Genomic DNA, 127,535 nt, shown 5'->3' with positions numbered 1-127,535 from the left:
AGGTCATCTGCAAGAGTCTACTTTGTGTTCAGTCACATTTTGTGTAGCACTTTTTGTTGGGTACATGGAGAAGTGCAAAATCTGGCCTGTTCATGTATGGGTTTTGTTTTCCCACCTGTATTTCATTTATACGTCCAAAAATTGTCACTGATGACACACTTTGGTTATGCACGTATGTGAATAGCATTAATTATTCACCTTACCACAACTGATAGTGAAAGGTAGCCTTTTGAAACAAGTAAAGGTGATGAATAAATTCAACATGGCACAAGTATAACATTCATTTTACAAATATTTCTTCCAAAGGTCATGTGAAGACCATAGGCTTATTAGCATCATGGGGTGTGCTACAAAAAACATATTTCAGACCTATTCACTTTGGATTGTATAAGGAAGGTGAAAAATTATTAAGTGATTCACTGTTTGGCTTCAAATACAATTTCAATACAAGAGATGCAAGAGCCAAAACAAATCTTGGGGTAAATTTAATATGATCAAAGGGTAAGTGCCTCTCTATTTTGTTAATTATGAAAATGCCATTGTAAGAACATTACTGGTGTAGGTGTGTACCTAGTTATTTGGAAATCTAAAATCTATTTCATCCTTCACCTGAAAGAACTACAATACATCAGATTGAATTAAGTGAGGACACAAATGTGTGCACAGCAGTTGGTGGTAAGAAGGAAGGAAGACTAACTGAGGTTCAACAATCCATCCATGATTAGGTCTTTACAGATGGAGCACATGCTTGGATTAGAGAAGGAAGTTGGCTGTAGCTTTTCAAAGGACCTATCCTGGCATTCACCATACACAATTTATGGAAAGCATGTGAAAATTCGATCTGGAATCGCTGACCACCTGAATACAAGTCAAGTGTGTTACCACTCTCACTCAGTGCATACTAATCCAACTGTCAATTTTTAAACTGTGTGGTCTTTACAGTGTAATAATACATGATATTCATACCGAGTCTGCCAAACCAACTAATAACAACCCAATAACGCACCTGTATAATTGTTTCCATGCAGAGTACGGTGAAATGCACCAATTCTTCTAATATTACATGAAAGAGAACATATGGAATACTGGCCATATATAGGCAAGGAGATAGAAGCAAGAACTCCAAAGTGTCCTAAAACATGTCATTATAAGTTTAATGAAATACTTTAGAAAATGATTGATGATGAGTGCACAGATCTCCCAAAGAGTTTTAGATACACCCCAACAATATTTTATCGTTTCATCATAACAAGTTAAAAAACATGACCCAAAAAAGTTTCAGACTGAACCTGTCATAATTTATAAGCTTGAATATAAAGTTTTAAGTTCAGACAATAGTACCTGATAGTTCAGTCCCTAGAGGAACATAAGAACACTATTTTCATAAATACAAATATAGCTTTTGAAAAGCTAAGGATTAATAAATGCCAAAAATGTGATATTTTATTGCTACAAGGGTAATCCCAAAACTAAGGTCTCCTATTTTTTTATAAGTACATAGATCTGTTTATTTCTACTATGGTTTACGTCAGTTTACAGCTTGAACATTTAGCTATTTTTTGGCATAATCACCATTTCTGTTGATGCATTTTTGTAGACACTGTGGCAGTTTTTGTCCGCCCATGTCATACCAGCTCGCCGTCATGCTGCTCAGAAAGTTATGAACCTCTTCTTTCACCTCGTCGTCAGAGCTGAATTGCTGGGACCACAATTAACGCTGACAGGTACTGTGAGACTCTGAAAAAACTCAAATGGGCTATTCAGAACCGGAGAAGAGGAATGTTGAGCAAGGGCGTACACATTCTCCATGACAATCAGTGATCATAAGGCCGTTGCAGCATCCCTGAATATGGAAGTTAATAGGAATACAAGAAAAGGGAGAAGGTTTATCTGTTTAGCAAGAGTAATAAGAGGCAGATTTCATACTACCTAACAGATCAAAATGAAAATTTTTGTTCCGTCACTGACAATGTTGAGTGTTTATGGAAAAAGTTCAAGGCAATCGTAAAATGCGTTGTAGACAGGTTAGTGCCGAGTAAAACTGTGAGGGACGGGAGAAACACACCATGGTTCGACAACAAAGTTGGGAAACTACTGCGAAAGCAAAGAGAGGTTCACTGCAAATTTAAACACAGCCAAAACCTCTCAAACAGAAGCTAAACGATGTTAAAGTTAGCGTAAGGAGGGCTATGCGTGAAGCGTTCAGTGATTTCGAAGGTAAAATTCTATGTACCGACTTGACAGAAAATCCTTGGAAGTTCTGGTCTTACGTTAAATCAGTAAGTGGATCGAAACAGCATATCCAGACACTCCGGGATGATGATGGCATTGTAACAGAGGGTGACATGCATAAAGCTGAAATACTAAACACCTTTTTCCAAAGCTGTTTCACAGAGGAAGACCGCACTGCAGTTCCTTCTCAAAGTCACCGCACGAACGAAAAAAATGGCTGACATTGAAATAAGTGTCCAAGAAATAGAAAAGCAAATGAAATCACTCAACATTGGAAAGTCCACTGGACCTGACGGAATACCAATTCGATTCTACACAGAGTATGCGAAAGAACTTGCCCCCCTTCTAACAGCCGTGTACCACAAGTCTCTAGAGGAATGGTAGGTTCCAAATGATTGGAAAAGAGCACAGGTAGTTCCAGTTTTCAAGAAGGGTCATCAAGCAGATGCGCAAAACTATAGGCCTATTATGTCTGGCATCGATCCGTTGTAGAATTTTAGAATATGTTTTTTGCTCACGTATCGTGTCATTTCTGGAAACCCAGAATCTACTCTGTAGGAATCAACATGGATTCCAGAAACAGTGATTGTGTGAGACCCAACTCGCTTTATTTGTTCATGAGACCCAGAAAATATTAGATACGGGCTCCCAGGTAGATGCTATTTTCCTTGACTTCCGGAAGGCGTTCGATACAGTTCCGCACTGTCGCCTGATAAACAAAGTAAGAGCCTACGGAATATCATACTAGCTATGTTGCTGGATTGAAGAGTTTTTAGCAAACAGAACACAGTATGTTGTTCTCAATGGAGAGACGTCTACAAACGTTAAAGTAACCTCTGGTGTGCCACAAGGGAGTTTTATGGGACCACTGCTTTTCACAATATATATAAATGACCTAGTAGATAGTATTGGAAGTTCCATGCGGCTTTTTGCGGATGATGCTGTAGTATACAGAGAAGATGCAGCATTAGAAAATTGCAGCGAAATGCAGGAAGATCTGCAGCGGATAGGCATTTGGTGCAGGGAGTGGCAACTGACCCTTAACACAGACAAATGTAATGTATTTCGAATACATAGAAAGAAGGATCCTTTATTGTATGATTATATGATAGCAGAACAAACACTGGTAGCACTTACTTCTGTAAAATATCTGGGAGTATGCATACGGAACGATTTGAAGTGGAATGATCATATAAAATTAATTGTTGGTAAGGCGGGTACCAGGTTGAGATTCATTGGTAGAGTCCTTAGAAAATGTAGTCCATCAATAGAGGTGGCTTACAAAACACTCGTTCGACCTATACTTGAGTATTACTCATGAGTGTGGGATCCATACCAGGTCGGGTTGACAAAGGAGATAGAGAAGATCCAAAGAAGAGCGACGCGTTTCGTGACAGGGTTATTTGGTAGGCGTGATAGCGTTATGGAGATGTTTAGCAAACTCAAGTGGCAGACTCTGCAAGAGAGGCACTCTGCATCACGGTGTAGCTTGCTGTCCAGGTTTCGCGAGGGGGTGTGTGTGTGTGTGTGTGTGTGTGGATGAGGTATCGAATATATCGCTTCCCCTTACTTATACCTCCTGAGGAGATCACGAATGTAAAATTATAGAGATTCGAGCGCGCATGGAGGTTTTCCGGCAGTCATTCTTTCTGAGAACCATACGCGACTGGAACAGGAAAGGGAGGTAATGACAGTGGCACAAAAAGTGCCCTCCGCCACACACCGTTGGGTGGCTTGAGGAGTATAAATGTAGATGTAGATAACGCTTGCCCACACATTGCTCAGCAAACCGTTGCTCTCCTGCAACAGTTTCAGTGAAACATAATCACCTACCCACTCCATAGTCCTGACTTGCCTCCCAGTGACTATCACCTGTTCCCTAGGCTAAAAGAAAATTTGGCTGGAAAGCGATTCAGCTCTGACGACGAGGTAAAAGAAGAGGTTCACAACTTTCTGAACAGCATGGTTGTGAGCTGGTATGACATGGGCATACAAAAACTGTCAAAGCATATACAAAAATGCATCAACAGAAATGGGTATTATGTTGAAAAATAGCTAAATGTTCAAGCTGTAAACTTATATAAACCATTGTAGAAATAAACAGGTCTATGTACTTATAAAAAAATAGGAGACCTTACTTTTGCGATTACCCTCGTAGTAAAATTTTATTCAGATTTGAGTGAAGTAACTAAAATGAAAATTGCTCATACATAAAATAATTCATCAGTGACTGAACTGAATCAAAAAGTACCTAATAATCACACAATGCCTGATTTGTATACATTTTATCCTCCTCCCTTTGTTGTTTCTATGAGTCTAAAATGATAAACACACTGGTATTACTACACACATCGCTTACAGCTTTTTCACAATAGTATAAGTCAAGTTTGTTCAAAAATGTTGTATGATGTGTGCAGAGCTTATATGGGCAGGTCCATAAAAACTAATAATCCAGTTGGGATACTCCTCAAACGTTACAGCCGGATCTTCAAGACGACACAATATTTTGATGGCCTAACTAGTTATCTTCAGGTGAGATACTGCGGTTGCTGAGTCTTATCACTGATTTTACAGCCTCAGCATAGCATCAGTTCAATGAGGCTCAGCAACAGCACTGTCAACAACAGCAGGGGTTATCCCCTTTGAAAGCCTAGACATTTACCCAATCATGTAAAGATACTAATAACCATGCTGTCATGCAACCCCAAAAGTAACTCAAACTATTCTGGATTAACAGCTTCATCAGGTTTTAAAGAGATACTGCGAGTGAAAACTTCCCTACAATTAATAAAATATATATGATACGCAAGACAGGACTGTTGTGAAAATCAAAATCAACAAGGCTGATCAAAAGTTCACATTCATGCTACATAATGATGGAACAGCTACCACATAATTTTTACTGGCTGCAACATAAGAATTATTACACCCACACAAAAGGATCTGCAATTACGACAATAGTTTTAGGTAGATGGATGTGTCTATCAAATAAAAACTCCAAAGAACTAAGTTATTTTACTAGCTAGATGTCAGTCAGCTGTCTCACATTTTGTACAGCTGAAAAAACACTGGGAGAATATATAGATATAAATCAAGATACCATTAGTTGCTCTATACAGTTTTAGTACGATCTTTATTACTCGAAAGACAAACCCCTTTCAAAAAAAGGCATAAACAATTTTATTAAGTACATACTGCCAAAAAGTGTACTGCATAATTACAAATTTCAGAATACTTTCTAAAATTAATATAGAATTTAAAAAAGTAAAGAACGCATGCTGCCCACTATCCAAGCTAAAGCCAAGAAAACATGAATTATGACTCATCTGGCACCTACGGAAAGAAACAACAACTTAACAATGATACATATTTCTCTTATGTTTATATAAAATGCCACAAACACCCAAGTGGTTTAGTTGCATCTTCCTGATAGCAACTGCATATAGGACAAGGAATAACCAGTTTAGTAAAAAAAAAAAAATGTGGGCTTCACCTGAAATAGAAGTATACCAGAAAAAGCTGAAGTGAAAACAATAAAAACAAGATTAATAGAATTAAAAGAAACTTGAAACCCACATACAATGATAAAACATGTTCAGTATCATAAAATACATAATGAAATGAATGTAAGCAATGAGTGGTTATATTATAAATGTCATTAAAGAAGCATATTTTAATAAGGTTTCATATTTTAATAACAACATACAAGTAAGTACAATATTACTTTTGCATATGAGACAGTTGAAAAGGACTTGTGCACATCATCTTGGACTGGACAATTTATAGTTACTTTAAGAGCTCCAAAGCAAACTGAAGAGATAAAGACACCAAAACCACTCACAAACTGGAAAAATTTCTTACTGAAAGAATATTTAATTTTCATTAGAGATAGCGTAGTTAACTAAAGGGTCATGAATTAGAGCATCAGGCTTTGTATCTATTACAAGATTTGTGGAGAATTGTGTCTTGGCTGATCTTTTTCCCAGCAACTTCACCAATAATAAATACTCTGCAAATAAATCTGGCACTGCAGCCAATTCTACACAGAAAAGCTTCCAAATTGATTGCAGCTGTGGAATCATACTCCACACTGGTGATATGATAGTATGAAACTGTGTAGTTTTCACATTTATCACATGAAAAAAAAAAAAAAAAACTATGGTGAGATGTAAGGTGACCAACTCTGCTGTATTTCCCAGGGTTTCACATATGATTTCATTTCAGTCCTCCCAGCTCCCTAATTGACCACCTGTTTTTCCAGTATGTTTCATCAATGATCACTATTATAAATATTAATCCCACAAAGTACTGTTGACAGTTCAGATTACCTGACTGACAGATCTTGAAAAGTTTTGTATAATAATCAATACTACTGTCAACACACAGTCTGTTTTTCTGTTCCCACTTCTGCAGAAAGAACACAGTTTGGCTCAAGGGAATATGAGAAGTGGAATCACAATGACACAGCCTACACATCTATAGGAGTAACAAGAGAGGTTATGTTTACTTGTTTCTCGGTCAGTACTGGCAACCCACGGACCATCATCTATGGTACAAATAATACAAGGAAGTAACATGGGCTTTGGAAAGCAGATTATACAAAGCCCTTCATATTTAAACACACTTGTTACATTATCTCTCAAGTGACTCACACAACACAACAACATTTTGCAACACAAAATATGATACCGTACAATATAACAGACTAAAAGTAAGTGAAATATGTCAGTTTTCTTATATTTATATCTCCACTGTCACCCATGCCAGTAAAATGTAATGCTGTTATGCAGATTAAATCATAGCAACTAAATCTCCCTTAAAATCGTGGTCAGATGTTGGTCATCTCACTTAAAATCACAATCAAATGTTGGTCACCCTAGTGAGATACAGTGCAGATACATGGCTCAGAAATACTGCAAAGTCTAGAACTGTTCTTACGAAGTTGACAACCGGTAATTCTTAAGCAAAGTGTGATGTCAAACACACGAATTGAGGCACATAGAAAACCAAGAAAATGTCCACTATGTTTAAAAACAGGCTGCAAGTGATCACAAAAATGGAGGGTAGATTTATAAATGTTCTAGTCATAAACAACTAAGTTTCTCTACATATTTTAAAAAACATACACAAAAACTTTTAAATCCTAATGCAAATAATAGTGCACAGCTTCACCGACTCTGAGAATTCTTTGCCATAGAATTGTTGTTATTGAATTTGTAATGCTTGCACTTCCGTTTTAATCCTGCCACACATCATCATATCGTCTGTCACAGCCAAAATACACTAAGGGGATTTCAGTTACATGGAATGGTGGGAGCAAGCACCAGAAAACAAACATGCATCAAATGGCACTGAGAGCACAGTGTCAAAGTCTACTATGAATAGCAGTCCAACATCAACAATGTATCACTTTGGTTTGAGTTCAGGCATATAGCATGCATAACAGTTAGGTGATGTATTAAAAAGCTGTGCAGAAAGATGGAATTTTCCACCCAGCTGAACACCTAATACCATATTGCACCTTACTACTTACTCCATTAGAAATATACTGCAATAAAAATATTGAGTTGAAAGAATGGAGGCAATGAAAAGTTGTTGATTTTTTTCAGTGAAAAAAATTACCATTTTAACAAACATAATCTAAAATCAGTAATGAGCAACAGAAATATCTACCACAAAAATATTAACCTATATTTTGCAAATGTATTACAATTTTTTAACTCACATGTTGAGTCTCCACAATTGGGAAGTAAGCCCACTCATATTTGTTGACAAAGATAGCACATGGCAGTTTGAAGAAGAGGGGAGGAGGGGTGTTAAAGCAGGTACACACTGTTTCAAATTTTTTGAATCCAGCTGAAATATTATTATATATACTGTGCGCTTGCATATCACTACAACAAATGTATTATTCACAAGTAATTCAAATGAACTCGACACACAGTCTTAAACACTGCAGTAACTAGAATGAGATTTTCACTCTGCAGCGGAGTGTGCGCTGATATGAAACTTCCTGGCAGATTAAAACTGTGTGCCCGACCGAGACTCGAACTCGGGACCTTTGCCTTTCGCGGGCAAGCGCTCTACCGTCTGAGCTACCGAAGCACGACTCACGCCCGGTACTCACAGCTTTACTTCTGCCAGCTTGCCCGCGAAAGGCAAAGGTCCCGAGTTCGAGTCTCGGTCGGGCACACAGTTTTAATCTGCCAGGAAGTTTCACTGCAGTAACTGTAATGTAATAATCATACTGGTGTACTATGATGATAACTGCAGCCCATACGGAAAAAACGCACAACTCAAGGCAAAAGCAACCCCTTCCCCTTTCCTCCAGCTGCTCCCAGAGAGTTAATTCCAGTTTCTGCAAACCAATAAAGGTGCACCATACAAATTATAAATATAAAATTAATTTAAAATAAATGAATAAGTTGACATATGTACATAACATCCTAGAACTGCCCAATGATGAAACATTTTTTCTTCTTACTTATGGTGAAGGTTTTAGCAGCTGTCACAAATATTAATTATACACATAAAGACAATATTATGAAAAGGATAGATTGCTACTCACCATATAGAGCAGATGTTGAGTTGCAGACAGGCACAACAAAAAGACTACTAAATACATAGCCTTCAGCCACAAGACATTCTTCTGAAATATACCACACACACACACACACACACACACACACACACACACACACACACACACAGCTCTCACACATGGCCACTGTCTCTGGCTGGCAGCGCCACAGTCTTTTTGTTGCGCATGTCTGCGACAACATTTCCGCTATATGGTGCGTAGCAATCTATCCTTTCCATAATACTGTCACAATTCCATCCTGGATTTTACATTATACAAATAAAGAGTTTACTTATATAGTAGTTTCAGGTACACTAGCAGATTTGATTGCAAACTTCACATCATCATGTTTTACAGCATCATATCTTTGTCGCAAACATAACACAAAAGTCACCATTAAGAAACCATAGTAAACTTATACAATCCACAACACCAAACATCTACGGAAAAACACCAAATAAATTCATTTAATGTCTTTAATAAACAAATTACTTTCATATTTGGAATTTAAATATCATTTGCATACATCCGCCTCTTATTCACTACTTATAATTACATGGTATCACCACTCAGAATGGGGTAACAGCTCAGTCAAACTATTTCTGAATATCCACAAAATATTGTCAATGAAGTTAATGTTTATGTAATTTTTAAATGACTATTCCAGTGTAAAACTCTTGAAAAGCTAATCCCAAAATATTTTGTTTTACTCTTCTGCAGTGAAGTGTTATTTAGCAAGAGAGCGGAAGGTGGAGGGGTGGAGATGAGGTGAGGGAAAGGAACACACAAAGATAGCTTTTATATTTCAGTAAGATGGGGCAGGGGTTGCTATAAAAAAGAACAACTAGAAATATTATAAATAATGGAAGGCTCCAAAAGTGGCTATTAATTTCCAATAAAATGTAATAATAAATGAACAAAATTAAATTATTATAAAATACTGCACCACGCATACTGTAAAAGTCACAGATCTCATAAGCATTAAAACCTTTGAAGATGCAGATTTTAACCTGCATACATTGGCAGATCATAAAATACTCATGGGAATAAATAAATCAATAAATAAATAAATAATAAATACATTAAATCTTCAAAACAGATCAAAAATAATGTAACCAATATATGCTACTATACAGTAGCACCCTCATTTAACTTTTACAGATTCACAAAGAAAGTGCACTGCTCCTCCTCCAAACCTAATAACATGTACAAAAATATAGTATTTTAAATATAAATAATTATCTTTTAGTTTATGTTCTGGCATGTGGCACAGAATTGTATTTCACACAATAAAATTTCAGTATCTAATCGCCACTTCATTTGTACACACCAACTGTTTCATCGTCATAAATGCTCAGATATACTCCATTTTCTTTGTGCCACCAAAGTTATAATGATAATGCCCATTAGCAACACCATTTGACTTGAAAGGAACATTGTATGCCTGATACTCAGGCACTGGGAGCACTGCATAGCCAGTCTGATGGTGCCACGATTGCTGTGAGAATGGCAGCAGTGTCTGTTTCTGGTGAGTTCTCTTTGCATCATATTTTGCCTGCAAAAAAGTTAATGAAAATTGACATTACACAGCAATTTAAATACACATAAAATATAACTAGTGAGATTTAGTTTCATTCAAATGTTTGAATACCCCCCCTCCCCTGCCTGGGAGGGAGGGGGACAGACAGACAGAGAGAGAGAGAGAGAGAGAGAGAGAGAGAGAGAGAGAGCAGGGGGTGGAGGAGGCATATTTTGGCTTTCTGTGTGATCTTATTACTACTGCAGTAAGCATTGATGAACTGACTGCTAATTTTACTTCCAAATTAATCTTCTTTTCACAACTTATACTAAAAGAATAAGGATAGTTTTTGAAGAAAGGCAAAAACATTACAAGAGAGCGCAGTCCAAAAATTTAGAGAGTGGATTAATAAAGAAATTGAGAAAAGTTAAGATGGTGGTTTTAATGCTTCAGGTATTCTACATAACCTCCCTTTCCCCTAACCCCCCCAGCTCGGCTACAAAAATCTTCTAACATGTTTATATAATCCTGTGAAACTCTCAGGAAAATTGAAACTGTCAGGAAAATTCCTTCTTGGGAATACTGTTCAACTCATGTGACACATTGGCTTGAATGTTGGTTATGTCATCAAAGTGTTGACCATTCCTGTGAATTTCTGTACTTTCTCGTTTTATGGTAGCCTCATGATGATTTTTTCCAGGAAGGAGTTTTCCACATTTTACATTTTGCATTTCAGTCAAGTAACAGCATATGTCTATGTGGCATTTTTGTTTGGGGTGCAGGATGACAAACTTTGCACACACTTTTCTCTTCTTCAGAACATTGTGGAAAATGTGTTGAATATTTGTTTTAGAGATGTTCAGTTCATTGCTCCATTCCAATTTGTGACACAGCAACACTGACACACCACGCCTCCACATCCACTACTTAACACAACCTGCTCACAACTGACTGGGTGAATGCACATTTGTTTTTTACAAATGTTAGTTCAAGCTGCTACCACAATTACTGTGCTGATGTTGCTTAAACACCAGGAATAAAAGCAGTCTCTGAACTTTTTGGACAGACAATGGATAAGCAGACTTCTGAATTTTCCTTTGTGACCCCGTGTGCCATATAAGTCAGATTCGAAATTCTAGGTTCTAATGTTTGCTGTTCATCTCGTTTTCGCAAATCTTATAATGATTGTATAAATACTCTTGTGTATCATGACATATTGTGTATTTTCAAGCATCTGCAAGTGACATGAAAAACTTTTACTATATTGTCGATGTAAACTTGATTTGTACTTTTTAGAAACTTTTGACAACAGTATCATCATTCAAATATAACCATTCCTTAATTTCATTGTAAATTTACATGAAATAAGATACAGTATATTTTTGAGAATTTTTGAATAATTGCTTGAGAAATTTCGTACTTAGGAATGTTCTGCACAACTTATTTCATAGTAAGTTAGCTTTTGTTATTTACAGTTACTGTAAATAACTAACATACTGTGTCATACTAGTTTTCTCTTTTAATACAAGTGTATATTGTCTGCATTTATTATAAATAAATGCAGTTGTTGAATTTCTTGGTAATCGTAATCTCAAAAACAATTCAGAGAAACAATAAATTTTACAGCAATTTTCTGTTGTCATAATACATCTCTCATTTTGGCTGTTAATAGCTTTAGTTCTAGTTGTAGCATACCAGACCCGTAAATCAGGAGACACAGTCATCGAGCTTAGTTTATAGTTATTTGTTTATGGTGTGTGTGGGCTATCAGAGACAAAACATGAATGATATTCCTTAATCTGTTTTTATTGGCAAAAACCAATAAACAAAAACACTGGTGATGTCAACAAAGTAGTAAGTACAAAACACAATTTAAGCATGAAACAAAGTATGGATTCCACTTCGGATCTTATAATAGAATAACAATAAAATAAAATGTTTTCCTTGCAAGTCTCTCTCTTGAGTACACCAAAGAGAAGGCGGAAACAAAACTACTAGACAGGGGTCAGCACAGCATGCCACAAAGCTGTCCAGGGAGGCTAGACCACTGTTACACAACACTCCTGAGTCACAGACCAAAGCTACCATTCCTGACAATCCAGGACTACCAGACAATTAAGCATGTAGATGATGTGGCTACGATGGCAGTTACCTACAAGTCTGGGCAGCATGTCAAACTGCCTTCTCACTGACTGTGTGCCAGCTTATAAGGCCAGTTGGCCGATGGATCTTCTGGGACAGTTTTCAATCACGCGTGTGGTATAGGAAAATAGTCCACTTATATATGAAGTCTTCACGGGTTGTCAGCCGAGTAGCATCGTCGTCTCGTAGCAACGTTTCGATGGAATGCGTCTCAATCATCTTCAGGCCAGTGGTGGTGTTTGGGGGGGGGGGGGGGGGGGGGGGGGCGCACGTGTACCGGGTTCAAGTCCCGGCGTCCGTATCTGTCTGCTCCATACGCGGCCCTTGGTGGAACAGAATGTTCTTCTCTGATTTTCCTGACTGCAGGCTCCCAGGCTGTGCTGAGATGGTAGCCACTGTCACGGTTGATTAGGTTGTCGTGTAACCGTATTTCTATGGACGCTTTGATTACTGAGTCCCAAAAACCGTTTGTACTGCATATTATCTTTGTGTCCTCGAAATCGAAGGTGTGCTTCTCGTCAATACTATGTTCCGCCACAGCAGATTTGTTGGTCTGACCCAAGCGTACATGCCTAATGTGTTCACTGCGGCGCTGTGAGATGCAACGCAGCGTCTGTCCTATATATTGCATCCCACATTAGCATCCGATCTTGTACACACCTGGTGCCGTCAGACCTAGTGGATCCTTGGTTGAACTGAGAAGGTCTTCTCGCGATCTTGGACGTTGGAGGCGTATGCCAAGAACACACAACCCATTGCTTCATCTTCATCCGGTCTCTCTTCTCTCTTCTTGTGGTCGGTCTTCAGAGCTCTCCTTATTGGTGTATGTATCCATTTTTCTTGAAGGTGTCCTTAAGGTGTTGCAATTCTCCTGGCAAACTTTCCTTATTGCAGATGGACCTGGCCCCATGCACTAACGTGTGGAGTACAGCATTGTGTTACGCAGGGTGGTGGCAGCTATTGGCATTAAGATAGAGGCCCGTGTGTGTTTTCTTTCTATACACTGCGTGTCCCAGCGTGCCATCCATGTTTCTTGTGATCAGGATATCCAGAAAGAGTAAGCTTCTGTTCTCTTCTATCTTCATGGCAAATTTGATATTTCCATGTATGCTGTTGAGGTGTTGATGGAACTCTAGCAGTTTGTCCCTGCCATGTGGCCAAACTACAAAAGTATCGTCAACGTACCTGTAGAAGGTTTTTGGCTTGTGTTTAGCTGTGTCCAGTGCTAGCTTTTCGAAGTGCTCCATGTATAGGCCAGCTATGCCTGGTGCTAGGGGGGAGCCCATAGCTACACCACCTATCTGTTCGTAGAACAGCCTGGGAGCCTGCAATCAGGAAAATCAGAGAAGAACGTTCTGTTCCACCAAGGACTGTGGGTGGAGCAGACAGAGACAGATGCCGATCCAGGCGTATCGGGCGATTCCGCGAACGCGTGATTGGCCGGCCGTGGGAAGCGGAGAACAGTCCAGCAGAGATATAAGCCCGCAACCGACGATATCCCGACACTTCGCCTGAAGATGATGGACACGCATTCCCTCGAAACGTTGCTACGAGATGACTATGCTACTCGGCTGACAACCCGTGAGACTTCATACATGAAATTCACCAAGAAAGCCTGCACTCGCATATAATAGTCTGCTTGTTGACCACGACCTCTGGTGCTGCTGTCAATCCATGGGCTCAGGTAGCACACCCTGGCATCTATTAGCCGAGCCATGGGACTGTGTTTTCGTCTCTGGAAAGGGCCTCAGTCATACCGTAAACATCTGCTTTGGTTTCACTCGCTGTGATGAAGGCATCTTGCACCTCTGTTCTGTCATGTGGGATGTCGATATTGCAGGCAGATTGGACACATGCTACAAAATCTTGCCCCAGCCACAATGTAGCCCCACTGTGTATGCCGCTCTCAGGCATGGGATTGAGTTAGTTGCTGTTCGTAAGCAGCTGGAAACTGCCCTGACTGTCAAGCCAATGGATCTTTTGCAAATGGCGGTGTTGGGAGGGCTACTGAGATTCATGTACCATAAATACCGGAGGTCCCACAGGCATCACCCTCTCCTGTGGATACTGTCTCTGCTACAGGATGTGCAGGATCTATCACTAGTTGTCCACTTGATTGTGAGGGACGAGTTAATGGTAGATCTAAGTGCCCTATACTGGGGAGACAGGGTCCAGGGAGGGCTCAGGATGTTAAACTCAGCCCATTAACTAACAAATATGAGGTGCTAAAAGTGAATCATCTGTTGTTGGGAAAGGTACTGTGTCCCATGTCACGGGGAAAGCCCACGCAAACGGGTAGCAGTCTCTTAATCATCAGCAGTTCAAACTTGCACTGAATAATGGTACCCAGTATGGAAATGGCAGCAAGGTATGGGATGGAACACCATGTGCACTTAGTATGGCAGAGAAGTATGAGAATAGCAGCCTCGCTCGGAGTTTCAACGAAGCTCACAATCTGCAGCATTGTACCCAGAACAGTTCATAACTCCCTGGTTCCACGCTAAGTGGAAGGCTTGAACAAGAGGCTGCGAAGGTTCTTTGGATACAACTTCCACTAGTTGAGTCATAGGGTTGAGAACTGTAAGGTTCCGCTAAATGGGTCAGTTGTGTACTTCACATCAGAGGCTATGTGTGGGGTAAACACAAGTTTGTTTGTTTGTCGATTAGGCAAATCAACAAATCTCCATTCAATCCAGATAATGATAGCTGTAGGAAAACAGTAAGTATCAGTGTAAGATCCAAATAAATGCCACCCCGACGAGATAGCATTAAAATCTGGGTGATTAACTATTGAAGCATTCACAACAAAGTGCCATTGTTAGAAGTGATCCTAAAATGCAGTGAAGCTGCCATAGTACTATGTACACAAAGCTGCTTAAGACTTGAAATCAACAGAAGTGTGATTTCTGGGAAAAACTTAAGCACGAACAGAAAGGATAGGCCATGAGAAATTGAGGTGTTTTATTTGTTGCAGTGAAACTTAATTCTGTCAATGTCAGAAACTGAAGCTGTATGTGAGAATGTTCGGGCAAAACTCAATACCAGCGTTGGACATAAGATTATAATTGGCTCTTTCTAACAACAACTACACTCACTTCCAAATGTAACCAGAAACTTAAGAGGAAACCTCAGTTCATTAGTATGAAAGTTCCTCAGTTATACTGTAGTTATTGGAGAAGACTTTAATCATTCAGCTATCAATTGATCAATTACAGTTTTGTTAGTGGTGGATGTGACAAGACATTCCATGAAACATTACTAAATGCTTTCTCTGAAAACTACCTAGAACACAACCACTCACGATGAACAGGCCATGAAGGAGTTTGTACTATCAATGAGTACCCAAGGCCGAATAAAGCAAGTAGAAACATTTACATGTTCATTTTTATTCATTTATTTATTTTTTAGGGCATAACAACAACCTGAAGTCATAAGCACCCCTATCATAACCTTACTACAACAAGTAAAAGAAGTTGAAAGTGACTATACGTCAATCCCAACGAATGGAAGGAAAGGGAGCTTAAAACATGGACTTCCCCTTGGAGAAAGGTCCACAAAATACACCGCAGACACAGTGGAGATACTGAACCAAAGATTAAATGTCCTTCACCATATTGCTACGATACATAAAAAGTAAAATGTGGTCGACAGCCCTCATGTTATCGCTAAAATGGCCAATAGCTCAGACGACAAACATACACTGGAATGTAAGAGATTAGAAAAAGAGCACTGGGTCAGGAAATGGCGAACCATCAGAGGCTGATGACAGTGAGCACAAAGTGGTGGAAGATCACCATGTAACAAATGGCAATGGCTAAAATGACAGTCCCCAATGTGCAACCTAGATAAAATGATTCCTTTCGACGAGAAGGCTGAGAGGAGGTTGGCCAAGCTGTTGGGAGAGGTTCAATTCCCCGGAGTTTGTTTCAGTGAAGAGACCATTGGTGATGCTGAAGTGACACCATCTGCCAACAGACAGCAACATGGAGAACATCCGAGGGAATGGAAGAGCCAGCAGGTCATGGTAGGAGGATTGCGGCCTTGGTAGCAGCATCGACAGACTTGTTTCCCGTCAGACCCAGGTGACCAAGAACCCACATAAACATCACCATGGCTCTCTCAACAGTGAGCTATTGTGTCGCCAGGTGTACTGGGTGGTCAGATAGAAGGTGAAGATCTCTGTGGTAAAAATCAAGCAGTGTTCAGCAATCCAATACCAAAAATTGTCCGTGCCAATGACAAAGGCACACCCGACACCACAGTTGGTCTCCGAGCCATCAGTGTACACGAAGGTGCTATCACTAAGATGTGTGCCAAGGTTTGGAAACTTACAGCAATAGATTGAATCTGGAGTAGTGTCCTTGGGAAGCAAATGAAGTCTTAGATTAATATGGGTCGTCGCACAAAGCCAAGGCAGTGAAGGATTCACGCCCATCAGGAATGCAGCAGGTAGCACGAAGTTAAGCTCCCGAAGCAGTATCCAAAAGTGAACTCCAGTAGGTAACAGAGAGGAAGGACATGCCCCATACTGGTGAACAAGTGAGTCATTGAAAAAGTGAGCATAGGACAGGTGGCTGGGCATGGCGGACAAATGGAATGTGTATCCACTGAGGAGGATATCCAGACGATATGACAGTGCTGATATGGCAGCTTCTGCTTAGAGACTCTCAACTGCGCTAGTGAAAAGGAGCAAGTGGCCAAACTTATTCCATGATGGTGGACTGTTTAAGATGACATAATATAGATGGATGGGCAGAGGAATAAACAGAACACCCATAGCCTAGTTGTGAAAAAACATGGGATCAGTACAAATGGAGGGGAGAGAACCGATCTGCTACCCAGGATGTACAGCTTTGGACACAAAGGACATTGAGGGACCAGGTACAGTGTGCAGCCAGGTAAAGACACATGGGTGGATCAAGAAAGTTTCCTATCAACCATGAGCCCCAGGAATTTCGCAATTTCAGTGAACAGAAGAGCAACAAGCCCAAGATGTAAAGACAGTGGAAGAAACCCGTTGCTCTGCCAGAAATTCATACATATGAGTTTGTCAGTGGAAATGTGAAAGCCATTGTCGATGCTTCACCAGCAAACACAATGGAGACATCGCTGAAGATGCCGCTCAAGAAGACAAGACCATACAGAACTGCAACAGAGTGTCAAGTAGTCGATGAAAAGGGAGCTAGAGATGTCTGGTGGGACAGTTGTTAATAGGGTTAATGGTTACAGCAAAGAGGGTGACGCTCAGGATGGAGCCTTGAGGCACCCCATTCTGCTGGAAAAAGGTGTCCGACAAGGCCGAACCCATACATTACTTGAAAACTCGGCCTTTAAAATTTGTGAATGAAATGGGGGCAGGTGCCCTTGGAAGCAACACGTGTATAGAGTACGGGGGATACCAGTCCTGCAGCAGGGCTCGTAGGCTTCCTCCAAATCAAAAAACATGGCCACAATCTAGTATTTCCACAGAAAACCATTCATGACATGGGTTGACTAAGTGGCAAATGGTCAACTGCAGAACAGCGCACATAAAATACACACTGTGCAGAGGTTTGTAGATTGTGAGACTCGAGCCATCATACCAGCCAGCCATGAATCATACGTTCCAGCACCTTGCAAACACAGCTGCTGAGGGAAATGGAGCATCAACTAGAAAGAAGCTGTTTGCCCTTACTGGGCTTAGGTATGGGTAGAACACTGGTGTCTTGCTAGCATCTGGGAAACATGCCATCTGCCCAAATATGATTATACAAATGAAGGAGAAAGTGCTTGCCTACAAGATAAAGGCGCTGCAACATCTGAATGTGAACATCATCCTGTTATGGGTTGGAAGATTGGGATGAGGTAAGAGTATGGTCAAGCTCCCTCATAGCACAGGCAGCATTGTAGCATTCATGATTCTGAGAGGAAAAGGGTAAGACCTGAGCCTCTTCCACTCATTTCCGAGAGAGGATAGCAGGGTGAGCTCGAAATCTCCGAAAAATAGAGGCCCAAGGCATTGGAGATGGCAACAGGATCCACAATGTCATCACCTGCTACAGTGAGGCTGGAAACTGGGGGAATGAATCCTTGAACCCTAGTTACAGAGAGCCGATGGAGCCTGCCCCACATGATGGAAGAGGGAGTGAAACTGTTGATAGAACCAGTAAAGGAAATCCAGCTAGTTTTTTGCTATCCTGAAGACTGTGATGACACTGTGCACACAACTGTTTATAACACAGGGTGTATACATGGACGACAAAAAAAAAATTCCCGGATTTGTCCCGGATTTCCCGGTTAAAAATACACTTTCTCCTGGATGACAATACATTTTTTCCATGTTAAGTAACAGTATAATTTTCCCCGAAACTGTAAAACTTATCAATCCTTAAATGGTTGTGGTTTTATACACCGTCGTACAATTTCCCAGCACTTTAGACAACGAAACTCATGGGAAAAAACACGTTTTAGAAAGATGTCTGAAGTGCAGCAACATGTACACTGCATATTTTCGTATTACGAAAGTATAAATTCGAATTCCACCAAACACCGCATGTTACTTTCCGAAGGATTGAAATCGAGATTGCGATGCGCTTTTGTAAGCCAGTTGTAGCTCATGTCAAGCGAACTCGCCAGCCGATGACAGCGGATATTCAGATCATAGGACACGTGATGTAGTCAGCCAATAGCAACATCACTGTAAAGTAGCGCGAACACACAAATAGGAAAAGGTAATGGTTTAAATTAATATACATATGTATATAGTGCTGCTACAAGAAAAGAAAAGCCTTTACGTTTAATATTGGTCACTAAGATTAATAAGCTGCAAGAGAAGCTAAGCTTTAACACATAATGATCATTTTTGCACCTGTTACACTTTAAAGATACATCACAAAAATGCGTCAGTAAATTTTTTAACAACGACATATATATCTGACCTTCTGGGCTCGAAAATATTCTAAATGGTCGCCCTCAAAGATTTGATATTTGAATATGCTCTGTGATTTAAGAAATTCATCGGACATTCGTGTGCACAGAGTTCATCTTGCGTAAAAGGAAGTTTACTTTGAAGTAACGCTTTCCAAACAACCATTCACAATATTTTCCCGTGACGTGTTAGGAATAGAATGATTTCAGCAGTTGCCGGAGTGTGCCAAATAACAGGTGTCGCAGCGCTTGCGCAGCTATGACGATGCAGGAAGCCCGTATGTTCGTACGTGTAAAACATTAAAAGATATTACATCATGTCATAAAAGAAACAAGACATTAGAGGACACTCCAAGAGCATGGGAATTTTGTGAACTATACTAAAATGCATCATTCGGCTTAAAGTGCACATTCGTATGTCCAGATTCAGATGTAAATTTTCTTGGAGTACTGCATTATCTCAGGTTTGGTTCCTTATTGAGGCATAATGCCATACGTGCTAGAAGATGAAAACATGAACTTGAAATGCAGCGAACAGTTGAAACTAGCCAATAGTGTGAAATTAAACACTTAGTTTCAAATAAATTGACTGCCTCAGCAGAAAAGATTAGTAAAAGTCAAATTTCTTTAACAAACCGACAAAAATAACTTCATTGTTCTGCAAGGCGATTAACGCTTGGCTGTCAGAAAGGTGGAAACAAAATAAAATCTGTAACTAATGACATATTTTAGCCTTCCGTAACTATGTGAATGTATTTTAATTCACTTGATAGGTCCCGGCCACAGAAATCCGTTTTGTTTTCATATGAAGTGAGAGCAATAAACGAAGAGGAAACAGCCAAATCACTTAACGTAAACACGGGTCACGTGGAGACTACCACCTCCCACTACAACTCAGACTACTCTGTAAATCAGGTCCGGATATAGGATATTTCCGAACCGGGGCGATATTAGATAGTGGCGCTCCCCTCCCTTGAGCGTTTGAGGTAAGAAGCCAAAAATTTAAAAATCGACTTTTCAAAAATACCTTTATTTTGTAGCACACATCTTTCTGAAGAGTCTGAGACATAAAACATATATATTCGAGGGAACGTAAGACATGTTATTTGGTCTTAAGTGTGGCAAAGTGCAGTGCCACGCCTTTCCACACAGCATTCTTCCATCACACGTCTCCCGTATTTCGCTCTGTGGAATTCAAACATGTAATATTTTGTAATGGAATGGGTGCCATCAAACTATATTCACACCAGTGGAAATTAAAACGCCCTGTGGTGCCTCTCCTGCTCCCAGTCGGCCAGTTTGACATCCTCCTCCTCTTTATTGACATCTTTTAAAAAATCTCAGAATTAATACTGGTTGGGATTATTTGTAACAGGCAGAACAAGAACTCTTCAGAAAATTTGCAGTCTTTATTGCCTATTATGTAATAACTTGCTGATTTGTGTGACATAAAATTAAATAAAGGACACGTAAAATGAGTTAAGACAAGAGACAAGCAAGACAGTACACGTTTCTTCAATCTTTAAGTCCTAGCTTCTTTTCTCTCTAATCTTGCCACAGCTTTATATGGCGTACTTTCCTTTCTGGGAAAGAATCTACTACCTCAGCAGTTTGTCAACGTTTTCCTACATGAAAAAATGAAATGTCGTTGTCTAATACTAGAAAAGCTGTTAATACACATTGTACCCAAGACAGGTGTGGTTTCTCGATCTGATTACGTGTATTTTGTCACTGCTATATACCTATAACGAAATAGGCCTACCGAATATTGTAGTAGTTGTTACACACACCAAATAAACGAGTGTTTTGGCACAAATGGTCATTTTTATAACATGACGGAATATAATTCACGAAGTACCAATATCAAATGCCTATTAGGCCTAATACAAGCAAAACGTTTTGAGTTAGGAAATAGTTTCACATTTCATTCATACTCTCTAGCTTCTGAAGCAAGAGATCGAAAAGTAGTAGTACTAAATTTTTAAATACATTTCGAATCGTCATATTCTCCCATAATTTGTGTGAGTCCCCGTTTCTTCTCCTTCCTCGTACTAACAAACAATTTTATCACTAATTCTGTAACTATTCCTATCAGTGTCAAAACTTATACTCTGGTTAATTTCGTCACCGGTTTAGTTATCTGGTTGGGCGTTATTATGTGTTCGTACAACACGTTTTCCACGCTACTCCCAGAATAGAACTTTAGCGGCTGCTAGCCGTGGATGTATAACTGGCCCTTAGCAGTGTAGCGGTCTGGCCAAAAATTTTCTTCAAAATTTTATTTTCTTGGACACATGGAGGAGACAATATGCAATCTTTGTTGCCTGTTATTCCTGTTAGTCGTTTTTTTCCACTCTGGTAGTCTGAATCTATGGAATTCGCTAGTTGTTATAACAACGCTGATCATTTGCAAACCCAGTCAACCACATAAACAGCAGATGGCATTCATCCGTTCGGCTTTATTCCGCTCAGCTCGCATAGACCCGTTCCTATTTGTCTGCAGGAAAGTTTATTTCTAGATGCGACAGGGATTCCCCTGGCAGAAACATCACGTACACTATGCACGCATTCAAAAATCAACTTACGATTCTTTCAGAAATCAACTTAGAATTTGTACAAAAATGTTCAAAAACCAACGGGGATGCATTCAAAATCATATGAGAAATCAATAGACCAACGTGCGCTGGGTGCTAGGGGCTTTGTGAAACAAGGTCTTTTTCCAGGGTGTATACGAGGACGAGAAAAAAAAATTCCCGGATTTTTCCCGGATTTCCCGGTTAAAAATACACTTTCTCCCAGATGAAAACACTTTTTTCCGTGTTATTAAGTAACAGTATATTTTCCCTCGGAATTGTAAAATTTATCAATCCTTAGAATGGTTATGTTTTTAAACACGGGCGTAGAATTTCCCGGGACTTTAAAAGACGAAACTCAGGGAAGAAAACCCCTTTCGGAAAGATTTTTGATGTGCAGCAACTTGTACGTTGATTATTTTTGTATTACGAAAGTATAAATTCGAATTCCACCAAGCACCGCATGTTACTTTCTGAACCATTGTAATCGAGATTGCAATGTGCTTTTGTAAGCCTGTCATAGCTCATTTCACGTGATCCCGCCACCCGATGACAGAGGATATTCAGACAACAGGACGCGTGGTGTCGTCAACTAATAGTAACATCACTGTTAAGTAGCATGGATACACAAATTGGAAAGGTAATGTTTTTAATTAATATAAGTTATGCTGCTACAAGAAAAGCAAAGCTTTCACATATAATATTGGTCTCTAAGGTTAATAAGCTGCAAGAGAAGCTAAGCTTTCACATGTAATGTTGATCTTTTTTGTGCGTGTTGCACTTCAAGATATATCACACAAATGTGCCAGTAAAATTTTTAGCAGAGACCAGTAACTTGTCCTTAAAGTTTCCCACAAATAAATTAGCTACCACAGAAGAGAGAGAGAGCTTCCCGTAGCACTACATCAATTTGCTCATGATACCGACATGAATGTCTGGGCAAAAAATATTTCTAAATGGCTCGTCCTCAAACACTCTGTGATTTAAGAAGTTCATCGTACATTGTCGCACATAGTTCAACTTGCACAAAAGGAAATTTACTTTGAAAGTAACACTTTTCAAACCACCATTCACAATATTTTCCCGCGACCTGTTAGAAATAGGTTCATTTCAGTAGTCACCAGAGCGCCAGATGACAGGTGCCGCCGCATTTTGGCAGCTACTGTGACGCAGGAAGCCCGTATGCTCGCACGTGTAAAACATTAAAAGATCTTACATTATGTCATAAAAGAAAAAAAGACATAAGAGGATACTCCAAGAGCATCGGAATTTCGTGAATAATACAAAAATGGCAAATTTAAAGCGCATACTTAAAGAGCACATTCGTAGGTCCAGATTCCCAATGAAGTAGGCCTCGACCTGATATTCAGCTTTTCAGTGTGGGTTCCGGAATGTGAATTTTCTTGGAGTACCAGTACTGTATTAACTCATTTTTGATTCTATATTATGGCATAATGCCATACGTGCTAGAAGGTTAAAACGTGCACTTGAAATGCAGCAAGCTGTTGAAATTAGCCAAGAGTGTGGAACTAAACACTTTGTTTCAAATACATTGACTGCCTCAGCATAAAAGATTAATAAAAACCAAATTTTTTAGCAAGCCGACAAAAATAACTTCATTGTTCTACAAGGCGATTATTGCATGACTGTCAGAAAAGTGGAAATAAAATAAAATCTGAAACTAATAACATATATTAGCCTTCCGTGATTATGTGAATGTCTTTTAATTCACTTGATAGCTCCCGGCCACAGAAATCCATTTTGTTTTCATTTCACGTGAGAGCAGTAAACGAAGACGAAACAGCAAACTTACTAAAGTGTAAACACGGGTCACATGGAGACTACACACTTCCCCACTACAACTCAGACTGCTCTGCGCATCAGCTCTGGATCTACGATAATTCCGAACCGGGGCAATACTGCGATAATAGTGCCCCGCCCCCTCGAGCGTTTGAGATACCAAGTCAAAAATTTTAAAAAATTGAATTTTCAAAAATATGTTAATTTTGTACATCTTTCTGAAGAGCCTGACACATAAAACATATATGTTCGAGGAAATGTAAGAAATGTTATTTGGTCTTAAATGTGCCAGAGTGCAGTGCCACCCGTCTTCACACAGCATTCTTCTAGAGCACGTCACTGTATTTCGCTCCGTGGAATTGTAAAGTGTGTATTTTGTACTGGATGCCATCAAACTATATTCAGGACAGTGGAAATTAAAATGTCCTGTGGTGCCTCTCCTGCTCCCAGTTGCTCAGTTTGACATCATGCCCCACTCGCCATTAATACTGGATGGGATTATTTGTAATCTGAAGAACAATAACTCTTCATAAAATTTGCAGTCTTTATTGCCTATTATGTAATAACTAATAATTTTCTGTTTTGGGTGACATAAAATTAAATATAGGATACATAAAACCAGTAAAGACAAGAGGAAAAACAAGACAGTACACATTTCTTCGATCTTTAGCTCCTAGCATTATTTTTTCGCTAATCTTGCTACAGCTTTATATGGCGCGCTTTCCTTTCTACGAAAGGATCTATTACCTCATCAAAGTTAGTCAAACATTTTGCTACATGAAAAATCGAAATATTGTTGTCTAATACTGCATAAGTTATTAATACAAATAGTACCGAAGACTGGTGTGGTTTCTCGATCTGATTATGTCTATTTTGTCACTGTCTGCTACGTGAAACAAAATAGGTCTTTCTAACACTGCAGAAGTTGTAACACACACCTAATAAACGAGACTGTTTTGGTACAAAACACGACAGAATATAATTCACGAAGACCAACATAAAATGCCTAATAGGCCTACTATAAGCAAAAAGCTTTATGTTAGAAAATAGTTTCACATTTCATGCATACACTCCTGTTTCTTGAGCATGAGATCAAAAAGTAGTAGCACGAGATTTTTATATAAATTTGGAATCGTCATATTCTTCCCTAATTTGTGTGATGTCCCCGTTTCTTCTCCTTCCTCATTCTAACAATCAATCTCGTCATGACTAATTCTGAACTATTCCAGCCTTTGTCAAAACTTATTCGCCGGTTAACTTCACTAACCCTGCCAGAATCACCGGTTTAGTTATCTCTGATTATTCTCCGGTTAGGTGTTGTTATGTTCGTACAAATCATTTTCCGCGGTACTTCCAGAATAGAACTTAAGCGGCTGCTAGACGGGGACTGTACAACTGGCCTTTACTAGTGTAGCGATCTGGCCAAAAAATTTCTAACATTTTCCTGAATACACTGAGATGATAACACATAATCTTTCTTACCTGTTATTCCTGTTACTCATTTATTTCCACTCTGGAAGTCTGAATCTTTGGATTTCCCTACTAAGTATAACAACGCTGATCACTCCCAATCCCATTCAAGAACAGAAAAGACAGTGATTGGCATTCACTCATTCGGCTTTACTCCACTTAGCTTGTATAGCTTGGTCTCCTTTTTCCTGCAGGAAAGTTTATTTCTAGATGCAACGAGCATTCCCCTGACAGAGACATCACGTACACTATGCACGTATTCAAAAATCAACTTATGATTCATTCCGAAATCAACTTACAGAATGTGTTCAAAACCTAACAGGGATGCATTTCAAAATCATATGAGTAATCGATAGACCAACGTGCGCTGAATGCTAGGCGCTTTGTGACACAAGGTTTTTCCTCCTCAAGAATATGAATTTGGGACCCCTCTCCCTCCCTCATAGATCCAGGCCTGCTGCGCATGCGTGAATCTGGCAGCTTGGGTGCAACAGTAAAATTTTTCCCAGTTGCATCTAGCAGTTTGCTGCGACTGTTTACACAGCCAACAGCCACATTTCTGTAGCCAGAAGCAGAAGAAGGTACTACTCATACACCACTCAACTGTGCATGCACATGAGCCCGCTCGTAACTGCTAAAATGAATCTAATGTACACAGTTGTGATGTCACGCTCATCGGAGGCAATCTGTTGTCATGAAGCATTTCATACTCTACCTAAACCATGTGACGCAATTTGCCGTTGGCAAAAGCTTGTATGAGCACTATGTTTTGTTGTATATGGTACATTTCCTTTGCAATTAATGTTTTATTTTCATTTTTTTTCCTTGTTCACATTTTATTGTTGTAGTATTATTCTGCAATAGCGCGATACAGTAATATCCTTTGTTAGAGTATAGATTCTTACCAACCAAATTACAAAAATTTAACTGAAAACTAACAACAAAAAATTCCCGAAATGGTAAAAAATTCCTGGGTTTTTCCCGATTGTCCCGGGTCGTATACACCCTGTTTTCCTCAATAATATGAATTTGCCCCCCCCCCCCCCCCCCCCCCCCGAAACTATCACCAGGGGCAGATAACCCAGTTTGCCCCCGCCACCTAGTTTCGGGCCTGTTGCGCATACGTGAATCTGGCAGCTTAGGAGAACCTGTAAAATTTTTCTGGATAGCATCTGGCTACTTGCTGCTATTGCTTATACAGCTAACTGCCACACTTCTGTAGCCAGAAGCAGGAGAAGGTACTACTCATACGAGACTCAACTGCACATGCGGATAAGCTCGCTCGTAACCGCTCAAATGAATATAATATTAAGTTGTGACGTCGCGCCCATCAGAGGAAATTTGTTGTTATGAAACTTTGCATAGCCTACCTAAAGCCTTTGACACATTTTGCCGTTGGCAGACGCTTGTAAGAGCACTGTGTTTCGTTGTTGTATATAGTGAATTTCCGTTGCAACTTAAATTTTATTTTAGTTTCTTTTTTTCTCGTTCTTTTTTATTGCGGCAGTATTATTCTGCAGTAGCGAGATACAGTAATATTCTTTGTTAGAGTATTGGTTCTTACCAGTCAAAGTTACAAAAATTTAACTGAAAACTAAAGCAATGAAAAATTCCCAAAATTCTAAAAAATTCCCGGGTTTTTCCCGGTTTTCTCCTGGATGAAAAAATTCCTGGGTTTTTCCCAGATCTCCCTGTTGTCCTGAGTCGTATACACCCTGTAATAAATACCCCCTGTCATCATAGGATAATGGTTAAAAATGTGGAGAGCATGTCTTGGCACACAAACTGCATTGCAACATATGGAACATTCTACGTTGGTAAGAGTAACTCTCTTAAGGTTCTCAAACTGATCATCACAACGGGGGCCATGGTGCAGTAAAGCCTCCAGTCAGCCTTAGATAGCTGCCAATCAGTTGGGTTTACATGTAGGTGGGGTAGGAGTCAGCAAGTGGATAGTACACGGGAAATGGTCATTTGAACACACATCACAGAGAACAGACCACTCAAGACCAGAGGTAAATGAGAGGTCCAAATGGGAATAGGTGGACGTGCAGTCGGAAAGGAACATGGGTGCTCCAGTGTTAATGCAGATGAGGTTAACTTGACTGAGAAGGTCAGACAAGAGGGAACCTCGCGGACAGGTTGTTGAAGAGCCCGAAAGGGGATGATGGGCGTTAAAGTCACCAAGCAGCAAAAAGGGGTGAAGGAGCTAACCAATAAGCAGGATTAAGTCTGACCCAGTAACAATGAATGACAAAGGGATCTACACGTTATAAAGAGAAGGGATGTAATGAAGACGGAAGATGCAGACTGCAACAGCTTGCAGCTGGATGTTCAATGAGATGGTTTTGACATCATCCTGAATGAGAAGCACGATTCCCTCATGAGATAAAATGCCATCCTTGGCAGCACACCAGACAGAAATGCGAGAGCTCAAAGTAGTCGGAGGATGCAATCTAATTTCTTGAGGGCAGAAAACAACCGGACACTGTGATTTCAAGAGCAGTTGTAATTGCTCCTTGTTGGATATAATGCCATGAACATTCCACTGGTTAAGAGTGATAGTGGGAATGGAGAGGAGGGAACAAACAAAGGGCATTCACCTAGGTGGCTGCCGAGTGTAAGCCTTCGAAGACTCGCTGCTGCTGGGCACAGAGGCTGGAGGATCCTGTTCAATGAAATCTATGGAGGAATCGCCATTCTCCCTGGGTCAGACTGGGGGCTACAGGGCAGGAAAACAGTAGATGGTGTACACCGGCGAAATGGAGATCGGCCAGGTGTGGGTCTCACGCAGCAAGACCATTGAAGAGGATGTCCGAGTCAGGGAAGGAGGAGACAGTTTGTGTTTGTTTGACTTCTTAGAGACTTTACAAGACAATGACTCAGATGTTTGTTGGCTGGAGGGACGTAAAAAGTCTTGCAGAAGTGTTCCTTTTGTCCTTTCCAACCTGCCGGTTGTGTAGCAGGTGATCTTGCTGCTTGCAGGGGATGAAGATTTGGTGGCTTGATGTGCAGCTCTTGGAGAAGAAGATGTGGATGCTACCATGATAATGGGCGATTTCTCAATTGCAGTACTGATCTTGAGGTCACAAGTCTGTGGGGCCATGTCCTTTGTGGAGCGAGGCATTGGTACTGTAAGTGCCAGATGGTAAAATGCAGGGCTTTTAATTAGTCAATGACTGTGAGCGACAGGGAAGAGTAGATTTTCCTTCACTTGGATCTCCTGGATGGCCCACTCATCAAAATACATGGGACACTCACAGGATGTGGTGGTATGGTCACCATTATAACTGACCCAGCAGGGAGGAGGAGGAGGAGGAGGAGGAGGAATGCTATTGCCCTCATATGCATCTCCACCACAAGTGACCCACCTGGCTGTAAAATATCGACCATGTGAAATTCATCTTGTGCTATTCTCACAAGACATCCTGAAAGCCATGGATTAAGGCAGTCAGATGCAGTGATTCTTGACTTTCAAAACACACTTGACTTAGTACCACACTTATGCTTATTATCAAAAGTACTAGTTTAGACAAGAAGAGAATAGAAGCTTTCGAAATGTGGTGCTACAGAAGAATGCTGAAGATTAGATGGGTAGATCACATAACTAATGAGGAGGTATTGAACAGAATTGGGGAGAAGAGGAGTTTGTGGCACAACTGGACTAGAAGAAGGGATCGGTTGGTAGGACATGTTCCGAGGCATCAAGGGATCACCAATTTGGTACTGGAGGGCAGTGTGGAGGGTAAAAATCGTAGAGGGAGACCAAGAGATGAATACACTAAGCAGATTCAGAAGGATGTAGGCTGCAGCAGGTACTGGGAGATGAAGAAGCTTGCACAGGATAGAGTAGCATGAAGAGCTGCATCAAACCAGTCTCAGGACTGAAGACCACAACAACAACAAACAACTATCATTTGGGGAACTAAGCAAGCTTTGTAACTGGATTGATGATTTCTTGGTATGCAGAATACAACATTAATGTGAATAGAGGATATTGAACAAATACAAGGAAGGGCAGCACAAATGGTTACATGCTTGTTTGACACATGGCAGAGTGTCATGAAGATGTTAAAAGAGCTTAACTGGCATACTGTTTAGGATAGGCACTATCTATTCCACGAAAACCTAAGTAGAAAGTTTCAAGAACAAACTTGAAGTGGTGGATCTAAGAATCTAGAACAATCCCCTATGCATCGCTCTCATAGGGGTCATGAAGACAAAGTTAGAAACATTACTGTTTGTACAGAGCCATTCAAGCAATAATTCTTCCGACGCTCCATACATAAATGGAATGGGAAAGGTCGTAATGACTGGTACAATGGGATGTACTCTCTACTGTCCACTTCATAGTGGTTTGCAGAGTAAGCTCACATGATGAGGGAGGGAACAGCTTGTGATCTTACAAAATGAACAAAACCAGAATGGGTATACATGAATTTGAACATCACTTCTTTAAATGCAACAGCATTGTGTTAACCACTGTGGCACCTTACTGTCTTCTGCAAACAACAAAATTTTTTTCAGGTAGACCAGTAAAGATATCCATTTACAGTGCTCAATTAACTGACAAACACACTCTGACAAATATGTTACTTTCGTAGATTTGTAAAAGCTTTCGACACAGTTGACAAGAGTATTCTAATACAACACATTAAAACTGTCTGGATAACCTCAACATCTCAAAGTAACACAAAGTCTGAACAATAATACAGTTGTAACGATAAACACTAGCTATTGATTTTTAGCTTCTATCTAGATTAACAGAGGAGTGAGACAGGATTGTAGTTTGTCACTAACATCATTTAACAAGTAGATGATATGAGAGGAGAAGCTATATTCGTCTGGAGATTCTTTTAGCCAAAGGTGCCATAATAACTGCTTTTTCTTTGTTGATGACATGATAAATTTGATAAATTTTGTGGAAGGCACAATATTAACACTGGAGACAAAAGTCAGCTTCCAGATGTGAAATTATAATAAATGGCCAGATTCTTGAGCAAGCCTCACATTTCAGATATCTTGACTGTGATTGCAGCTACGAATGTGAAGATAACAACTTAAGGCAAGTATTTAAGTAATAACACACGTGGCAAATCCACCATAATTTCCCAAAGAAATGAGAATTAAATTTTACAGGAGAATGGCATTGCCTGTGCTACTTAATGGAAATGAGAACTGTACTCTTTCAGCAGATGTTAGAGCAGCGAGATTCCTGAGAAATATTTTGGAGGTGTCCATACTGCAACACATCAGAAATGGTGACATTCATGCGGTAATTGAATGTTTTATATAAATATGGTCATCTCCTATTACAGAGCACAAAGAAAACACCACACTGACAGAACAGAAGATGGTGAGATACTACAGGCAAATCTTGCTACATAAGCCTGTGGGGGGAAAAAGATCAGCGATGCTCATAGAAATAGAATATCAAATGCAGCTGGGACAAACATTAAAGAAAATAAATAGGCGCAGAAAACATTTGAGAAAAATGAATAATGGATAGTTTCAGCTTAAAATCCCATAATTCATTTTGTTTTATATAAACTGTCCATCGAAACTTTCTTCACATAGAAAAATGATAATGATTTTTCAGTTAGTATAATTGAAAGCATCCATTAACTTCTCATTTCTCCTGTAAAATAAAATTTGAACTCTTACAAATGATACATTTCTGTGTGTGTGTGTGTGTGTGTGTGTGTGTGTGTGTGTGTGTGTGTGTGTGGTTTTTCCCTTTTAAATAATTATGACATACACAATTGTTAATGCTTTCATGACCACTTGTTGACACACTGCCAGTTGGCTTCTGTTTCAGGAATAACTTCAACAAGAAAGAAGAAAGTCTCAAGATAAACAGATCCTGGCTTCCTGTGCTGCAGCAAAAGAGGTACCAAATAAAGAAAAATATTTAAAATGTCAAAATACAAAAAATATTCAGGACAAGTCAGAATTGAGAGCGTAAAAACCAAAAAGTAGAAGAATGGTGACAGCAGCAAAAAATATGGCTTGGGAAAAGACTTGTAATAAAGCTGATAATGTTACTTGGGGGGGAAGGGGGGGGGGGGGACGGAACACACTCAGAAGCATGGAGGATACTGAAAATATAGAGGGAAAATTCTAAACAAATTAAATATATTAGTATTCAGTCTTGGGAAAAATACCGCATTTACTTGAGTAGGAGATGACCCTCAGCATCCGATGACCCCCCTTTTTTTTTTTTAAGAGACTTTTTGTAACTGTGATTTGTCAGATTATATTAAAAATGAAATTTTCTCGAACTGTTTCAATGATATAATTTATCTGCCAAAAAGATCATCATCATACCTGTGGCAACCCACCGGACTACTACTTGGTCACTACGAGGAGACACAGCAGCTGAGTGACAGCGTACGACGATTGCGGAGACGCATTCATTGCCACCTACCGCACATGTCTATGTAGGTGAATGCCACCCAAAACTTGCCCTCATTCTGCTCTGGCTCCATGTGCAATTCACTTTGTTACTGAACTGTTTGCAAATGTCAAGCCACATGGCACCCCCAAACATTGTACTTCTTGTTAAACCTGGTAGTTGTGATCAGAAAATATACTTGTTCTAGAAGTGGCAATGTGTTCTTATGTTGTGTGTTATGCAATAATTGTGGACATTTTTCGTGTTCGTTTCACAACCATGGACCATGCACCCAAGGCTACCTCACTGGATGTGTCAAGGGAGGTTGTGCTCCACCATTCTCTCCAACAGGAGTTAAGAGGGACACAAATGTCAGCAGGCCTTGTTGTCCGCATTGCTCTCCCAGCAGTTTACAATGAATCCGCTGCTGTTTTCATTATAAGAGTCAGTGGAGGAGATGGAGGCATACGAGAAATACATCCTACAACATTCCAGGTAACAGATCCAGCTGTGACCAAATACCTTTTCCTGTCATGGATCTTGCCTATTATGTACCTGTATCAGCTTTTATGCAAATGGGCTCCTCTCACAGAATGCACATCTGACCTCTGATGAAATGTGTGCTTGGTTATACACCCACTTTAACTGTCACTGCCATTTCATAGCATCCTGTGTTGTGTTTTATCAGTGTTGTAAACAACCTAACCAATCACCCTGTGCGTGGGTGACTGAACTGCACAGACTCAGCCAGAAATGCTGTTTTGTGACTTATGTACATAAGGGATCTTATGCTGTAGTGATTATTTGGGACAATATTATTCAGGGAGCTCTGGATAAGGAAGTGCATCAGAAATCTCTACAATTTGAAGATCCTTCTTTGGAGGACTTTTTAAAATGAGTCAAATCCTTCAGAGTTTCCCAGCCCCTGGGCAGCTGGTTAAATTTTGAGGGGAGGGTGGCAGCCATCACTTTAGAACTGGAAGAGGACTCTTGCCTAGTTGAAGTAGCAAATGCGGCAACCACAGAGAGCAAACACCGTTGCCCTACAGCTCAGTCCTGTAAACAAGGAAAGCGATTTTGCCCCTCCATCAGCACTTGTTTCTGTTGTGCCTGGAATGTTTTTCAAAACAAGTCTGAGACAACTGCCCAAATAGATAGGCACCGTGTGAGGTCTACCGGAAGCAAGGAACCTTGCATCAGCCTGTCGTGCTTTAAATAAATGGATATTAATATGATTTTGTCCTAATCCTCAAACCTGGGAGTGCTCCCACAGATACTGTCCATCACACTCACTTTGTGTGACAAACAAGTTCAGCTAAAGATCAATACAGTCACCTCTGCATCCCTGTTAAGCTATGAAATATATCTCCAGCTCGGAGCACCCACCCTGGAATCCACAGCTCGCTGCTTGGTGACATATAAAATGCAAAATATTACACTTAAAGAACAAATCATGATTGTGGCATTATACAAACAGGTTGTATGCCACCTCACCTTCCTTGTGGTTTACAGCACAGATACAGATAATCTTTTCAGCTTCAATACCTTTCAGATTCCGACTTCATCATCGAGGACTCCACCCACCTGGTGTCGGAACTAATACCATTTCAATAATTGGATGTCATCAATATGGAGTTTTTGGAGATCTTCTCTAAGGGGTCTTGGCAAAGCGAGGAACTCTATCACACATATCAGTGCACCCCCACTTTTTCTGTGTACAACCCATGTCCCATGCATTGTGAGATGCCATCAAAAATGAACTACACTGGTCGATAGCTTTGGATTCATTGAACCTGTGTTTGCCAGGGAGTGGGCGACACCATTAGTTATCACAAAAAAGCCATTGGGAAAACTGTGCCTGTGTGGAGATTTTAAAGTTACAATCAATTCCGAGTCAAGACAGCAAATATATATCATTCTCAAACACAACACACTTTCCTCTGTACTCATGGAAGGACAGCATTTTTCAAAAACCAGTCTCTCCGAAGCTTGCTTACAACTACTTCTGGATCAATAATCATATAAAGTCCTCTTAGTAAACACACCACATGGGTTGTACAGGGTCAAAAATTTAGTTTTCACCATAGCTAGTGCCCCTGCTATTTTTCAAAGATTCCTTGAACAACTGCTGCAGGATATCCCTGGATGCATAAATTATCTAGACTACATTACAGTGATGGGTCCACACGGGTAGAACACTTACCAAACTTGCAGTGGCTGTTTCACAACCTCCAGTCTGCTAGCCTCAAATGCAACCTTGAGGAATCAGTTTTTTTCCAACTGTCAGTGGAATACCTAGGGTACTTTATATCCTGCAACAGTTTTCAACCCACACAGCCCACACAGACACTTGTCGAATCCACCATCACGCTTCCTTATACTGAGAATGTCAAGGAGCTCCCATCTTTCTTGAGGAAGATCACATATTAAGCAAGTCCAGCCTGGATGTTGCATCGACTGCGCACCTGCTATACAAACTGCATTTGAAGGGCATCTCGTTTGTCCAGCCAGAAGCTTGTGAACAGGCTTTCAAAACTTTGAAGCAGCCCCATGTCTTGCCACACTTGAACCAGATAAACAACTGGTGGTGGTGACTGGTGCCTCTGAAAGGGGCCAGAGGGCTATCCTGGTTCATAGACACACAGAGTGCTCGGAACATCCGATCACTTTCGTGTCAATGCTGGGCACATTTTCTCAGAAGATACCATTACAATATTCAGTTCTGAAATAGCACACAACACTCCAACATGGATGCACTTTTCCACCTCCCAACGGGACCTGACTCGAAGTTCGATGAAGGTTAGGTCTTGTGTTTCCATTTGGATGAAGAGGATTGACAGGCAGTGTACACTTTCCCTATCACAGTGACCTGTGTGGCTGCAGTGATGATGAAGGACACTATCTTTCAACAGCTGCAGTGGTACATCCAACATGGCTTGCCTGACCACATTCCTGGTCAGGACTCCAATCTGTTGCGCCAGTTTTTCACCTTTGCCATCAGCTCATCCTAGTGGACAGTGTTATCCTCTTCACTACAGATGAGTGGTCTCCCCGGGAGGATCTGCCAGAAACTTTGTGCCTCATGATACTACTGCTTCTGCATGAAGGTCACTGGGGAGTCCTCATGCACAAAACTGCTTACCTGGCACAAAATGTACTGGCCAGGCATAGACCAGCAGGTTGAGCATCTTGTTCATTGCTGTTCTCAGTCTCAGCAGCAGCAGGGGGCACCCCGCCAGATGCTCTCTTCCTGGCCGACACCCTCCTGCTCGTGGGAGTGATTTCATGTCGAATTTGTGGGTTCCTTCTTGGTTACTATCTAGCTGATTTTCATCAATGTGTGCTCAAACTTTCTGTATGTGGTTAACTGTCGGTGCATGAGTGCAGAAGTTACAGTTGCCGCACTCAATAGAATCTGCACTAAATTTTTTAAGAACATGGTTGTATGATGAGTTCACTTCAAAAAACAGCACACTTAATACAGATTTCACGAATCCCTGCAAGCCAGCATCACTCTGCAAGCTGGGTTATTAACTCTGCTTCAAAGATATTTTTAATCATAGGTAGTACATATTACATGAAAAGCAAGAATTAAGTGCGGTCACATATTTTAACCCCATGGCGCACTTGTCCACTGCAGTGGACACCTATTAATGTTGCTTCTTTGGCTTTGCAGTGGACAGCTGCACCACATGGTTAAAACAGAAAATCAAGCAGTATAAAACATCAAATCCAGTGACCACAGCTTTGAAAAAAATTGTCTACTGTTTTCATTCAATGAATTACATTTAAAAAAAAACTTTTAATCAATGCACACAACAACATAATAGCCCCTAAGCAGTATCTCACATATACAACAAATACTTTTTCATTGATATACAAAAAGTTCCAGCATCATAGTTGAATTTGAGCCTTTATCTAGAAAACAGCATGCAATCAACTTACCTTATTGTAAAACAAAACACCAAATATAGCCATCATCATGCCAAAAACATTTGTCAGTGTGACTGGGTTGCCCAACACAAACAGAGATGATGCAATGACAAAAATGCGCTTGGAGGCACTTGCTACAGCGTATGTCAGAGGAGTAACAAGTGATAAAACACTGAAAGCTATGATGTTCTGTAACCAGTTTAGAACTCCATCGATGAACAACAGAGAGAGGACAGTTGTGTTATCTCCATTGATCTGCAACAAAGTACAAATACCTGTATCATTTTTTCATTTGTATACTTATTTTCACAGCGACATTCACCTCCTTTAAATGTATCAGAATCAGAATTAACTCTCCCTTTAACAGTCTTAAAAGACCAAAGAGGTTATGACTCATTTCACTGACTTTATTGTGTGACTGCTTCCAATTGTGTCAAGAACTACAGTCAAATATTACTGCAAAGATAATACCTACACACAATACATTAAATAATTTCATAATACTTAAACAGATTTACATCTGAACCCCCATTCTGAGCCATCTGACAGTAACTGTGAAAAATCTATGTATAAGCTCAAATTTCTTTGATTGGATATTCATGATTATTTTGTGAGATAACTCTTACTGAAATATGTATTAATGCCATTTTAGCAATATTCCTCTGTGATGTAGAGCAGATCTATTGCTAAATCTGCAATTTTGCAGTAACTAGTTTTATGTCGTTAGTCCTGTTAACTACTCGGGATGCAAACTTCATATATATTATGGAATCTACTGCTTCAGTAATTGGTCTAGCCATCTATTTACACACAATATGTTACATTTGTTTGTGATGAGAGTCAACTGACAGCCATTAAATCAAATGTTGATCCTCAGTAGGCCTTCTTGCATTTTGCTACAATTCCTGATATAGTAACGTCTGTAAACAGTAACAGCACTACATAGTGATATAAGTCTTCCTCAGCATACACCAAAACTTCTTTCACATCATCTGCTTAATCTCCACTGCAAGCAATGTAACAAGTTATATTTGGAAAAGCTTTTTTTTTTTTTCTCTCCAGTCATTGTGCCAACATATGTTTTACTCATCATCCTGTGGTTTGTATGATGTGAAAAAGTTTTTCAGAGACCACTACAAATCATGAATGTTTCTTAACTTCCTTATTTAATAAAGCAACATGTTTCAAGGTACAATCCTCATCTTCAGGCTATAATAATGGCAATACAAACAACATTAGACAAAGTACACATTGATATTAAACTTGTTCATTACAGTTTTGACATGTGCTGCAGCCATCATGGGGTTAAAGAGTGGGATCACCTAACATGATGAAATATTCACTTCATTTGTCGGTCTGCTGTTTATATATTAAAAAAAATCTGATATGCCTGCTTTCAAAATTTAAAAACCATGTCTTCAGATGTTGTATGATACCTCTCTAGAAAGCAAATTCTTCATTTACTAATATACTTATGCTAGCTCTACTATGCATCACAAAATACCCCAGTCCTCTCAGAAGGTTTCAATTTTTTCAGCTGATGACTCCAGACTAAATACTAATCCTCAAGTATTGGTAGCCAAAGTATTTTTAAGAAGTTACTCAAAACAGAGAACCTTCAACCAATCAGACTTTATGCAATGAAATATAGTCTGATGTTTTGCTTCTCTTACTACTGATGCAGAAGGTTGTTCCATTTCATATCATTCCCAAGGAAGAAAGATTAGGACTTAACCTCCCATCAAAGGCAAGGTAGTTAGAGATGGTGAACATGTTACATTTGAGAAGGGAATTAGCTGCGTCCCTTCCAAAGGAAACATCTAGACATTTTCCTCAAGTTGTTTAGAAAAGTTGCAGAAAAACTAAATCTGGATGGTCAGAAGGGGATTTGAACCACCATTCTCTCGAATGTGAGTCCAGTGTTTTACGAATGTGCCACAGTGATTGGTTGAATCAAAGAAATAGGTCTTGTACAGGATGAGAAAGTGTCCAATTTTGAAACATGCGTAACTTAGTTTATGTGCAACATACGGCATACGCAGAAAGAATATTACACCATTACAGGTGGAAACAGGAATCACAAGAGCTATCATGGGGACCTGGAAGAATGGCTGCATAACTCAAGTACTTAGGTTTTTCTATGGTAACCTTCCTAATGTATAGGTGCTATCACTCTGAAGAACGAGTTCCTCTGCACCACTCTAGGCAGAGAATCAAATTATTTATTTTTGATTGTATATTCAAAGAATACAGGTTACTTCCATCTGTTTATTCATGTTGGTATTATTTCTCATCAGTCAATGTTTCAAGAAAGCTGAACTAAAATCTGATCCTGTCTGAAGTCATAACAAACAAATACTTTTAATTATTTTCAGTTTCTTTAACACATGAAACTTCTTAACCCTATTTCCTAAAAAAAACCAGGAGAAAGTCATGTGAATAACTAATGTAACATGTACTGAGTCAAAAAAAAGCTTTTCCTAGAAAAGACCATCCTACTGTCATTCTCTTTTATGTTCATCTCAGAAAATGACAGCAAGAATATTCCTTACTGTAACGATAAGTAAAGTGAATGGAGAAAGTATCTTCACATTTGATAGTGTTTAGACAGAATCTGCCACATGCTTGTTGGAAAACTGGATTCAGGATGGCTAAAACTTAATCTGAGTGATGATTGTTCATGTATCATACCTAACATTCTATCACTACACTATCTTGCCTTTCAGCTACCAAGTTCCATAACAGTTCAACTGCACTGAACATTAGTAAGCTTCCTTGTACGACTCAGTGCCTTTGTTGTTGTAGTACCCAGTATGGTGGCATTGAGGTTCAGACATTGACAGACGCATATGGGAGGACTGAAGTTTAGTTCACCATACAACCATTGAATTGAGTGTTTCTTTTATTTTTTATTTTCTTGTTTGTGTACATCTCTTTAACTGTAAGGGGATCTTCACTAGTCACAGAGACTACAGGCTACATCTTAAGCAAAGAAGGAATAACTAATCAGAATTCAGCAACCATTGACACCTTGGAGGTGTAAAAAAAATTTAAAGAACTTCAATCCCTTTCAGGAAAAGGAAATCATTATGGCAGGTTTCTGTCACACAAAACAACAATCACTCACCCCATTTTATTGAACATTAACATGTGACCAGGTAGATGCAAAATTAAAACAGAACCTTCACTTGGAGGCACTGTTAGTAAACTATAAGCTTGGGAGACCCTTTGTTTTGGCAGCTAGTTTCCCAATGGGGAGTTTGTCTAACTACAACAATTAAATTCATATGGCTCCAAATAATAACATAAACGTTCTAGACCTTAACCTCAACCAATTAAAATTCACCTAGTAATGGAATGTAAGTCTTTCCCGGCCATTTTAGGCCACACTTCAACATACTCAACATAAATGTAAAAACCTTTCACCAACAAACATTGTGTCTTAGCATCTATAGCTCTCAAGATTCACTTCAAACCAATCAGCAAACACACAAACACTGATGCACTGTCATGTCTCCTCATGGGCACTCCCCTATTCTTCACCCAGTATGAAGAGGTCTGTTACCATATTGACACCACCCTACAAAACACCATTGACCCTTTTCCTGCATCGAGGCAACGGTGGTACTGGAAAGCAAGCAGGACCCAACCATACCCGTACAGCAAGTCTTGCACTTCTAATATGAATACGCTGCCAAACTCTATATGGCACCACAGGTTTCCTTTGCCACTTCTGTTCAAAAATAATTTGCATCAATATGCTGAGCACAAGTGATCAAGGCCCTGCAAGGTAAAAGTTGCAGGGGGGGGGGGGGAGGGGGGGGGTGAAGGATCTCCTACCACAGCCACTGGAGGATACCTGCATGAAGAACTTTATGCTTGATCACAGATTAGTAGCACACTGAACTCACTGTTCATGCTGGTGGGAGGTGACAGAACATTAGACATCACAATCTTTTGTTGCTGCCCAATGCCCTGGAAACTGCAGAGCTGGATTCACATTACTTTGTGGGCACATTCTTTTTACCAGTTTGAGTTATAGTGGTGGACGCACTGCCCAACTACCCACACACTGTACATATGTCATCCACAACTGAGGCTACCCTCTGGATAAACCATCACTGAGGGGCTGACATAAGCTACCATGACAAACAATGGTCCTCAATACTGATCACCAATGTTCAGACAATTCTTCACACGACACCTAACAACAGTGGCAGTACACACACAATATAACGACAAAGTTGAGTGCCTGGTCTAGACTTTTAAGCAAGACATTCAAAAGGCTGAGAGAGATGCCCCTGAGGCAAGGCTGACATTCCTCTTGAGCAGATAATATTTGCCACTGTCCTGCTAAGCTCATTCATGGTAGGTAACTCCATGTACTGTCGCATCAAATAATGCCAGTCATCATCACCCTCCAGGCAGCACAATACATGGATAAAGTTCAAATCTGGGTTTGTAACTTTGGCCTCCCACTGACATCTCCTACAAGAAAAATGACTAAGTCACAATTTCACTGAAATTCCAATCTGGAGTTTTTAGTCTTTATCCAGTGGAAAAAAGGAACAAAGGTGCAAAACTGTGTCAACTACGAAGTCATCAGAAACCGAGCACAAGCTTTGGACAGAAAAAGGATTGTGAGGGAAACATACTATGTCCACTTGATTTAGGGGATGGTCAGACAGGGATGTGAAACACACTCTTCATGTACATGAGTTCTGTGTAAACAGTGTATTACATCAAGTTCCGAACTGGTCTCTTCTTTTTTTCCCCTCAAGGACAGATTGTCAACAATAATTAACACAGGACAACTACACTATCATGAGTTACAGAACATATCAAGTGTTGTGTCAACAAATTCTGCTTACATCTGAAAGGCAATGGCAATGGAGCCACCACCTGCAGAGGCTTATCACAGCCACTTGTTATGAACAACACATTATTTCTTCCCATCACAGGTGAGTCATGATCAGATTTTGCCAATCTATCAGCAGCAGCAACACTCCACATGAGGTCTATAATTCCATGTTGTATTGCAAGTGACTGTAGATCTATTATCTTTGACCTCTCTGGACAACTACACATTGCTGACCAAGAAAGTTGACCACACTATACAGACCAAAATTCTGCAATTTATTCTTTCCTCCATATAAACGTTAAGACAGTACTTGCCACCCTTGATCCAGTTCCCACTGAGCAGTAGAGAAACTCCAATTTTACATCACATAGCATCTCCCAGCAATCAAGATCTTTAAACTTTGCCACTGGTGCCACTGGTCATCTTGGGAATGCACCCCTGTCACCGTCAGACTTACACAAACTCAATGCACAATATAACTTCACCATTGGATACCTTGTCCACTTTCAGTACTTTCTATTAAATCAGACACGATGCTATAGGCTATATTATTCATTTAGTTATTCTACAGTTTTCATTTTAAATCCAAAGTAATACCGAGCAGTCCAGACTGCCAAATGTGTCAGTTTAGGGATTATGATAAATGCATTAATGCTTAATAATAAAAAATTATGAAATGTAAACTATTACCACTCCCATTCTACTTTTCATTTATGATGGAATAATACACATTTCATTTATAGCAATAACAGTATGTTATCTCATTATGAAGAAATATTAAATATACTTTTTCTTGCAGAGAAATAAGTAATAAAACATCACAAATACTTAAAATATGGCAAGATATTAAATTAATATTCCTATAAGTCACAAATTTTAAAGCTATCTTGCTACTTACAATAACTTGATCCTGTAGAAGCACCTGCAGGTCTGTGAAGACCCATACGGGAAGAAACATAAAAAGAGCAAGACGACCAAGTATATGCAACAACCGTAAGTGATGGACACCAGTATCATGTAACACCTGCAAATAAAGAGAGAGAGTTGAGAAGTGTATACATACTTTGCATTTTCTATGAATAAATAACTTGATGAACTGAATGTGTTACAAGAATAAAAACTTTCCTCTTTCACTTATTTCACCTATTACTTATGCAAATATTTGTGTACAAATGTGGAAGTAACTGCTCACTGTTAAAAATGACAATCATCATCATCATCTTGGACAGTTTCCAGCCACTGGCTGGGTCTGTCGGGAACACAAGCCTCTCCATCGTGTTCTGTCTTTCCACCATTCCCCCTCTTCCACCTTCGTCCAGTTCTCTCCTCTTCGCATCACACATTCCTTCACTCCCTTCACCCATCTATCCCTTGGTCTTCCTCTGGGCCTCTTCCCCTCCAGTTGCAGATCAAACATCCTCTTTGGAATTCTTCCCTCACCCATTCTCTTCATGTGTCCATACCACTGCAGTGTTGATTTTTCTATCCTGTCCTGTACTGGTCCCTCCTTTAGTCTTTCCCTCACATACACATTTCGCAATCTGTCTCATCTTGTTACACCCAACCTGCTCCTCTGGAACTTCATTTCACTAGCCTGTATTCTACTTTTGTTGCTTTCGTGCAATATTGACAATATCTTTTTTGAGATGGAGAACGTCCTCAACACTGGAAAGTTATCCGACAATGCAGCTATATTATGAAAACAATAGATTGCTACTCACCATAAAGATGACATGTTGAGTTGCAGGCAGGCATGACAAAAAAGGACTGTTGCATATAAGCTTCCAGTCAAAGCCTTATTCAGAAAGGAAAAACGCACACACAGTCACAAAAGCATGCACACCTCACCTGCACACGACCGCTATCTCCAGGTAGAATATATCTATAAGGCAGTTCATGCAAGAAGAGGTACTACCCAAAACAGCCAAGAATTTCATTGTACTAGTCAAACCAGTAGCAGAACAACTGTCTGCCACTAGATGGCTCGAGGTACACTGCAACACAAAGTTTTGTCATCTTTGGCGCATGCAATTGTGAGTTGTAGTGGTGTGTGACAGGACATGTTTCAGTGCTGCTGCGAATTGTGAAATGGATAATGTGATGGAGCAATGGACCTGAATGAAATTATGTTTTAAGTTGAAGGAAGTTGCAGCTGAAACCCACTGCATGCTGACAGAGGCATTTGGTGAGAGTGCACCAAGACAAGCAAGAACATTTGTGTGGTTCAAGTGCTTCAAGGAAGGCAGAGAATCTGTGGAAGATGGTAAACATTATGATCGACTGTCAACATCTGCTACACCAGAAATGATCATGAAGGCGCATGATGCGATTTACGAAGACCAAAGGTACACAATTCATAATGTTTGTAACAGACTTGGGCTGTTGTACAGTACATGTCAACAAATTCCAGCCAAAGAACTAAACACAAGATAAATTGCAGCGAAGATTGTCCCTTGTCTTCTCAGCTCTGACCAATGAAATCTCAGGATTCACATGTGCACTGAGATACAACAAAGAGTTCAAGAGTGTCCAAAATTCTTATCCAAAGTCATAACACATGAGAAACAAAGCAGTAATTATTACAATGCAAAATATCATCTTCCCCAAAGTTGAAAAAAGCTTGACAAATTCGCTGCAACATGAAATCAATGCTGATCACTTTTTTCGACATTTAAGGAATTATGCATAAGGAGTTTGTTCTGCCTGGTCAGACTGTCAATGGGCAGTTTTACTACGATGTTCAGATGTGACTGAGGAAAAACGTTCGGCAGGAACAGCCAGAGATGTGGAAAGATTGTAATGGTCCCCACCTATTTATCAGACCTAGCCTTGTGAGACTTCTACCTGAAGATGAAAATCACATTGAAAGGGTGACTTTTGACCCAACTGAAGACAGCCAAGTGGAATCACAATGGGTCCTGAAATTCCAGGCATTCTTCCAAAAATGGGAACAATGCTGGAATCACTGCATATGTGCAATCACAATTGCTATCGGAACATGACTGTAGTATGAGCAACTGCATTGCAGGCTTTATAGGAGCACTGCAAGCACAGATAGCCCAGCACGGCAGGCACTGTCCACGCATAGTACTGTGGCGGCAAAAACAGTGCTCACACATTATAGGGGCTGTTGTCTATGCCAAAGACTTCTGGCGGGCTATCAAAACTGTCATACTGCGATACCAGAATATTGGTCTGTAATTTTCAAGGTGTGTTCTTTTACCCTTCCTGTATACAGGAGTCACCTGTGCTTTTTTTCAATTGCTTGTGACTTTGCGCTGGGCAAGATATTCACGATAAATGAAAGCTAGTGAGGAGCCAATGCCGTAGAGTACTCTTTGTAAAACTGGGCTGGGATTCCATCCCAACCTGGCAACTTCTCTGTTCTCAACTCTCTCAGCTTTTTATCTATGCCAGGGATGCCTATTAATACATCATCCATACAGGACTCTGTGGGATAGTAAAATGACAGTATGTTTGTAAGATTCTCCTGCATGAACGATTTCATAAATGCAGAATTTAAAACTTCAGATTTAGTTCTTCTATATTCAACTGCCAAACCAGATTGGTCAATGAGTGACTGGATGTAAGCCTTAGATCCACCTAGCACCGAGCAAGTTGGTGCGGTGGCTAGCACACTGGTCTCTCATTCTGGAGGACAACGGTTCCATCCTGCATCCAGCCATCCTGATTTAGGTTTTCTGTGATTTCCCTAAATCGGTTTAGGCAAATGCCAGGATGATTCCTTTGAAAGGACACAGCCGACTTCCTTCCCTGTTCTTCCCTAATCCAATGAGACTGATGACCTCGCTGTTTGGTCTCCTCCCCCAACCCAACCCAACCCAACCCAACCCAACCCAACCCTCCGTCTAGTGCTTTTATATAGGACCAGAATTTTCTTGGGTTCCCAGCCAGATCTTTCGCTAAGGTATTTTGATGATGATGATGATGATGATGATGATATGATGATGATGATGATGATGATGATGATATGATGATGATTGTAGTTATGTGCTTCACACAGAGACCTTTTCACAGATGCACGTTCATAGCGCACCAACCCCATTTTTGATAAACAACTTCAAATTACAGAATTCAAACCATCATCAAGGTTCTGGGCTTCATAAAACCCCACACCTTACAACACTTATTTGAACAGAATTCATTCTGCACTGAGAGGCTGAAGCAAGAGCATGTCATGGATGTGAGAGGAGTTTTGCAGCATGCTTAACAAGAAGACACATATGGCAGATTGCTGCTGTATGGCTGAGCAGGTGCAGGCAACTGCTCCTGCTCGGACAGCTGCCTCATCTGGTCCCCCAAGTAAGTCAACTTCTGCCAAGACAATGGAACAAGCCATGGATATGGAAGCATGTGCCACTGCGTCCACACCTCCTACTGCCAACAACACCGCTGCGCCAGAGGGCGCACCGAGACTTTGCCTGAAGAAGGAGTCCATGACCGCAATTATGGTGGAGTTCGAAGACATCTGGCAGAAAAAGGAGAAGAAAGAATGACCAACCAACAGGCCATCCACTGAAGTGGGGAGAAGACAAGCACAAGCTGACCTGCTTGGCGAATGCAGCACCTGATGATGGTGAAAGGAAGAAGAAGTTGGCAGCCAGCATCCCAAGTGCCAACAAGGGATGCAAACAGAAGATTATCATTGATGAGTGAGGTTGGTCTGGCCTACTTTTGCACCCAGACAAATAAGTCGCACACAATCTCCAGAGGCAGACGGCCACCCCGAGTTGCAACTTAGTGGCTCTGGGGGTGTCTTTGCTGCCCTTCACGAGGTGGCAGAGGATGCTACCATCTCACCAGAGACTCCTTAACCCACTACCTGCAGCAATTAAGCACCTGAGGCCTCCTCCGATTGTCTATCAAGTGAGGAGTGACTACTTTGAGTTACTACAACAGATATTGCAGTGGACAAATCAAGACTTCACTGCAAAATCTGTAGGAAAGACCCTTGTGCACATTTTATCTGTGTGACTGTGAAGACTACTGTAGCATATCGAGTGAGGTGGCCGACAACCCTCTGCCGTTCTACACCTACACGAAGGTGATCAGGACCATACTCCAGGGCTTCCCACAGACTATGTAGCTAGATCACCTCCAGAAGACATTGGAATGACTTGGGTCAGGATTCACACTGTGGCACAGATGAAGCCCGCAAACACTGGTGAAGATAGGCCGCTAATGCTAGCTGGGATACAGACAACTCCATTAACTGGGGTCTGTTCGGCCTCACACAGCTAATGAAGATGGCCTTCACAGTCGAGAACTTGAAGTCGCGGAGAGGGGCCGCCAGGCACATGGCACACCACTACTCAATGCCTGACATCTGTGTAAAGTGTGGCAATCATTCCAGCAATCAATGCACACTCAAAAGAGAAGCTACACCAATGTGCACAAACTGTGGTGGGCTGCACGTGATGAGCTACAGTGGCTGTGAATATCTGGAAGCCACGATAGCTCACCAAATGCAGCGTACCATACAGGGTGCCACAAAAGGCAGCACCAGCATGCCCAACCCACCATCCGCACCCCTGCCAGAAGCAACATGCCAGCAACAGGAGGAGGTGTGACATCTGATGACTGCACCCAATCACGCCTCTTGGTGCAAGCAAGGTGAGAGGCGATGCTGGCGCAGATATGACACAGCAACCGGTCACCACCACTGCGCTCTGCAGGTGTAGATGACAGCTCACTGTATGAGTTTGAAGTGCAAGGTGGCCCACCCAGCAGAAGAGGACCAAGGGTGACACCAAAGAACTGGAAGGCTGTGACAGTGGCAATGCTGAAACTGCTGACCACAATGCGTTGGCACCACTCAACAACAAACACTGATGCCACAAGAGGAGGTGACATCAGTAGCCTGGTCAAGGTGCTAATGACCATGTTCCATCAAATAATGGGCATGATGGAGCACATGACGAAGCAGTGCAGATAGTTGTGCCAGCAGCTAATCGGTCCACTGACAGGCAGTAGATGGTGCAATATCACCGGTCAAGGTGTCCATGATCAGCCTACCGACCGCCATCATACTGCTGTGCTGGCGCCAGAAGAAGATAAATCTGAAAAGGGTCTACCTGAAAATGATCAGCTGAGAGTCAACAACACAATCTTTAAGAAGCTGGAGACAGAGGACCTACAAGTTCTGACCCCTGTCAACCCCAGAGGGAGCAGCTACCTCCGTGAAGGCACCTTCGTCAGCACACATTTGAATGGATAAATTCACTCTCGATATCCAAACTTATTGTACTATTTCCACTGTTTTCTCCATTCTGAGTATTTTGTCACAGCCACAAATGGAATCAATCTTTACATTCAACTTCCTCCTTGATACACTGGTGGGTTATCTAGCATGTGGAGGCATTGCCCCTTCAATGTGACAGGCACACTCTTCAGCACAAATGGGAAGTTTGGAGCTCTAGCACCCATAGCACACAATTTTCTTGCACAGTGGATATGTTTTGGTAGGGGACCAAACAATGACGTCATCAGTCTCATTGGATTAGAGAAAGGAACAAGTCTGGCATTTGCCTGATGCAATTTAGGGAAATCACAGAAAACCTAAATCAGGATGGCCGGACGCGGGTTTCAACCATTGTCCTCCCGAATTCGAGTCCAGGGTGTTGGCACAATATGTAATTTAATCAAAAAATTGAGAGTGGACTCGAGAACCTATGATGTGTCCTAATAATGGCTGGGTTGTAAACATGAAAGATGTCTTAATACTTCATGAATATACATTTTTCCATTGAATACTGCCCTTGGGTTCCTAAAGGCTGAGCACAGCCTCACCCCATCCAACATAGATCACATATGCTTGATGTAGAGGCAGGATTTCCCCATAACATACAAGGCTGAGGTGCAATTCCAACATCGGAGAGCTTAGATAGTCAATGCAGCTGTGGTAGCCACAATGCTACAGTGGTGTAATGGTTAGCACATCTGCCTAGTAATCAGGAGGGTCAGGTTCAAGTCCTGACTGTGGCACAAATTTTAATTCATTGCTTCAGCTTTTATTCAACAGCAACACATTTAGTGTGGTATGGGTCTGTTCCGGCATGACAATGATAAAGGACGGAAAAGCAGAGAGGGCTGTGAGATGACATCAGTCAATAGCATGCTGATTTATGACAACAAGACAGGAGCAGCATCTAGGCAAAGAGAATATAAGTACTGCTCCACCTAGTCACGTGACAGTGGAAGACAAGCCGTCATACAAACACTACAGCAGTGACTTATGAACTCTTTTGTTTTGCTTGCATTGAAATAGTATATACCGAAGGACATTGATTATCTGCATGTCGCCGTTTGCTTACGACACAACTCTGTGAACATGCAAAGTTAAGTACTGTAATTTAACTTACTGTAATAAACTCCATTAATACGATTTACTTGAACTGTTGTCTAGCAACCCAAGAAAACAGCTTCCTAGGCACCCTATATTAGACACGTGGGCAGGATACTACAGGGTCCACAGCATCTGTGTAATTAGTAAACATGGTAGGTTCCACTTACAGCTGTAAAATAATTTTTTATTTATTGTGATTGCAGTTTTTAGTAGTACTACTCATCTCCAGACAGAAGTCTCAAATACAGATATCCACACAGACATAAACACATCCACTAACCCAAATATCAGAGGAGTAGGAATGGTGTTCGAGTAACAACGTGCGTGAGAAATCACGAAACGAGATAAAACCCATAACAGTATCTTGCTGAGTAACACACTTTAGACACGTATCTTGCAAGATCATGGCAGTAGAGTCAGAGAAATTCAAGCTCATACAGAAACTTAACTGACAATTGTTTCTCCTGTTCACCACTTGAAAATGGAACAGCAAAGTGAGTTAATAGGTGATAGATGTTATAGGGTGACTGGGTTGTCTATGGTGTCTAAGGTGTCTAAGGTTTAGCATGACTCATTGCTAAAATGGAGGTCCTGCATTAGAATCCTGATGACCATCTCAGATTTTTTCGTGATTAAAATGTGGGCAACAAGGTGTACTCAAATGAGTAGATTCCTAATAAACTAAGTACCAAAACAGGCACAAAAGTTGTTGTACTGGTGTCAAATCAAAAGTCTTGGTTTGTTGGTTGGTTTGTGGGATTGAAGGGACCAGACTGCTAGGGCCATCGGTAAATCAAAAGTCTTCCCACAGGCTGAGAACCACATATGTTCCCATAAGGTGTAAAGATATAGATCGGCTAGGTAAACTGACTGACTTTTGATCAAAAACAAATGCAAAATTTGTCCAAGTATCAGTAACGCAACCAAACTATTTTGGATTTCCAATTAGATTGCACTTGTTGGCTGCTAACAAGTAGCAAGAACCATGGGACATTTTAACAGCACATTATTCAAATCAGATGTGTAAATTATGCTGTTTACCTGATTCTGTGTAGCACTCTTATGGCAAAAACTTCTGCACAATATAAAGAGTAGGAGCTCACATGGAGCTATTATTCTGCCATACTACAGTTTTAACATAATATGAACACCTGCCATTTTCATTCCCTTCCTCTTCTCACAGGAGGTGAGAAAAGGTTTAAAAGTAATGCCAGTCTCTCCTTTTGCAAATATGACAGAGGCATCCATTAAGGAATTTGATGACGAAATTGAATGTATTTTCATTTTTCCCTACAACTTATTTCACGAAACAACTTTCTGGAAGAAAGATACAGGCTCACTTAATGAACTAGTTTTGTTGTAATTCATCATTCAATACAGACAGTAAAAAAAGTGTAACTGGGGAAGGATGCAATAGAAGAATAAACACAAACCCATTACACAGTAACACATTTATGGTGCAATGCTAAACATGGTGTTTAAATTGTACATGACAGTATCTCCATAATAACAGTGCACTGATTTCAGGTAGTAAGTAACCAAATTTTAACAGAAAAATGAAATGGTAAATCCACGACCTATAATATCTCAGTTACTTTTAACTTGATTAATTTTGTATCCCACAGGACTTGGAGTCTTAGATACAAGATTATGGAACTGGCCAAATATGCTTACACCAAGTTTTATGCTGCAATACATGAGTTTTAGTTACAATAATAGGGCTATATAGTCATTACAGATAATCTGATTCTTTGATAAACCCATTTTTCACACACGCACACACACACACACACACACACACACACACACACACACACACACACACACACACACACACAGAGAGAGAGAGAGAGAGAGAGAGAGAGAGAGAGAGAGAGAGAGAGAGATGTGGTGGTGGTGTTGAACAGTTGAACATACCTGCAATATCAGTTAGTGCGTGCTTGAATACACAAAAGGATACCATATTACACATTGTTCAGTTTGACTGATATTTAAATGGCTATTTGGAAGATGTGCTCTTTCTATGATAAAAATTTTAAGGCAACACAAATATGTACCAGAATTCCCATGCCACAAAGGAAAATCGAGCGGAAGTTTGATATAGCGCTCTCAAAAAGCAATTCATATGGTCAGTGCTAGGCTGCTGTTATCAATATCAGCAGCATAGAAATTTTACAGAAGTTTGCACAAACTACTGCAGAACTAATTATCATCAGTGATGAGGATACACTGGTTTTATCTGGAAAATTCAACAGAAATATGTATAAATATGACAACCTGACAAACCAAACATTATTAATGAGAGTGAACAATGTTCCACACAAATACGACTAATACTGCTTCCAAAAAATGTGAGTTTTTCTCAGTTTTCAGTGCCCAATAAACCATAAAAAAGACAAGTTTACATGAATGAGTGGGGAATTTGGCTAATATGACAACTTATGCTAGAGAAGGAAAACAGAATGTTCATATCAGATCACAGTTTTGGGACTCTTAATGACACAAATTTCAGCACTCTTGCTGAATATGAGTTTTTGTTTTTAGTGAGCTGCTTTGAAGTCTTTCCTTACAAATAATGTTATTGATATGGTGTACAATGGAAAAATATTGGCAACTATTTTAAAAGTTTATACGACAGATTCAGTGTTTTGCAGTGAGTGAAAGGCCAACCTCCCTGGCCAAACTTGCAAGAAGAGCTGACAACAAAAAAAACCCTACATCTACATCTACATCCATACTCCGCAAGCCACCCGACGAAGCGTGGCGGAGGGTACCTTGAGTACCTCTATCGGTTCTCCCTTCTATTCCAGTCTCGTATTGTTCATGGAAAGAAGGTTTGTCAGTATGCCTCAGTGTGGGCTCTAATCTCTCTGATTTTATCCTCACGGTCTCTTCGCGAGATAGAGAGGGAGCAATATACTGCTTGACTCCTCGGTGAAAGTATGTTCTCAAAACTTCAACAAAAGCCCGTACCGAGCTCTTGAGCGTCTCTCCTGCAGAGTCTTCCACTGGAGTTTATCTATCATCTCTGTAACGCTTTTGCCATTACTAAATGATCCTGCTCTCCGTTGGATCCTCTCTATCTCTTCTATCAATCCTATCTGGTACGGATCCCACACTGCTGAGCAGTATTCAAGCAGTGGGTGAACAAGCATACTGTAACCTACTCCCTTTGTTTTCGGATTGCATTTCCTTAGGATTCTTCCAATGAATCTCAGTCTGGCATCTGCTTTACCAACGATCAACTTTATATGATCATTCCATTTTAAATCACTCCTAATGCGTACTCCCAGATAATTTATGGAATTAACTGCTTCCAGTTGCTGACCTGCTATATTGTAGCTAAATGATAAGGGATCTTTCTTTCTATGTATTTGCAGCACATTACACTTGTCTACATTGAGATTCAATTACCATTCCCTGCACCATGCGTCAATTCGCTGCAGATCCTCCTGCATTTCAGTACAATTTTCCATTGTTACAACCTCTCAATATACCACAGCATCATCTGCAAAAAGCTTCAGTGAACTTCCGATGTCATCCACAAGGTCATGTATGTATATTGTGAATAGCAATAGTCCTACGACACTCCCCTGCGACACACCTGAAATCACTCTTACTTCGGAAGACTTCTCTCCATTGAGAATGACATGCTGCGTCTTGTTATCTAGGAACTCTTCAATCCACTCACACAATTGGTATTTAAAATAGAGTGCACATCTGCAACCAAAAAATTCATACCCTTTATCATCCATCGCAGAATCAGCCTCAGGCAAGACTCTGCAAAAAGCCGAGGGCCATTCAGACCTGCAGCTGCATGCTAAAGTAGTGTCAGCATTGCATTCTGTGAGGCAACCATCTACTGTAGCAGTGGGCCGGGTTACTTGATGCTGTGGCATGATACCATGCCTCCGCAACTGTCAACATGGCAGGAAGTCTGCTCCCATTATGACACATCCGGGTCCAACAAGTATGGTGCCCCTAATCAGCCATTAGCAGAATTTGTTCTCAAACCCATTTTAGACAAGAGACTTTCTGGTCAAAACTGGTTATTCGAAGTGTGGACGTCTTTCGTGGCTGCATGTAAATCGGTAACAAACTGTGACACACGTGTCTGTGACACAGGTGATCTACAGATTGTGCTGAGTGTGGAGTTTTAAATTTCACAGCGTGCCACACGCCATGCTTGTGCAGAAACGTGGGACTACAGCAGCGCACGCTGATACTGGAAGTTAACCTATTCTGACCACACTCACTCCTATTGTAGAAACAAATTTTGTGCTTTTGCGACATCTTAGTCTTGATGGTCTCATCTGCTTTGTTTTCGCGATACACTGCGAAGTTACACGAGGTCCTAACTTTTTCTTTTTTTTGTGTTTCTTACGAGAGAGATTAAATATATGAAAGCAAAAAGGTATTCACATGAAGAAGCCCGTGTTATGCATAAATAAGAACACAAACAGCTAAACATGTTTTAATGAAAATTATTTCAACAGTGAAAAAATCAGAATTAAATGACGAGAAAAAAGATTTTGATGCTATTTGACACTTAGAAAATGAGATACAGCAGTTATATCGAAGAGGCACTATTTACTCCCTTCTAGATATTGTTTGCATATTTGCAAGTACATAGTTTCTTGAGCACCCAAACGTGTAGATTCTGAAATGTTTGGGTGACGCTCTTCCTATTCTTTCAGTTCCCAGGAGAGTAAAGAATTTACCCCGTGACTTTTGACAAGAACTTCCATCAGGAACTCTGCTTTGGTCATTAATAAACTCTATTATCATTGCTGGTTCCTACATTTTGTAAAAAGGACTGTCGCTTTAACACCACTTTCTCCATCCCAACACCAAACTGCACAACAGACAGCTTTCATATACACGCAATTTTGGCACTGACATGTAGATGAAAATGACCAGTCCAAACAGAAGAGACTCGGCACATGAAACAAGACGGGAAAGTTGATTGTATAAAAGGGACTTTTGACTTCCGCCAGCACCATGACAATTCCCACCCCAGTCACTGGTGCAATGAGTGTGTCTCACTAGGCAGGATCATCAGCTAGGTAAAGAAATTGTCTACAAGCTGCCAGCTACACCTGATAGTTTCAAACTTAAACTGCTGCCGAGAGGAGGCCTCCCCATGGGTGATATCACCTGACACTCCAGGTGACTTCGAGGGTCCCGGGTTCAACACAGGGCATCAACAAAGCCCTGTCTACCACTCAGGCTGCACAGAGTGTGCGCCACTCGGCAGTCTCACCATACTGCCGCAAAGCAGAACACTGCCTCGTATCAGCAAATACAAAAGTGCTGCTGGCCACATTATGTTGAGAAGACATGCAGCGGCTCCTATGTCCACATCCACTGCCTTCCTTCTTATAAGGAAACTGTGCTTAATAAGGAATGTTGTTATTTAGCAAGCATTCTCAACTTCGCTCTGAGTGCATTACTGGAAGAGCCCCATGCACAGATCTTGCGCAAGTCATTCTGGGAAAGAAGTCAGTTTTTGCGAGCAAAGGTTGGTAAACTTACAGCGATCAGCAATAGATTGTTTTGTTTTCGTTTTTGGGAGCAAAAACAACTGGGGTCATACACGCCCATGTCAAGACTATAGAACACAAAAACAGAAAGGAGTTAAAAAATGACTAAACAGCAATCCCAACTGACATAAGAAGACAGCTAAAAAAACAGGGACGTGGAGAAAGGTCTACTAAAGACACCATACGGAAACGGTTGTCCAAAACTAAAAATTAAATGGCCTTCACCATACTGCTTTGACAGCTAAGAAGTAAAATGCGGTCGACAGCCCACACGTTATTTGCTAAAATAGCTGATAACTCAGACAGCAAACCCAAGTGGGAACGTAAACAGTTAAAAAATGGATATTCCGCCAGGAAGTGGCAGAGTGTTACAACTTGGGCGCAATGTGTACAAAGTGGTGGGGGAGCACCACTTATCACATGATGATGGCTGGTGGGACGGCCGAGAAGAGGTCGTCAAAGCCCCTGGGAGAGGCTTAATAATCCTGAGCTTACTCCCTTGAAGGAAGGACCAATGGTGATGCCAAAGGGACACCATCTCCTGACACACGACAACACAGAGACTGTTGGAGAGAATATAGGAACTAGTGGGCTGAAGTATGAGGATGGCGGCCTTGGCTGCAGCGTCAGCAGCCTCATTTCCTGGCAGACCAACATGACCAGGAACCCACAAAAACTTCACAGTGGCTCAACCAAGAGTGAGCAAGTTGGATTGGATTGATTTGGGGGGCAGGAGGTCACTGGTCTTGTTGGATTAGGGAAGAAAGTCGGCTGTCCGCTATCAAAGCAACCATCCTGGCAATTACCCTAAGGTGATTTAGGGAAATCACGGAAAACCTAAATCAGGATGGCCGGACATGGGGTTGAACTGATGTCCTCCCGAATGTGAGTCCAGTGTGCTAACCACTGTGCCACCTTACTCAGTCTGTGAGCAAGTGACAGTTTCCCTACACCCATTGCACTAAGAGATGGGCAGTGTACAGTGCACAGAGGCTTGGAAGGGTACTGAGAGAGTCTGAGCAGAGAACACAATTGAAACAATGGTGTCGCTGGATGTACTCCGTGGCCTGATACAGGGCAAAGAGCTCAGCTTCTGAGAACCATCAGTGTACACAAAGGTACTATTGCAAAATTCCATGCAAAGGTCGTGAAACTGAAGGCGATAGAGCGAGGTTGGAGTAGTGTCCTTAGGAAGTGAATGAAGGCCAAGGTTAACATGGGCCACTTCACAAAGCCAAGGTGGCAAAGGGTTCACACCCATCGGGAAAGTTGCAGGTTGTGTGAAGTTAAGCTGCCGAAGCAAGCGGCGAAAGTGGACTCCAAGAGGTAACAGAGAAAATGGACAAGCCCCATACTAAAAAGACAGTGGTAGTTCAGCAGCTTGAGCATACAGACTCTCAACTGGGATAGTGTAAAGGGCGCCAGTGGCCAAACGGATGCCACAGTAGTGGATAATGTTAAGACAGCATAGGAGGGACGGAAGTGCAGACGCATAAAATACAGCACCCATAGTCGAGTTTCGAATGGACAAGGGACCAGTAAAAACGGAGGAGGGTGGTTTGATCAACACCCCAGAAAGTACCATTGTGGACATGTAGGACATTGAGGGACCGCATACAGCGGTGGGAGAAACCATTTGCTCCACCAGAAATTCATACACATGGTTTCATCAGTGGAAAAATGAAAACCATTTTCAATGCTCCAGGAGTAAAGATGATCAAGACAGAACTGAAGACGCCGCTCAGTGAGACATATCCATGGAGAACTGCAACAGATGGCAAAATCGTCAACAAAAAGAGCTGGAGGTGACCAACCGGAGGCAGGCCCTAATAGGGTTCATGGCGATAGCAAAGAGGACGACGCTTAGGACGGAACACTGAGGCACGTTGCTTTCCTGGTTAAAGGTGTCCGACATGGCAGAACCCACATGCACCTTAAAAACTCCGTCTTTAAAAAATTCCTGTAGGAAACAGGGCAGGCGGACATGCAAGTATAATGTGTAAAGAGTAGGGAGGATACCAGTTCTCCAGCAGGTGTCGTAGGCCTTCTCCAAATCGAAAAACACGGCCATAGTCTGGGATTTCCGTAGAAAACCATTCATGACATGGGTAGACAAATTAACAAGATGGTCAACTTCAGAACGCCGCGCTCAAAATCCACACAGTGCAGTTGTTAGTAAATTGTGAGACTCGAGCCACCACACCAGTGGGGCACGAATCATACGTTCCATCACCTTGCAAACACAGCTGGTGAGGGAGATGGAGCAGTAGCTAGAAGGAAGGTTTCTGTCCTTACCAGGCTTAGGTATGGGTATGACAGCGGTTTCACGCCAACATCTGGGAAATATGCCCTCTGCCCAGATGTGGATGTATGTGTTACGCAGGAAGTGCTTGCCTGCAAGAGAAAAGTGCTGCAACATCTGAATGTGGACAGCGTCTGGCCCCGCAGCAGAGGATCGGGATGAACTGAGAGCATGATAGTGCTCCCTAATAGTAAAGGCGGCATTGTAGCACTCACGATTCTGAGAAGAGAAGGGTATCGCCCGAGCCTCCTCCACTCGTTTCTGATGGAGGACGGCAGAGTGATAGTGGGAAGAGCTCGAAATTTCTGCAACATGGCGGCCCAAGGTGTTGGATATAGCAATAGGGTTCACAATAACATCGTCTGCTACTGTCAGGCCAGAAATTGGTGAATGGATCTTGGTCCCAGAGAGCCAACGGAACTTGGTCCACACAACAGAGGAAGGGGTGGAACAGTTAAAAGAATTAGTGAATGTAATCCAGTTAGCTTTTTTAATATTCCAAAGAATGCGATGACATTGTGCACGCATCTGTTTATAATGAATGCAGTTTGACATCGTAGGATGTCGGAGAGCACGTCTCCATGTGCAAACTGCATCACAGCATGCATCAGTCCACCAAGGGACTGGGACACGGTGCGGTAAAGAGGAAGTGCGAGGAATGGAATGTTCTGCAGCAGTACGGATAACGTTTGTGAGATGGTCCACCTGGTCATTGCAACTAGGGAAATCCTGTTCTTAGAAGGTCGCCAGGGAGGAGAAAAGCCACCAGTTAGCCTTAGTAAGCCCCATTCAGGTGGAGTAGGAGTCAGCAAATGGATAGTACATGGGAAATGGTCATTTCAGTAGGTGTCGGAAAGAACAGACCACTCAAGACAGGCAAGATGGGCAGTGCAGAAGGATAGGTCCAAATGGGAATAGGTGTGTGAAAAGACTGAAAGGAGTGTGGGTGCTCCAGTGTTAAGGCAGAAGAGGTTGAGTTGATTAGGACAATCAGCCAAAAGGGTACTTCTCTGAAAGGTTCTGGAAGAACCCCAAAGGGGATGATGCGCATTTAAGTCACCGAGTAGCAGAAATGAGGTAGGTAGCTGCCCAATAAGCTGAAGGAAGTGTGCCCTCGTGACATCGAATGATGGAGACACATAAATGGTACAGAGGGAAAAAGTCAGGTGAGGAAGGAAAAGGCGACTGGCAACAGCTTGAATTTGGGTAGTCAGGGAGATGGGTTGACTATGAACATCATCCCGTATGAGCAGCATGACACCCCCATGAGATGGAATGCAGACCTCAGGGGGAAGGTCAAAATGCACTGAGATGGAATGTTAAAGCTCAAAGCGGTTGTGAGGACGCAATTTTGCTCCCTGAAAGCACAGTACAAGGGGACACTGCGATGCTAGAAGTGACCGTAAATCTTCTTTGTGGGACCGAAGGCCAAGAAAGTTTCATTGGAGGAGAGTCCTGAGGAGGAAGAGATGAAAGGGTCTCACCTTGGCGGCTGCCAAGTGACAGCTTGTGAAGAGTTGTCGCCACAGGGCACAGAAGCAGGAGGATCCTGCTCCATGGGGCCCACAGAAGAATCAGCTTGCTTGTGCTGTTGGTCTGTGAACACAGAAAAACAGTTCGTGGTGCACACAGGTGGCACGGAGGCTGGCCGGGCTAAGGTATCACACAGCCACACCGTTGAAGAGGATCTTTGAGTCATCGAAGGAGAAGACCATTTGCCTTTGTTGGACTTCATCGATCCTTTTCGGTTAGTAGATGAAGACTCAGGTGTTTGGCTGGAGGGACGTAGCAAGTTTTCACGGGAGTACTCCTTCTGCCCTTTCCAGCCTACCAGTTACGCAGTTGGTGGCTTCACCCCGTGAGTCGAGAGTTTGATGGCTTGTTGCACAGCTGGATGTGGGGATAGAGATGCTACCTTGACACTAGGCGATTTCACAACCTCAGAGCTGAATCTGAGGTCACACATCCACATGGCCATGTCCTTCATGGAGCGAGAGGTAACAAGAAGTATAGGTGCCAGACAGAAGAACACAGGGTTTGTGACTAGCCAATAACTTGTGAACGACTGGGTAAGGCACTTTTTCCTACACCCAAATCTCTTGGACATCCCGCTCATCAAGATACATGGGACAATCTCAAGAGGTGGCAGCATGACCGCTGTTGCAGTTGATACAGCGGAGAGAAGGAGATGGACAATCGCCCTCGTGCGCATCCCTAGCACAGGTTACACATTTGGCTGGATGTCGACATGACGTTGTAGTGTGGTTGAAATGATGACACTGGTAGCAGCACATCGAGTTTAGAATGTACGGTCTGATTGTGATAATTTCATAGCCTGCTTTGAGCTTGGACGGAAGCACCACTTCAAAGGTGAGAAAAAGAGTGCAGGTGGGCACTAAGGAGGAATCTACCGTTTTCATTACCCAATGAACAGCAATGACACCCTGATCACAGAGGTAAGATTGGATTTTGGCATTGGTCAGACCGTCGAGCAGCCTAGTGTAAATAACACCATGGGAAGAATTCAGAGTTCTATGGGCCTCAACACGAACAGGGTAGCCATGGAGAAACGAGGGGGGCAAGCAGTTGTGCTTGAGAATCAGAAGTAGTCTCCAAAAGCAAAGTGCCATTCTGTAAACAAGAGCAGGATTTCACAGGACCAGCAATTACATCAACACCTTTCTGAATAATAAACAGATTTACCATAGCGACGGACTGACCATCTTCAGTATGCGAGACCATGAGGAACTGTGGTGTAGTTGGAAGGGTTTCTGAATGTTAGCCTCATTCTGTTTACATTTCATAGATGTTGATTATGAAGATCATCGGCTCAGTGTGGGAAAATCCCCCATGATTGCCAGCATCTCCAATGGCGCACTCCTTCCAACAGGGGGCCCCTTCACAAGGGGGCGCACTGCCTTAGGTGATTGTTCCCACCTCAGGTCACACCTCCTGAACACCTGACAAGAGGGACCAATTGGCAATTTGGGAAGGTTGCAGCTCAGGCAATCACCCCTCCCTGGGCCTGACATGTACCAGGTGGTACGTGCGAACCTTAGCTGTCAACCCAGGGTTGGGGATTACATGTTACCCACTCACCTGTTACGCATCACTCATGTGGGCCAGCCTTCAGGAGCGCACATGGGGGAAGAAAAACAGGAACCTCAAACGCCAAAGCGGAGGAATGAGAGGAGAATTGAGGCAAGGAAAGGAGAAGGGAACAGAAAACAGTGGTGAGACTCTTCGTATGTCAGTGACAGACAATTCGGAACATTCCTGATAACACCCCAGGCATGTTCCCCATGGGAGGGGAAAAAGAATAGCAAGAGGTGAGACATGCAGCACAGAACGGAAAAGATGCTGCACTGGCTGGGGCCCAGTGCTAGCCAGGCACAAACCCACCAAAGAGCGGCGGCCCCCTAGGGGGGACAGCGATAGATTGAATCTGGAGTCGTTTTCTTGGGAAGCAAATTAAGTCCTACAATAACATGTGCTGCCGCATGAAGCGAGGGCAATGAACAGTCCACAACCATCCGGAACGTAGCAGCTAGTGTGAAGTTAAGCTCCAAGAGTAACAGAAAGCAATCTCCAGGAGGTAATAGAAAAGAAGGGCATGCCCCACGCTGGCAGTCAAGGGAGTCATTGAAAAAGGGGCATAGGATGGGTGGCTGGGCATGGCAGACAAAGGGCATGTGTATCTGCTGAGTAGAACATCATGCCAGTATGACAGTGGTATTTCAGCAGCTTCTGCATAGAGACTCTCAACCGGGCATAAGATAAATGGACATGCAGATGCATAGTCTAATTTGAAATGGACAATGGATTGGAGCAAACAGAGGAGGGTGGTCCTATCCAATCCCCAGAAAGTATCACTTAGAATGCGCAGGACACTGAGGGACCTGGTAAAGCAGGCGGCCAGGTAAGACACATGGGTGGACCAAGAAAGTTTCCTATCAATCATGAGCCCCGGCAATTTAGTAGTTTCAGTGATTGGAAGAGCAACAGGCCCAAGATGGAAAGACAGTGGAAGAAAACCATTGCACCAGCAGAAATTCATAAAAATTGTTTTGTCAGTAGAAAAGTGAAAGCTATTGTCGATGCTCCAAGAGTAAAGATGATAGAGACATCACTGAAGACACCACTCAAGGAGCCAAGTCCATAGGAAACTGCAACAGATTGAAAAATTGTTGACAAAAAGGGAGTCAGAGATGCCTGGTGAGAGACAGGCTATAACAGGGTTAATTGCTATAGGAAAGCGGACAACGCTCAGAACAGAGCCCTGAGGCATCCCATTTTCCTGGATAAAAGTGTCCAACAAGGCAGAATCCACACGGTCCTTGAAAACTCTGTCTTTTAAAAATTCCTGAATGAAATGAGGCAGGCAGCCTCAGAAGCCCAGCATGTAGAGTGTACAGAGGATACCAGTCCTCCAGTAGGTTTTGTGGTATTTCTCCAAATCAAAAAACATAGCCACAGTCTAGTATTTCTGCAAAAAAAATGTTCATGACATGGGCCGACAAAGTGACGAGATAATCAGCTGCAGAATGACGCACACAGAATCCACATTGTGCTGTGATTAGTACACTGCGAGACTCGAACCACCATACCACACGGGCGTGAATCATATGTTCCATCACCTTGAAAAACACAGCTGGTGAGAGAAATGTGGCTGTAGAAGGAAGGTGTTCGTCCTTACCGGTCTTAGGTATGGATATGGGTATGACAGTGGCTTCACACCAGCATCTGGTGTGCCATCCGTCCAGATGTGATTGTACATATAAAGGAGAACGTGCTTGCCCTCCCGCATGATAAAGGTGCTGCAACATCTAAATGTGAACATTGTTCGGCCCTGGGGTGGAAGATCGGAATGCAGGGAGAGCATGATCTAGCTCCCTCATAGTGAACGTGGCATTGTAGCATTCACGATTCTGAGAAGACAAGGCTATCACCAGAGCCTCCTTCACTCGTGTCCGGCGGAGGAAGGCAGGGTAACAGTGGTTAGAGCTTGAAATCTTCGCAAAACAGTGGCCTAAGTTACTGGATATAGCAATGGGGTCCACAATGGCGTCGTCCGCTATGGTCAGGCCGGAAATTGGGAAATGTACCTTGGTCCTGACAGCCACTGGAGGTTGGCCCACGTGACAGAAGGGGGGGGGGGGGGCAGACTGTTAAAAGAACTAGCTTTTCTACTATCCCAAAGAATGCAATGACACTTTGCATGCAACTGTTTGTAACGAATACAGTTCGCCATTGTAGAATGAAGGTTAAAAACACAAGAGTGTACATCTCCATGTGCAAATTGCATCACAGCACGCCTCAGTCCACCAAGGGGCCAGGACACAGCGCAGTAAAGATGAAGTGCGAGGAATGGAACATTCTGTGGTGGTAAGGATAACATTTGTAAGGTATTCTACCTAGTCATCACGACTGGGGAAATGTTGTTTGGTAAAGATCACCAAGGAGGGATAAAGCTTCCAGTCAGTCTTAGAAAGCTGACAGTTGGGGAAATTAGAGCTCGTACTGAGGCGTTCAGACAGTCTTTTTTCCCTCACACGATCTGCGAATGGAACAGACGGGTGGAAATATGACTTTGGTGAGAATAGTGCCCTTCACCACACACCGCTTGGTGGCTAACTTAGTATTACTATGTTGTCCACGCAGCAGTCCATGCAAAGGTCAAACAATGGTATGTTTATATGATTCTTCTGTGTGAACCATTTCTTAAATGCGAAATTTCAAACTTCGGCTTTCCTTTTGCTGTCTTCCACTGCCACACCAGACTGGTCAATGAGTGACTGGATGGAAGCCTTAGACCCGCTCAGTGATTTTACATAAGACCACAATATTCTCAGGTTCTCAGTCATGTCTTTTGCGAAGATATGAAGATTGTACTAGCTGTATGCTTCATGCGTAGATCTTTTCACAGATGCATGAATCTCTACCAACTTTCGTCTGTTGTCATTTGCACATTCTCTTTTGAACTCTGGGTGCAACAGCCTTTGCTTCCTCAGCATTACCTGTTCTTTCTAGCAGAAACACTCCCCTAGTCTTCTTAATTGATTTATTAGCTTCAGTAACCATAGTCACTATGATGATTTCATGGTCATTAATCCCCGTCTTTATACTGATGCTGTCATTAAGGTCTGGCCCGTTTGTAGCTACATGGTCTAAAATATTTCTGTTGCATGTGGGCTGCCAAACTAGCTGTTCATGACAGTTTTTGGTAAGCTGTGTTTGAACTATCTGTCTATACCCCATTTCATGAATATAATGATGCCCCCATTCTATACTGGCTATTCAGTTAATGATAGCAACAACACTACAATAACTGCCTGTGGAGGTACTATCCTTCCCGGGTTTAAGGATGGCTACTGTAAGAGGTTCATTCTATCACAGGTTTACTTTTTCAATTGATAAAATAAATAGCCAACCAGTTGCCACAAGTTTATTTATTTAAACTCGTGTCTAAATAAGCTTCTGGCTACTGGTTGTGTTTATTTTATCAATTCAAGGTACTCCCAGTTACTGCTAACAGCCAAGTTCAAGACCGTGTTAACTTCTTACGAGCATCTCTTTAGATTATTTATAAAACTGACACACCATTCTATGCCTAACAGCATTTAGTCCCAGTGCTCTATATCTAATAGCAGATAATGCATTTTCCAGTTTCCACACACCGAAGGGGCAGGTGTATTCCTCTCAGTTGTCTTAACTGAAGTCCAACTGCACACACTCTGCAGCATCTTTACAAAGTAAGATTGAGGGATCTCTGCTGCTGATAGATGTTACATTTTCGAAGTAGGTAGAAATTACCTATGTTATGTCAGGTGCACAAGTTAAAATGATCTTATGATTCATTATGGCAACAACAGGCATCACTCTGCCTTTACCAAAGAAGACTCTTCTGATTGAGTCCCATACTGTTGTGGTTGGTGTAGAACAGTTAATAAAATTATTACCACAATCTTTTTCTGTTCTCTTTAATTGTTTTATGTGCTTTTGTCCTTGTGACCAACAAGGGTGCTGGGTTCTCTCCTAATGCCATGGCCTTGAACCATTGCAGTTATGCCTACCTGTCCCTGCACTGCAGCATCTATGTTTCCACCAGGCAATAAGGGTGTTCGAGATATTTGATGTTGACTTCTTGGCATGGTGGATCACACTTTTAACATGACCCACCTAGTCCAGGACACTATCTGTGTTCAAACCTAGTAAATTAGCTACATAGCATCCAGTTCAAACACGATTTTCCGAAATTCCTTTACCAAAGAAGACAAAGTAAATGTTGCAGAAACCAATTCAAGAACAGCTGCCAATTTGAGCTTATATCCCTGCTGTAGCGAAGCAGCTTAAATCGCTTAATAAAGGTAAGTCCTCCAGCCCATGCTGTATAGCAATTAAGTTCCTTTCAGAGTATGCTGACACAATGACTCCATACTTAGCAATCATAAAACCACGTATTCAACGAAAGATCTACCTTAGACTGGAAAGTTGCACACGCCACAGCAGTACACAGAGAAGGAAACAGAATTAATCGGCTGAATTATAGACCCACATCACTGACATCGATTTACAGTATGATTTTGTAACATATATGTTGCTTGAACATTATGAAATAACCCCAAGAAAATGAGCTATTGATACATAACCAGCATGGATCTAGAAAATATCATTCTTGTGAAACACAACTGGTTCTCCTTACAGTGCTACTGACAGGAAGCGGTGGATCTTAAGTCAATTCCATATTCCTAGATGTCCAGAAGGCTTCTGACACCACTCCTCACAAGTGGCTTCTAACCAAATTGCACATGGAGATGTACACTCTTGTGTTTTTAACCTTCATTCTACAATGGCGAACTGTATTCGTTACAAACAGTTGCATGCAAAGTGTCATTGCATTCTTTGGGATAGTAGAAAAGCTAGTTCTTTTAACAGTCGCCCCCCCCCCCTTCCGTCACGTGGGCCAACCTCCAGTGGCTGTCAGGACCAAGGTACATTTCCCAATTTCCGGCCTGACCATAGCGGATGACATCATTGTGGACCCCATTGCTATATCCAATAACTTAGGCCACTGTGTCATCTCACTTGGGGTACATCTATTCATGATTTATTCTCAAGGAGGCCACAGTTTTTAGTAATAGATGGGAAGTCATCGAGTGAAACAGAATTAATGTGTAGTGTTCCCCAAGAAAGTGTTATAGGTTCTCTGCTGTTTCATGACAGTTTGCATATGACACTGTCATTAATTGTTTAGTAAAGTTGCCAGAAGATCAAAACAAATTGCAAAATTATTTAGAAAAAATCATGTGTATGGTTCGAAAAGTGGCAACTGCCACTGAACAGTAAGAAGTGTATGGTCCTCCACTTGAGAATGAAAGAATTCCATTAAATTTCAGTTACATGATACATCATACAAACTGAAAGGATACTGATTCAACTGAATACCTAGGGATTACAATTATGAACAACTGAAATTGAAACCACTACATATAAAACATTGTGGGGAAGGTGAACCAAAGACGGCATTTTATTGACTGAACACTTTGAAGACATAACAAACCTACTAAAGGACTATGTAACCACACTTGTTTATATTCTTCTGAAGTATTGCTGCACAGTAAGGGATCCTTATCAATGGGATTGAATGAGGATACTGAGAAAGTTAAAAGAAAATGGTATTTGACACTGTGGTGTGTGTGTGTGTGTGTGTGTGTGTGTGTGTGTGTGTGTGTGTGTGTGTGTGTCACAAAATTCCTATCATCATCGTTCTCCTCCGACTGTGATAATATTTTGTTAGCTGCCACCTACATAGGTTGAAATGACCATCATAATAAAAAAGACAAATCTGTGCTCGCATGGAAAGATTTAAATGTTCATTTTTCCTATGTGCTGTATAAGAGTGGCACAGCCAAGAAATAGTCAAAGCAGTTGAATGAACCTTCTGCTATGTGAATTGCAGAGTATGTAGGTGTTGTCATGCAGTGTATCCGGCTGTGTGTCAGTTTCCTAGTCTGTCATATCTCTGAGGGCAGACACACAGACAGAAAGATAGTTTCATGTCCCATGGATCATTTGTGTGATTAAGCGTAATGTTTTGAAACAAATCATTTTACATTCATATTACACATTCACCCGTGAACATGGCTGCATGTTGGGCACTTACAACTGTTTTTCTTTCACATGTGAATTAGAAATTCCTACCCACCACCTCTTATACATTACAAAAATAGAAATTCTTTGACAGAATAGAAAAAACTATCAAGAAGAAACAATCTCAGTTGGTTTTTAAATTTAACTTTGTTGTCTGTCAGACATTTGATATCATTGATAGGTGATAAGAAATTTTGATGGTAGCATTGTGCGTCCCCTTTCCATACTAATGACAAATCTTAAGATGGAATAATGTATGTTAACAATGCAAGAAAAGATAGATTGCTACTTACTGTAAAGAAGACATGTTAAGTTGAAGACAGGCACAAATAAAAGATACTTACACAAAGCTTTCAGTCACAGCCTTCATCAGCAAAAGAGACACACACATCATTCACACACACAACTTGTTAGATATGACATTCATAAATTGGCTGTACCACCAATTCCAAATTACCTAAAACCTCAGTTTATCTAGGAGAACATTGTGATTCATATAGTTAAATACCTTAGATTGGTCTCATATCAATGACCACTAATGACACTGACACTCAGCTGAAATTTGTTACTTATCTTCTGATACAATGAGACTTTCACAAATTCAACCCTGCAGCAAGTGTTGTTGGCATCCCAAAACACAGTGTGTGCATTTAAATGGCTCACAGGAAGGATTTGTGTCATTGGAGTTATGAAAGCCTCTGCAGCAAATATGTCAAGATTCAAAATGCAAGTTATACATTCAGTGATTTACAGTGACATGTGGCTGATAACAGTTGCTGCCTGCAAGATGGTGGTGAGTGGAACAGGTGATGTGTTACTGTTGAATACCACCACCACACTCTGTGCCCTGTCACCACTAAGGAGGCATATGCCACAGCTTGAGTGGCTAAAAGCAAATACAGTGATTATGGACATTTAATTGTTCTAGCAGCCATCAAAGTTATTTAACTGTAAAACTTGGTATTTGTGTAATTGATATTTGAAGGTTAATAAGCGGAGTACAAGATTACAAGTCACTGAAGAAAAAAATAGTGTGTAACAGACTCACAAGCCATAAACATGAAATTTTTTGGCAAAAAGCTAGCCATTCTCTTGGAAATAAGATATGTGACCACACCAAGTACTTGTAGAGTCATTTTCTCAAAATAGAAGTTGCTGTGTTGCTGTTCTTTCCTTATTCACCACTGAGGTGCAAATGTGGAACCAGTATTTTCGAACTGCTGTAATCCCTTCCAGTACCAACAATTTCATCTTAGTTACCTTCCTGTGCTATAAAATCTGTAATTGTCATTTTTAAGAGATGTCTATTCTTCCTCACCAGAACTACCTACCAGGTATTCATTTTCACACTGCCTACAACCTCTCAGAATTTTGAATGCACATCACCATTTCTCAATAATTCCATATCTCACTTGCTGAATGATGACTCTTCTTGACAGTTTTAACTTCTATTTACTCTTAATCATCACTTAATTTTGATTGTACCATATGTCACTTCCACAAAAAAATAACTACAGAGTCCCAACTTTCCTGCAGGAAGTACTAGCAGAATTCCTGATAGATCTGCCACTGAACACATGTGAAGAAATGTTTTCAATATGCTGCTCACATTTGATTTCCTGTTTCTGACCAGCTAAAAACATCATTTGATGAAACAGGGGTAGGCTGAAGTGAACCACTTTTTTGGCCACCACAGTCCCCTAATTAATAGTTCATTAGACTTTTTGCTTTGGGAGTACAAGAGAAGTCTTGTTAAAAAGACATGTGCAGAATCTGGGGAAGATATGGCGGCACAGATTATGTATGTGGCACAAGTGATTTACTATATGCCAGGTATTTGAAGTGATGTACATCAAAATGTACTGCAGAGACGTCAGTTGTATCACAAACAATATGGTCACCATATAAAGGAGTTTCTGTAGTGTACTCCATTAGAGGCAATAATAGTACAAGGATTAAAATCTTGAGTCAATTTTGTTTTCTTTGCAACATCAAAAACTGACCATCCCCTGCAACATGTTCCGCGTACAGGCAGACAGTGCCCGTAATATACTAAAATATTATTATTTTCCATATTCTTATGCATTAACGTCAAATGTGAGAATATTTTGGGCAACTAAGTTTAGGTCAAAGAACTAAGTGAACTATGTGGTGTAAACTCATTGACCACACAGAGTCCTTTAATCAATGAACAATGGATTTCAATACTGGCATCACAGCATTTCTAACAAAAGTTGTGGTTGACAAAACAGTAATATCAATCCAGTGACTGCAAGACACATGAAACATTTTTATGTTTCAACTGTATCTTACACAGTGGATAAATAAGATGGGGTGGAGGCATTGTACACTGTGACAATATTTCCAATGTATTTCCGTACAAATTGAAGACCACACAAGGTTCACTTAACTGTGTTTTGTCTTCTGCATTCATATTTGTTCGGCAGTGATTCCAGATCGTGCAACCAATTGTGAATCTCATCAATCTTTTGGGAAGCTCCTGACATGATATCGGGGATACCTTTCAGTCAAAGTAGTTTACTGAAGTGGCCTTCATTGATCTGACACCTACATATGAAGTACAACTTACCATAAAGATGAGGCCTGGCATAAGCACTCTCAAATGTATATGCAAACAACAAACAGGTGCCAAATCACGCTGGACAATTCATATATACTAATGGTAAAGCAGTGACAGCTCAAGGCTTGAGCTTTAAAGAGGTACAAAAGAAACTGTCTTTGGATGTACTATAGCACTAATAACATTAAGCTCAGTTCCAGCATGACAGGTTTGTGTTTACCATCTCAATAATAGGGAACACAGCAACAACATCATACAGCACAGATGGATGAACAACAACAACAACAACACTGTGCACAGTGCAAATACATGTGTGACCTTCTGGCTAAAACACTGACATTCAAAAAACAATGTACCAACACTAAAGCTAAAGTCTGTGCCAGAAACATTGTTGGTTCTGATGATCAGGTTGTGAGGCGAGAAATCAGGACAGCTATGAATGGCTCACAGCATTGTGTGTGCCTGCTTCTAAATATGCTGCTATAAAAGTATGGAGGACCTCTGTGCATGCTATGCCCACCAATCAGAGCTACTGTCTGGATATGTGGAAGACAAAACTAGAAAGCCTTGACGCCCTTCCAAAGAATGGATGGCTGGCTGTGACTTCCCTGTCCTGTGTCGTGGATGGGGAACAAGCTGAATGTTGGTGTGCTGCAATGCAAGATCAACATGGGAGAAACAGGATTCACATACCATGTGAAATGAATGTTTTCAGCAAATGCAATTCAGTGTGTGACATGGGCCATTTGCTGAAATTCCACCTTGCACCCAAGGAGTATGTTCATGGATAATGGAAATTTTTTGGAGACAAATTGTTTAAATGAACTTACTTTGTGTTATGGTAAATAAAACTCACCAAAGCAAATGGAAAACCAGAAAAATACACTATGTATGAACACTGGGTGAATGTGAAGATACACATCGAGTATAGATTTAAGTGTCAGGAAGTCGTTTCTGAAAGTATTCGTATGGAGTGTAGTCATGTATGGAAGTGAAACGTGGATGATAAATTGTTTGGACAAGAAGAGAATAGAAGTTTTCGAAATGAGGTGCTACAGAAGAATGCTGAAGATTATATGGGTAGATCACATAACTAATGAGGAGGTATTGAACAGAATTGGGGAAAAGAGGAGTTTGTGGCACAACTTGACTAGAAGAAAGGATCGGTTGGTAGGACATGTTCTGAGGCATCAAGGGTTCACCAATTTCGTATTGGAGGGCAGCGTGGAGGGTAAAAATCTTAGAGGGAGACCAAGAGATGAATACACTAAGCACATTCAGAAGGATGTAGGTTGCAGCAGGTACTGAGAGATGAAGAAGCTTGCACAGGATACAGTAGCATGGAGAGCTGCATCAAACCAGTCTCGGGACTGAAGACCAAAACAACAACAACAACCTTCTTGTAGCTGTCAATTTCAACAAAATTATTTCAGGTATTCTATCATTTCATTGCCTTACTGAGTTCTGATCCACATGGGTGTCAATTGACCGACATTCAAAATGTTGACTGCACAACAGATTGAAGGAGATAGTAAAAAAAAAAAAAGCACTCACTGTGCCTGCAGCATACTACTGTTGGTTACTTCTACCACACTCAATCCATAGTAATGAAAATACACAGCTGCAAGTTGTCACATATAGTGACAAGGGCAATGGGGTATCTTAAGGCATATATATAAGATAAGTAACACCCGGTCTCCATCAATAACACAGTGAATGCAAAAACAAAAACTAGTTCTAACAATAAACTTTATACTCATGGGAGCCAATCAATTATGTACTGTTGTTAGTTTATAAACATTTTCAGTACATCATGTCTTGCAATTCTAAAATATTGAAGAAAAGACATTTTAACACCAAAGCTGCTGTTTAATTATTGACTCAGTAGTTTACAGCTTTGCCCATTTTCACAAGCTACCTATTACAGAGAACAAAATTTGTTATGAGTGGATACGTAGAACATGGATGACAATAATAATAATAATAATAATAATAATAATAATAATATCAATGATAAAATTGTTTGTATGGTAACTACTTATGTATTTGCATTTATGACATGGTTGGTGTGGACAGTTCTATTTATGTCATCGCGCTTAGATGTACTGTATCTTGTATTTGCAGTAAAAGATGTCACTGCTTTAGTTGTACCTTACACTATTATGTTAACATATGTGCATAATATACATTTTTCTTAATTGTGGTACCTTCATTATCCAGCACGGTGTGCGTCACATGACAACAACATTGTATATGCAATGGAGAATTTGTTCTTACTGGAAAAAAGGAAGGAAGGAAGATTGGGTTTAACATCTTGTTGACATTGCCATCATTAGAGATGGAACACGAACTCTGATTGTGTCAAGGATGGGGAAGGAAATCAGACATACCCATTAAAAAGAACCATTCTTGCATTTGCCTGGACTAACTTAGGGAAAGCATGGAAAACCTAAACCTGGTGGCCAGATGTGGGTTTGAACTGTCGTCCTCCTGAGAGAGAGTCCAGTGTGCTACCCACTGCGCCACCTCGCTTGGTGTTGCTTTTACTTGACTACACTGTGTGTTGCACTTACTCATTTATCATAAGTGTTATTGCAATTTTGACAGATGTTGATGCAAAGAATTCTAAGGTCTTATATAATCTCCAATACTTTCAATTTGCTTCACTGAGTATGTTCAGTGTGAGGCACAGTGTTCCATCACATCACAGTGTTCCAATAAATTTTCATTTCCTTTTCAGCACAGTTTAAGAGGAAACATTGTTTCATCCATATTTCAAAGGAACCAACATACAACAGTATTGTCATGCTGATAAAATTTTTGGTGTATTGTTTGTAGTTTCATGGTAAATGAGCAATTGAGGTAGGATTCAGTGCAATAACATCTTAATCAGCATATGAATTGAACTCCATCCTACCTTAATCATTCACTAAATATGAGACTGCAAACCATACACCAAAAATTTTAACCAGATAGTAATTCTGTTGTATGTGGATTCCACTAAAATATGAATGGAACAATACATTTCCACTTAAATAGAGCTGAAAAAGAAATGAGAATTTAATGTACTACTGTGATGTGACAGAACACAGTGTCTTTCACTGAACACAGTCAGTGATATACTACTGTGATGTGACGGAATACTGTCCCCCTCTCACTGAACATAGTCAGTGATGTTAACAAATCTGTGAAAGAAATTGGAATATCTGAGATTACATAAGACCCCATAATAAAATTCCTTACATAACATCTGTCAATCTTAAGATAACCCCTACGAGAAGTCAGCGTGACACACAGTGTAAACCAGTACAAACACATTCTCTATTGTGTATACAATACTGATGCGACATGAAGCACATTGTGCTGGATAATGAAGGTACCACAATAAATAAACATATACATCACATATGTTAACATAATACTGTAAGATGTAACTACATATGTAATATGCAGATATGAGATATATCTAAGTATGAGGACAAATAGAGCCATCCACACCAACCATATCCTAAATATAACCATTTTATCACTGATACTTTTATTACCCACATTCTACACCTCCACTGACAAATTTTGTTCTCTATAATAGGCAGCTTGTGAAAATGGGCTAAGTCAAACTAATTAGCCAATAAATAAACAGCAGCTTTTGTATTAAAATGTCATGTCTTCAATTATTGTTTTACTTTCCATGTTACATTTCTTTTCAAAATAATGTTAACCATCTGCATACTTCCCTTCATTCTTGAGTGTACTCATTCTCAGTAAAATTAAATGTGGAAGACTACAGGTTGAAAGAAATGCAACAAACTGCCCACATATATCAAGAAGCAAGCGAGTAAAGAACTGCTGCTAATTCGTTCTGTTAATATAACAAATATGGTTCATCATAGGCAGGTTTGTGTTGACATATGTGGTTTTCAACGTCATTTCTATTAAATCACGTTTTATATACTGGCATTTAGTATGTGGGAATTCGAATGAAAGCCGGCACCAAACAACATTACATACACTAATATGCTTATACAATGTTGGAAAATAATTTGCAGTGAGGTTTAATAACCTAAACTGTTACGAAACTAAATGCTGAGGTTGTTTAACACGTACTAACCTTTTTTGAAAATATATTCTGGAGTGAAAATCCCATTGTCGCCACTAAGGCGCTGATCAGACCAATAAGATCAAATGACATTTCGGTTACTGTCGCAATGGCAACACCCAAAATAATTGGCACAAGTGAAATGTACACCTGTGGAAAGAAGCAGGTGTTAAAAATGGAAAAGCATAACGCAATATCGTTATTCCGAAAATCAATTCCTTTTACATACTTTCAGTGTTTGTTTCTCCCCAATTATTAGTCTTGAAAAAATTACTGTGAAGAGCGGCATCGTAGCTTTCACTGGAAAGAAGTAAAACAATTACATAGAACAGCTGCAACAATAACCTGTCAACAATATTGTTCAATTGCTCCACGGCAATCACCTGTGTGTGCGTAGGAAACTGGTACTTTCCATATACTGATATGTGAAGACACAGAGGCGAAAAACTTTCCCAATGCGAGGGGAATTATGATCTTTAGGTAGTAACTTCTGCTGATGTCAACAAATTTCCTGACGCCCGACATATTGAAGAAAGGTCCGGAATATAACGTAATAGATAATAACTGCACCATCGTTACAGTCATTGGATATGGAAAATCATTCAACAACATCTTACCGATCACATTATTACTCGAACTCACAAGATACCACAACAAACACAGCACCACAACACGAACAGCAGACTTCACCTGCCTCCCATCAGCCATGCTACCACCACGCTTCACTCAAACTGCTGCCATATGATCTCTGTTCAGCCGAGTCAAAGATATTAAATATTTTCGAACTAATTAGCTTCTTTGAAACATTGTTGCAGCCTATGTTCTAGTTGCAACAGAAAATTATTTCTGTTATGTGTTTCATGCAGTAACGTTGCTTCATGGTATAAGAGTTTCACACGGAACAAATATGCGTGGGTCTGTTTTCTACAACTGTCAAAGCAGGGCATAGCACAATGAAGCCTCCGTAAAACTACAGTTAGTCTGCGGTATAACATTTACCGATACAACGCTAAGCCCTGGTACAGCGATAATTTTATGTGGTCCCGGTTGATATCCTAGACGTACTGCGTTAATTACCCCTCATTACAACGATGAAATAATTTTAGCAGCGCCTTGTTGGAACGAAGACAAAGTTTCGGGGATTTTACTATTTCTGCTTCTAAAAGACTCTGATCATGGCGCAGCAAACTAGCAGGAAAAGTGCCGTTACGTCGGTTTTCGGGATTTCTTTTGTAACGGTAGTTGCTGTGCTCTCCAACAGACTGCGCAGCGGTCGCTTGTGGTTGGCTGAAGTACGCTTCTAACAGGGCGGCTGTTAAGACACGTTTAGAATTATTGTTGTGTTTGGTTGTGTTTCGTGATGTTAAAGAACTTTTTATCAAAAAATAACAGCGCAGTAATATTTACGTGTGTGTTGGTAGACGTTCTACGCATTTACTGATAATCTGTGTGGCGTATTTAATTATTGGCACCCGACAAAGGAAACTGCGTTCCCGGGTGTCGATCAGGGTACAAGTCATGCGCAACAGATAGGCATTTTTTTAAACCTCCAAAGACCGCCAGTGATTTTGCTAAATGGGCTAAAGCTATTCTGAGGAAGGATATTCAATTAAAAGTAAATAATACATATGTGACAAACATTTCGCTGTTAATTTGCTTGTTAAAATGGACTCAATCGGTATAGAAGGAAATAAGATCGAAAAACTGAGAACACGATAGAATTTAAAGCCAGGGTCGGTACCTCACATTTTTCCAAATTTGACAGGCTATTTAACAACCCACTTGAAAGCACTCAAATCTCCTCCAAAATGAATAATGAAAAAGCAGTCCCATTATGTATCAAAATAAACGTCAATCTGTTGTAGAATAATGGAACATGTTTTGTGTTCTCGTATTATGACGTTCTTAGATAATACAAATCTCCTTCATCATAACCAACATGGATTCCGCAAACAGAGATCATGTGAAACTCAGCTCGCCCTATTTGCCCAAGAAATTCACAGTGCCGTAGACACTGGCGAGCAGATTGATGCCGTATTCCTGGACTTCAGGAAGGCATTTGATACGGTTCCGCACTTACGTTTAGTGAAAAAAATACGAGCTTACGGAATATCGGACCAGGTTTGTGATTGGATTCAGGATTTCCTAGAAGAAAGAACACAACATGTCATTCTTAACGGTTCAAAATCTGCAGATGTAGAGGTAATTTCGGGAGTACCGCAAGGAAGCGTGATAGGACCTTTATTGTTTACAATATACATAAATGACTTAGTTGACAACATCGGTAGCTCCGTGAGGGTATTTGCAGATGACACGGTTGTCTACAAGAAAGTAGCAACATCAGAAGACTCGTACGTACTCCAGGAAGACCTGCAGAGGATTAATGCATGGTGCGACAGCTGGCAGCTTTCCCTAAACGTAGATAAATGTAATATAATGCGCATACATAGGGGCAGAAATCCATTCCAGTACGAGTATGCCATAGGTGGTAAATCATTGGAAGCGGTAACGACCGTAAAATACTTAGGAGTTACTATCTGGAGCGATCTGAAGTGGAATGATCACATAAAACAAATAGTGGAAAAAGCAGGCGCCAGGTTGAGATTCATAGGAAGAATTCTAAGAAAATGTGACTCATCGACGAAAGAAGTAGCTTACAAAACGCTTGTTCGTCCGATTCTTGAGTATTGCTCATCAGTATGGGACCCTTACCAGGTTGGATCAATAGAAGAAATAGACATGATCCAGCGAAAAGCAGCGCGATTCGTCATGGGGACATTTAGTCAGCGCGAGAGCGTTACGGAGATGCTGAACAAGCTCCAGTGGCGGACACTTCAAGAAAGGCGTTACGCAATACGGAGAGGTTTATTATCGAAATTACGAGAGAGCACATTCCGGGAAGAGATGGGCAACATATTACTACCGCCCACATATATCTCGCGTAATGATCACAACGAAAAGATCCGAGAAATTAGAGCAAATACGGAGACTTACAAGCAGTCGTTCTTCCCACGCACAATTCGTGAATGGAACAGGGAAGGGGGGATCAGATAGTGGTACAATAAGTACCCTCCGCCACACACCGTAAGGTGGCTCGCGGAGTATAGATGTAGATGTAGATGTAGAATTTCAGAGATTTGTACACCAGTTACAGTACATAGTGCTTCCCATGTAGCAGATAGTAAGGCTAATGGCAGAAAAATTATCGACAGTCTCAAGCGCAACAACAAAAGTCTCAAAAGAATGTTACGGAGAACACAGAATTAGGTATTGAAAGACAGGGAGAGAGTAATTTTGTTAGAAAAGAAAGTTTATGCTGTAACACAAACCAAGTCCTGTTGCATGTAGTACATCGAATTTCCTGAGTAAAAAACAGAAATCAGTGATAGACACTATGCTTAATAAGTGCTAAATGACCCCTACTGGTATTTGATATAGTGATGAGTTTATTCTGTGAAGCTTGCTTCTCAAAATTAAATCACCTGAGGGCTACAGGCACTGTCAAAGGCACGAATTACTTCCTCTGCATTCTGATGATCTTTTAGGAAAACTCTGAAAGGGATTTAAATGCTCTTACAGAGTCAATGCACATGCCATAAATGCTATTAGAGAAGTATTTAAAAACGAACAGGACGAAAATAAACGCTTAGGCGCTATAATTTTCGATGAAATTAAATTAGGGGAAGAAATTCGATTTAATTTCTCCTCACTAAAAGTGGATGATGTAGTAGAATTAGGTGATTTAACTCCAGAGGAAATAAAAAACACTTTGGCTAACCGTGCTTTGGTATTTACGTTTATTCCTCTCCTTTATAGCTGGATCCAACTGGTTGCTGTTTATGGGGGGGAAATGCAATTTGTGGTGATATCCTAGCTAAAATATTGATAAGATAATCTTATAGCTGGAGCAAGAGTGATAGGTTTCACAAGTGATGGAAGTCACCAAAAAAAAAGTCTTAGATTAATCCAGGAATTACCAGCAAACAAGGAAATGTGAAATGTAGTACCAAAACCCACTTAACCAGTACAGAATACTTTGGGCCTATTTAGACTATGTACATGTATTAAAATGTATAAGGAACTATTTTCCGATAAAAGTACGTTGCGGTACAAAAATCAAGAAATAGATTTTAATTCAGCAGACAGGTGTATGCTTTGGACTCGTTCTATGAATTTTCAGGCCTTATAGAGCTTGTCCAAAATTGACTTACTCTCATATAGACCCTACATCTTTCCAAAGAATGAATGCAAAGCCGGTTTTTCAATTATTCAGCAATTCAACTGCAACTCCAATTAAAATTTTCCACAAAACTAGTCCCGAGAATATCAGCTGCAGTGAAAACATGGAAACACTCATGAGAGATGTGAATAATGTATCAAATGCGTTCAACTCTAGAATCCCAAGTAACTCAGTTTACAAAGATTCCCCTTCACACAAAATATTAATTGACTTTTACGAAACCGTTTGCTCAGAAAACAACATATTTTCCTCAAACAGAACAATGGAATCTCTCAGAGTCACGCTAAAGAGTACATTGGAAGTTTCTTAATATTTATGGTTCACAGGTTTTTAATAAGTACTGATGGGATAAGCGAGTCAAGATCCTCTGGAATATCATTTTGAAATTCTGAAGTCCTTAAGTTGTGATGACCATCCATCAGCTGTAGATTTTCTGCAATTACGTATGTTACAGTGCATGTATGTCTCTGTTAAGATGGCTATATCTGCATTCCAGCACAGTGAACCGAATTCAGAGCCACTTCTTACATCATTTCTTAATTAGATGTGTTTATGTGCTAAGGAAATAGATGTACAAAACAAATGGATTGACTTATCTGCTGAGAATAAATTAAGGACAAAATGGTGATAGGGGACTGGGAGAATGATCTTCCTATTCTGTATAAAGACAACATTCCAAAACAATGTTTAGTATATTACATACTGGGTTACATTGTCAAAAAAACTTAATAAACAGAGCAGCTGTGTGGAGTCAGTAATATGCTGTCTGACACAATAGCTGCAACCTTCACTGCTATAAAGGACTTCGGCTTCTTTCTTAGTTGACTTACTCATCCTAAAGTGTATTCAACATTCTTTTATGGGTTGAAGTGGTTCTAGAAAAGAAACTGTCTTCTGTCTCAAGTCTATGGGGTGATATTTTTTATGAGTGTTTAGACAGCACTGAAGAATTTTTTTAGAAACAGATGATTTAGAATGCTGTGAGGAACATAAACGTGACATTGTAATAAATTAATTTTCCATTTCATGAAGTGCCGCTTTTTCTTTTGCACATAAGAAATCGGCAAAGAGCTCTTGTCAGAGAAGACTGCAGAATCACCATGCAAGCTTTCCAATGTTTCCAACAACTAACACCTACAAATTAAATGAGTGAGTTTATATTATCTTTCATCTCCTATGTTTTAATTTGTATTATTCATTAGTATGTGCCTCCATTGATGATTATTTGTGTGTTAAGCTGCATTTCAATCTTCGTCAGTATATTTTATTTGCTTATTATATATGACAAAATGTTTCATAATTGCCTTAAAGGGCTTCAACGTTTTATATTTTCTATATAAATTGCATAGTTCACTTAAGTTGTCTTAGTCTTTTCAAATGCAGTATTTTAAAATTTTGAAAGAACCGACCAGTACACATATCATGTACTGAAACATTCCTCATGCAGCACTAAGCCACGGAAGAGTCACCTAATGACAGGCCCATGGAAACTTGTTGAGTGCCTATACTTCTGCTTCTAGACACTATGCTCTGACCACAATTGTACATATAGTTTCTTAAACCTCTCGACCTTCAGCGCCATATTACTAATTGTGCTGCTGGTAAGCAGATGGCGTAATAGTATATAACTGCTGTCGAGCTGTGCTGAGTGACAAACAGAAAGAGTCATAGAGCTCCTGTGTTCGAACCAGTGGTCACTGTTGTAGTCTGTACATTGTTGAGCTTGAGTTGCAGTCAGAAGTATTGTGTTGGGCTCATACACTGTTTATTTCTGTGCTTTTTGCAATCCTGCAACGTCTATCACTCGGCTAAGACATGCACTGCGCTTGAAAAAATCTTGTGACCTGGTACCTATCACCTAATTTGCCCTGCAAGATCTGGTCCACACCTCTTTCATGGCTACTACCTAACAGCAAAACTTTCCTCCTACTTCCTACTATTATTGAAGCAGTTGGTAGTCTGTTGAGTATTAACTATACTTACATCTACCAAAGCCTCTTTCTTTGTTAACTGAGGTAGCAAGGCCAATCTGTTGTTTCCGCCAATGATAAAACTGTCAGATACTGCTCTCTTACTGTGGCCCCTGTTCCTTGCTACCATTTCCCACATATGTTTACCCTTCTCTCCCACTAACCTCATGAGATCCTCCCTAGCACTGTCAGTTTAGCCTTAAGGGCTCTAATCTTGCCTTCCTGTTTTCCTACTCCTTGAACATACTGAGCAGTACCTGTGAAGACATCGTTATTTGCGATAGATATATATTTATCTTGTTTTTTCCGTCTGTTCATATATTTTTGATGTTGTAGTGCATTGTTCGTTTGCCCTGTAATATAGAGATAAAAGTTGTTTTCTAGATGTAATATGTAACTGAAAATTATTTCTTTTTTGTAAGTAGATAAATATGTTTAGAGTTTATTGATTGTGGAAAGCTTTAATTTTTTTTGTTTATTGTTTGCTGTAATAAGTTTGGTAGAAAATAGGTGTGTAAAGATATATGTAATTTACTTTGATGTTGTATAAACCGTGGGCGAGAATATTGAGAGAGAGCAATATCTATAGTCGATCCAACAAAACGGGGGTGTATTGTTGGGTAGCTAGAGAGGTGGACACATGTTTTACTATGGGAGTTGTGACTTTTACGAGCTGGTGAAGATTGAGTTTAGTGGCAAGCGATGTACGTTTTTTAATGACTGTTTTATACTAGGACGTGATATGATAATAGTGAGTGTAGAAACTGGGCGAAGTAAACACTGAGACTGTGCCATGGGACGAAGTAACTATGACAATGCAACCGAGAATGGACGGTATTGTAGCTCTGTGCCAGTGAATTGAATTGCGCTTGAATTTTGACTGTGTTTTCGTACACTCAAGTACTGTGAACTTACGTATTTATTCGCGTTTCGATAAACTGCCGGACGCCTTTAATCAGTAACACTCGTTCTGAACTTATGCGAACTGTCTATTGTGTGTGAGTACATTCCCGCACAGGACGGTTTTTCGCGATCGCGGCACTCATAACACGAATTGACTTTCTACAGAATTCGCGGTCGGCAAGTTTTATAAACTGTGTGTGGCATAAGTAAACTTAAATTGTGTGTGCCAGAAACTTTAAAACTGTGCACATACGGACATCTGTAACAACAATTACATCGACCTGCCTGTGGCCTGCAAAACCCCACTGTAATCAGATTTGCAGCGTAATTACGAGGAAAAATCATCAGCTGCAATCACACGACCGTGGGAGCAGATCTCAGCGTTTCACCAGGACCATCCAGCTGCCGTCGATGTCGTGACCATCGTCACAACACACAAGATGAGATTTAAAAGCAGCGCTCTCCTCTCAAAGACTGAAAATTATTGCAAACAATTTTAAGTTGTAATTTCTTTTCCTTTTGGCTGAAATTCACATAACGTTTGTCTTCTTTAGAATAAAAGTGTTCTCCACAAAGTGGTGTGTTCTATGTTTTTCTTACATTTTAAATCCGCTGCCGCTGCATGTATATTTTTTATAACTTTTGGAGGGTATGTGTCTAACTTCGTGTGCCGTAACATTTATCAGAAGTATTGTAGTGTTTTGCTACTTGAACAAGGGCGCCCGTCATTAATTTCTTAAACGTCGACCAATAACAGTGAAGCTCGCTTGTTATTGGTGCTAACATTCTATAGTGGGTAATTCAAAGGTGGGTAGCTGTCAACCCCATGGGTTGTGATTACTTTGAATGAGAGTCGTGTAAAATTGTGGGTTCATCACTCAACTTTGGTATTCTTTTGTTTGTTGATGTTAGAAGCAAATTTTTTTTGTCAATGTCATTAAATCTTTTTTAATATGGTTATTCTATGCTAAACTGGGGTAAATGCACGGTCAGATATTGTGTTGGGAAGTAAAATTTGGAGAAACGTCTATTTAGATACGACTTGATTTTGACTGCATTAGTTAACACGGTACTTTTCGGGTATTTTGGCGATACTTAGTGACAGGGTAGAATCGCATTCGCCACATACCACAGCAGAGACCCATTTGCTTCTCCAATTCTCATGGCACTACATTCTCCCAATGTAACCATCTATCACAACGTCTGCATAGAACCCCAGAACTAACCTTCCTGTGTCAGCTCAAACACTCCTTGCTCATGGTTGTTTACAACATTTTTACAAAATTTATCTACACAATAACAGTAATATTTTGTTAACTACAGATCACAAGAGTCACTAAAGTTACATGGAACGCTAATATACGTGTTGCTTTTACTATAGCAACGGAATACAGTAAAAATAACGTTAAATTCCAAAACCTGTATACCTGAAAAGTTAGGCCTAAGATCACATATGCGCGATGTGGACTTTAAGCCCTTCAAAAAGAAATAAAAGGTAGAACTTCAAGCCTTTAATTCCCCAAGTAGATATGGCACTGCTAAATATATGTGTAACGAAAACAATCTGAATTCTTCACTTAGCCCATTAATACCAAGTGGCAACTTAAGTTGCCAGTGAATTTAAAAATTAATGTTGGCAGCAACGATAATGTTGCACGCAATTTAACTGTTGGGAGCAGTTATATGCAGTTTTCTTTCTTGATTAAATGTGAAGTAGCAGTATTCAGTCCACTGTTGTTGCTTCCGACTGTTAGATCTGTTTGTGTGTGTGTGTGTGTGTGTGTGTGTGTGTTAAAAACCGCTTTGATGAAAAATGTAAGTACACAACAATAGGTAATTATTTGAAATAAATTTTCGTTGCTGTCTTGTAATAAATAGTCTAAATTATACATGGGATTTCTTTGGAATTTGTAAATTTGCTTTTAGCATGTTTTATGTTAAAGAAAATACGTTTTCCATCTTTAGTTGCCACTGGGTATTTGTGCTGTTTGTTACGTGTGACGATAATTTATGGACTGTGGTCGAAATAATAAATTTTTTTGAAGCAGATCGAAACAGAATACGATCAGTTGGTATCATCCCTACTTATGAAGTACAAGGTGGAGATACTGATCAAGATTCCGATTTATCACATGAAGTTCAAGGAAAGTCATGTCATCTTCCTGCAAGTATACTAAGGATATAGGCACTAGTTCAGTGTGACGAAAATGAACATGTTGCAAATACAAAGGGAAAGAAGGACATGTCAAGGCAAAATTTTGCAGTGAGTGACAGAAGTGAATGAGAAGAAGAAATTGAGAACTCCACAGACATTCAAGCTACACTTCCTGCTGCAAATACTGAAGGAAGTCCGCCACCGTAGCTGAGTGGACAATACACCGGCTTGTCATGCCGGGGGGACCCGGGTTTGATTCTGGCTGGGTTGAAGATTTTGCCCACTCGGGGACTGGTTGTTTGTGTTGTCTTCATCATCATCATTTCATCCTCATCGACGAGCAAGTAGCCAAAGTGATGTCACCTCAAAAGACTTGCACCAGGCAATTGGGTCTACCTGCCCTGAGGGCCTCACTACACGACATTTCATTTCATTTCACTGAAGGAAATAGGAAGTGACCGTCAAGTCAGAATTTTTCAGTGAGTGGAGAAAGTCAAGGGCTAAAAGAGGAAGAAACTGATATTTGTGCAGAGATTCCAGCCACACCAGCTGTTATAGATACGAAGGGAAAGAAGAATGGGAGACTAAGTAAAAATTTTGCAGTGTGGGGGGTAAGCCAAGGGCAAGAAGCAGTTAAGATATCGACGATTTTGCAACAGAAAGGGAATCGTAATCTAAATGTTTCCTACGATGAGCTATGCGCCGTACTGGGAATATTGATTCTTTCAGGTTATCATAAAATGCTAACTAAAAGAATGTATTGGCAGGACGAACCTGACTGCAAAGTAGCTTTAGTTTCGAAAGCTATGAGGCTAAACAAATTTGAAAAAAATTTTGCGATACAGACACTTGAATGACAACACAAACATAAATGAAGATGCCAGGTACCGCTTGATCCAGACTGTTCTGATGGGTCTCATAAATTTTGAAATAGCTTTAAACTAAGATTTAAATGAGAATTTTTTAATGATTGACTGTTTAAAGACCTTTTTTAAAAAAAAGTAAGAATGTGTATTTAAAACAGTTCGAAAAATAAAAATTGTAAAAAAATTGGTAAATTTGTTTCATTTGTTACCTTAAGTGCCCATTGGCAACTTTAGTTGCCATCAGTATTTATGGCTGCATAAGTTAAATTTAAACTGAAATTGTGTTTTTCATGTAAACCTGCTATAAAATAATGAACTACAAATGTTTTTAAGAAGAAAAACCGAACTTAATAATTCTGGACACTAATGGGTTGATACTTACTCAAATGTCTTAAATTTGTATGAAAACCTACATCTAACATACGCAAAAACTGGGGCATTAGGAGTTTTTTTTTCAAGAATTACATTGACACAAGGGAAATCTTCAATTGATATAAAAAGTTAATCATCTTTGAGTTCATAGTTACAAAACCACATCTGAAAGCTGGCCATCATACTAAAATCTTGCAGTAGTAACACAAGTGAATGTCAAAGTGATTAATGCAAACCGTCAAAAATTGTTAAAATGGCATACAGCTCAATCTGTTCGAAATCTTTGAAACAGTAGTTAGGAACCACATGAGAATTTTATACACACACTTACTGGTAATACACTGAATAAACTGCAGGAAAGGTATATTCAGAAATTTCAATATCAGATTACAGCAAATTTTTTGAGGATTCAATTTGCTCTAGACAGACAATATTACTGTCCCATAGGAAGAGAAAGTATTCAGTACTGATAAACAGTTAACTTGTGGAAGAGGAAATGTATACCTATATAACATAATGAGAGTAACATAAAGAAAAATCATTTTCTATTACTACAGTATTTGAACACAGGTCAAAAAGCTTTACTAAAGAGATGATTCCATATGCAGAAGACACACTCCTCATCGTTAACAGTGTATCAACATAGAGGTTAGAAGTTGTTTGACTATAGAAGAAACTAATAAAAACTTTGAGAAAACTACTTACACTCAGAAAAATAAAACGATGTACATGAGAGTTCATAAAATGTGGAATGAATCAAAATTCTGTACAAATGTCTTCAAAATAATGCCAAAATATGCAATGCAACATTAAAAGAGGAAAAAACTGAAATAATAACTGTATGAAGAAAAAAACATAAACTTATGTTGTGTAGACATTGAATTCTATTAGTTAAGGTGGCAAGTGTATTAGTAATTAATAACTGAGAGAAATATTGCTGATAACATCTGTTTTGGTTCTTCAGCTGACATGTGACTGATAGTTTCACATTTGAGCAACTCTAGTGAGTGGCATTTTCAAATAATTAGTCCTCATTGCTTGTGATATGCTGAAGTTTAGCTCATGCACTGATGTCATAATTATCTATACATGACAGCATTGCATGAGGATTTTTCCATGGCCATTACCAGTATGCCCTCTCTGTTGCTACCTGCAGTTTTCTGCCTCTGTAACATGGGAATTAAACATTCACTTAGCCTGAAGCGTTCTTATTTCTTATTGTTATCATGCTCATACAGTGTGGTGACTTTACAGAGCAAACAAATAGGACTTCAGTTTCAGTTAATTTTATTGAATGTATTAAATCATTCAATGAATGTTCGGCCATTGTCTATTTCTCTAGCTGTCCCAGATTGCAGTTTCGTTTATGTTCCATGACAATAGAGGTAACAGACCGTCCCATGATTCTAATACTCCCTTTGCCTAATGCTTAGTATTTGGTGAACCTATGGAACAGTGAGTAGGTACCATTTATCTTTTGCTGATCTGAGGTACACACTGATTTTCTTGGTTGGTCTGTATACTATTTTTCTGCCATGTTTTTGGAATATAAAGCTGATTCCATCTGTTATCATGGACATGTATTGAAGAAAGGCCACACTTGAGTGAGAAGTGGCCACAAAAGTCTCAATGCTTATATAACAGAGGTAAAACTGAATAATCATTTGAAGATCTGTTTAAAAGTTTGCGTAATTTAAAGAATTAATTACAAATATAGATAGTTAATAACGGCATTAAAGAAGTAATACCAAGTTATATACATAAAACTATTTGAGAGATATGAGCAAAACGAAAAGTGGCTGAGAAAGGAAGTGTCTCAACTTACCAAATTATTTTTAGAGAGTCTGCAGAGGAAGAGAATTCTAGTACTCAGGAACAACGCTGTAACTGATTTACTTTACATGTATGGAGATAGACAACATAAAAACTAATGACCTATCAGTTTCCTCCCAGCAGTGTAGAAGAAATTCAAAGAAATTATCATTAACTGTATGGAACTGAGCATACCATTTTATTCAACCAAAGGATGAAGGTGGCTTTATTGGTGAATATGTGGGTTGGATCCGAACTAATGGAATACGTCTGGGACACGATCGGGCGCCAGCTCTGCAACCACAAACCACTGGGTCATAATTTACGGGAAATGCGTGATTTGTGCGTAGACCTTTAGTACCAAATACCTCCAGAAACATACCAAGGACTTGTCGAATCCATTCCACAGAGGATCGCTGCTGTATGGTGTTCCAAAGATGGACCAACATGCTATTAAGTAATAAGTTATGAGTAATTGATTTTGGAATCGTCTTATTTATCAACATGTTAGATCCATTCAGTCTTTTCTGCTGTCTAAAGTTGAAAGGGTTTGGAAAGAATTCAGTATCAGTCTTTGTCATTCATTTTCAGTTGACACAGCTACTCCCATCAGTCACTTTCTCGGGTGGTAGAGGATGCATATACTACTATTATACTTAAATGGCATGCTGTGTAACAAAACAGAACCCCTTTCATCGAAATTATTGTTTTAAATCCACTTACACTATGTGATCAAAAGTATCTGGACACCTGGCTGAAAATGACTTACAAGTTTGTGGCGCACTCTATCGGTAGTGGTGGAATTCAATATGGCGTTGGCCCACCCTTAGCCGTGATGACAGCTTCCACTCTCACAGGCTCACGTTCAGTCAGGAGCTGGAAGGTTTCTTGGGGAATGGCAGCCGATTCTTCATGGAGTACTGCACTGAGGAGAGGTATCGATGTCGGTCTGTGAGGTCTGGCACGAAGCTGGCGTTTCAAAATATCCCAAAGGTGTTCTGTAGGATTCAGGTCAGGACTCGGTGCAAGCCAGTCCATTACAGGGATGTTATCGTCGTGTAACCACTCCTCCACAGGCATTGTGAACAGGTACTCAATGGTGTTGAAACATGCAATCGTCATCCCTGAATTGCTCTTCAACAATGGGAAGCAAGAAGGTACTTAAAACATCAATGTAGGCCTGTGCTGTGATAGTACCACGCAAAACAACAAGGGGTGCAAGCCACCTCCATGAAAAACACGACCACAACATAACACCACTGCCTCCAAATTTTACTGTTGGCATTACACACGCTGGCAGACGACGTTCACCTGGCATTCGCCATACCTACACCCTACCATCGGATCGCCACATTGTGTAATGTGGTTTGTCACTCCATACAACGTTTTCCCACCGTTCAGTCGTCCAGTGTTTACACTCCTTACACCAAGTGAGGCGTCGTTTGGCATTTACCGGCGTGATGTGTGGCTTATGGGCAGCCGCTCGACCATGAAATCCAAGTTTTCTCACCTCTACCCCTAAGTGTCATAGTAATTTCAGTGGATCCTAATGCAGTTGGGAATTCCTGTGTGATGGTCTGGATAGACGTCTGATTATTACACATTACAACCCTCGTTAACCAGCGACCTCTGTCAGTCAACAGACAAGGTTGGCCTGTACGTTTCTGTGTTGTACGTGTCCCTTCACGTTTCCACTTCACTATCACATCAGAAACAGTGTACCTAGGGATGTTTAGGAGTGTGGAAATCTCGCGTACAGATGTAAAACACAAGTGACACCCAATCACCTGACCACGTTCGAAGTTCGTGAGTTCTGTGGAGCGCCCCATTCTGCTCTCACGATGTATAATGACTACTGAAGTCGCTGATATGGAGTACCTGGCAGTAGGTGGCAGCACAATGCACCAAATATGAAAAACGTATGTTTTTGGGGGTGTCCAGATACTTTTGATCATATATTGCACACGACAAAAAATTAATGAAGGTAAGGAGTTAGTTTTGTTTTCAAATCAGAGGACACAATGAGATCTGCCCCTGGCACTGCCCTGGCTGTTCCCAGTTTGTATACATGGTTACATAAAGCGTAATAAACAACTGATTATGCTTTAAAAAACGAAAAGCTACTAGAAAACTGTAATAACCAATTTACAGCAAGTTTTAAAAGACGAATTTTTCTGAAAACAGAAAAATTAAAGCTTTTGTAAAAATTTGACAATGTCGGGATTTTATGGTCTGTAAGCTAGATCAGATGTGTATTTCAGATACATATCTTTCAGATGACTGACCATTTTGCACAAAGGCCTTACTGCGACTGGAACAAGCTCTTATTCTGTATAACACTATGGCATTCTCCATTGGCCAGTCCAACAATCTGTGCGTAAAACTAATGAGTATCCAAGCCACAGGGTCTCTGTCCAGCAATAGCGGACACAGGAAATCGCCAGAAAAAATATTGGGGTACTATTTCAGTACTGTTGTGCAAAAGTTTGCAAAGTTCTTGAATTCAGGTTAGTTAGTTAGTTAGCGCAAAAGGGGCAGCTGCGCCGAAGGAAACGGCGTAATTTATCGTAAAGAGTGTGATAATCAAATAAACGTAGCTTATGTAAGTTGCGCTTGCTAAGGCCCTAGTACCAGTCATTGTGGGGTCCACGTTATGCTAGAATTACACAAATGTGTGGGGTAGCGGAATATAGGCTGTTCAAAAATGGTTCAAATGGCTCTGAGCACTGTGGGACTTAACTGCTGAGGTCATCACTCCCCTAGAACTTACAACTACTGAAACCTAACTAACCTAAGGACATCACACACATCCATGCCCGAGGCAGGATTTGAACCTGCGACCGTAGGGATCGCGCGGTTCCAGACTGTAGCGCCTAGAACCGCTCGGCGGAATATAGGCTGTCATTCCTAGAAGTGTCCATGAGAATTTTCCAATGAATAAAAAGTCTGTACTCCAGACTCCGGAGGAAATGGGAGACTTGCATAAAATACAGTAGTATACACTGTAGTATACACTGCTAACCATTTAAATTGGGACACCATGGAGGTGGTATGCAACAGATGTCAAAATCACATGAAGTGGTCTACTACTGCGCAAAGTATGTATAGGTAAAGCCATCTACTTTCTGTATAGTGGGAAAGATTGCACAACAGGTTTCTCATTCAGATATCGCTTCTGAACGTAGATGCGGGCTGAGCTGCCTGCACAAACGACAATACACTTTCATTACTCTGCTGGTACTTCTTCAGCCTTCAGCAAACTAAAGGTCCGTCCACGTGCAACGATCTACCTGTGCACCTTATTTTATTTATTTATTTATTTACGTCCTAAATCTTTGAGGTACATATACCATACCTTAGATGTTGGACAAAATGACATTACATCAGTGTGCGATTTGCAGGGGGGGATGGGGGGGATTTCCCCCCTTCTGCATCAGACCATCCACTCCTCTGCTTTTAGTTTATGCATCCCAACCTGGGATGTTTATTTCCCACGCACTGGAGTAAAACTTTGCATATAATTTAAATTTGTGGAACCGAACACTGAAAGTTTACTATTAATACTGTTAATATGTTTGCTTATTAATTTTGAAAAAAGTGTTATGTAGTAGTTAAGCATTTCAAAACATTTAGAACTAAATGACAAGACGACGCACGCTACATTTCCGTAGCATGCCACCATGTTGCAAGACGTCGCCCCAGTGTAAACGAGGCCTTAGAGCCAGATCTGTATTGTATGGTGGATGTGATGTGTTGCGTACGAAACTAAAACCTGCAATCAGATCCAAACGTCGTGGAAAACTATGAAGAGGTGTCATCCTGCAGCAAGATAACGCTCGCTCACATTCTGCCAAACGGACAGCCGACGCAATAAAGGAGTTGAGATTCGAGGTGCTGGAACATCCATCATACAGTCCAGACCTGGCTCCCAGCGATTTTCACATGTTTGGACCCTTAACGGAAGCACTACAGGGAAGAAGATTTGAAAGTGATGAAGACGTCATTGCTGCGGTGCAAAATTGGTTACAGATGCAACCGATAAACGTATTTTCTGATGAAATAAAAAAAACTCATAAAACGTCGGGAAAACTGCATTGAAGTCCAGGGAGGTTACGTAGAAAAATAACGCATGTTTCAGTTTTCTATCATCAGGATAAGTACAGCTTTTCACAAGTGTGCCTTTACTTTTTGAATTCCCCTCGTATACCTGTATGTAGATGATTTTGTAAATAAGCTTTACCTATAATGTACTTTTAAAGATATAACAAGGGATGGCTTTTCTGATAGTGCATTTCTGATAGTGCATACGTGTGAATAGTGAGTTTCGGCATTAACATCTATTTATAAATAACTGTTTAACCATGGGTAACGCCACGGTCCAAGCTAGTAACATATATAATTATACTAACCCCCTAAGACATCCCCCCCACTGGTAAAAAGCACAAATCGCACACTGCATTACATTAATATACTGTTACATTGATTGTATACACTACATTTATAAATTGTTACATTGTTATATTGCTATATTGTTACATTACATTTTTATATTGTTTCAACCGAAATTAACTTATTTTTCAAGATACTGTGTTACTGGGTAAAAAAAAGTTTTCCAAGAGATATTAAGTTACAGATTTTTTAAAGCTATGGATTATGTTTATGGCCTTTAAGTTACTTGGCAGTTTATTAAACAAATGTGAACCTGAGTGATATACACCTTTCTTGCACAGTGTAGTATAACAATGATGTCTGTGTATGTCACTATTTGCCCTTGTATGGTGCTCATGTACAGATTTATTTTGAATAAATACATTTCCATTTTTAGCAAGCTTTTTTTTAGGTACATTACAACTTCTAGTATATAGATATACGGTAGGGATAGAATCCCCAGTTCTTTAAAGAATGGTTTACATGATTTTCGGCTGTTAGCATTTTTCATTATCCTCACAATCTTTTTTTGTTTCTGGAATGTGGTTATGGTATGAGGAGAATTTCCCCAGAATATGATGCCATATCTCAACAGGGAGTGTATGCAAGCGTAATACACCGCTCTAACTGTTTCAGGACTTGTGTTGTTCCATATAATCCTCATCGCATAAGTCATTTTCGATAGTTTAGAATTTAATGATGTAATGAGGGAATTCCATTTAAGATTGTCTTGTAAGTAGATGCCAAGAAATTTTGTTTCAGTGACACTGTTAATTCTTTGGTTTTCCATGGACACGTTTGGTTTTAATGGGTTTTGGCGAATTCATGTTTATGAATCAGTTCGCCGCAAATGTGATATGTTCCCATGACACAGGTTCCAATCTAACGCACGCCTGCTATCCGTTGGTGTAGAAAAGAAATTTCATAGACAAGCGACTGCACTCTCATATAGTAACCTCAAAGTATATTTCATTTATTCAGAAACTGAGAAATCCTATTATGGTCTGTGTTCACAATTTGTGATAAAAAAATGCAGACAATACACCAGAAACAGAAACGCAAGTTAAAATGGTCTACACAATGGTACCTTAAGGAAAGGCAGTTTTCGCACTTAAATTTACTTCACTATAATCCGGTCATCATAAAAATAAACCTGACGTAAACATTGCACTATGTATTCTTCTGCGATTGCTGGAACGTCATTGGATTTCCGTTTCACGTGAGACTGCAGCCAAGCTGTCTCGAGTACTGTGAAGTACGACAATAAGGGTACGTTTTGTGCTGTGCGTTACGCGCAAATCGACTTAGCGATAGTACGGGACAACAGCTTTAACGGCGCATTTAACTTGGACAGCACTGGCCGGTCAGCTGATACAGCTAGCCTGCAGTTACAGTTCACACTAAAAAGAGACGAGCAGAGGAGCAATACGGCTTCGAATTTCATTTAAATTTTAAACAGAATGAAATAATACGCTGCAAATCTCCCACAATACGCTCCTTAGACGACTAGACGAAAACCGCAACACGTTATCGTTTTTAGCTAACGTACTATTCTAATTAAAAACAATAATGATGAAAATTCCTGACTTAACCACTGGGTCATTTTTCTGCATAAGCTGTGTGTAACATAAAAGAGGATTGAAGGATTTCACCGTATAGTTAAATATTGAAGCCACTGGAGGTATTACTTACAGTCAGTCATCTGATAAGCTCTTAGCTCCTTCCTTATCCGAATCCGAGAAATACATTTCAGTTCTGGAAGTGGCACCTGCTACGTTGATAACGAGCCTGTCAACAACAGAATCCACGAAGCCAACCAGGCGCAGCATTTTGTCTTCTGCTTTTATGACGAGCCGTCCTATATCCCGCCAGCGTTCGGCAGTCACGTGTGAAAAAGCTGTGTGCGTTAGTTCCAGTACGTCTGGCAGCTTAACTGTCTTGTTCTTTCTCGGGCCAGATCCCACAGCTTGGCTCCATATCAGTTCTGTTGAGTCTATATTGTAATGGTACAGTAGCAACTGTAAAAATGCAGCATTTGTATGATGTGCTCGATGCTGTGAAAATTATTGTTTTTCATGTTTCTACGATACTTATCTACCTCTGTGACATAAAATGATGGACATAGTCTAAACAAAGAAGATTTGGTTTTTCATTTTTGCCTTAAAAATTAAATTATGTTTTCTTAATTTAAACAACTTTTATGGACAGTCTTTCATAAATCACCGATAATTAAGAATTTGTATTTGAAATGGAAACAGGAATTTCGCGTCCAATATGTAAGTATTTCAAATCGAACGAGAAAAATTTATACTGGGGACATTGAATATCCGCATTGTGTTTCCATTCCATTACACTACCGACTGCGCTAGATATTCAACGTGGGTTTGTGTATCAGCTGCAGTATATACAATGCTGGGAAAACTTCAAAGGCTATTATCTCCGTAACTTTACGAAAAACATTAAGAACAGCCTATTTCTCGGCGATTATTAACTGTGTTCCACGCGCGTGTTTCACTACGAAACAGAATACAGCCTCAGCCATTTTTATATTGCGCATAACAGCGCGAGAATCAGAGAACACACTGCAGAGGCTGTGACTGTATACGATTTTTGAAATAAAAACTACGTAGCTAAAGCGTGATTAAGAAAAACGTTGATGGCTGTAATACATTTGCATGTCTTAAAGTTTCATTTAATGTAATTTAGTAATAAGATATCTAATACATAAGTAGGACCTACTTCCAAGAGCGTAATAACACCAGTGTATGTGTGCTACGGCTTCTGACAAATCATCGCGTTTGTATTTGTTTACATCGGGTTAATCTTATGATGAACGCATTACAGTTGTAGGGCGAACTCGACGACTGGCTATTTGTGGATGTATTTAGAAATGAATAATTATCTTTTGATGCTCATAGCTCCTAGTAAAATACGGAAAGAAACTTGTACGGCCGGCCGGTGGGGCCGAGCGGTTTTAGGCGCTTCAGTCTGGAACCGCGCGACCGCTACGGTCGCAGGTTCGAATCCTGCCTCGGGCATGGATGTGTGTGATGTCCTTAGGTTAGTTAGGTTTAAGTAGTTCTAAGTTCTAGGGGACTGATGACCTCAGATGTTAAGTCCCATAGTGCTCAGAGCCATTTGAACCATTTTTGAAACTTGTACGAGGAGAGCAGTTCCTCCTCATGAGTGGCTGAAGGTGACGTTAACATTCCTGGCAATAGGAGCTACAAGTATCTAGGATTTGCTACTGCAGTTACGAATAAGCATCGAGTGAAATCATACCCAACACATGTGAGCAATTTACATTGTCTTAAAGGAAGATTTCATGAAGGCAAGGAAAGTACTGTCCCTCAGATCTGAGAAGTTACAGATCACATTTTTATAGTTTTAGATATGTCTGAGCCTCAATAAATGTTTAGAGGTTATATATATGATCAAGAGCTATAGTTCACTTTGTTTCTTTGAGATTTTCAGCTCCCCACCTGAAGTCTACAGCAACTTTTGCACCAGAATATAAAATTCCATCTTGAACTCTAGACAGTGATTCGTAGTATATCTGAAAAGCTCTACTTGTATGTGGTAGTGAATTCCATAGTTCACCTCTAAATCACTCTTGTTATGAACCATATATTATATTAGGAAGTAAAAGAAATGTGATAATAAGTCCCTGAAGGCTCTGTTCCAGGATATTCCATTATCAGCTTAACGCAATGTTCTAACTGCACTCTTCCATAGAATTAATATGGCTTACATTTTTTCTACACTCCCACAACTCCCATTAGATTATGGGGTAGGACAGTTCTGAAAACATGGTATCAATCCCCCAGCACCAGGTCTAATAGATTTCATTACTTTGCTTAGCTCTTTACGGTAAACAGTGCGCAGTGAATTTTTCTATTATGTACCGTTTCCCTGTTTGCTGTAGGGTCAACCGCTCGTAATTTCTCGTTTAAGAATTATAAGCAGCTGCCTTCTAATCCCTATCGCCCTATTCCGTGTTTTTAATTTTCCGCACACATGTATGACTCCTATGCATTTCGATAAACTCGGCAATGAACTATCTAGAACACTGACGTGTATCTGCCATTTTAAAACTCACTCAGTACACACAAACGAGAAACACCTGACTGAACGAACAGCTTACACTAACTCGTCTTAGAGCGAGAACTTGGTTGCACAGATGTGTTTTGAACCCATAGATTTGAGCAATTTCGCTCACATTTCCAACTCCAACTTCCAGGTTTGCACACATCTCACATTATCGCAGGTCTCATGTTCTCACGCAATGATCTTTTTGCGCAGATGTGATGTGCGCAGACGTTTGTGTAGACATGTCGTTGCGTGCAGACGAGCCTTATAGAGAGCTATAACAGAGATACTCAATGTGCTGTCGATATATGCGAAGCAAGAAAGTCTGGGCGCAGTGACATCCGCCGTTGCCTGAAAGAGCAGGTAAACGTTTTGTGCGAGCATGAGTTAAAATTTCGTACAGTGGCTGACACACGATTTAAAGTGTTCCTCCTAAACCGCCATTTCCATAGTGGTCAGAACATTAAGAGGAGGCCAACTAGTTAAAATCAAGCTCGTTAATACCCGGTATGGAGTAAGTCTGGAGCCTAGTACAACTGTTTATGATCTTCCAAGTCCAAAAAAGCTGCGCTGTGTACATTGCTGTGACTTGGCAAGACAGCCAAGCCACTATGAGGAAGCCGAAAGGCACGCGTTTAAGCTCACGCAGGCTGGAGTGAGGTCTGGAACAGTTAAAGGGAGTTAGACTTTAGCAAAAAAGGTCTTAGCTGTTGGAATACTTAACTTTAATCCATAATTGGTGAACATCGGTCTGACGGTACATGCATCACAAGATAAATAGCAAATGATAATGGCGCCTTGCTAGGTCGTAGCAAATGACGTAGCTGAAGGCTATGCTAACTATCGTCTCGGCAAATGAGAGAGTAATTTGTCAGTGAACCATCGCTAGCAAAGTCGGCTGTACAACTGGGGCGAGTGCTAGGACGTCTCTCTAGACCTGCCGCGTGGCGGCGCTCGGTCTGCAATCACTGACAGTGGCGACACGCGGGTCCGTCGTATACTAGAGGACCGCGGCCGATTTAAAGACTACCACCTAGCAAGTGTGGTGTCTGGCGGTGACACAACATACATTACACACGCAGATACGTAAATGTGTCTGCTTTTAGTGCATGAGGTAAGTTTGTCGCTGTAATAGTCCACAAGATGCTGGAAAGACAGAGCACAGAGAATATCTGTTACATATAATTACAAATCTTACTCAAAAATCTCAGATCCAGGGCATATTTCATTCAATAAATTCGTACTAAGGTCAAAGTTAAATCTCATCAAGAAATTGGCGTACATCTGCGCATTCACATGCCCTTAGTTCTGGTCAGACTTGGGTAAAAAATACATACATTTTAATGATTTCCGTGTAAGAGTAAAATTAATTTCAGTATAATTCACTGAGCAGTAGCTTACAAGCATTTTCATAAGCAAAGTTGGCAGCAGCTAAACAAGCTTTCAAATTTTTGTTGGTTGTGGAAAAGATCGTCTCACCGTCATGTAAGAAAGATAAATGTTACCTGTCAGAATTCAACAGTGTATAGGATTCTGCAATATTGCTGCTCATGATGGCTGGGGCCATATAACTGTCATGTGAATAAGGAATCAATGTGTTCAAAGGCGCAATACTCAATGCCATGCAGTATCTGAATGGTGCCACATCACAAGCTCCACAAGACATAATGATCACTTAGTTGTGCGAGATTATACAGCCATGTCCCATACCATAAATCAGGAAACTGTCTACTTTGCAGCAAAAGAAGTATCTGCAGAGACAGGACGACAACGTCTGGAGAACTATAGACTATCAGCAAGGCTACCATTGTTATGGCTTCCTGTAATGCAGTAGCAGAGAGGCGCATGAGCAGTGGCCTGCCCAAAGACGTAATTCCATACAATCATTATATATGTTTTGTTATCTTCCATCTTAAACTTCACCACCTTAATAGCACTCATCTTCAGCAAAACTAATGTCATTTTACACCGTGCTCCCACACTGGCAGCAGCCGCAGTTTGACAGGTAAATTCAGTAACGATCGCTAGGAAGAATGCACCCTGTGCTATTCTAGAAAGCATTGCAACATCTCTCGGCACTGGACCCACATCGCAGCTATGCGTCATTGCTCCAGCAACGGTAGCTAGGTGAACACGTATTTCGATAGGAATTTCTGAGATGTCAAGTATGAAAGAGATGTCGCCGTCTAATGCTTGCGGGACCCGAAAGGTCACATCGTAGCTTTGCGGGGACCATCGGTGCACCCCAACTCCGGTGTCGGCGTCGGGCGGCGGGATGTGTTTTTTATTAGCGATCTTTTGTTTAAACTGTATTCTATCGAAATCACTGACCAATATGATGCTGCGAATTAAAAAAAAACTACCCCATACATGTGAAGAATATCGATGTAATTAATTTGCATACATTTTTAATATCAATGTGGTGTTAGCGATACAATAATTAAGGGGAGGGGTTGTGAGTGGGTGACATGGAGCAGAACAGCAGGTTAAGTGCAGAACACTAAGTTAATTTGAACAATTTTTATGTAAAACGCATTACAATAGTTTAAAAGGGTGGGTGTCAAAGAAGAATGCGCCAGAAATAGCGTTCAGAAGCACGTGAAATTCGAAAAGTGTACCAGAAAATGGTGGGAGGACATAACTAATTACTTAATTTGGTATCAAAGGCGGTGCAATAGTTTAAGGAAATGAGGGTTGAAACGTCCCCTTAGAACAATTTATACACGACTGTGCTTAAACTGACACACAATATTTTTAGCGCAACGCAATCTGACTATCGAAGATCCCTGCAAAAGAATGGCCCTGAGTAACATTAAACTATACCTTTCAGAAATCACTTACCTCACAAAAATCTTCATTACTCGAACTACTGCAATACAGCGAGCGCCACTACTGCCAGCTAAATAAAAGATTCAAACTACGGAAGGCACTAACTACTGATAGTCTTAGCAAATGAAAGATTTTAATAGAGAACAAACAATGTATTTACCTCAATATTCATAATATATACAACAGTTCATGACATTTTTCAAAACTCCGCCATCTCTCTCCTCACATCCACCACTGCTGGCGGCTCACCTCCCACTGCACAACACTACGCGCTGTTCACATCCAGCTGCCGCTGCCTAACACTACAATGGCAGACAACAATGCAAACTAGCCACAGACTGCACACAGCACAGCCAGTGATTTTCATATAGAGCGCTACGTGGCATTACCAATATAAAAATCTAAACAGCCTACTTACATAGCCCCCACGCTCCCCACAAAAAATTTTACAAAATATTTTTGGGCAGTGGCCAATAATGATTTGAAAAAATTTTTCATAATTACAATAACAAAGGTATCAAACGCACACACTTATTTATACAATGTTGGTCAAAAGCTAAAATTTTCTCACAATCCATAAAGACAGTCCTGATCATTCATCACAGTAAAACTGCCGTTTCTTTTATCAAAGTCTGAGCAGTAAAAGACAATTCACACGGAAGTAGTGGATGTCCATGCAGTCTTGAAGAAGTAGTGTTGTCCTTCCAACAGAAAGACAGTGCAGACTCTTGACATGTTGACAGGTAATGGGCCACAATGGAGCAAACCCACAGCAGAGTCATTCGAAGTTCTGAAGAATATTGGTAGGTAGGTCATCGCAGAGCAGACCCACTGTAGTCCTGGTAGAGAGTATGGTATTGGTGGGCCACCAGAGGTGCAGACCCACTGCAGTCCTTGTAGAAATAATGTTACTGGTGAGTCAGCAAAGGTGTAGACCCACTGTAGTCCTTGTAGAGACGGCCAGCAGCCATCTGTTGCGACTGTGCAGGTGCACAATCACCATTGAAGAGTCTTGCGGATAATATAGCAAGTCCATAACCACCACTTGTGCACTCACAAAGTTTTTGGAATTGTCCTTGGAACCAGCAATGCTGTTATCCAGTCCCTTGCTGAATTATTAACACATGTGCAAACACTAACAGTCACAACTTCTCACATTTTCTGCATTACTGTGACCAACAGAAATGTGTGCAGTGAAATGAATGCTTACAAGTTACTTAATTTGATTAACTGGTGTCAATTACAATATTATAACATGAGAATACAATTACAAAGGTACAAAATACATCATTAAAAACATAACAATACAGATGACATGTGTAGTACAGGCTTTACAACAGAATAGAAATAAACATATACATCAGTGTTACAGGAATTATGACATGAGTACATACATAAAGATCAGAAGAACTTTTGAAACATCAACTTTACACATGAGCATTAAAACAAAAGAGAATAAATAATGTCTAACATCTTTACAAAGTAAATAACATATTATTAATGCCAATTATATTTGAGGATAACAGTATTCCTCATCATAGTGAATGTAGCTTAATATTAAAAGAAGAAAAAAATTCTGTAAAACTACACAGAGACAGGAAGAAAACAAATACACAAGGGTACACAAACACATAGTGGGAGGACACAAAAGGAAAGGACAGGGTTTGTTTTACTGCAGTATTTTGCATGGAGATCTCCCTTTGTTCATCATTATTCCCAAAAGTACTATCTAAGCCTGCTTTCTGTATTCTGTTCACATCCTCTTTCAAAATAGTTTTTCTCCACTGTACACTACTTTTTTTTTTTTTTTGGCCAAACCATTTTCTTATAGCTTCTTAATGCATTTCGTCCAATTCATCATAGTTAGTTTCTTATATAGTCTACCCCCTCTTAAGCTAACTTAAATCTACTGAGCTCAGATGCTAAACTAAGGGACGAGGCAATGCAGCATCACATAAAACAATTAATACAAACATCAATGACAAAAAATAGAAATGGCAAAGCAAGCAGCATAAATTACAACTAATATAAGGCACTGTGCAGGAAACAAGAAAAACTAGCTTAGAAGAGTAACACAAAGTCAAATTCAGTAACACTATGCCTGGCAAACAGCAGCAACTTATACCTAAACATGACATAGCTCAAGCAGAAAAAATATTACAGTAAAACAACAATGCAGATAAGGGAAATGTATATTCACATCTTAATGTCTATGTAATTAAAGTGGTGCACCACAACAACTTATTGTAAAAAGAATATTACCATGCACTTGAAAAGAAAATTATGTGTCCAGTTACTGTTACTAGTCCCTTCTTATTGTTCTTTCCTTTCCAGGTGCTCCTTTTTTAAAGAATGTGGATTACAAAATTATTATTTAATAGATCTATTGACAGAAAGTGTTCACATTAGCAAATGCATCTAAGTTTATTTTATAAAACTAATGCTGTAACACAGCTGGAAAACAGGTATCAAATGAAATAAGCAATTACGCAAACCAAAGCATAAAAATATCATTCAATAGTCATGTGACATTTCATAAGTTAGTAGAAATTCTCTCAACTCTCGTAGAAAGACGCTTGTCGTAATCAGGTGTGCAGATGTAAAAATATTTCTCGTCATTTCATTAGGCATTTCAGTAAATATCATAAATTACGAGCTCCACAGTATGCTTTCAACAAGGAAATGTCAAAAGCGAGGATAATGGCCACCCTTTTTTCATCTTTTCTACCTGAGCGTCTGAAAAGGCTTGTTCTCCAGGTGTCGGACACAGCTGTGTGCCCACGACGCACGTGCAGGTGGTCACTTAACTTTCTAACGGAAATATTTACGACAGCAGTTTCCGCTACAGTGACAGTCTCATATAAAAATTTCACAGGTCGAGAATTTACGTTGCAAATGTGTAGAAACAAAATCCTATGAATATAACAGTGTCCAAAAAAATTTTCGCCGGCATTGTGATACATTCATGCATTTACACACATTTCATAACTCTTAAAGTACGATTCTTGGTTTCCAACATCCTTTTTCACAAGTCAAGAGTCCCTAACTTCTATTCATTATTCATATACATATAAACACGTAATCACATTCCTCATATATGGTAGCATCATCTTATTGACATAAACATACCTCAACAGCATAATACACACCGTCGTCGTAAAAATAACATCATAACACCTCAGTCAAATCTCAAAAAAGTCGTAGATTTCTGCAATATTTCAAACCATAAAAAAATTCTCTGCTCATTTCAATAGTGTCATCTACCTCAAACGTACTTTAAAAATCATGATCTCATACCAAATACATCATTCAAAGCTCTCATTGTATCACAATGGTTCCGAAAAATATGAACAGTTCACACAGTACAGACAAAATACAATTTCGTAAGTGTGAAGTTATCCAACGGTGTAATTACGTAAACATCTGTCACTGATGTAGTAAAAAGAAATGTTTGTCTCTCTCAGTTAAACGATCAGATAGCTGTGTAATTCTGTGTTAGAGGAATATGGTACCGATGTGTAAAGTTGTATAAGCAAATACCATATTAGCTAGGGCTCCTTGTGCTTGCCAAACACATGGTACACAAAGTAGGCGTGTACCCCCCTGAGGATTAATGTAATTATACCCTCAGGTGTTACAGATTACAGCAATGGAATGAAATGTATCACTGAAAACTTTCTTTGTAATTCAAAAATCTTTAAAAATAAATGTTTTAAGTACAAAATTAATCACTCAAATACATGTCCTGTAGCACTAAATGTGCGTCTTGCTGTAAGATAATCTCTGTGGGAGTGTCGTAGTTATCGTCCTCCGAAAGCTAAGTTCAGCAGAAGCCAATGTACTTACCTCATGATAAACAAAAGTGAAATGCTTTGCGTATAGATTTCTTAGTTATTACGCTTATTGTTGTGATGAAGAAATTACTGTGCTGTAACGTATTGTTGTGCTACGGAAAAGGCTGTCTCATTGTAGCTATACCACAAAAGTTACTACTAAAACATGTTTTGCTTTCCAGAAGGATTCAGAAAAAACTGTGCAGATATAAAACAGATACACCGCAAAAGCAACATTGTAAATTGTCACTCATTAGTAACGTCGTGATATAATCGTGTAGCTGTCACACAAACCAACCACTGTGTCATCTGGCATTTCACAGAAAGCACCTCAAATCCAGAATCCACTCGTAAGCAAACCAAAACGTTGCATGTTAACAGTTTCTTAAGTCTGACAAAGCATACTAGAAATGTGAAGTGAAAAGTTTTATGGCAAAGACAAAGTTAAAAGCAGATTATCTTTCAATAAACGGTTTTACATGTGAAATGTATTATCTTTCAATAAACGGTTTTACATGTGAAATGTGGTGTAAACCTTTACTCTTCCTAGTACGCAGAGTTTCAACTTCAACGCAATTATCATGTGGTATACGTCGGATTCTGTAAGGTCCATTGTAAACTAGAAAGAATTTGTGACTCAAGTGTTTCTTCTTATGTGACAATGAATGAGCTTTAATGAGAACTTTCTGACCAATATACAATTTCTTTGCATTTGCTTTACCGTGTAGTTTTCTCCTTTTGTCTGTTGCAGATTTTATATTTTTAAGAGCCAAATCAATTATGTCTTTGTGTCGAAGTTTACGTGTATTCGGGAAAGGTACAAGCTCTCTGATTCTGTTCGGTGGTTCTTCATTCTTTAGTACAAGAGTAGGTGGTAAAGCAGTGGAATCATGAGGCATTTCATTCAGCACGTTTTGAAATAAGTGTAAATATCTGTCCCAATGCTGATGCTTTCTGTGACAATAAAGTCTGCAAAGCTTATTGATTTCTTTCATAATCCGTTCGGAGGGGTTACAATGTGGTGAAAACAATGAAATAAAAACAGGTTTGATTTTATGATTCCGAAGCATGCGTGACCAAACAGCAGATCTGAATTGCGGTCCGTTATCTGAAATGACTTTACTAACGTGTCCAACTTCACGTAAGAAATTTTTAACAAAGGCGTTGGATACAGACCGTCCAGTGGCTTTACGTAACGGAGTGAAAGAAACAAATTTTGAAGTAAGTTCAACAGCGACTAAAACGTACGAAAATCCATTCGGTGTTCTGACAAGTGGTCCCAAGAGATCAACAGCAGCAAATTCTTTTAATTTAGAAGGAATAATAGGAAACAACGGAGCACGATGTGAGATAGTAGATGGTTTCGCCTTTTGACAAAGTTTACAAATAGACAAGACTCTTCGAATTCGCTTTTCCATATTGTTAAAATAACAAGTCGTTCGAAGAATATGATAACATTTTCGTGGGCCAAAATGTGCGTAGCTGAAATGAATGTACCAAATGAGCTTATTAACAAAATCGTCTGGAATGCAAAGTACCCATAGCTTATCATCAACAGTGCAGCGTTTGAAGAGTATGTTGTTTCTAACCAGGTAATAATGCCGAATCTGAGTGTGTGTCTTTTCATGCCATTTACTTTTGATGTCTTTCCAAATCGGATCTTTATCTTGTTCATGAGCAGTGTCCTTTAAAGATGTGGTGATGAAGTTTTCAAAGGCGACTTTCTGAATGTAAAGAATACTGAAATTTTTCTCGAGGTTGCCTTCTGTGGTACTTTCTCAAGCTCAGCTGGTGCGCCTGACAGCGCGTCCGCAACAATGTTCTCCTTGCCGGGAATGTAGACTACTGTGAAACGGAATTCTTGCAGAAACAATGCCCAACGTTTTAATCTGTCATGATTTAATTTTGAAGACATAAGAAATTGTAATGCACGATGATCACTGTATACTTTTACGTGCTTACCAGAAAGAAAGAAACGGAATTTGTTAAATGCCCAAACGATAGCTAAAGCTTCTAAATCAGTAACGGAATAATTTTTTTTCAGATTTTGTTAGCACTCGGCTAGCAAAAGCAATGGTTTTCTGAACAGTAATGTCATCTTCTATGGCTTCTTCAAATAAATGGGCACCAACACCAACTTTGGAAGAATCCGTGCTAAGGCAGAAATCTTGTGACAGATCTTGATGAGCTAGTATTGGCGCGTGAAGTAACGCTTCTTTCAAAGAATTGAATTCCAACTGTGCTTGTTCGTCCCAGTTCCAAATAGTATTTTTTCCAGTGAGAGAACAAAGTTTTGGTGTAACTAGAATTTGCATATTCAGAAAACGACGGTAAAAATTTACGAGACCTAGAAAACTGCGGACTTGTCTTTTTGTGGATGGAACTGGAATGGCTCTGATTGCTTCTAACTTTTCAGGATCCGGCTGAATGCCTTCAGAAGAAATAATATGTCCCAAAAACTTCACCTTTGTCCTACCAAATTCAGACTTTTCCAAGTTAACTGTAATTCCAGATTCTGCAAAAATACGTAACAAACTGTTGAGGATGCAGTTATGTTGTTCCCATGAAGCTTCTGCTATTAGAATATCGTCCACATATAAGGTGATGTGACGTTTTAAGAACTCAGGTAATATGGAATTTAACCCGCGAATGAATGCTGCCGAAGAAATGTTCAAACCAAAAGGAAGTTTCCGAAACTGATAACAAACGCCGAAACAAAGGAAAGCTGTGTATTTTCTGCATTCTGGATGAAGTTCGATCTGATAAAAGCTGGATCAGAGATCAATGGAAGACAACACTTTTACACCATTAAAATTTTGAAGAAGTTCTTCCATCGTCTGGGGCCTGTCTGTTTCAGGAATAATGATAGTATTGATTTGTCTCGAATCTAAGACAAGCCTGATCGATCCATTTTTCTTCTCAACAACATGTAACGGATTCTTGTATGAGCTTACTGCAGGCTCAATAATGCCCTCGTCAAGCATAGATTGTATTTCTGTTCTAACACGGTCCCTATAATGTGCTGGAATTACGTATGGTCTAACACAAAATTTAGTATGCTCACGAACACGAAATTGGTATTGAAATCCCTTGATTGTTCCTGTTTTGTGAGTAAAAACTGTGGAATGTGCTTGTAAAATCTCAAAAAGGTCCTGCCTATCAGTGTCATTACAATTCTCAATTGTTTGAATTTTATTCTGAATTAACTCATTAGTTTCAAATATGCCGTCGATACCCTCCCTGTCAGTACTTCCAGAGTGATTGTTAGTGTCTAGTTCCGTAGAAAATTCCGAACTGTCGTCTAACAGAACGTAAAGCCGATTAATTTCCTCATCATGGTTTGAGAGCCAGTCTTCAAATTTCAAAGCTATTGACTTACCTTCTTTCTCTAAACTTATTTCAGCATCGTGAAAGCTTAAAATTGCTTTGTATTCATTCAAAAAGTCTACTCCCAGTATAATTTCCGTCGACAATAATGGAACAATAAGAAAGTTCATAGAGAAGCTGTGGCTTTGGCAAAAGAATTCTAAATTGGTTTGTTGGCGTATATCTACACTTTTTCCAAAGATTGCACCTTGTAATTTAATCTTACGTAACAGAAGTGTGGGGCAATCGTTCGATTTGTTGCATTTGCTAAAAGCTGTTTCACTAATTAATGAAATGGGACTGCCAGAGTCAAGTACTGCCGTAAATTTTACGTCATTTACAGTAATGTGAATCACAGGATATGCAATGTTGTTATGTTTTACGTCGTGTTCCTGGAGTATGATGTCCCTAATGTCTTCCATTTTTACGTAATTACTAGCTACGGCAGCTGCGTCGTCAGTTTCATAAGTACGTTTTGTGGCTGCCAGCGGTGTGAGTCATTGCCTATTGTCTCTTTGTTGGCGTGCGTCGTTATTGGGATTTGGAGACCTAACTTCTACAAATTCGCCTTGCCGATAGGGCTCTACTCTGTTTAAATCCTGTCAGTTCTGATGCAGTTCAGGTCTGTCGTTACGATCATATCGTCTGTCGTCATGTCGGTAGTTCCTGTAGCTTCTTTCTTGTCGGTCACATGGTGGAGAATTTCTCCCTGAGTCGTAACTGCGCGCTGGACCGTTGCGTCTAAAGTTATTTTGTCTCCCTTGATAATAATTGTTTTGGTTCCCATATTGTCTGTTTCTCTGATTGTCTCTGTGATAGTCATTACCGCGGAAAGGTGATCTTTCCCTGTAACTATTACTCTGCCAGTGGTTGTCATATGGGTGGTGTCTGATTTGGTCACGATTTACGTTGTAAGAATAGGTTTGTCGTGGCCATTTATTGTTTCTGTTGTCACGGAATTGTGATGGATGTGACCTGTAGTGATTGTTTTCCTGTTTTCGCATCCCGCGACTGTCTGTGTCAATTTCTAATTCTTGTAAGAGTCCCTGAAAAGCTTCAATGTCGTCTTTTCAACGTCCTGCCAAAATAATATGCCGTAAATGTTCAGGTAATTTGATTAAACAAATGCGGATGAGTTCTGAGGGGCTGTATGGGTTTGACAGGGACTGATTCTTGTGCAACATGTCTTCAAAATATTTGACAAGACTGGAAAATTCAGATTGTTCAAAGTGTTTCATCATCATGATGCTATGTTTTACTCGGTCTTGTGTAGCTTGTGACCAATATGCTGAGAGGAACGCATGGTAAAATTCTCCTTCACTGTGACAATCGTGAATGACCGATCGCATTCTTACAGCTGGTTCATTCTCCAAGTAGCCACACATAAATTCTAACCTGTGCTCCAATGACCAGTTGGGAGGAAAACAATGAGAGAATTGATGGAGCCACGCTTGTGGATGAATGTCGTTGGCAGAATTCTTAAACGTTTTGAATTTACGTGTAGTAATGAACAGCTTATAGTCAAAATCATCGTGTCGGCGAGTAGCATGTCGGTCATTGTTACGTCGTGTCAGCGGTTCCATCTCAAAATTCGGTGCACTTTGCCAATTTCTTTCATAACTTACGAAATGCCCTGTGTTATTATTTTGTGGCTGTTCCGTATTTCTATGTCCCTCTTCCCGTATTGGAGCGCGAGTGTCCTCTGAAATACGTAATTCTTGTATTACCTGTGTCAGCTGATCTTGTACTTCCCGGATTTCTCTTTGGTGTTGCGTATTAATTTGATTTTGATTTTGTTTGAATTTTCTTATTTGTTCATACTCTTCTGTGTCATTAAAGACTACCGGTTTTGTGTCATTCAGATTATCATCTACCTTCGCAGATAAATTATTTAGCTGATCCGAAAGTTCAACTACTTTCTCTGATAATGAACTAATTTCCTCCATGTGTCTTTCTGAACCAATTTTCAGAGTATCTACTGTGTCCTTTAAGTTTTCCTGAGTTTTTGCAAGTTGCGTAACCGAATCGGTAGATGCAACTGAGTCAATTTTAGCTTGCAAGGTCTCATGATTTTCATGAACAATAGTTTGCAGTTCTTTTATGGCTGCTTCGTGATTCTGTAATGCATTTTCATGACGCGAAAAAATAGGTTGGAAATGCTCACAAATTTGTGTTTTTACGTCATTACAGATTTTTTGACATTTCGATTCGATATTATGTAACTCAGTAGTTACTTCTTCACGTGTTTGTTCAAGTGTGGTGTCTAACTTTTGAAGATTTTGTTCCATTGTGTCTAACTTTTTAAGATTTTGTTCCACTGTGTCTAACTTTTTAAGATTTTGTTCCACTGTGTCTAACTGTTGTTTTGTTTGTCTCTGGTATTGTTCCATTGTGTCTAACTTTTGAAGATTTTGTTCCATTGTGTCTAACTTTTGAAGATTTTGTCCCATTTGTTGCATTAATTGTAATAACAATGCATTAGTGTCTGGAATCTTTTCCTCTACGCTTTTCGGCAGTACATTTGCACCAGCAACATTCACATTTTGACAAGCAGAAAATGTGTCTTGACTCATTTGAGAAAACGGTGAGGACCCAAAACCTGAGTCTACAGTATTTGCAATATTGTGTTCTGTCATTCCCAATTCCTGAGGCGAGCTGTTGCCGACCGATCGATCGATAATGCTTCCCTGTTCACTACCTGTTTCACTGTCTGCACCATTATTTGACGCCCGCTCCATTTCCCTATGCATAGTTACCAAATTACTACTTGGAATGTCTGTTAATTCACTACACAGTGGTGCTGATAAGCTACGCTCGTCGTCACTATTATTTCTCAGTTTACTTTGGAGCCTAGTGTTACGTTTTTCACACGCCATTATTGTGACAATATTTCACACGATAACACAGAAAAACACAATTTGAAGAGCAAAAATAAGAGAACACATTAACATAGAACTGAAAATAATATCTAGTTAATTGCAAGCGCAGCTGCGAAATACTTGGTGCAAATCTACATGCATGCCACAACTGTTTTACTGTGCAACAATGAAAAACCACAACTACCAAGGAAATTCTCTCTATAATTACGCGCTAGCAATAAACAAAAGCTACACTAAATACACAAACTACAAGGAAAAATCAGAAGATTCCAGTGAGGTATCCTAGGCTAAGGGTCGACATATGAAACGTCCCCTTAGAACTGTGCTTGAACTGACACACAATATTTTTAGCGCAACGCAATCTGACTATCGAAGATCCCTGCAAAAGAATGGCCCTGAGTAACATTAAACTATACCTTTCAGAAATCACTTACCTCACAAAAATCTTCATTACTCGAACTACTGCAATACAGCGAGCGCCACTACTGCCAGCTAAATAAAAGATTCAAACTACGGAAGGCACTAACTACTGATAGTCTTAGCAAATGAAAGATTCTAATAGAGAACAAACAATGTATTTACCTCAATATTCATAATATATACAACAGTTCATGACATTTTTCAAAACTCCGCCATCTCTCTCCTCACATCCACCACTGCTGGCGGCTCACCTCCCACTGCACAACGCTACGCGCTGTTCACATCCAGCTGCCGCTGCCTAACACTACAATGGCAGACAACAATGCAAACTAGCCACAGACTGCACACAGCACAGCCAGTGATTTTCATACAGAGCGCTACGTGGCATTACCAATATAAAAATCTAAACAGCCTAGTTACAGGGTGACATCGAATACCACTTAACAGAACACTAGGTTATGTAAGACTTACGTCAGGCAGCCCGGTTGGCTGTGTGGTTTAACGCATGGCTTTCCGGGCGGGAAGGAGCGGCGGATTTGTGTCGAGGTCCTGTGAGCCAGCCAGTCTGTGGATGGTTTTTAGGCGGTTTTCCATCTGCCTCGGCAAATGCGGGCTGGTTCCCCTTATTCTGCATCAGCTACACTATGTCAGCGATTGCTGCACAAACAAGTTCTCCACGTATGCGTACACCACCATTTCTCTACCGTGCAAACATAGGGGTTACACTAGTATGGTGTGAGACGTTCCCTGGGGGAGTCCACCGGGCGGCCGAACCGCACAATGACCCTGGGTTCGGTGTGGGGTGGCGGAGGAGTGAAGTGGACTGCGGTAGTCGTCGTGGGGGTTGTGGACCACTGCGGTTGTGGCGAGGATGGAGCCTCTCCGTCGCTTCTAGGTCCCCGGTTAACATAACACAACATAAGACTTATGTCCATACTATCCAGCACAGGTTGAGTCCTTTTCCAGCCCATCCCTAGGAAGAGGTGGTAGTATTCAAACTTGGAGCCAGTTCCTATCTTCCTGCGATTTTCTTAGGTTAGTAGAGATAACCGTGGTGTGATGCATTATCCTGTTGAAATTTGAACTTCTTGCCATTCTTTCTGGGGGACAGGAGGGGGGCGTGGCACCTTCCCACCAGAGAGGTTAATTAATTGATCAATTTAATTAAGTAGTCAATAAAACTGATAAGAGTGAGGGGGGCTATTCCAATAACTCAGACTTGAAAGTGTACCTGTAGCAGCTGGAAGGGAGGGGGTTGGGGGAGGGGAAGTGGGTGGGTGGGGGGACAATAGGGGAGTGCATGTCAATCAAAAGGAAATGGGGGTGACATGGAAAAGCACTTAGCAGAACAATAGGTTAACTCAGACCTGAAAGTGTACCTGTAGCAGCGAAGGGTGGGGAGTTTCCTGAGGGGGGAGGGGAGTGGGAGGGGGTGGGAGAACAATAGGTTAAGTGCAGTGACATGGAAAACCACTTAACAGTACAATAGGTTAAGTACCTGTCAATCAAAGGAGAACAATAGGTTAACTACCTGTCAATCAGAGGAGAACAATAGGTTTGCCCCTGAGTGTATACCTGCCCCTGATGTAGGCAACCTGCACTAATAAAATGAACCATAACGAACCTTGTCCCACTACTATCATGCAACTTACGAACAGTTAGGCTCTAAATCTAGTAAGCACTTCACTGTTTACAATGTACAGAAAATTCAAGTGCTTGGACAGTGTAGTTTGCCTGCCACTTACAGATCTCACTCTAGGACAGTGAATTTTACTGTGCAGAAATCAATAGACAATGAGAAGATATTCGGATTACATGCCTTTGATTTGCTTGAACTTAGCATCCAAGACAATGTACTTTCAGTGACTGCTTTTAATCCAAAAGACAGAGTAGCTTGCTTAACGAATTTCCTGAACTATTTTCAGATGGAATGGCAAAAGCTAATAACTTTGTAGCACATGTTGCATTTAAAAACAATTCACAGCCTAAATTTTTCCCGGCCCGCCCTGTTCCAATTGCTTTAAGAGACAAAGTAGCCAGAGAGTTGAAAGAACTGCAAGATAATGGTGTAATTGTTCCCATTCAAGCTACTCAATGGGCAAGTCCTCTCGTTTTGTTGCCTAAGCCTTCTGATCACATTCACATTTTTGTCTACAGCCCACCCACAGACAGTTGTTAACATTTATCCATTACCACGCCCCGAGAATCTCATGGACAGGCTTGGTGTAGGACGTTACTTTTCTAACATGGATTTGCGTGTTGCCTACTTGCAAATTCCATTTGATGACGAATCCCAGAAAGTGTTTGTTGTAAATACACACTTAGGAGTGTTCAAGTATTTGCGTTTGGCCTTCGACAGTGTTTCCGCACCCGCCATTTTTCAATGTTACTTGGAACAGCTGACTGATAAAGTGCCATTTTGTTCCAACTACCTTGACAATATTGTCGTCTCAGGTCGTACACCAGAGGAACACATTGCCAATTTGCTTACTCTTTTTCAAGTGTTGTCAGAAGCAGGACAAGTGTCGTCTCGAAAAGTGTGACTTTTGTCAAACTGAACTACAGTGCTTAGGTCATGTGATAAACAGTCAGAGTGTGCACCCCCTCCAGTCTCATTTGCTTGCCATCCGTGACATGCCTCTTTCTCGCAATGTTTCTGAACTGCAGTCAGCACTAGACAAGATGACATACTACATTCGGTTCATACCGAATGCTACTCAGATCGCGGCTCCAATGCATCGTTGCGTCGCAAAAATGCACATTTTACGTGGTCTAACGACTGTCAAGACGCATTTCAGGAACTCAAGAATTCTTCCTAGCCCCCCATGAACCACGGACCTTGCTATTGGTGCGGAGGTTTGTGTGCCTCAGCGATACAGGTAGCCATACCGTAGGTGCAACCACAATGGAGGGGTATCTGTTGAGAATGGTTCCTGAAGAGGGGCAGCAGCCTTTTCAGTAGTTTCAGGGGCAACAGTCTGGATGATTGACTGATCTGGCCTTGTAACACTAACCAAAACGGCCTTGCTGTGCTGGTACTGCAAACGGCTAAAAACAAGGGGAAACTACAGCCGTAATTTTTCCCGAGGGTATGCAGCTTTACTGTATGGTTAAATGATGATGGCGTGCTCTTGAGTAAAATATTCCGGAGGTAAAATAGTCCCCCATTCGGATCTCTGGGCGGGGACTACTCAGGAGGATGGCATTATCAGGAGGAAGGAAACTGGCGTTCTACGAGTCAGAGCGTGGAATGTCAGATCCCTTAATCGGGCAAGTAGGTTAGAAAATTTAAAAAGGGAAATGGATAGTTTAAAATTATATGTGGTGGGAATTTGTGAAATTCGATGGCAGGAGGAACAAGACTTTTGGTCAGGTGAATACAGGGTTATAAATACAAAATCAAATAGGGGTAATGCAGGAGTAGATTCAATAATGCACAAAAAAAAAGGAATGCGGGTAAGCTACTACAAACAGCATAGTGAGCGCATTATTGTGGCCAAGATAGATACGAAGCCCACACCTACCAAAGAAATACAAGCTTATATGCCAACTAGCTCCAGATTAGATGGTTAGATCACATAACTAATGAGGAGGTATTGAATAGAATTGGGCAGAAGAGAAATTTGTGGCACAACATGACTAGAAGAAGGGGTCGGTGGTAGGGCATATTCTGAGGCATCAAGGGATCACTAATTTAGTATTGGAGGGCAGCGTGGAGGGTAAAAATCGTAGAGGGCAAGCAAGAGATGAATACACTAACCAGATTCAGAAGGATGTAGGCTGCAGTAGGTACTGGGAGATGAAGAAGCTTGCACAGAATAGAGTAGCATAGAGAATTGCATCAAACCAGTCTCTGGACTGAAGACCACAACAACAACGTCTTCCTACGGTATCGGCTCTGTGATTTCGTACAAAATTGGTGCACAAGGCAGATGTATTGCTTTTGCCTCAAAGTTGTTAACTCAGATTCAGTGTAATTATTCTCAAATAGAAAAAGAGTCTCTCGTTATTGTGTATGGTGTAAACAGATTCCGCCACTACTTGTATGGTCGCGTGTTCTATTTAGTGACAGATCACAAGCCTTTGTATTCCTTGTTTCATCCGTTAAAGACGGTTCCTACTCGCTCAAGAAATGCAACGGTGGACTTTGTTGCTCTCGCAGTATCAGTATGAAATTTTGTACAGACTTACGGCAGAGCATGGCGACGCAGACGCCCTATCTCCCCTTCTGATTGGCCCAGACTCTGATTTTGATGTATCTGCCGCATCTTGTTTCCAAATCGATGCGCAGGACTCTGAATTTATGGAATCTTTTCCCTTGCACTACAGAAAAATTGCACAGGCCACGGAACCAGACCCATGTCTCTCAAGATTTTGTCGCATTATGTTTGCACGTCTTGGCCTTGTTCACTGAACAGCATCCAGAATTCAATTGGGCGCCGATATTTTGCACATCGGCATAACCTTTCAATTTCAACAGGGTTTGATTTAGCTCAAAATGACAATGGACAATCGCATGTCTTTATTCCCAAAGTGTTTCAAAAGGATGTGTTGCTATTGCTCTACTACGGACATTGGGGAATTATTCGCACTAAACAGCTAGCGGGACGGCACTGTACGTGGCAGGGCATGGACGCCCATATTGAACAGACCGCGTCACAGTGTCGCCCACGCGCGGAAAACCAGTTCCCTCCGCCACAGATATTCTCAGCTTGGCCTACGATTCAATCGCCATGGCAACGAGTGCACATTGACTTTGCAAGATCATTTTGGAACGCTCGTTGGCTCACAGTGGTAGACCCTTTTAGCAAGTTCCCATTTGCAGTGCCTATGGCTTCTACTATATCAAGTAGCACCATTCAAGCGTTGTCCTCTGTATTTTGCGTAGAAGGTTTGCCAGAAGTACTTGTGTCGGACAACGGACCACCGTTCACTTCGCGTGATTCTGAATATTTGTGAATGAAATTGCATTCGTCATCTAACAAGTGCATCGTTTCATCCCCAGTCCAACGGAGAAGCAGAACACTTCGTACGTGTTTTCAAACAACAGATGGATAAGCTCCGCTTCACCCACACATGGACACAGGCGCTGCAACTCTTTCTCGCCTACTATCGCTACCACCCACGCACGCGACGGACCATTACTGGCGGAACATCTGCATGGCCACCGCCATCGGACGCTGCTACACTTACTACACCGACTGCAGTATCTGGCGCCGCCAATGGTGCGCAAGTATCGCTTTGCGTCGCACGATCTTGTTCTTTTCAGGGTTTGTGGCAACCGTAGGCGCCGGGAAAGAGGCGTGATGCAGGAACGCATTGGCTCTTATATGTACTTGATTACAGGTGCTGATGGTTTGCAGCCCCGCCACCAGAACCAAATTCGTGCATGTCATTTGCTCCATCAGTCTGCTGTTTTCTTCCCCTAGATTCATAGCCTCACAAGACTGCGCATTCTTTGCAGTTGCCCACAGAGGCTACCAGGGCATCCCAGGAGGGGGAAATGGACAATGCGCCCCCGCCGTCTCCATTCCCATTCGCCAACCGAATGGATGAGGACCCGACATCGCTGTCATCATCCCAGGACATGCCTTCAGGACTGGATGTGTGCCCTTGCAGCTGTTTTAGCGAGGATGTTTCTGTTGCCTCGTAAGCCAGATGGTGGGGTACAGTCAGGAGTATGCCATCCTCCACAGTCATGGCTCCCGGTTCTTGTCTATATCCAGCATCCTGCATCCCCCCCCCCCCCCATTGTCGTTCGCATCCTCTCTATATGTCAATGGTGCGGAATTTGGGGGGGCGAGGGGGGGGGTGGAGTGAGGAATGTGCTGGTGAAAGCTGTCATCAGCACACCAGTCAGCAAAGATGAAGTGTGAAGATAGATTGGATCAGGCACAACCATCACGAGAGAGGCCAGAGGCAAACTGACAAGCAATGCGCTGCCAACTCCCTCTCAACAGCATGTATTTAGGTGGCTGCCACTGACTGGCGGGCCTCACTCGATTCACTCTTCCAGTTTGGCATCTGCCAGTACATTTACGGAGCAGGCTCAGTTCATGTCACAGGCTACGACACTACATAGGGACCAGATTTGTGACCATAGCATCGACATTACCGATATTGTCTGCAATAGGACTATTACTGATGATCTTAAAGAGGATACTAGCCACCAATAACAACATCCTTTACCTGGCTTTCTTGGGACAAGACTCTACAGTGGCGATGAGGATACTACACCTTCCAAAGTCCTGTGTGTTATATTGGAATTCATGGCATGATCTACACCTGTGTAGAAGAAGAATGAAACCGGATTTCCATATAGATAGTGCTAGCCTTGAGTGTAGGACCTGTGAGCGTCAGTGCCATCTGCTTCATGTAACAGCTAATGACGAATGTCAACACACAGTAACCCAAGGTATTTACATCGCTATGTGTTTCAAACCCATAAACATGTCGAGTTTTGTGCCTAGGAACTACGATTTCTGAACAAAATTGATTTTCTGTTATCATATTTTGAGAATCTTAAGCGTCGTAAGTCGTTGGCGATCCACGCAAACCATTGACATCCACTGCAAGAGCAAACTACTTTGCAAAGAAGACAATGCTCTCTGTTTGGTGGGATCAGAAGGGTGTCATCTATTATGAGCTGCTAAACTTGATGAAACCGTAAACACTGATCACTACCAACAGCAAATGATCGATTTCAATCGAGCATTACGTGAAAAACGACCGAAATATGAAAAGAATAACACAAAGTGAAATGTGAAATGATTTGGGTGAAGGCCACGGTTAAAACAGGCTCAGACATGGTAATTGGATGTCTCTATAGGCCCCCTGGCTCAGCAGCTGTTGTGGCTGAGCACCTGAAGGATAATTTGGAAAATATTTCGAGTAGATTTCCCCACCATGTTATAGTTCTGGGTGGAGATTTTAATTTGCCGGATACAGACTGGGAGACTCAGACGTTCATAACGGGTGGCAGGGACAAAGAATCCAGTGAAATTTTTTTAAGTGCTTTATCTGAAAACTACCTTGAGCAGTTAAACAGAGAACCGACTCGTGGCGATAACATATTAGACCTTCTGGTGACAAACAGACCCGAACTATTTGAAAAAGTTAACGCAGAACAGGGAATCAGCGATCATAAAGCGGTTACGGCGTCGATGATTTCAGCCGTAAATAGGAATATTAAAAAGGGTAGGAAGATTTTTCTGTTTAGAAAAAGTGACAAAAAGCAGATTTCAGAGTACCTGTTGGCTCAACACAAAAGTTTTGTCTCAAGTACAGATAGTGTTGAGGATCAGTGGACAAAGTTCAAAACCGTAGTACACAATGCGTTAGATGAGTATGTGCCAAGCAAGATCGTAAGAGATGGAAAAGAGCCACCGTGATACAACAACCGAGTTAGAAAACTGCTGCGGAAGCAAAGGGAACTTCACAGCAAACATAAACATAGCCAAAGCCGTGCAGACAAACAAAAATTACGCGAAGCGAAATGTAGTGTGAGGAGGGCTATGCGAGAGGCGTTCAATGAATTCGAAAGTAAAGTTCTATGTACTGACTTGGCAGAAAATCCTAAGAAATTTTGGTCTTATGTCAAAGCGGTAGGTGGATCAAAACAAAATGTCCAGACACTCTGTGACCAAAATGGTACTGAAACAGAGGATGACAGACTAAAGGCCGAAATACTAAATGTCTTTTTCCAAAGTTGTTTCACAGAGGAAGATTGCACTGTAGTTCCTTCTCTAGATTGTCGCACAGAAGACAAAATGGTAGATATCGAAATAGACGACAGAGGGATAGAGAAACAATTAAAATCGCTCAAAAGAGGAAAGGCCTCTGGACCTGATGGGATACCAGTTCAATTTTACACAGAGTACGCGAAGGAACTTGCCCCCCTTCTTGCAGCGGTGTACCGTAGGTCTCTAGAAGAGCGTAGCGTTCCAAAGGATTGGAAAAGGGCACAGGTCATCCCCGTTTTCAAGAAGGGACGTCGAACAGATGTGCAGAACTATAGACCTATATCTCTAACGTCGATCAGTTGTAGAATTTTGGAACACTTATTGTGTTCGAGTATAATGACTTTTCTGGAGACTAGAAATCTACTCTGTAGGAATCAGCATGGGTTTCGAAAAAGACTGTCATGTGAAACCCAGCTCGCGCTATTCGTCCACGAGACTCAGAGGGCCATAGACACGGGTTCACAGGTAGATGCCGTGTTTCTTGACTTCCGCAAGGCGTTCGATACAGTTCCCCACAGTCGTTTAATGAACAAAGTAAGAGCATATGGACTATCAGACCAATTGTGTGATCGGATTGAGGAGTTCCTAGATAACAGGACGCAGCATGTCATTCTCAATGGAGAGAAGTCTTCCGAAGTAAGAGTGATATCAGGTGTGCCGCAGGGGAGTGTCATAGGACCGTTGCTATTCACAATATACATAAATGACCTGGTGGATGATATCGGAAGTTCACTGAGGCTTTTTGCAGATGATGCTGTGGTGTATCGAGAGGTTGTAACAATGGAAAATTGTACTGAAATGCAGGAGGATCTGCAGCAAATTGACGCATGGTGCAGGGAATGGCAATTGAATCTCAATGTAGACAAGTGTAATGTGCTGCGAATACACAGAAAGATAGATCCTTTATCATTTAGCTACAAAATAGCAGGTCAGCAACTGGAAGCAGTTAATACCATAAATTATCTGGGAGTACGCATTAGGAGTGATTTAAAATGGAATGATCATATAATGTTGATCGTCGGTAAAGCAGATGCCAGACTGAGATTCATTGGAAGAATCCTAAGGAAATGCAATCCGAAAACAAAGGAAGTAGGTTACAGTACGCTTGTTCGCCCACTGCTTGAATACTGCTCAGCAGTGTGGGATCCGTACCAGATAGGGTTGATAGAAGATATAGAGAAGATCCAACGGAGAGCAGCGCGCTTCGTTACAGGATCATTTAGTAATCGCGAAAGCGTTACGGAGATGATGGATGAACTCCAGTGGAAGACTCTGCAGGAGAGACGCTCAGTAGCTCGGTACGGGCTTTTGTCAAAGTTTCGAGAACATACCTTCACCGAAGAGTCGAGCAGTATATTGCTCCCTCCTACGTATATCTCGCGAAGAGACCATGAGGATAAAATCAGAGAGATTAGAGCCCACACAGAGGCATACCGACAATCCTTCTTTCCACGAACAATACGAGACTGGAATAGAAGGGGGAACCGATAGAGGTACTCAAGGTACCCTCCGCCACACACCGTCAGGTGGTTTGCGGAGTATGGATGTAGATGTAGATGTAGAAAGTCATATTGCTCCATGATAACTCCCCATCACGCACAGCAAAACGGGTCATGGAAACGATCGAGGCGTTCAGTTGGGAAATACAAGGGCCTGCGGCTTATTCTCCAGACTTGGCTCTGTTTAGTTATCACTTATCTGCGTCACTGGGACACGCTCTGTACAAAAACGGCTCGCTGACTGGTTTGCTTCAAAAGAAGAACTGATTTTTTGGCGTGGCATTCATAACCTGCTGGAGAGGTGCAAGAAATATATAAATAGCTGAGAGGCACCCGCATGCCTTGCTCATACTGTGGCATCAAGCAGTCAGGCCTGCAAGATGAGTGGTCTGCCAAGTGAGTGGATTCATTTTTTATTTATCAAGTAACATGAACTCTAGTACTCACAATTAAGTTAAAAGTTATTCTCCTGCTTGGATATTACGCAACGGAAACGCACATCTGACTATTAGTAGTTTACACAACTCTGACTGTTCACTACGCACTGGCAATACCACATTTTCGTTCTTATTCAACGGCTTTGATCAACTCGTGGCCATCGCACTGCATATGAATGGCACACACATTATGAATTCTGGGTATCATGGCAACACACTATTCGAAGGAAAAGGCCACCAATCTTTTTCTTTTCACTATCTTATTTATTCCGATAAATTCTATAACCTAAACACACAAATTCTATAACCTACAACAATAACACATGAGAAATTCCGCCCAGTGGGCATGGCTTTACATTGGTGATTCTCTATCTTATGGTCTCGTAATTATTTAACGCTACAGTGCACTTTCTGGATAGGATGGTGGATCTTTTTCTATATCTCACACTTTGACTCTCACACCCATCATTACGAAAATTTCCTCCAGACCGAGCTGTACAAAAAGGAACATACATAACCCACTGCCTCTGAAACTATCTTGTTGCTCTCCCATGCCAACCACACATACTTAAATTTCATGAAATACATCACACTGGCAACATACAATACAAAGAATAGTCACAACGTTATAATCACATCACTTTCAGCTTTCCCACTCCAATTAGTATTTATCCCAGTTTCACATGACACTGCCCCACTTCGTAATTTTTCTTTCCTACTATGAACTCTGGCGGATATATGCACGTCTTCCTGTGCAATGCAAGCCAAGTGGCGTTGCTGGATAGACGCCTGACTCACCTTGCTTCTCTCTCAGAGTATTATAGTTTGAATCAAGGGTCACACGGAAACATAACACGCAAAGTAATATTAAGAACATAGTCATCACACACGTGAGTCCTCAACTGATACCATGGACGAGTACTTCTCTTTATCCTTTGTCTCATACACAGATTGAGACTCACACAGTACTCACCACATGGAAGTACTCGTCTCTAATTTCAAGTCCTGCACACGCCATTTCTTAAATATTTCCAACTTATAGTACACACACTAGTAATTCAGCTTAACTTACGCACACGGAAGTATTTCAACTTATTGCTACATGTGGTTTCATTGTGACCATTGGTCGCTTCCGAAGATTACTACGATCCCCTTAATATTACCTGGCTGACATTTAATTCTCCCCACAGAAGTTCCTGAAATAGAGAAATTATTATTCCAAACTACTCTTAAGTATTTCACATGCATACCATGTCTCCACTATTTTGTCTTTATGGAACACACCTAAGACAGGTCTTACCAACACTAGATCCAGCGGCAGAGTGCTGAAACATGGCCGTTCTTCAGGTCCTCTCGCACCTCTGCCGAAGTGGGGGAAGACCATGCTACCCATTGGTCAGCCACATTTCAGGCGCTCAAAGCTCCGGTAAATTTAATCTCTTTGGTTCTACCAAAGGTGACCAAAGGGTCGTCTCAAAGATGATCATATATTCACATTCACTATGTGCGCTTAGCAGACGACCATACATTCATTCATTTCACAGATCTCACCAAACTGGATGTAGGGATTTATTTTGTGGAAGTGCACATGTGATCAATTAAATAAATAAATTGTCATTCTTTCCCACACTGGTATCCAGCTTCGCTGTATTAATTGAAATTGAGTTATTATTAGAAAAAATATATTGTAATGACAAGAATAATGAAGTATGTTGTGAAACGTCCCCTTAGAACAAGTTATACATGACTGTGCTTAACCTGACACACAATATTATTTAGCGCAACGCAATCTGACTTTCAAAAATCCCTACAAAAGAATGGCCCTGACTAACATTAAACTATACCTTTCACAAATAACTTACCTCACAAAAATCTTCGTTACTCGAACTACTGCAATACAGCGAGCGCCACTACTGCCAGCTAAATAACAGATTCAAACTACGGAAGGCACTAACTACTGATAGAGATAGTTAGCAATTGAAAGATGTTAATAGAGAACAAACAATGTATTTACCTTAATAGTCATAATATATATATATATAGCAGTTCATGACAAATTACAAAACCCCGCCATCTCTCTCCCCACATCCACCACTGCTGGCGGCTCACCTCCCACTGCGCAACGCTACCCGCTGTTCACATCCAGCTGCCGCTGCCCAACACTACAATGGCTGACAACAATGCAAACTGACCACAGACTGCACACAGCACAGCCAGTGATTTTCATACAGAGTGCTACGTTACGTTGCCAATAAGAAAATATAAACAGCCTACTTACATAGCCCCCATGCTCCCCACAAAAAATTTTACAAAATATTTTTGGGCAGTGGCCAATAATGATTTGAAAAAATTTTTCATAATTACAATAACAAAGATATCAAATGCACACACTTATTTATACAATGTTGGTCAAAAGCTAAAATTTTCTCACAGTCCATAAAGACAGTCCTGATCATTCATCATAATAGTAATTACAGTTTTTTTTCACAAAGTCTCATTAGTAAAAAAAATTGCACACAGAAGTAGTGGATTTCCATGCAGTCTAGAAGAAGTAGTGTTGTCCTTCCAACGGAAAGACAGTGCTGACTCTTGACATGCTGACAGGTAATGGGCCACAACACAGCAAACCCACAGCAGAGTCATTCGACGTTTTGAAGAAGATTGGTAGGTAGGTCGTCACAGAGCAGACCCACTGTAGTCCTGGTAGAGAATATGGTATTGGTGGGCCACCAGAGGCGCAGACCAACTGCAGTCCTTGTAGAAATAATGGTATTGGTGAGTCATCAAAGGTGTAGACCCACTGTAGTCCTTGTAGAGATTGCTAGCAGCCATCCGTTGCGACTGTGCAGGTGCACAATCACCATTGAAGAGTCTTGCGGATAATAGAGCAAGTCCATAACCACCACTTGTGCACTCACAAAGTTTTTTGGAATTGTCCTTAGAACGAGCAATGCTGTTATCCAGTCCCTTGCTGAATTATCAACACACGTGCAAACACTAACAGTCCCTACTTCTCACATATTGTCCATATACTATGACCAACAGAAACGTGTGCAGTGAAATGGAACTTACAAGTTACTTAATTTGATTAACTGGTGTCAATTACAATATTATAACATGAGAATACAATTACAAAGGTACAAAATACATCATTAAAAACATAACAATACAGATAACATTTGTAGTACAGGCTTTACAACAGAATAGAAATAAACATATACATCAGTGTTACAGGAATTATGACATGAGTACAAAAATAAAAGATCAGAATCACTTTCGAAACATTAACTTCACATATGAGCATTAAAACAAAACAGAATACATAATGTCTAAACATCTTTACAAAGAAAATACCATATTATTAATGCAAAGTATATTTGAGGATAACAGTATTCCTCATCATAGTGAATGTAGCTGAGTATTAGAAAAATTCTACAACATAAGTCTTATCAGATAAACATATAAAGACAGGAAGAACATAATTACACACGGGTACCCAAACACATAGTAGGATAACACAAAAGGAAAGGACAGGGTTTGTTTCATTGCAGTATTTTGCAAACAAAACTTTCTTTGCTTCTTGGAGATCTCCCTTCATTCATCATTATTCCCAAAAGTCCTATCTAAGCCTGCCTTCTGTATTCTGTTCACATCCTCTGTCAAAAATAGTTTTTCTCCACTGTACAGTATCCTTTTTTTTTTGCCCAAACCATTTTCATATAGCTTCTCAATATATTTCTTCCAAGTCATCATAGTTAGTTTCTTATATAGTCTACCCCTCTTAAGCTAACTTAAATCTACTGTGCTCAGATATATATACCACGGGACAAGGCAATGCAGCATCACATAAAACGATTAATATAAACAGCAATGAAAAAAAACGCAGATTTGCGAAGCAAGCAGCATTAAGAAATTAGCAAAGCAATTGTAATATTACAACTAATATAAGGCACTGTGCAGGAAACAAGAAAAATAAATTAGTAGTAAAACTGGCTTAACAGCGTAATACAACGTCAAATTCAGTAACACTATGCCTGGCAAACAGCAGCAGCAACTTATATCTAAACATGACATAGCTCAAGCAAAAAAAAACATTACACTAAAGACAACAATGCAGACAAGGGAAATGCATATTCACATCTTAATGTCTATGTAATTAAAGTGGTGCACCACAACAACTTATTGTGAAAAGAAATATTACCATGTACTTGAAAAGAAAATTATGTGTTACTGTTACTAGTTCCTTCTTATTGTTCTTTCCTTTCCAAGTGCTCCTTTTTTAAAGAATGTGGATTACAAAATTATTATTTAATAGATCTGTTGACAGAAAGTGTTCACATTAGCAAATGCATTTTATTTTATAAAAGCAATGCTGCAACACAGCTGGAAACCAGATATCAAGAGAAATAAGCAACTACAAAAAGCAAAGCATAAAAATATCATTCAATAGTCATGTGACATTTCACAAGCTAGTAGAAATTCTCTCAACTCTCGTAGAAAGACGCTTGTCGTAATCAGGTGTGCAGATGTAAAAATATTTCTCGTCATTTCATTAGGCATTTCAGTAAATATCATAAATTACGAGCTCCACAGTATGCTTTCAACAAGGAAATGTCAATAGCGAGGATAATGGCCTCCCTTTTTTTTCTACCTGTGCTTCCGGAAAGGCACACCCTAATGGCTTGTTCTCCAAGTGTCTGACACAGCTGTGTGCCGACGATGCACGTGCAGGTGGTCACTTAACTTTCTTACGGAAATATTTACGACAGCAGTTTCCGCTACAGTGACAGTCTCATATAAAAATTTCACAGGTCGAGAATTTACGTTGCAAATGTGTAGAAACAAAATCCTATGAATATAACAGTGTCCAAAAAAATTTTCGCCGGCATTGTGATACATTCATGCATTTACACACATTTCATAACTCTTAAAGTACGATTCTTGGTTTCCAACATCCTTTTTCACAAGTCAAGAGTCCCTAACTTCTATTTATTATTCATATACATATAAACACGTAATCACATTCCTCATATATGGTAGCATCATCTTATTGACATAAACATACCTCAACAGCATAATACACATCGTCGTCGTAAAAATAACATCATAACACCTCAGTCAACTCTCAAAAAAATCGTAGCTTTCTGCAATAATTTCAAAACCTAAAGAAAATTCTCTGCTCATTTCAGTAGCGTCATCTACCTCAAACGTACTTTAAAAATCATGATCTCATACCAAATACATCATTCAAAGCTCTCATAGTATCACAATGGTTTCGAAAAAATATGAAGAGTTCACACAGTACAGACAAAATACAATTTCGTAAGTGTGAAGTTATCCAACGGTGTAATTACGTAAACATGTGTCACTGACGTAGTAAAAAAGTTTGTCTCTCTCAGTTAAATGATCAGATAGCTGTGTAATTATGTGTTAAAGAAATATGGTACCGATGTGTAAAGTTGTATAAGCAAATACCATATTAGCTAGGGTTCCTTGTGCTTGCCAAACACATGGTACACAAAGTAAGCGTGTACCCCCCTGAGGATTAATGTAATTATACCCTCAGGTGTTACAGATTACAGCAATGGAATGAAATGTATCACGGAAAACTTTCTTTGTAATGCAAAAATCTTTAAAAATAAATGTTTTAAGTACAAAATTAATCAATCAAATATGGGTCCTGTAGCGCTAAATATGCGTCTTGCTGTAAGATAATCTCTGTGGAAGTGTCGTAGTTATCGTCCTCCGAAAGCTAAGTTCTGCAGAAGACAATGTACTTACCTCATGATAAACAAAAGTGAAATGCTTGGCGTAGAGATTTCTTATTTATTACGCTTATTGTTGTGATGAAGAAATTACTGTGCTGTAACGTATTGTTGTGCTATGGAAAAGGCTGTCTCCTTGTAGCTATACCACAAAAGTTACTAATAAAACATGGTTTGCTTTCCAGAAGAATTCAGAAAAACTGTGCAGATATAAAACAGATACACCGCAAAAGCAACAATGTAAATTATGTCACACATTAGTAGTGTCGTAATATAACCGTGTAGCTGTCAAAGAAACCAAATACTAAGTCATCTTTAATCTCACAGAAAGTACTTTAAATCCCAAATGTATTTTCCAGTAAACCAAAATGTTGCATTAAAATCTCATTAGCAGTACTGGTAAATGTTCTAATCGTGCAACTAACAAGCAAGAATGTACACACACAATTACACTGTGTCGTCTGTTCGCAATAACAATGCATTCGTAATTTCTGTTTAAATAAGTTCTCTTGGTTCTTGACTGGATATTTAACTTCAAACATTGTTGCATGGTAACAGTTTCCAAAGCATACTAGTAACGTGAAGTGAAACGTTTTATGGCAAAGACAAAGTTAAAAAGCAGATTATCTTTCAATAAACGGTTTTACATGTGAAATGTGGTGTAAACCTTTACTCTTCCCAGTATGCAGAATTTCAACTTGAATGCAATTATCATGCGGTATACGTCAGTGAGAAGTGCTAAAATTTTTCTCAAGGTTAGCGTCTATGTTATTTTTACCTGAGCCAGCGGGCGCAGGTGGCAGCCTACGGTGCGAGTCATTGTCTGTTCCTTTGTTGGCGCGCGGTGTTATTGGGATTAGGAGACCTAAGTTCTACAAATTCGCCTTGCCGAGAGGGCCCAGCTCTGTTTAAATCCCGCCAGTTCTGATGAAATTTACGTCTGTCGTCTTGTCGGTAGTTTACATAGTTTCTTGTTTGTCAGTCATGTGGTGGAGAATTTCTCCCGGAATCGTAACTGCGTGGTGGACCATTGCGTCTAAAGTTATTCTGTCTCCCTTGATAATAATTGTTTTGGTTCCCATATTGTCTATTTCTCTGATTGTCTCTGTGATAGTCATTACCACGGAGAGGTGATCTGTCCCTGTAATTATTACTGCTCTGCCAACGATTGTCATACGGGTGGTGTCTGTTTTGGTCACGATTTGTGTTGTGAGAATAGCCTTGTCGTGTCCCGTTATTATTTCTTTCATCGCGGAATTGCGACGGATGTGACCTGTAGTTGTTGTGTTCCTGTTTTCGCATTACGCGATTGTCAGTGTCAATTTCTAGTTCTTGTAACAGTCCCTGAAAAGTTTCAATGTCGTCTTTGCAACATCCTACCAAAATAATATGCCGTAAATGTTCAGGTAGTTTGATTAAGCAAATGCGGATGAGTTCTGAGGGGCTGTATCGGTTTGAAAGATACTGATTCTTATGCAACATGTCTTCAAAATATTTCATAAGACTGGAAAATTCAGATTGTTCAAAACGTTTCATCATTATGATGCTATGTTTTACTCGGTCTTGTGTAACTTGAGACCAATACGCTGAGAGGAAAGCATGATAAAATTCTCCTTCACTGTGACAATCGTGAATGACCGATCGCATTCTTACAGCTGGTTCATTCTCCAAGTAGCCACACATAAATTCTAATCTGTGCTCCAATGACCAGTTGGGAGGAAAACAATGAGAGAATTGATGGAGCCACGCTTGTGGATGAATGTCGTTGGCAGAGTTCTTAAACGTTTTGAATTTACGTGTTGTTATGAAGAGCTTATAATGAAAATCATCATGTCGGCGAGTCGCATGTCGGTCATTGTTACGTCGTTTCGGCGGTTCCATCTCAAAATTCGGTGTACTTTGCCAATTTCTTTCATAATTACCGAAATGCCCTGTGTTATTATTTTGTGGCTTTTCCGTATTTCTAAGTTCCTCTTCCAGTGTTGGAGCGCGAGTGTCCTCTGAAATATATAATTCTTGTATCACCTGCGTCAACTGATCTTGTACTTCCCGGATTTCTCTTTTGTACTGTGTATTGATTTGATTTTGATTTTGTTTGAATTTTCTTATTTGTTCATACTCTTCTGTGTCAGTGAAGGCTACAGGTCTTGTGTCACTCAGATCATCATCCACCTTTGTAGACAAGTTAGTGAACTGATCCGAAAGTTCGGCTACTTTCTCCGATAGTGAACACATTTCCTCAGTGTGTTTTTCTGAACCAAGTTTCAGAGTGTCCATTTGTGTTGAAATCGAATCTACTGTGTCCTTTAAGTTTTCCTGAGTTTTTGCAAGTTGCATAACCGAATCGGTAGATGCAACTGAGTCAATTTTAGCCCACAAGGTCTCATGATTTTCATGAACAATGGTTTGCAGTTCTTTTATGGCTACTTCGTGATTCTGTAATGCATTTTCATGCCGCGAAAAAATAGGTTGAAAATGCTCACAAATTTGTGTTTTTACGTCATTACAGACTTTTTGACATTTCGATTCAATGTTATGTAACTCAGTAGTTAAATCTTCACGTGTTTGTTCAAGCATGGTGTGAAGATTTTGTTCCATTGCGTCTAACTGTTGCTGTGTTTGTCTCTGGTGTTGTTCCATTGTGTCTAACTTTTGAAGATTTTGCTGTGTTTGTCTCTGATTTTGTTCCATTTGTTTCTGATTTTGTTCAAGCGTTGTGTCTAACTTTTGTAGCCTTTGTCCCATTTGTTGCATTAACTGTAATAACAGTGCACTGGTGTCTGAAACATGTTCCTCAGTGCTATTCGGCAACGCATTTGAACCGGCAATATTCGCAGTTTGAATAGCAGAAAATGTGTCTTGACTTATTTGAGAAAAGGGTGAGGACGCAAAACCTGCATCTACAGTATTTGCAAGATTGTGTCCTGTCATTTCGGATTCCTGAGGCGAGCTGTTGCCGACCGATCGATCGATAATGCTTCCCTGTTCACTAATTGTTTCACTGCCTACGCCATTGTTTGCCGCCCGCTCCATTTCCCTATGCACAATTACCAAATTACTATGTTGAACATTAGTTAATTCATTACATGGTGGCGCTAACACACTACTTTCGTCTTCACTGTCATTTCTCAGTTTACTTTGGAGCCTAGTGTTACGTTTTTCACACGCCATTATTTTCACAATATTTCACACGATAACACAGAAAAGCACAATTTGAAGAGCAAAAATAAGAGAACACATTAACATAGAACTGAAAATAATATCTAGTTAATTGCAGCTGCGAAATACTTGGTGCAAATCTACATGCATGCCACAACTGTTTTACTGTACAACAATGAAAGACTGCAACTACAAAGGAGATTCTCTCTACAATTACGCAATAGCAATAAACAAAATCTACACTAATTACACAAACTACAAGAAAAAATCAGAAGATTCCAGTGAGGTATCCTGGCAGGGTCGCCATATGAAACGTACCCTTAGAACAATTTATACATGACTGTGCTTAACGTGACACACAATATTATTTAGCGCAATGCAATCTGACTTTCAAAAATCCCTACAAAAGAATGACCCTGACTAACATTAAACTATACCTTTCACAAATAACTTACCTCACAAAAATCTTCGTTACTCGAACTACTGCAATACAGCGAGCGCCACTACTGCCAGCTAAATAACAGATTCAAACTACGGAAGGCACTAACTACTGATAGGGATAGTTAGCAATTGAAAGATGTTAATAGAGAACAAACAATGTATTTACCTTAATAGTCATAATATATATATAGCAGTTCATGACAAATTACAAAACTCCGCCATCTCTCTCCCCACATCCACCACTGCTGGCGGCTCACCTCCCACTGCGCAACGCTATGCGCTGTTCACATCCAGCTGCCGCTGCCCAACACTACAATGGCTGACAACAATGCAAACTGACCACAGACTGCACACAGCACAGCCAGTGATTTTCATACAGAGCGCTACATAACGTTGCCAATAAGAAAATATAAACAGCCTACTTACAGTTGTACCTATTTTCAATGTCAGGAGGTACTGTACCCTTTCACCACCGGCTACCCATGCAGAAAAAAATGGCATGGTACTATCCTTGCAATGCGAGGGTAGTTCCGAACATTTTTTAAAGAAAACTGTATTAGAACAAACGTAGCAAGTCATCATAATAACCAGGAGGAGACCTTAGCCCCTGGTGACCTCAAATAGACGACCAAATGCTGTGACTTTACCAAATTATTGACACAGTTGTTGCATTATTGTACTCTCCACAATCTGGAGTAACGTACACATACATATTTACAACAATCCAAATGACAAATAAAACATTACATCATACAAACAAAAAATAATGGTGAGATAAAAATTTGCCTAGTTACTGGGATCTCTGTTATTTTTAGGAGAAATCCAAACTTCAATAATTCTAAAACAAATAAAATAATACTAATTGTACTCATAAAATTCTAAATAGCTCACCGTTCAAACACAGAACATGTAATCTGACATTCATAAATTGCCTTGTAATAATCTTTACACGGCAATGTCTAAATACAAAACAAAATCAACAAAAGAAAAAAAAATTGCATACACTAGTTACATGTAGAATATCAGGCTCCATACCATTACTCTAAAATGTACATCAAACCTGCAGAGAAATTAAACTGAGAAAAAAAAACAATGAAATATACCACAAGTTACATAGCGGTTATGTAGTATAGTTCATCTAAGACATCATGTCATACCTCATTAACTATCATCACTTAAGCAATTGCCACCACTACTCGACTTTGAGTTTAACCTTATCCTTGTCCACCAGTACAAATACCTGCTGCTGAGCTAGTCAGTCCATCAACTTTGATCAATACATGCAGTCAATAGTTAGCAATAAGTGCTTGAATCCACCAGTTGCTCTCGTATCTTACTCTACTGCTCATTTCTCTGTTGATGCACATTTACACGACAAGAACTTGCATTTCGACTAGCCTTCGTTATACTTTAATGTGAAATATCACCACTGTGATAATTCAAATAAGTGGCTTCAGTCAACACACCAACAAGATCATTACTGTCCATGACATCAAAATGCATCAGTTAATTCCGATATTTGTTGTGCAATGCAAACTCTTGTCCCCTGTGACAACCTTACTGACCAATGCAACAAGAGCCACTACATTAGTATTACGCCACTGGCTAATAATTACAGCATCCTTGTACCAAATATTCTAATAAACATACTATGTGAACTTGATAACTCAGAACAAACCAAAAAAACACACTAACTATTCTAAACACATATGTTAATGAAATACAATTACACTTGCTGTCCCTTCAGGAATTAAACATATAAAAAATTTACACAATTACAAGTACAAATACATTATTCCCTATCTTGCGAGTCACATGGAATCATTTCATTCTGTGATTTTCTTGGGGTCAAAAAGTTGCTGATAGTTTTCCTAGAAACACTGTCTCTGTGTCAAAGCTCTCCCATGGTTACCCGGACGAAAGTCTTTAGGTCACTCAAAACGGCATTTTGAACACGCACTGAACAGTAAACTGCATCTCACATCAAACATAAATGTCATAGTCACTCTCAGATTACCATCCACACGAACTGGTTGTCCAGAAATGGCCCTACAACTACTATTACCCACGGTTCTGTCCTTTCAGTTCATGGTGTAATTAAAAGTCGTAAGTTCCAACAAACAGCACTTATTCCTGCACCAATTAAAGAAATGTCTCCTACTACGAATGCAAATGTCAATGTCCCACTTTAGTTTCTTGCATTCAGACAATAATTAGTCACTATACGACAACTGTCCTCTTTAAGTATAACAAGTGTCCCACATGCAATTTACAAAGCACACTTAACAAGTCACTGCCAAAAGTTTATGGATCCCACCGTTCAGTGGTCAAGACAAAACAAAACAATCGTCCTGTCTGCTTAAGACAAAATCTTTTCCACCACTCACAACGTGGAAACACCAGTCCTTCACTTTCCACCTTATGGAGACATACGAGCAGTCATCTCATTTCACGGCTCCACAGTCCAGTACTAGTTAATAGTTGCTGTTAAAAAATGCCCACCGGACTCTGCCGCGCGTCGTTCATTCTGCTGTCGCTCTGCCGCTGCGCGAGCCGTTTAGCAGGAAAAAACCACCCGCTGTTGCCTCCGCGGGATACTGTCTCCAGTCGTAAGGGTGGCGGAACTTATGAATGGCCAGTGGTATGTGCATGTCGCCCCAGGCCGTTGACCTGCTGTAGTGGGCGCGTGGAGTGTACCTCGACCAGCAGTGGAGTGGGGAGTGCCGCGGCTCTGTCACCTCTCCCATGGCGACGTCAGCTTGGCCTCCCGCTAGCGGTATGGGCGCGTTCTGTGTAGCACCTCAGCGCTACGACACCCAATCAGTCAGACCCTTCCGTGCATCTCACAACTTTATAGACAAAAAGATATTCTTACAGTATTT

At 40.4% G+C, this 127,535-nt stretch overlaps 1 protein-coding gene and 1 non-coding gene across 2 annotated transcripts; one reads left to right on the top strand and one right to left on the bottom strand.

Annotated features, from left to right (window-relative positions):
- Window positions 1–8,375: 8,375 nt before the first annotated feature.
- On the bottom strand, window positions 8,376–72,157 carry LOC126184732 (solute carrier family 35 member E1 homolog). Its single transcript, XM_049927269.1, has 6 exons — window positions 71,832–72,157; window positions 71,678–71,748; window positions 71,461–71,598; window positions 41,309–41,434; window positions 35,562–35,804; window positions 8,376–10,367 (listed from the first exon to the last, which is right to left on the bottom strand). Exons 1-6 carry the CDS (start codon window positions 72,154–72,156, stop codon window positions 10,167–10,169), a joined length of 1,104 nt encoding a protein of 367 aa, XP_049783226.1. The 5' UTR covers window position 72,157; the 3' UTR covers window positions 8,376–10,166.
- Window positions 47,344–47,415, top strand: Trnat-agu (transfer RNA threonine (anticodon AGU)). Its single transcript has one exon. It is a non-coding gene; the product is annotated as a tRNA-Thr (tRNA).
- Window positions 72,158–127,535: the final 55,378 nt, after the last annotated feature.

This window comes from Schistocerca cancellata, chromosome 4, assembly GCF_023864275.1.
Source record: "Schistocerca cancellata isolate TAMUIC-IGC-003103 chromosome 4, iqSchCanc2.1, whole genome shotgun sequence".
NCBI classification, from domain to species: domain Eukaryota; kingdom Metazoa; phylum Arthropoda; class Insecta; order Orthoptera; family Acrididae; genus Schistocerca; species Schistocerca cancellata.
Note: the sequence above shows the minus strand (reverse complement) of the source record. Positions and strands in the feature narration are given on the sequence as shown.

Coding starts and splice junctions, on each gene's coding strand:
- LOC126184732 (XM_049927269.1), bottom strand. CDS start 72,156: ATGGCTGATGGGAGGCAGGTGAAGTCTGCTGTTCGTGTTGTGGTGCTG. Junction 71,599..71,677: donor GGGAGAAACAAACACTGAAA/GTATGTAAAAGG, acceptor TTCTTTCCACAG/GTGTACATTTCACTTGTGCC. Junction 35,805..41,308: donor TTCTACAGGATCAAGTTATT/GTAAGTAGCAAG, acceptor ACTTTGTTGCAG/ATCAATGGAGATAACACAAC.